The 144179-nt window shown below is 38.9% G+C and overlaps 1 protein-coding gene and 1 non-coding gene across 2 annotated transcripts; one reads left to right on the top strand and one right to left on the bottom strand.

Annotated features, from left to right (window-relative positions):
• Positions 1–42632: 42632 nt before the first annotated feature.
• Positions 42633–131285, bottom strand: DCHS2 (dachsous cadherin-related 2). The gene is made up of 20 exons (XM_018071050.2): positions 131214–131285; positions 106465–106656; positions 99606–99837; positions 85960–86196; positions 83617–84636; positions 82078–82253; positions 81555–81654; positions 75935–76092; positions 74142–74982; positions 72992–73231; positions 69028–69162; positions 68573–68782; positions 66510–67367; positions 60762–60872; positions 57780–57991; positions 56160–56311; positions 53380–53510; positions 51590–51876; positions 47696–47834; positions 42633–46261 (listed from the first exon to the last, which is right to left on the bottom strand). The coding sequence occupies exons 1-20, from the start codon at positions 131283–131285 to the stop codon at positions 43635–43637; spliced, it is 8130 nt and encodes a 2709-aa protein (XP_017926539.1). The 3' UTR covers positions 42633–43634.
• On the top strand, positions 49903–50008 carry LOC112841128. Its single transcript, XR_003212761.1, has one exon. It is a non-coding gene; the product is annotated as a U6 spliceosomal RNA (small nuclear RNA).
• Positions 131286–144179: the final 12894 nt, after the last annotated feature.

Below are 144179 nucleotides of genomic sequence, written 5' to 3'. Positions count from 1 at the left end.
CTTGACTATGAAGGAGATGGATTTAAGAGTGGGAAAGAGAAAGGCTGAGAATGGTAAACTAATGCTCTCTTGATGAAAGATGGAACCCACAAAACCTCTATACCATCCCCAGTGCCCATTTCACATGTAATGGCAAGGAAGGAAAACTCAACCCACTTCATCCTTGGAAGGCTCCAGACTTATTGCTGTATATAACCGTACTGCAGATCAAGGAAGAAACCTGTCTCTGAGACTACAGTGAGAACAAGATCTGACATCTTATAGAATCATAGAATTGTTAAGGTTGGAAAAGATCTCTAAGAATACCAAGATCTTGATCCGATCCCAGCCCTACATATGGGGCACGGGGTCACTGAGTATCATAAGGTGTACAACTCCATTTCCACTTTGGGCTACTGTGGGACCAGTAGCAGATCTTACTTAAATCCTCCACGTATGTATGGTACAGGGGGGATGCAAAGTATGGAGCTGACATTGCATCTCAAAAGCCAAGGGCTGAAACAGGCTGAGTGAAACCAATTTTTCCTCATCTTACACTTTGGTTTTAAGTGAACAGATTAAACACTATCAAGGCAGTCCAGAGAAAGTAAATGGTATAAAGCAATATCAAATTCAAGCAACATCAGAGAGAAAAACGTAGAAATTGTTTCTGGGTATCGTCTTTGCCTGCTGAAAAGATTTGTTAACTATACTGGATCACTGTATAGACATACTGGATGTGACTTTGGTTTTCAATGGTTTTTAAAAAAAAAAGAGTAGGCAATTACTGACATATCTTACCATGATTTAAACAAAACCCAAAACACAGCACTGCTCATTTTTTTTAGTGAGAAATGGAGTCAAGCTTGCAGTTTCTTTTTGTTTCCTGTACTTACACCTTTAAAAACCGAGTACTTTGACTTTAAGACAGCCAGCGGAGACTACTGGGTCAATGCATAGGTGGATTTGCCTAAAGAGTTACTGAACTCTTGCCACAAGTTGGACATGAAACACTGGAAGTAAGATGACTTTGTTAACTTATGGCATATGTCTCATTATTGTACAACTCCCCTGCTTGTGGGGCACATTTTTAATCTCTACTTCTATCAGCTGTTACAACTTAAAGGTGAGAGAAGAAATACTTGGGACTTCCAGAGGTCTCTTTTGAGTTAGAAAAATAAATCAGAGTATGTTCACATTTTTAAGAATTAATTTTGTTCCTTGTCTGTCCTCAGTATTTTTGTCTATCCTTAGTGTTTTGTCCATCACATTTATCATACTCCATATAGGTCTGCTTCTGTTCTACAGATCGGTAATTAACCACTGCCTGCATACATTTGATAGCTGGTACCCAAAATTCAGCCTGTCCCCACCAACTGACTCCATCCTCCAAATCACGTACTGTAAAGAACTCCACGCTCTAAACCAGAGGGCAGAGGAAGCAAGGTGCTCCTCCAAACAAGATGATAACTTTTAGTAATAACCTTCACAAACCAAAGAGCAAGGCAGCATGGGCTGGAGCACCATCTGCTGGCATCCTCTCTGCTGACTGCTTTTACTTTTGGTTGCTCCCACACACTCATGAGCACCACAGCTTATTGCCCTCAGGGGACACAGTGGCCAGGGATACTTGCCCCCACTTTCCTGCAGGGTGCAGGAAGGGGCAAGAGTGTGGGCTTCCTCCTAACCAAGAGTGGCAGGAGTCCAGGGGGCTGGGACAGCAGGGGTCCAGCCTTGCTGGCCACACTCCCCAGCCATGCACCCGCTGGGACAGCCCAGGTCACACGGCTAGGAGCAGACACGCACCCGAGGGAATTCTCAGCCAGCAGCCCCATGGGGCTGCATGTCCCTCATGTTCTCAATTTTCCATGACCTGAGCACAGGGGAATCTCACAGCCACTGCTGGAGAGGCGAACATCTTGGCAAACACAGCCACATATTACACAGTGATCAACTCTCAAACATGAAATTTTTTGCTTTCTGGGTACCACTGACCTTGCTTGAGGCCTTCCCTGAGCAAAGTGGAATAGATTTTTGCAAGGGTGATTGGCTGCCAGGAGAATTAAGTATGGTTTTGGTAATTTTTTCCAGTACATCACCATAAGTATTCTCCCTGTAAAACATCCTTTCACTGTCTGGTTTTGTAACTGTCAGATGACATTCACATATTTTCCCTTTCCCCGCATTTGCTGCTCGAAGCTCAGTTCACATATAGATTCCTTGCCACAGGCAAGAGGACAGAAGGGCCCAGGCAGCTGTGGAGAAATCCTGGCTCATGTGGAACTCTCCACAACTTGGAGCATGCACAAGTGCCAAAAGCAACTTTTTGCATGGCCACACTTTCTATTTAATAGTCACTGGATAAAATACACAAATATTAGAGAAAGTGTAAAGGAGAGACCAGCAAGAATGATCTCAAAAAAGTGTCTTCTGAAGAAAGGCCAAACACACTGAGGCTGCTCAGGGCACACTTGAGATGCAAAGACTGAGAAAGGGGAAAGTAATTATCCTGTCATGCTGCAAGGAGAAACAATACATCGTTCTCTGGGTCCCTGGGAATAGGACAAGGTGTAGAGAGCTCAGCTTGCCATGAAAAAGGTTCAGATTGGACGTTTTGAAGACCTTCCAATAGAACAGATATTACAGCACTACGTTAAGTTGCCTGTGGGGTCTCTGTGGCCAGGACCAAGTCAGGCTTTTCTCAAGAATGAGGGAGGTGTAAGTGACCTTGTCCCAGTGTACAGGGGTGGATCTTGAAATCCTCCTCCAGCTGTATAAGCATTAGTCTCCTGGGAGCAAACCCATGCATCCCTGGTGCAGCCTACCCAGAAGGAAACACGTTTGTCCTTTTAGAGGCATAGCCTGGGTTTTTGGAGAATAGATGGGAAGCTTTGGATGAAGATATGGAGCAGATGAAAGTGGATGTCCAGAATTACAGGTTTAAATTTAGGCAGAAATTATGATCAAATTCTACTGTAGCATCTTAAACATTTTTTCTCCCACTTTGGAGCTGAAGTTTGGTCCTCCCTACTGCAGTCTCATGAATAATGTTAATGAAAATCAAGCCAATGTCTAAGCATGCTCAACGTCCTAACATTTTAGGGCCCAGTTGTATTACTTTGCATTATTCCTCTACACATTCTCAACCTTATAAGCAAAATATGGTTTGAAAAATTCAGGGACCATTTTAGACTCCAGTAGGCAGACAGAAAATGTGCCATGTTAGAAGGGACAATAAGGACCCTTGTCTGTGTAAAATTGAGAATTCCCATGGCCAATGACTAGATGTGGGAGAAGGGGAAAGCAAGGAAATTTTTAAGGAAAGATAGCAGACTGAATTAAACACTAAGTTTCAAATGTTTCCAAACCTCTGTCACTAGCATCAGTGCACTTAATAGAAATCATGCTAATATGCAAATGTTTTCAATTCAGCTGTTATCTTTTCATATTTTATTTGTTTATTTAGTCATGGTGCTAACAGTAAAACTATATTTTCAGCACAGTGCCTTCGGGGATATTAAAGAAAGTTCCTTTATTATTTCAGGCGGCTCCTGAGAATAGCCTACATATTTTATATAGATGTAGCAGATCAGTAAAAGCATTTCCTCACAAGACATACAAATCCAACATTTTGCATTTTGCAGCCATGCAAAGGGATAACAGAAAAAAAATTATGACAGACGCAGAACAGCAAGATAGGAAAAATCCTACAGTCAAGCAACACAAAGGGCCAAATACTCAAGTCTCTTTAAATCAAGTCTTTCTAACTTCCCTTCTAGATCCCAGTATGTAACTGACACCAACTTACACTCTCACCTGTTTGGGTATAAGTCTGGAAGAGAAATGCATACTTCATCTTTGGACTTCACTCTGCAAGCAGAACCACATGTATGCCTCAAAAGCCTCAAATGTGTCCCTGGCTGAGGATTAAATTTTAATCTGCATTTTAAAGCACATGTGGTGGTGATTGAAAAAAATCGGGGAAGAAACATTGCTGTAACCACAAGTTTTTTTAAAATGTTGACTATTTGAAATGGCCCTGAATGCTGTAGAGCTACATTAACCCAGCTGGTGAGATAGATTAATATGTTGCATGTGGCTGATGTGCTCATACACTTCAGATAATTCATTATACAATGCTACTGATATTTAAGAAAAAGAAATGGTAGGAAGTTTCTCCAAAGTAAAAAAGTTTCTCCAAAGTTCTCTATTAAGTATGTACATGTACAGATGTATACAAGCAAAATGTGGATGAACTCAGTGATTGTCAAGGTGGCAGCATGAGAAAGCTTCTTTGTTATGACACTGCACAATTTAGGGACATGTTTTTCTGAATAAGGAAAATCTCTAGTCATGAATAATTTCTTAAAAGCATACCAGGCTGCTAGTTACACATTATAGTACTGTCAAAGTAGATGAAGTTTTGTAAAACAATCACCTTGTGTCAGCTATATCTGCCAATACAGAGAGTGCACAGCCGAGCCCTGAGTCTAAAAAGCACTGAGTGTAAAATTTGTTACATAAGCCTATGCCTTGAGATAGGGCTAATCTCCTATTTATCTGGACTGCATCAACACTGCAATGAAAACAAACCAAAGTTTTAAGAGGCCACAAATGCCACATTCTCTCTGCTGTGTTGATGAAACTTTTAATTACAAAATGAGTGAAGCTAGTTAAACTCCATAACACTGTCGATTGTGTTGGCCTAACACAATTACAGTTGTTGCAGAAACATACATTTCTGCTAGCTCTTTCCCTTTTCTCTTAGGCATACTGCTCCATAAACATAGAATCATAGAATTTTTAAGCAATTTGCATCACTGCTTTTGTGATGCCATTGTTAATAGCCAAGATCAATAAACTGTATAAGTGTGTCAGTATGCTTTGCTGGCTCACATAGGTATGCAATAAATCCTGTTTCTGCTGTAGCCTTGTGAACTGGAGAAACTGAATGTTTTGGAATAAATCCATATATGCTCACTGGAGAAGTGGGGAGTTTATCTCTGAGAACACACTTTCAAATTTGCTAGCTGTTGAATGAGATTAGTACCAGAAATGGATCACATTCATTTTTGGTGCAATTATGTCATCCTCAAAAGTGGGTTGAGTTCTACATGTGTCAAATTCCAAATCATACACTTCAACCTGTAAATTTTCTCTGTGATTTTGTAATAGCAGTGTCTTTCAGTGAACTCAGATTCAAGTATGCTAATATTGTGAGTTTCAAATTCATAATTCATGAAAATAAAGTACTGCAGGAGTTTGAAATAAATTTGTGCGGATAAAAATATTCCCTAACAGGAGGTTCATGGATTTTAAGGAAGTTACAATGAGCACACTTCTTGCCAATTCTTTTGTACTAAGTCACTAGATGCTAAGGAAAGTATCTCATTAAATACTTGTACATGAGTTCTCATAGGAATGTCTGTTATACTGTCTTTCTCTGCTGCACAGTTGAGCAAAGAGGGACGCCATGTATTATGCTGTAATACATGTTAGCAAGGCAAGACATTGGCTGTACTAGGCACAGGGAAAGCAAAGCCACTATTAATTTTGACTCAGCTAAATACATTTTGGTGTTTCTCAAACAAGATAGCACAACAAATTCTGAAAAAGCCAAAAAATTATGCCTAGAATCTAATCCAACAATAATGGCCAAATCTACAGGGATAACTGTCCAGGCTCCCACAGGCTACATCTGCGGTAGTAAATCAAGCAGTGTCAGGGAACATATTGCTGTAACAGTCCCTATCTGCTGTCTCAGTTTCTGGGCATGGGGCAGAGAGATTGCTATCTCCACATTGCTCTTGGTGGGCCCCTATTTACCAAAAAGCACCTTTTAAAAGACATGCGCTTCTTGCTCTAACTGCTCCCATAATGACTCTCTCTGTCCTTGAAGTAAAGAGGTTGAAGGAAAAGATGAAAAAGAGCCTGGTACCTGGAGAAGAGGATCTTTTTAGGCGTTCCTGCCATGTTCACTGCAGTCTCATGTCACAGATACTCTTGGAGAAGCAAAATTCTCTGAAGTAGAGGGCAGAGAGCTGGCTTTTGTCAGTGCACCCAGCCCTCCTATCTGCTTGCCCCACTGTACCTGTCAGCCTCCTTCAACAGGTTTTGCAGGTGCTGAGGAATAAGAGCTGCATGTTTCAATGCAAAAGGAGCATTATGTGCTGAGGCTGTGTCTGTTTCCCCTGAAGCACCTGCATGAGGTGCCGAGAGTAGACAGAAGCGCTGCAGTGGTAAGTGGACAGTGGCTGTTGCCATTGCCCTGTGTTTCTGGGATGAGTTGACAAGCCGTATAACACCCCAGGATTGAACTCCCCTCAGAGCTCCCAGGCAGGGGTAGTGTTGGCATCACCCCCTGCCAGGGAGCTGGAGGACACCAAAGGGAGGCACAGCTCCTGCTATCAGTGTGACAGGATGAAACCACCTCCAACTGCTACATCTGATTCCCTACTTGCTCACACACACATTGAACCACAAGTCACTCTAAGAATTAAAAAGACAGCACCATAAACAGAGTCAAGAATCAGACCAAATAGGATGGAGATCTAAAAGCCTTAATCGTATGAGTAGCTCACAAAAATTTTTTCCACTCTAGTGCTCGCTTGTCAAAATCATCATCTGCCGTTTTGCTCCACTAAATACAGAATCACAGAACATGCTGAGTTGAAAGGGACCCACAAGGATCACAGAGTCCAACTCTTACCCTTGTACAGGACTACCCCAAGAATCACACCACGTGCCTGAGAATATCATTCAAACACTTCTTGAACTCTGTCAGGCTTGGTGCTGTGACCACTTCCCTGGGGAGCCTGTTCCAGTGCACAACCACCCTCTGAGTGAAGAACCTCTTTTCTGATATCCAATATAAACCTCCCCTGACACAATTTCAGCCCATTCCCTTGGGTCCTGTCACTTATCACCACAGAGAAGAGATCATTTCCTTCCTCTGCTCTTCCCCTTACAAGGAGGTTGTAGACTGCAATGAGGTCTCCCCTCAGTCTCCTCTTCTCCAGTCTGAACAGACCAAGTGCCCTCAGCCTCTCCTCACATGGCTTCCCCTCAAGGCCTTTCACCATCTTCATCACCCTCCTTTGGATGCTCTCTAACAGCTTAACATCTTCCTTATATTGCAGTGATCACAAGTGCACACAGACCTCAAGGTGAAGCTGCACCAGTGCAGAGCAGAGCAGGACAATCCCCTCCCTTGACCAGCTGGCGATGCTTTGCCTGATGCCCCCCCGGACACAGTTGGCCCTCCTGGCTGCCAGGGCACTGCTGACTCAGATTCAACTTGCCATAGACCAGGACTCCCAAGTCCCTTTCCATGGCACTGCTTTCCAGCATCTCATTCCCCAGTCTGGATGTACATCCAGGGTTGCCCCATTCCAGGTGTAGAATCCAGCACCTCCCCTTGTTGAAGTTCACATGGTCGGTGATTGCCCAGCCCTCTGATTTGTCGAGGTCTCATTGCAGGGCCTCCCTGCCTTCGAGGGGGTCAACAGCTCCTCCCAGTTTTGTCCTGCATCCAAGTCATTTATGAAGATGTTGAAGAGCACAGGGCCTAAGATGGAGCCCTGTGGAACCCCACTAGTGACAGGTCACCAGTCTGATGTTCTCCCATTCACTATTACCCTCTGTGCTCGACCTGTGAACCAACTGCTCACCCACCACGTGATGTGTTTATCCAGCTGTGCTGGACATTTTGTCCAGAAGTATCCTGTGAGAGAGAGTGTTAAAAGCTTTACTGAAATCCCAAAAGTTTACATCAACTGGTTTCCCTTGATCAGCTAGGTGGGTTACCTTGTCATAGAAGGAAATCAGGTTCAACAAGCAGGACTTTCCTCTCATGAAGTCGTGCTGGCTGTGACTGATGACAGCATTGTCTTTCAGGTGTTTTTCAATACTTCCAGGGTCCTCCTTCTTGCCCTTCTTGAAAACTGGGACAATGTTTGCAAATTTCCAGTCAGCTTGGACCTCTCTGGATTCCCAAGACTGCTAGAAAATCATCAAGACAGGTTTTGCTATGACATCAGCCAGCTCATTGAGTATTCTAGGATGAATCCCATCAGGCCCCGTAGATTTGTAGGGATCCAGCTGGAGCAGCAAATCCCACACAGTTTCAGGGTTGACGGGGAGTTGATCATACATAGGCTGTGAGTGGCTTTGTTTTCCCTTAAAACAAATCTGCACAAACTGAAGGCATCTCAGGCACCTGTTGAAGTACAACCAACCATTTTAATTGCATGGGGAGGCCTTAGCTACCTCCACTCCCTCAGCTGAGCTACACTATTCAGTTCTGAAACCTTTCCAAGCACAGAAACACACCAAACACAGATGAAAGGTCCCACTGCTCTGCAAAACAACTAAAACCACTACCCAGTTCCTGTCCACACAGATTTGTCATGCTGGCCTCCACTGGTTTCTCTTCATGTTTATTCACAACTGTAAAGACAATCTGTTTGTGGGGTAAAAACTTAACAAATGGACTGGATGTACTTAATGATGTGGCTATTGTTCATTTGCTCTGCACACTCTCTGTCAGACAGACATGGCTTTCAGTAAAGCCCATTGGGTTACTGGGTTTTTTACAGCCCAGGAACAAGTCAATGTGCTAAGCAAAATATTAAAATACTAGATCCCAGTCACACAACTAAATACACAGCTAGTGACATTCATTGAAGGAAGCCAAGCTTAGCTCATCCTACACCAACCCCAGGACTCACAAAATGATTGCCCTCTGATTGCCTGCAATCCCTTTTCAACCCCCTGTTGCAGGGCTACATCTGGATCTCCTCTACCTTTGAAGGATGCTGCCTGTGGGAATGGTCCATGGGCAGTGCTAGAGGGACCTTCTGTGAGTTCCAGATAGAGGCTGTCAGAAATCACCTGGACCTGTCCTTGGGGCATGCTCAGCCTGATCATCACAGCTGTGCAGTCAGTCCCTGTCAAACCTCAGTGTGCGATCCCCAGCGTGATGCTGCCGGTGAAGTAAAGCCAGTCACATTACGTAAAGTCCAGTAAAATCACATGGGAATCAAATGTTAGTTTTTTTTATTTACCTTTAAAAGCAATTAAAAGTTAAGCTTCCTAGTGTCCTTTCTTTTGGTCAGACCTAAGAGGACCTTTCCTAAAGGCAGATTGATTTTTTTTTCCCTAGGAATTATGTATTTAGAAAAATATGTACATCCATATATATACAAATATTTCATGTTTGATTGATAGATTGACAGCTATAAATAGTTGCATTTAATTAAGGCAGTACTCACAATATCCTGGCTCTTCACATCCACACCCACTTCACACTGATTATGTTCTGGATGTATTCACAAAACTCGGCTGGGATTCTGTATGTCATGGCGCTCATTTTCTCTGGTCTCACTGACAGCACTTACACATAGAGGTTCACCAGGACCTTTTGTTTTGGGAACATAAGTAATTTTTTTCAAGGTCCATATTTTTGCGTTGTGTGAAATTTTTAACTGTCTTCAGATCTAAAATATCATTTGAATGTGCAGTTTATTTCTACTAACTACCAGTTTGCTACAGATGAAGGTCCCTGAAACCCCTGTTAGATCACGGCCTACCTGCGGTTCTGTTTTTGCAATGGTACTACACAGAAAAGAAGTATGTACACACTGCAGCTGGCAGCTAAATGATGTAGTATTTTAGTGGTGAATCTTGGGGCCAGCCCATCATCATGTAAATCCACACTCTTTTATTGGTGTGGTTTTTTAGGAACCCGGTACCATTAATGTCTCCCCAAATCCAACAAAACAGCTCATCAGTGGGGAACCCACCAGCCCTGCTTTGCAAGTGAAAGGCTCATCATGAAGTCTTTCAATAGCAGCAGGCTATTTAAAAATTGAATTTGTGGCAGTCTGCAAGAGACTTCTGTAATTTCAATTAGGCTTTCTTTGGAATGGGCTATCTAAGAAAAGAACGGTTTTGGAAAATAAAGGCTTTATCTACTTATTAGCAAGTCAATAAAAGCCATGAAGTCTCCAAACTTCTGCTTTGGCTTTGTGTGCCTTAACAGACCAAACAACCTAGCTTCATTTGAAACTGGTTTCAAATTACTTGCAGATGGCTGGATGTAGATGAAAGACTGCATAAAGGTGTTCCTTATTCTATTCTCTACTCCCTAGACTATTGGGCTATGTGCTGACACTTGGATGCTTGTTTTACAGTATCATTTGACATGTGGGATTTATGTGTCAAAATTTCATTTAAAGCCAAGAAAATGTCAACTAGCACGTACAGAGAAGCAGCAAAAGACTGTGCTTTTCAAGACAGAAGTCAGTGAGTTGGACACTGCCAAGTCTTAACCTTGTACCAAGCACACACAGACAAAAATTTGACCCAACTGCCAGCAAACTAAGATTCCTTTGGTGTGTTCTGCTGAGATTCCATTACTGCCTTTATCATTAAGAAAATAATGTAATAAAATGAGACCTTTTCCCTGAATGCATTAATAAAGATAACTTGTTGGTCAAGCTCCAAAACCACTGGAGCCACATTTAATTTACTGCCTTTATGGATTTAGGATTTGGTTTGCTGCTATGTTCAGTCCACTGCAACAATATAATGGGAAATTGTAATGGCGTGTTTAAAAGAAAGGGTTTATAATCTATCACTGAAGCTTTAAAATGTCTTGTGCAGACATCCATAATTAAATGCTACCAAAAAAGGGCTTTTCACATGGTTTCACCACAGCTTACCAAAGGGGAAGCAGGGAGGAAGAGCCAAATAATCATTTTGTGTTAGTCACCTTAAACCAGTTTAGTGAAAAGAACTACTACAATAACTTCTAAGGGCTTTGCAACCCCATTTTGCAACTTCTTATGTCAAGAATGTCTGTGTATTACTTCATAAAATATCGGATGGCATACCACTTGATTCCCAATCAATAAAAATAATAATGAGTTATGTAAAGGTCCTTCTGATATCTTATAAGCAGATAGAACAGTGCCTTGTTCAGAAAGGCACTGGTATTTTGTTTGTGCCTAATTTAGGTGGTGGAGACTTTGCTGTTGCCAACACATGAAGCACTGAGAAAACCAGAGCACTTGTGAGGTGCAGTACCATGGACGGTGTCACATGGCAGAGATAAAGGTGGCATGAAAGACCTGTATCCTGTCAAACTCCACATAAGAAGAACCCTGCTTGCTAAGAACGTGATTCTACAGCCTCCCACATTGAGCAGGAACTGCTCCAACAGCTGCATTCTCTTGGGCTTGCTGCTACCTTGTGATACATGAAAAATGGGAAATTAAGTATTGGTTTGTTTGAAATGTCCCTTGCATGTAAATGAGATCATTTTTCAGAGCAAGGTTTTAAGGTGAAATGCCAGCCTGAATGATTAGACATAAATTGTCATGGCTTCGGCTCACCTGCAAAAAATAGGCTCAAGCTACCCTCCAAGTGCCATATGTTCCTCCCTTCCTCCTCCCAGGACAGCAGGAGCCTCCTCCTTCTCTTGCTCAGGTTTTAGGAGATGACAGCAGGAGTTCTCTCTCCGCATGGCTGAGCAGTCTCTCATGACACCATGATGTGATCCAGTGCCTGGGTGAGAACAAATAAAAGCCCCTGACAGAGTGAACACTAAACCCATCCAGTTCATTTGGATTTATTTTAAGATTGTGGGATATGGTAAAGAATGTCTGACAAATCCTTTCAAATTGTCCTAGGAAATGTGCCTGACTCTGCTTTCAGGCAAGGTAGGAAGGAATCTGCCATTTTAAATTTACCATCAGGACTGATTAAATGCTTTGTTGAATAAGATGTTCTTCAACCCAGGTGACAAAGAAAAGCCTTACTTAGAAAATGCAGCTTGTCCAGAGACTTACTCTAGTTGCAGAATTAAACAAACATTTTTTATTTGTGTTCAAGATTTTTCATTTCTGCAGCTTTTGCCAGAAGACTGAAGATGTCCGTGATGTGTAATTTACTGCTCAGTGATTTTAAAGATGAATATTTGGATTCTCGCTGATATTTGGTTTTTATTGTTCATTTTTTTACCAGGAAGGTTGTCAGATGCAGCTTTATATAAACTCAATCTATTTGCTTGTTCTGAAACAGTATGTCTTGTTTCAGGAAGAGTTTGGAAACAAATGCTCTGGTGTTTTGTTTGCTTTGCTTTTTTTCCTCTCCACAGCTCATGCTTATACTTTTTATTAATTCCTTGCTGAAAATAAATTTTGTATTGCTGGGATTTCTGTCAGTGATTTTGGGATTCTTCCTCCTTGCAGACCTAGTGAGCTAGGCTACCCAGAGCAGCAGGGCATGGGGGACGCTACCCACATCCTCACTTTTGCATGTCCCAAAACCTACTTGAAGCCTGTCAGCTTGTGTCTCCAACACAGGCCCACCATGACCAGTGAGAAATAGATTAGACCATGAACAGCCCAATCACAACAGGGCTCTTTTGACCAGCTTTATCACCATATGGATGCTGTAAATTCCACTGTGACCAGAGCAGCTTTCAGGAACCTCTGTGAGGTGAAGGTTCACAAAAAGTCCTGAGAGATATCAAGTTGGGCTCAGATCAAGTTTAGAAGTTTATATCCAAAACATTAATCCTGACAGCCCATGCCCAGCAGGCAGTTGACCTTCTTGGGAGCACTGGGGCCTGGATGCCCCATTGATAAGGACTGAACATGGTCCTCCTGCCCACGCCTTGGCAGCTCATCCAGCTTAAGCCAAGTTAAGGCCCACTAATGAGACCCACTTAGGAGTCACTCCAGGAGAAGTGCAAGGGCATGCCTCATAGGTGTTTTTAGAACAGGACTTTTCACAAAATACAGCAGCAATGCTATTGAAAGGTGGACAGAGGAAGCCGATATGCCTTTACACAACAGCCGTAAAATTCTGCCAAGGAGCAAGCAAATCCACTTCATTTCCTCCTCCCTGTGGAAGGCTTACAGCTCACCAGGTTCCCCGATTGTGTTTCACCTGGGCACCTAATCAAACAAACTGTTCATGAAGTAAGAGCTGACTGAGCAATGTTTCAAATCCTGCAACTCCATGTACAATAGAAGTTGTTTTAAAATTACTTGCCAAATTAGCTCAAGCAAGCCAGCAGCACGAACCCCTAGCCAAAGCCCTCAATGCAAGTCTGAAAGTTGAAACAAAACTTTTAGGGCTCTTAAAGAACAGGAGATGAGGGAAATGGCATTTACATATATTACAAAAATGTAATTCATAATCCCAGCGGTGGGAATGCTAATGCCTTGTGATTAATGACAGCAATTTCTTTGTGAAATCAAAAAGATCTCTGGACCTGAGGACACTACAAAGAGCAAATGAAACATCCTGTAATCATGGCTGTAACTCAGAAAAGCAGACAGGTATATGCCTTACCTTAAGTACAAGGTTAAGTGCTTTGCTACATAGGGTTGTACTTGAGTCAATGTATTTTTTTCCTGTACTGACCTTTGTCTTGTCTTCTTCTTAGTGAATGCATTCTACTTCTGCTTCATTTAATTTTTTAAAAAACTAGCTTTCCAGAAATGGCTAAAAACATTTTCAAGTATTTATTCACTAATGTGTCTTATCTGCCATTAATAAAGCATACAAGAACTGCCTCTAAAAATTAACAGACTTCAGTATGTCTATCATCCCCCACAACAAACATGTATTCCAACATAAGACCTCTGAACTCCTCTCTTGACATGAGATATTTTCACCCAATAGTAACCGCTAGTTAATTTCTCCCTGCCTCTTTCTTCACATTTGCCTGTAATGTAGAAAGGCTGTGACAGGCAGAAGAATACAGTGTCTGTCTTATTCTGTGGGTATTCCATCATGGCATATGAAACGCCTATTTGTTGCTCTGTTTATACAAAATTAGGTTATTGACTGTCACAGACACACACAAATAACACTGTAGGCTGAAAAGACATCCAGAAAAGTCTGAGTTACAATGCAACTACATTGCATCCTCTGAAGCACACATGGACCTTTAGGCCATCATCTGGCAAAGCACTTAAGCGCTCTACCTTTAAGCATGTGATCAGACCCACCGATGTCTATGACAAACAGCATGCTTCCTTGCCCTCCCTCTGCATGGACATGGGAGATGAGAGATCAGATTTTACCACATCCTTGTATATTTTGAATAATAGGTAAAATAGTATCCCATGTCCACATTTGTGCTGTTTTCTATCATTGATAAACTCTTGAATTCTTATAAACAGGTAACTTGGCACTGAGTATATTCCTCTCTGAGAACTAGATGCTCACTAGGCCTGAGGTTTTAAATCTGCACCATCCTTCAGTGAGTCTTGTACATGAAATACAATGATTTTTATTTTGATGGGAAAACTATTAACTGGATTTCCATTAAAGTTTCACATATGAGAAGTATGTGTTATTGCTCATTTGGAGGGAAGGACTTCTAAGCTCCTGTAACTAAAATCTTCAAAAGAAAATGCCATGCAGAAATACAAGCAGAGTGATTTCAGTGTCATTTCCTGGACATCAACAGTAAAGCAAACTGTGACCATTTAGATAACTAAAAGATCTGGATTAATGTGTCATGATTCCTGTAAATTTCTCCTATGAATAAGAATGTTTTCAGATTAAGAACTGGTAATTTATCTCTACTTGCTGCTCCACTGTGGTTACTTCAGCTACAATCCCACCCTAGGGATCACAATAGGGGGTGATTGCTGGCATCTGACATCCACCCCACCCCCAAAAAATAAGACTATTTATTTACATGGGGAGTGGGCAGGAAAGAGAGGAAGGAATATAATTGCTAAAACATAGGCTGTACTCAGAAATTGCTTTTTTTTTTCCCCCAAGTAATATACATTGGAATCTCAAGTAAATGGAGTGTATAATTCCTTGTGAAATGGACACAGAAACAAATACTCTGAAACACAAACCAGCACACGGACAGAAACGCATATATGTCTGTGTTGTACTCAGACACACAGAGAAACTGTAATTCCTTTTATCCACTTAAGTGTATGTCTTCCCCTAACATCTTACTTTCTGTACTTTCAAAGTCTTATTTTTTAATTAAGAACACCTAATTTATTTTTTTTTTAATGACAAAGCCACAGCAGACTTGTGGTAGGCTTCTGGAATGCAATTACCCGATTCCACAGTACCAGTCCCTTTTCTTTTTGGATGGCAGTCACAGACTTCAGATGCCAATGTACTGAGGCTAATTTTTTCCATCAGCAACATCTAGCTATTTGGCAGGATGCTCTAGAATTTTTGCTGGCTGCCTCAGAGCAGTTAAATGGCAGCACTCTCCATATATTGCCTGGGAAACTGATTTACCTGGGTGGTATTTTAACCAGTGTTTTGCCTTACCCATAGATTTTATGCAATAGCTTCCTACTAATACACATGCCTCTGAATTATCTTCTCATTAGATTTCCACAAAGACATACTTTTATTTGTAGTTGGACTTCTGTGCTTAAATGTTCTTTCATGATTCACAAGATCCTGTGGTCACAAATCCAGGGTACCAAGATTCCTGAACTCCTGTGCTGAGGGATAGTGGAAGCCATGCAATTAATCTGCACAATTCACCAGCCAACCTGAGAGAGACAGAAGGGAAATGATTTCAGCCTGATCTCAATTTCAAGTTGTATTTGTTTCATCAGCATATTTCCCTTCTCAGTGTTACTTCCAGTTGACTAAAACATTCTATATGGTTCAAAACTTTTAGAACAAACTACCTTCCAGGTGAAGAGCTATTAAAAATCTATTTCTTTTCTAATTTGCCAAGCAAATGTTGAAAAGAAGGTGCTGTTCTTGATTTGTTTTTCCCCCTTTTTTTTTGTTCTGACCAGAAGCATTCATGAAGTTTTCTATGAATTCACAAAAAAAATTATATGCCTTGCAGCTTCATTTCTTATCCATAATATGTAATGAACTTCATATTATATCATACAGCTGATATAAAAATAAATATTTGTGCTAAGTTCACATATATATGTAAAAACACGTAAGTACATATATATATGTACATGCATGCTACCAGGAACCCAACTTGAAAATATAGTTTACTTGAAAATATATAATGCCTAAGCTGAGTGACATAAAATTGGACGTCAGTAAAGGCAAGCAGAGCACAAAATTCAGTTGGGAGAAGGGTAAAACTGCAAGGAGAATTGAGTTTCTTGGTGCCCATGTGGTCATAGATAACGGGACAGAGCTGCACCTGGGGATGCTTAGGTTAAGCACCAAGAAAAAAGTTCTCACGATGATCTAGTTAAGTGTCCAAACATGCCTGTGGAGGATGGAGATACTCCAGATCAGACCCAAGAAGTGCCTGTCAAAAAAGGTTTGGGAGTAGATGATGTTCCAGGGTGACAGGGAAGAGCATCTGGGTGGTCCCTGAGCCCATACCTCCACACAGCTCTGTGAGCCTGTGACTCCAGCCTTGCTCTCCTGGCTGTCCTCACCTCTTTCTTTCACCAGAATTTGACTCCCTTGCAAGTGAGAGACCATAGGCCATTGCTTACATCCCCTATAATCAAAACATCAGGCACTTTCCAGGGAACGATGAACAGTTGTCTCTCCTCAAAGGAAGCCAACAATCCACTGCTATTCAGCTGAATGCTGGATGTCTTTCCCATGAGCTGTCACAATGATTAAGCCTTCTGCTGGTTTATCTATTAAACCTTTGCGTTTTAATTAAGGGTCTGGGAGGAGGCCTATTTTCTTTGGAAGGGGAAAGATGTAATTTTCATTTTTTCCCTCTAGTGCTCCCTCCTCTTGGGAAAGTTCCCCCATGGAGCTTAAGTGTGGATAATTTGCTTTCTGCATCAGAAAAAGCATCATCTACAGAGCACATATTCCAGTGGACAAAGCATCCCTTGGCTTCAGGACACATGCTTCAGTGCAGGCACATATCCATGGAGTGGCAGGTAGCTCTCTTCACTGCCCTTGATGGGAAGCTCTTGCCCTTTCCACTGCCTGTGCACTGCTCCTAGCAAAACAGGTCTCATACCTGTCACTGCACAACAGGTGACTCTCTGCATCTGTGCTGTGTGGTTGCAGAAAATGTCAGGTAAAAGCACCAGTGATGTGGTGTTCATGTGCACTCAGAACCCTCTATGTCCCTCCAGAGTGATGGTACTGCTGGGTTGGCTTTACACTTTATGAAGGGCTTTCTCCACATGAGAAACAGGTTCTTCATCACAGGACTGTTCCTTCTGTGCATCTTTTTCTGCAATCCTGGCTGGTTTCAGTGCTGTCAGAGCCTTCGCAAGAGCTGTGCCTACCTCCCCTGGAGCTGATGACAAGCCACATGAATGACCACAAGAACATTTTGTCTTATTACTGTGCCTGGAGCCTTTCTCCTCTCCACCCCAAACCACAGACTTACCAGAGCTGAGGAACGAAGCTGAAAAATTAAACCACGTTTTGCTCTGTGTCTGAAAAAAACATAGTAAGCAAACACATTTTGTAGAAAGTAGTAAACAATTGGGTTTTTTGGTAGGACTGAGTGCATCTGAATGACAAGAAATACCTCCTGAGCTTTCTCTGAAGTTAGATTTCATATCCATTCCTGTCCATTTTTTCACCAATATCATCATCATGGCCAGTCTTCGCGAGCGAAGATTTGGGAAAGGTCATTACCCTTCGAGCCTGCGCAGTGGATTTTTTAGGTGAGACACAGTGTGCGCTGAACTGAGCCCACCCTTTAATCCTGAGGTTCATCTGCCGGGGCCGAGCGAAGCTCGGACGGTGGCAGGGAGGTCCTCAGGACGTAGGTTTGTTTAGAGTGACCTTCTCTTAGATGGATGGCCTTGCAGGGCTGACGAGCTCCATCTGCCCAGAGGGGTTCCCTGACCAGGAATCGAACCCGGGTCATGGAGGTAAGAGTGCTGCATCCTAACCACTAGACCACCAGGGGGCCCCTCACCAACATACTATACTAGGAAAAAGGATGATGACTGGAAGTTACTGTAATTTATATTTTAAATTTATAGAGGGCAGGTCCTCTTTAGGATGAATTGAAAATCTTCTTTCTGCCTTCACCAGTTATTCAATGTTAATGTGCTGGACTGTGCCCAGGTGTTGGCAAATCACCTGCAGATTGATGCCTCCTTGCTGCAGTTGGAGCCCCCAGGGAAGAGCTGGCACTACCAGGGCTCCTGCTGAAAATCCAGGACAGCTGCTCCATCCATTGATAAGTTTCACAAGGAGCCTGCCACTAGCTCTGGGCACCTACATGCTCCTGAAAATCTGGCTCTACTGCCAAATACTTATTCTCCTTATGGTGTGAAAAGTGCATAACTTTCTTCCTTAGTAGAATTTAAGTCTCATCCCTGTGCCAAATGTAATATTGCAAAATTCAAAGGAATTATATAGAACCTACAGCCTGATCTCCAGAGCTACTTATCAATCTCAATTTCCATTTAGCTCAGCTGGGTCACTCCATTCTCCAGTGCCCTTGGCTCAGTTATATTGTCTTACAAAAGATACAGTTACAGATGGAGACCCAAGGGTTAAATTGCGTAGGGTATAAGATCAAGATAAACCTATGGAGTCCTAAAGAAGTCATGGTTAGATGTCAGCTGTTACCTCATGCTGGCATTCTTGGATCATGCAGTAATGTGAGTTCCACATACGTGCTCTGTCAATACTTTTATTTGTCCCATGAAGTGTTTCTCCTCGGCCAGCAACAAGTCAGATCCTGGGACATAAATCTCATTGCTATTTTATCACTGGCTGCTGCCATGTGGAAGATAAAACTTGCTACTCCCCCTGCTTTGCTGTCAGCCCTTTCTCTCTCAGCAGCTTGTCAAATGCCATTCGCAGATTACACAGCTTTCATCTACCCAGCAGTGGACGCCTGCCTGCCGTGATTCCACATGCTCGCAACTGTAGGTCATAGGGAAGACTCAACACCATTCAGCTCCTGATGCAGCCGATGATTGCCCCATCGTGAAGCCCATTGGTGGGCCACTGGGAATAGGAATATCCAGTGCTTCTGGCGAGCAGCAACATTGGTGTTGCAATGCTGTTGCATAATTTTCAAACTTGAGGCTTGCAGCTTCTTGTGTTCTTAGCCAGGAACAGTTTGACAGCTGCCTTTGTACCAGCTGAGCTCCAACTCTGCAGGGCTTCACCTTTCCAAGAGCAGCAGCAGTGGAAAGGAAATACAAGGAAATTGCAGAGAATGGTGTGACAGGTGGAGGGCTTTGCTCAAGGGTGGCAGTGCCTCATCCTTCATTTTTACTGCATTATCTGTTACAGATGTCTGTAGGCTATGGCTTCCCAGACTTCTGTAAGATCAGGCTCTGAACAGGAGAGACCAGATGAAAGTCTTTAACTGAGGAAGAGAAATCAATTACCATGATAGATGAGTTGTAGCAGTTGGAGGTGAAGAAAAGAAAAATGGCCAGTGAGCTCTCCTACAGCACACAGCAATAGTCCATGTGAAGCAGCTGTAGTTCCCCTTCAGGAGGTGTTTCCAGCCATACGAAACACCCATGGCCAGCAGGGTAAATGCCCACTGCCAGCCAAGTGTAGTGGCAGGAGCAGCTCCTGGCTGACTCACAAACTTCTGAAAATAAAGCCTTGAAGAGATCATATTGGTTTTCACATATTTGCATGGCTTGGTGCTCAGAAAGTAGTCATCCATCAGCAAGGAAAAGTGATGGTGAACAAATTTTTCCCCTTTGATAAATCTGCTGATTTACAAAATTTCTTTTCATTATTTTTTCAATAAAAGTGGGTAAAATTAAAAAAATAATAGCACTGAGTGTATCACATGAGAGGTGTTCAAATAAGAGGCTCTAACAATGTCAGGTCTTCAGAAAGCATCAAGCAGTAGCCTTCTGAAAATGAATCCTTTTGAAAGTTATTTGGTATAGGTATCCAAGAAATTTGACCTCTAAAGTAATAGTTTTTTTTAAGAACTGTTTTTATAAACCAGGAATTATTCCACTATAATTTTGATGTAGCAATAATTAATCAAATTCTGCTGGATATTTGTATATATAGTCATATACAAGATCATTACTTTCTTACCTCGTAGAACAAATTTAGTCTTTATTTTAGATATAAAATAACTTGGTTTTGTACTAACCCCCCTGCTTGTCTCCTGTACTTTCTACACAACAGAAGTACTGAAACATAGCACTTTTTTTAATATCAAGAAAAATACTATATCTGAGGTGCTTTTTCAGTGATGCTTTTTCAATGAGAAAAACTGGCCTTGCCAGATATCAATAGTGGCCATGTGTTAGATGATGGAGTCAGTTGCAATGAGCTTGTTTAATTTGCAATCATACACAAACTTAACAGTAAACAACATCAGCAAATAATGAGCAATTGATGGAGAGCATTTTTTACTAGGGACAACAAACATGAAAGTCAAGATGAATCCATTACTTCAATTTCATGGACAATGTGAATTAGAAACAGGCTGCATACATTCTGTTTTAACTTAGAGAATAAAATGTTTTCATTGTCTAAAATCTAGATTCATTTTCAGTAAAACTCAAAACTTATTTTACTTCCTCCTAGTGTTTTTTTCAAAAAGTCCACAAGTAGCCGTCTTAAATATAGCAAACTAATTTTTTTATTTAGATAAATGTGAGACAGCAAACAACTTTTTTTGCTATTAATTGACAGAAAAGATGCAATGGATCAACTCAGACAGCTCAGATCAATCTTTTCATGTTTAACATGTGTTTTGAAAACACAAAAAACACAACTTTGCAACTGATCGATGTGAATAAAATTGGCTACACTCTCCTTCTTCCGTATTAGCTAGAAACATCTATATTTAACACCTAATATACTAATTTCAATGCCTCGTGGCTTCCTCAGGCAGGTTTCTCCTATGTACCAGCCCCAGCGCGTATCTAAAGGTGCCTACAGGACACCACAGTGAGAGTGACGGTTCGTGGTATTTTCCTGGTGACAGAGTAGTAGGTGGAAGCCCCATTTTCATTCCTGCTGTCACACCTGGCAGTTGAGTGACTTCAAGACACCTCTCCATATCTCCCTGCCCTTGCCTCTCCTGCAGGAGAGAACAAGGCTCACCACTGCACTCTGTGCTCCATGACTGCCTAGTGCCAGCTCAAGGAGCCTCGCTCGGTCCCTCTGTGCCCCACACTAAAGCAATTACAGCAACAGACTGCAAGAGAGTGCAAAAAAAAAGATGCAAAATCCACTGAAATCAGCCAAATCAGCTCAAGCATTCAAAGTAACAACTACGTTCACAGAATAAGAAAGAAAAGGCTGCAGCATAAGTACCCCCACAGATGTCAAATGTGCATGGGGAAAAATAACACAGCTCAGCAAAGCAAGGGAGAAAAACACACTAGGAAGAACGTAGGAGCAGCAAGAAAGGGCTGCCCCCAAAGATAAACAATCAGGAGGATGGTAAACAAACCCTGGAAAAAGAGAAAAAAGACAAAGAACAGATGGTGGTGAATAAATAAAGCCAAAAACATAGCAAGGATTACAAAGATTTTTTCTATAAACATCAGTAGAGGAAAGAGCTCATAAGAATGGTAAAATGTTATTTATTAACTCACAGTTTGTTCATTTTATGGTGCCCGCCTGATGTATTGACAGGTGTATAAGCCCAGTTCCCATAAAGAAAACTCACTTTTCAAGTGCACTGCTGCATCTGGAGGGAGGTGGTTTGTATTTGTTTTGATGTGGATTTTTGCCTATATCCACAGGTTGTCATTTTTCTGAGAATATCCCCAAATGCTGCAGGGAAAAAACCTGCCACAAGCAGTTCAGTTTGCAGCTAGGACCAAGCCTCTCTAAAAAATTATGTTTTCTCAGTTCTTCAGGGAGGATGACTGTGGATATCACAGGTGGGACTTTCTTGAAGCAAACAAATGTTTGGGGAAAGCTTGAGCTCTCTGAAGTTGGAAAATATTCTTGGTCTGGATGAAAACAGAGGAAACAGTCCATCCTTGGTATGCCAAATATTTCTACAGCAGACATGTGCTAATAACTACCTCACCTAATAGTTATTATTTATGAAACTGCAAAAATGTGTTATTTTTACCAAAGTAACAATAGCAAGACACATAGAAAGACAATATATCCTGGTGACTGATGACTCCACAAAGGGACATTGAGACAGACATCTACCCTGCAGCACAAGCTCTGTGTTAGGCCATGGGCAGAAGTTGCGGCTGAATCAGGTTATCTTGCACCCTGTGGTCAGTTTGAAGGCTGAGGTCAATGAGAAATCATAACTGATAAGTTAGACTGAAAGAGCTAGCTGAAGAATTACATTTACTGACCACACTGGATCCTACAAAGGCTATTTATTACCCACCTAACTAATTGAACTTACTACTGATGGCATGGCCAACCCCTGCAGTGCCTTTTACTGTTGCCTGGACCTGATGTTTCCCTTGCAAAGCAGTTGTCAAAAAACTGAGTCTACTGTTGGCAGTTGTGCTTGCTGGTATTTTAGGTGTTGTGGTTACCTTGTGCCATTTGTGTTACATTGTTATTGACTTCTTTCTGTGGTACCCCTCTTGTTTGCAATAATTTAAAAAAACCCGTTGTAAATGTGTTGTGTCCTGAGACAACAAATCACAGTGGTTTGTTGTTATTGGGTTTAACCTTCATCAGTTCGTGTTGCAGCCTTGCTCCAGTTTCTCTGGCCTCAGTTGCCAAAGCAACACGAACTCTAGCCCTCAGTTTTTTGTCTTAAAAATATACATGAGAAGCAAAGCTGTGTTACTGCTGTTCTTACATTTCTATATGGATTAGATGTGTATAGATGGATGGATAGATAGATAGACAGACAGATAGATAGACAGATAGATTAGACAGATAGATTAGATAGATAGAAAGATAGCTACCTAGATAGATAGATTAGATAGGCAGAAAGATAGATTAGATAGATAGAAAGATAGCTACATAGACAGATAGATTAGATAGACAGATAGATAGATTAGATAGATAGATAGATAGATGTGTGGTTCTCTTCAGGAGTCATTGTATTATTTACCAACATTTTTCCACGTACAGTGGATTGGGTACAGAAGAGGTTACTACTTACATATCCAAAACTGCACTTCATGACAGACTGACTAAAATCATGCCTCCTGCCTGAAAAGTGACACAAAGTATTGTATGAGCACAATAAAACCTCAAACGCTAGGTATGAAATGGATAATATTTAATGATAAATGATAAGTTGTCGAGTCATGTCCGACTAAATTAGATGCAACCTATTTCTGTTTAGCTATATTCCACTCTAGCAGGGGAACTATGCTAGGGAACTGTAGCAGTGGATTGACAATACCTGTTTAAAATTTGAACATAGTTTTTGCAGTAAATATAAACTGAGAGAAACTTCATTCACCTCTGCCCCATTTGAGGGCAGGAATTTTTGCTGGCCACCAACATTAGCTCTTTCATTTACCAGGGTTTGTATCCTTGGCATTTGTCATCAGCTTTATTGGTTTCATCTATTCTTTTAAGGAAAGAATGAAATGGCTTTCCTTGATTTTATGATTTTGAATATGCTTTCCTTCATACCCAAGGAATCACCTACCATGCATCCTAAGAAAGTCCTGAGTGGGACAGGTGGGAGGTGTAGTCCCAGCTGGCCTCACTATCAGCTTCAACAACTTTCTAAAGCATCAACCCCAAGGCATTACTGGCCACCCCAGCCTGTACTCTCTCAGGGACCAGACATTTTCACAAGGTTTTGTACATCCAGCTGATGTGTACACTTCCTAGTTATTTTTCTCAAATGCTGTACAAAATCCTTCTCCAAACACCAAACCTCTTCCATGCCTGTATTCAGTCTCTACACATCTGTGTGTTTGTCATCTGTAGGTGAGTGGAAGGCATTGCAAAGGCCCCTTCTGGCAATGTCAGGATGTTATTTGTGCCAGTTAACATGGGCTTCCCTCAAACAGAGGCATTAAACCTTTAGCACCACAGCCACAGCTGTCTTCTTTCTTTAGAACTTTTTTTACTATAAAACACTCAAAAGTGTTTGTTAGTGTCTGCAGTGCATAACCTGCTGATTTAATGCTTTAGGTTTTAAATCAAGCTGACACGTATCAGTCTTAGAAATTAATTTGTGGTTGCACAGAAATATTCCCAAACATAAGCATCACCCAAAACAATTAATTCTGAATGCTATGAAGAGAAAGAAGGGTCTTTTCCCACACAGAGCATAATGATATGGTAAAACACATCATCCTTACCACATGGAAACTAGAAGTTTAAATGAATAAAAACAGAGATTAGGGCAATTAACAGAAAACAGGTTAGTGCAGTGGCTCCTGAACACCATTCTACCCATACACCTTGCAGCTTACCATGTGTCATGGAGGATGCCAGGCCCCACATGGACAATACTGTGCTGGTTTTGGTGCTCTTCTTCCAGGCATCCACTGTTGACTATGGTTGGAGCAGGACAACCATATGACCTTCACTGCCTTCCTTAGGATCTGTGGATACAGCAAGTCTTCCTGCATCTGCCTCTGGAGCAAAGTTATGACACTCTGAGAAGAGATCACCAAAGCATTTGAGCTGTGTCCTTGGCAGCAGATACTCTTTGCTCTGTCTTCTGATGGTACACGTTCCAACTCCAGGACAATCCCAGAGTAAGACTGGGCTAAGTGTGCACATGGGTGCAAAGAAAAGAGAGTCTTTTCAAAGCCAGATACTACCAGTGTCTTTCCACTCTGGGACTATGATGAATGCTTATGCTCACAGCACTGACTGTTCATTAGCAGAAACTGTCATTTTTTCATCTGAGATCACTTGGCTGAAGTGTTTTGCCAGTAAATTTCTGGCACCTCTCTTCGTGAGGAATGCCAGACAGCAAATTGCTCACCAGCTGCATCTACACTTTTAAATAATTGACAGTTCCATTTTGTTCATTTTTAGACATTGATGTAGCTGACAGTTCCTTAAGAGATGTCTCTGTGCTCAAACTGAAGGCATATCTGAAGAAACAGCCACTGGAAGTGCAATATTGCTTTTTCCCCTTCCGCCTTAATCTAAATACCTTCACCTTGAAATGTCAAATATTGGACTCTGTCATATTCTTTATCTCTGTATGTATAATCAAAAGGAAACATATTTCCAAAGATGACATTTTTATTTTGAAATAACCTGTTGATTTTTAAAATACTGTTTTAATTTCCTCTTCATTTTCCCAAACTCTTCACAGTCCACCCAAACTAATTTTGAGTTTTCCAGTGCTGTTCATCATTAAAAAATAAATAAATCTGAGCACACATTATTGAAATTGTAGCATTGGGACCTTGCTACAATTTCTGACTTGTTTCTTTTTAGAGGAAAACTTGGTTGAGAAGAGCTGGAGAGAGGGATTAACTGGAAAGGGACAAGGTTGATAAGGAGGTTTGGAGCCAAGTTTTGTGAATGGCAATTCTTAAGGCTGGAAAGATGTTGTTGTGCTTCCTCAAGCGAGCTACTCTCTACGCTCGCCTGATCTCTTCCAGGCTCTTGTGACTCAGCCATCATACAGAGTAGTTGGGTGTGCTGGTCTGCAGTTGGCAGCACACAAACTGGAATTCAACCTTTCAACGTAGCTGACTGATCAACATGGTGGAAGACTGGGGTCTAAGCCCTGAACCAGAATCCAGAGCTAAGAGACAACTGAAGGGGTTGAGCACAGGCCCAATCTGCTCAGCATATGGAGAAGGCAAGCAGCCACATGCTGTAATCCCACCCATCCTGTCCAATGGTCACACATCTAAATATCCTATTAGACTCCACGGCAACAAAGAAAATTAGAACAAAAATGTAGAAATCTTGCAGATCAGCAGATGTGCTCTGAGCTCTTGAAAACTAGACCACTTGGATTAAACTGTGTACCCTCATAATGTTGGTGGGGCAGGGAGGGAACTTTAGCCTTAAAATTTTTAATTTATTATCATATCTAAGCTCTTGATCACATTTTTGCTCATATATATAACTCAAAAGGGTGTATCATGGATCCCCTGTCATGGGGTCTTTACATAGTTTTGCATAAGAGATTAATGATTTTACTTGGCTTGTTTATAATGTTCTGTTGACTCGGGAAGTATGACTTTTTTTTGGAAGAAATGCTTTTCTCTAAAAAATGTTTGTTTAAATCAACCAAAATTCTTTGTGATTTGACTGACATTTTTGGCCAAAAATTATTAGACTTTCAAACAATTCAGAAGTTCAAATGTTTTGATTTTTCATTAACTTGAACTGTTTTGCTTCCTGCTTTACTAAGGACTTTTTAAAAATAAAAATGCTTTTATTAAACTCTCAATCCATTTTAGGTGGTGGTCATGATTTTACAATGACACAATTCACTGAATCTTTTTCACCTCTTCCTCCAGTTTTAGGGGTTGTCTATCAAACCCAAAAACTTGTTGTCTTACCATCTCTCCCATTCAGGCAGCCAGGAATAACCCTTGGCCCTGCTTACTGAAATTTAGAAATACATTCTTAGTGAGACTTGATGCTGCAAAGCATTTACACTCCCTAATCCATCTGATCCATAAGGAGAGAGTTCATAGGCAAAGTAGCAATGCTCAGAATGCTCAGGGAGCTTATGATCAGTGCACAGGCACTATGCTCCAAACCTCTGTGCACAATTACCTTAGTTTTCCTAAAGCTGGTCTGTTTTTACCTACATGAGACTGTGTGTCTAGAGCTTCTTTTATTTCATTAATTATATCACACAGGAGGTTATTCCTCTTAAAGCCCTCTTGGTTCTACTTCTCATATTAGTATAGGCAGCTTCTGCCCTGTGAAATGTGCTCATGCTACTGCCTCCTCCTAGAGCTTCATTGTTTTACAGTCAGCAGTCACCTGGGAGGTAAAGGCCCTAATCAGCAGTTTAGAGGCCTTTCTCATCTAACCAAATCTGGATTTATTTGGCGGTCAGGAGGAAAACTTCAGCAGAGGGAAATGAGTGTCACTTAGCAAGGCTGTTAGCACTCTCATGGCTCAACTCTAACCCAAACCTATATTCAACACATTTTGAATAACAAGTACTAGAAAAGCATGGAGTTTGCACAGCAGTCATTGTGCCAAGTACAAACATGAGAAAGTCCCCACACCATGTAAGATCTCCTTGATTATAGGTGCAAGGCTGAAGACTCAGCTCACATTTTCTTAGAGAATTGTACAGGCATCTTGAGTTAATCCATTAGCCACCATGATTTCCAGCTCTTTCCTTGGACTGCAGAGTACTGACAAATGTGGTCAGCACTGCACCAACACAGAATGCCATACCAGAACTAAAGGTATCTAACTGACCACTTTTCACCATAGCACAGCCCTTGATTGCTCTTCATTCACTGGTCTCTAGGTTAACTGCCACTTACTCTTCAGGCCATTGATAAAAGGTAGCAAACTGCACTGATGCGAGATCTGATCCTATTAATTTCATTGATTAGGTTGCAGAGATTTTATACTCCTTTCATGTCAAAACTAAAATGCAGCCAGGAAAAACAAATAAAATACCAGACAACTCATATCAGTACAGCAATCACTAGCAAGTAAATTCACAACCTCATCGCAGCTCTATCAAATTAAATTAGTAAATTATCTTTTCTCCAACCCCAAGTCTGTCTCAGTCTTTGTGAACTGGCATTATGTATTTAATTGATGTTTAATTCCTTCTTGAGTCACATCTCAGCCTTTCCAGTGTTTCGTTCAGACAGGCTGATCTGAGTAGCGACTCCAATTGTTTCTATTTCAAGATTGACTTAATATTTACCTTTATATGAGTTTCCCAAGGTGTGGGGGATCACCTCATTTAAAAAACAGCCCCTTCTCAAGTAGCTCTTTACAAACTCTTATGATCTAATTGAGACCTCTGGGTTAACCTAATTGACTATGTCAGTGGAAGCCATTGCATGATCAGCCAGCATAAAAGCATTGCTTGCTTGCCTCTTCTATCTGTCACTTCCAGTCTTTCCTTGAGAGGAACTTAAGAGCTAAATCTTTCTGCTTAGCTTCATCCACTGTGGCTGACCCAGATGGATTAACAGCTTGAATCATTCAACAGCAGAGCCAGCTGCAAACCCAAAAAACAATTCCCAGCTTCTTGTCTTCACAAAGCCACAAGAAGGCAAGACCTTCCTCCAGCCGTTCTGTGCAGAAGCTCACTGAGAACAGACGCAGCATGTCCGTCTCACTCTGAAGCGGGATGCTAAAAGCACTCAGGATATTTGCAATGACAGCAGCCACAGTGGGAGGGCAAAGCCTATGTTTTTTTCCATGAAACTCAGGACAAAGCAGTAAACATTTAATCTTCTCACAGGAAGCCTCTTTTCATGCTGCTGTTGCTTTGTTCACCCAAGTTTGAGCATATTGGATCAAAGGTCCATCTAAACCAGCAAATCTAGTTTTTCCAGAATATGTTCCCAAGCTCCAGACAGTTGCGGCTGAAGGATTTCCTGAGCCAGAACCAATGTCCTTCTATGAAGATCTCTGCGCAGGGTTTTCTCCCACAGGTTTTTGCAGGACGTTGGCATATATATGTGGCACATTTTTGATACGTTAATTCAGAGCAGACTATGTATCATTGATAAGCAAAATGATTATTAGAGTAGCTGCTTGGTAGGGGCCAAATGGTTACATAAGGAAAATGAATCCAATTAAAAGTCCATTCTTCTCACAACCACATTCTTCTGAATCACTCATTGTTCAGGCTGAAGTTTTCCATGCCTAAAGAGAGGGTTTTTTTTCTTATTCCGTTAAAGTCAAAGCAAAATCCCTGCAACCATTTTTAGGTTATGGGAGAGTGATTCTAACCAAATTTTTTCCAGAAGAACTACAGCAAAAAAAGATGAAATTTGAAACTCAGCCATGACTGAGTAATCAATGAAAATTAGTGTTCTTGCGTGCTCTGAAAGTAATTGGCTTTAATTTAGCAAAGTTGCGGCTTTTCACAAACAGTGTGCTGTATACCATGTATACTCATGGCTGAGATGTCTACAGGTGGATGTACTGCAGGGGTCAATGAGCACAAGATCTCTATGTTGCTGTGGAACCTGCCATTCACTGAAGTCAACCTGTAGAAAAATTATTTCTATTTTATGGGTATGTAGATCTGAGCTAATCCAGCCCTTGAATTTCTTCCCATCTCCATCAGGTGTGAGGGCTCTGTGCTCAGACTGTGAGAATAGTGCTTCCGCACAGGTGAAAGGGAATGAATCAATAAACCAACTATGTTTTCTAAGAGCTTTACTAGGTTTGAAAAAATCTTCTTCTTACTCTTTCCCTCTGGGAAAAAAATCCTTGCAGCAGCTCATCTTCAGAGGGGAAGGGAGAGTCCTTCCTCACAAAACCCCTGGTGGTTAGGGATGTCCCTGAGATACAAATGGTGGTGATTAGGACCCCTTAAGATAGGTCTTACCTCATAACTCTTAGTTCTTGGATGAGTCTTTAACTCCTTTCCAGTCAGCAAACAGGATGAGTTCTGGGTGAACAGAGGCCATTGGAGATTCCTGCTGTTCTCTGCGCATTCTGTGAGACACTGATGGTGGCCGAGTCATTTTCTGACCATGACCAATTTCTTTAGGGAGTCGACAGAGTTAACGGCCCATTGCTCAGCAGCACACCTCCAGAGGCACCTGTTGCCTCAGTAAGGAATTCACTGACCGAATAAATAATTCAGAGTAGGCAAGAACCCTGGCAGGGCCAAATGCTTAGAAAATAGTTAGGCCAGTGACCAAGGTAGGCTACTTGAACCTCCCCTTCTGCTTCTTGAAGGGAATATTTCTTTTAATGGGGGCCACATCTGATTATTTTTAAAGCTTCATTGTGTTTGAAACAACATAAGAAATTGTGTAAGACAACAACCAGCAAAGGAACAAACAGAAAACAGCCCCAGGCCTCACCCAATGACATTTTCTGAGAGTTATTCTGAAATATCTTGATATACCTAGGCATCACTCATTTACGCATCTTTGTTTACTTTACATGAATAAATGGCTCCCACAATGTCTGAAAGGTTTCACTTCTGGCATTAATCTTCAAAGAAATTCTTGTGAAGCAATTTCCTCCCTGTCAATTTTTAGCTCTTTTAGCTCTTCCTCTTCTGGGAATCATTTCCTTGGACAACTAATTATACAAGAAACCCTTTTTTGACAGAATTTATAAATGCAAGAATAAAGAAAGAACACCATTCTGAGTCACCTGAAAATTGCTATTGTGCCTTTTTTCTTATTTTTAAAGTCTTTAAAGCATATGGATGATACATGACAGATTACAACCTTGAATTTATGCACCACCAGGAAATGCCATTATCCATCAGCCAATACTGAAACACAAAACTCTAGAGGTTATTTATATGATATACACCTACTCTATATTCTTTTTCTTTTTCATCCTGAGCTCATCAGTTTAATAAAATTATCTACTTTGTCCTTCATCAAAGCACACAGTGCCATGTTCTGAACCCTTTGAGAAAAAGTGTACAAAAAAGGTTGGCTAGGTAATATCCATAAAAAATTATGCAGGAGTATGATGTTAAAATGCCTTTTAATATTAAAAATACTATTCTGCATGCCTGGGAAGGGTTAGTATGAAGAACAAAAATTTCTTCAATTCTGTAAAATCTTAGGTTTTCACTGCTTTACAAGTTTCAGTTCTTTTGCAAAGTTGCAGCTATAACTGAATAAAAACTTGTTACATAAAACTAAAGATAAAAAATCCATGGCAATTCTTTTTTCTTTAAAAATACAAAATTCTTTTTTATATTAATTTTAGCAGTATTCAAGATTGAAGTATAATAAGTATCTCATACAAAATAAGCAACTTCTGTGTTCTTTCCAAAACCTCAAAAATAGTTTAATGCTGGGTTAATCAACCTGTAATTATCAATGAAGGAAGGACTGGAATACTCTGAAGCATCTCAGCATAGGCAAGCAAGAACCTAATGAGACCCAAGAAAAGAGTCAGTTTTTAAATCCTTTTGCAACATAATAAAGTTGTTTCTGTTAGAAACCCTAAATTACCTATTCTTTTATTGGCTCCCAATCCCATTAGTTGAGTTTTTAATTTTTGTCACTTGCCATGGAAAGACTTTGATCATGTGTTAAATGGTTTTACAGTAAGTGGGCAGGACTGCAAGTAGCAAGGTACAGAACAAGGAACTTATCCTCAAGAGCTTCATTTTGATGGGCTGCCTTTGATCCCACAAAGACCAGATTACAACTTTGAAGTCCATCCTAGCAGTGGGTGGATCACCTCAGGAACCGACCAGAGAACAAAGCACATTCCAAAGGCAGGACCTAGCTTAAAACTCCTGAGCTGCAATTCAGGGACTTCACCAAAAAAAGAAACCCAATACTTGTGCCAAGCCATCTAACAACCACAGAATCTGGGAGAGTGTTCAGCTCACTTCCTTTTTATCTGTTTGTCCAGTTGCCAGCTTTCCCCAGGTTTGTTCTTCAGCAGCCACTGTCAAAGAGTTATTTCTTGAATCATATTCTGTTTTGCCTATACCTTGCGCAAATGACAGGAACTGCTTAATATTTATGGGAATGTAACAGAGAAAAGAATTTGAAATGCTTCAAAACTGAGGAATCGGAAGACGAAAAAACGTAAGAAAAGCATTCAAAATGTCTACAATAAAAGAAAGAGAAGGAAAGAAAAGAAGTTAAAGATTATTTTTCCTTTCGTGAAAGCCAGCTAGGAATTCTTGAAATTCTTCAAGCGACATTGAGCTACATCTTCTAGATCTAAATGTGAAACAGGATTTAAGCACATGCTTACACAGATATTTCAACCACTGACAATTTCTGTTCCCACAGGAAGATTTCCTCTTTTCTTATCATTTCTCTACATCTTCGACAGTGTCTTCATTAAAGCTGTTCCTGAGACATAAATTTGGTTTCTGAGTAGGGAGTTTTCTGAAAATCATAAAGTGTTAGATTTAATGCAGAGGGAAGCATAAAATGATGTAATTTTTCATGTTGTGAGCACTCTTCCACGTATTGAAGAGATTTGTCCTGGGTGAGAATTCCCACTGAAGCCCTGGGGAAGAATTGGATTCAAATAAATTATTCCCAGAGAGCTAAGTTCCATTTTCATTACATTTATAGGTATTGAAAACAGGGAAAATTTGTGAATAATGTCAAGAGGAAAAGATGTTAGAGAGAAGAAAAGGAGTGGAACTTCTCTCTCCTGTATCCCCTCTTAAAACAGACTCCTGGCTTGAAGGCCACTTAAGGAAGGACACTGTTTGTATTGTGTTTGCATTGCAGCACTGACTAAGAGGAACACCCACAGGAAAAAACCAGTTAATTAAAACACCAGCAATCAATTTAAAACAACAACAAAGCCTATTGGGAAAGTTCCTGGGAGGAGATACTACTGTTGTATTTCCTCCAAGATTTCCACAGAAATACATAATATCCAGTGATTGACTCAGCCCTTGAGCTACAGATGACACTTTGCAGACTATCAGCGGATAGGAACTTGGGATCCAGCTGTGGTAACTTCTTTCATATGCACAGAGGACTCAGACCCCAGTCCATGAGAGCAGGGTGACACTTGCCACAAGTCGACTACTTTCCTCTCAAAATAAACTATGAATCTCACCCTTGGAATTAGCCTGCCCAGAATAAAAGCTACCAATAAGCTTAATGACTCTCCTAGGTTGCAAGCAAAAGATTTAATTCCATTAAAAAGCCAGTAAGTCTCTTCCTACCTAACTGTTTATGGTTAAAAAAAAATCTCTGTCTGTGGCTGATCATGAGATATTTTGCTTTAAGAGGCATGCCAAAAGTTCTCTCATTTTTAGAGGTTTCTAAATGCATTATTTATAAGTTCCTTTACTCTCACAGAATTCTTTATAGTTGGAATTGTAGTATTAACAGATCTTGGCTTTACAGTCAGAGACAGAAATAGAAACAATAAAACTTTAAAACTTACTAAAATATTTTATGAATAAGCTCTTGTAAAATATCAGGCATCTACAGAGCACACTGTGGTGTGAAATACTCCAAAGGCCTTATTGTTGCTTCTTGGAGACAACATGTATCACTCACTGACAGCATCTTCAGTCAGAAATACTGAATCTTTCCAAATGCACACTGTGATACTTTCTACAACCACATTCCAAAAATGTTACAATTTTTAAATATGTCTCATACACATCTTTTATACTTCCACATCTATAAAATGGAGTGAGATGATTCAGTAATACAATATTTAATAGCAAAATCTGCTTTTAGTCATCTGACTACAGGTCCTCAGTTTTGAGTTCAAATCCCAAAATAATTTTTGGCAGGAAGAGATATTGTGGGGTGGGGAGAAAAACAGGCAGGGAAACAGAAGAAGGAAAAAAGGTAGATTCATGAAACTGGAAGCTTAGTAAAATGTGCCTGCCTTTGAGTTTTCATGCATTGTTTATGAAATGTGAACATCTCTATTAAATTTCAAAATACCTTGATGAAAACTCAAACAAAATATTTTTAAATATTTGAATCCCTGGGCAAATTTTGAAACTGCTCAATTGGTCCCAAACTCACATCAAGAAATGGCAGTTCTAGATAGCCTAATGGATTAAACAGAGTTCTGTGAGTTATGGTACTTTGAACAGTACTGAAGTCCGTGCCAAGATGCATGATCCTGGACACCACCATCTCAGTACATTCTCTTTTGTACTTGCATTCATGCTTTATGCAACTTTTTCAAATGGTAGTGTTTTCTCTGTGCTAACAAAGATAAATTCTTTCTTCAAATACAATTGTGTGAAGCACTATTAATTCATAAATGTTCAATACATCTTTCTAGTTTGTACTTCTGAAGAAACATGACAAACCTCTGACATTATTTAGGGACAATAAACATTGTCCAGTCCATTAGTAAGTGAAGGAATGGTAATGCTACAAATGTCAGAGAAGAGATACCAGGATGAATATGGTTGAATCAGCAGCTGGAGTACTTGGCATTCAAGAATCAAATAAAAATTGGCTGCAAATACTTCAGGTCTACAAATGTTAAGATGCAATTATTTTTGGTATTTAAGAATACTGGAATAACAACTGAATGAAATGTATTTCAAGGAGCTGAATATGTAGCTTCTGATGAGAGCCACAAAAATTTCTGAAGGACTGGAGAAAATTACATATGGTGTGACAGTAGAAAAGGTTAAATAGAGATTAAAACAGATATGGTTACAAAGACCAATCATATCAGAAATTCAGGTGCCCCTTAATCTAAACCAGAGCAAGGTAATATAAGAACCAATAGTTGGAGGATGAAGTTTGAACAATTCACATATGAAGTTAATCCAAATTCCCTCTTGTAAACTGACCAAGCTCTGTTCCAATCAGGCTTCTTTCTGTCACTGGCTCTATTGGAAATATTAAGCAATCCAGAAAAATCCATCTGCAAAACCAAGTCCAGAAAAATCTGTCTACCAATGACTTCGCTCCAACTCTGGTTTTCCCTTCCAATATACTCTGCAATAAATGTATCATGTTGCAGTTCTAGAATCAACTCTTACTTGGCACTGTGTCAAGTGCTTTTTTGAAACTCAAATACATGAATTCCATTGAATTTATGCATTGAGCTGTCTCCTAAAAAATGCAGGGTTTGGGCACATGACCTACCCTGAAACCTGAGCACAATACTGTTGCACCTGTGTGTCATGATTTTTCTCCAAAGCTGATTCCAATCCAATGGAGATAACTGTTCAAGGGTTGGGTGAATTTCCCCATCTTTGCTAGGGGGACTCCATCACGACTTTCTAGTGGCATGCTTTTTTATCCTTTCCTGTTGGGCATGCTAACTCCACACTCACATACTCTTTCACACTCTTAGGACAACAACTTTTATTTCCCCTCTCTTTGAGCATGCTGTTTTCATCTCAGGCATGGTCTCTTTTCCTTCCCTGCTCTTACTATTAGCTTTGCCCTGTCATTCATCCCATGGTCAACATCAACCTCATTTTCCAGGGTTCTTATTTCTTTCTTTTTATGAGCAAACAGCCTTTGGCAGTTTACAGTTATTTTCTGAAGTCTATTCACTGACTTTTTGTAATCCTTACACTTTGTCCCCTTTGAAACATAAATATAAGGATAAAACATACTGGACAGTCCATACCGTGGTTTGTTTTTTTTTTTTCCCTGAATAATGTTTGCTATCCAGACAGTTCCAGCTCATGTTCACATCTTTAGCTGGATACAATTCTAAACTTCTTCAGCATTCAGACTGCTGGGTCCCAATGCCTTCACCTCTATATTTTTTTGCTCTTTGAAGTCAGTAATCCTAGAATTTAGCTTACATTACACAGTAGGGAATATGATCAAACCTATTTTAGGTAGTGTAGCTATATCGGTACAATGTTCCACTTGAGCTAGTAAACTGTGATTCTGTTAGCTGGAGCAAAAAATGTGGCAGCACATCTTCAGATATTCAAATCAGCCCATTCAGAAGTATTTTGGTTCTCTTTTATGGGTAGATACTGTTGTGTAGACATAATTTTTAGTTACAGACCAGTTCCTTCCTTTCATCAGAACAGGTGTTGGGTTTTTTTTTAATTTAAACAAAATTAGCTTTTGGTTACAGACACAAGCTTGTTTTCTAAAGTTAAGTCTTCCATAACATACTAATTATTTATCAAAATAAAAATTAATATAGATCACCTGTTGTCATTAACTTTGTGAATAAATGTTAGCTCTAAATGATCCTAACATGATTAGCAATATTTGTTTACCAGACATAAATATATTATTACAGAGAATCATCCAGCAGTACAGTAACAGAAAATCTTATGTGTGCATATATACCTGTGCCTAAGCCAACCTTACAAGCCACAGCAGGCTCCATAACCAACCAAAACCTGCTCTCCCTGGACAGCACAAATGCTTTTGATACCCATGTTCTAATTGTAAATATTATACTTGACTTCACATCTTGCATGAGCAGTTGAAGTTTCACTGTGCTGCAAAGTATCTTTCTGAAAAACATACAGGAAGCTCAGTTGTGTCTAACCTCGTTCAATACCACACCTGACCTTTAATCACCCACTGAATCATCTACCTTTTCACTATTATTGATGGTAACACTTCTTTCTTACAGTAACAGAATAGTTTAGGTCAGTAAGGACCCCTTGAAGTCTCTAATTCAACTTTGTGTTAAAAGCAGTGCAAGCTTTAAAGTTATATCAATTTATTCAGGGCCTTGTTCAGTTTTGCAAACCTCCAAATCTCTTGTCCATTCCTCTTGCCTCCGTGATTCCTTTTTCCATTATTGCCTCCTCACTCACCTGATTTTTCTCTTCCATATTACAGAACCAAGCTTGAGAAACTGTGTGTGTCCTCTCTGACCTTCTCCACATTGTTTTTCCCTATTCTTTACCTCTTCTTGGCTGATCAGCAGAACTCTGCTGAAGGTCATTGCTGTAGTTTAGGGATAGTATTCTCCAGTTTAGTGCTCCTACTGCTCCACTGCTGCTCACTACCCCCTTCCTCCTGTGGCAGGATGAAGAGAAGAATAAGAGGTACAAAAGATAAAGATCATGGGTTGAGATAAGAACAATTTACTGGAAACATCAACGAGACAAGTAAATGAACAGTAAGAGCAACAATACTAGCGACAGAAAAGAAACTATTCACACAGAAAAACCCACCTGATAATAGACAATATCAGCCTCATTTTCTTGACCAGAAAGGAGGTGGTATGGAATAACATCTGTGCCCTGGTCATGCCCCCTCCCAGATACTGCAAAAAATGAACCCTGTCCTGGCTGGAACCAGGACAGTCATCTAGGCTGCAACGTCCCAAAGCCCCAGCTTTTTGCTACTAGCCTTGACAGACTCAAGCAGACAGTTTCTTTTGTCATGAGGCTGCAGGTGAACAAAGGAAGCTTTTTTGTTCCTCAGAGGTTATTTCTTAGTGCCAGGTCTTTAACATGCAACTCTGTCCCGGGCAGGCAGAACAACACTGTCTTCTGGACAGCTGCACTGGCTAGCACTCAGTTCTTCTTAACAGGGAATTCTCACTAACAGAGATCTGCTCTGCGTCTGTATGTATCTCTGCTCTCCCTTTCAACTCCAGTTTATCCCATTGTCTCGTCTCTGTCATAGACTTTTACATATCACCCTCTTTCTTCATTGCTGAGACTCAGAACATCTCTGCTTAAGAGATACACACAGTAAGCAAATGTACACACATTTCAGAATAATGTAATCAGAAGTCACTGGAAAGCTTTTGCTCAGATTCATAATTAATCTCTCTCTTAGGGAGAATACCCCAAAATCTGTCTTTTTGTTACTTACTTGTGGTAGTTTTTTGTAAATTAAGAAGCTCAGCAGGTGACAGCTTCGATGGCACTGTATCGGTCTGAGCTATTGCAATAAAGGATCACTAATTTTGCCATGGGAATTGCTAGGCACTTTTGCTTATACATGTGAGAATTATAATTGCTACAAAACATGAGCTGTAACAAAGGATTATCAGGTCTGCATTTCACAAAGTACTACCTAGCAGTATTGCCTAACACAAGATCTTCCTAAGCAGTCAGTGTCTCAAGCAGGTGGGTGAATTGGATGCACCTTTTACTCAGTCTCATGTTTCAAAATTCAGTTATCAAGATGTTCTCCTTGCTTCATCATTTCATCTTTACACTAGTTACAGTAATCAAATTTCCTTGCTGCTTTTTGGTTTTGTGGTATAAATATCACTACTTAACTCAATGTAAATCACAGGAGACCTCATTAAACCCCACACAGAAACTACCACTAAGAGGAAGCTTGTGTTATTAAACCCTCATTTATCTCTAATAATGATGGAACATATAACATTCTTTTAAGGGGAAACATTAGCATCTTGGTTCCACACCTTAACTGATTAGAGATAAGAATGCCTAATTTTCAGTTATTAAAACTAAGTTAAAAGAAATATGTGAGAGATGAAAATGGTGAACACTGAAACATATTAGCTGGATATGGAAAAACTGAAGGAAAATGGGGAGTTCAAACATATCATTGATCAAGCATAGTTTATGACCTTCAGCAACAAGGTTACATGTAGTTTACTGCAATTTGATTGCCACAGAATAGAGTAAGCCACTGAAACTTATCAATCTCTACCCAGTGAATGTGTGATCAGCCAATGGCACAAGATGCTCCACTAGTGCCACAGAAGACAGAATTCAAAGTGCAAAAGATATATGACTTTGGAGTTCAACTTAAAACTGAAAAAACACATGCATCTTTCAAAAAAACCCAAAAAACAACAAAACCCCAAACCCAAAAAAACACCAAACAAAAACCAACTCCACAAAATCCCCCAAACCCTAACAACCACTCAGCAACTCCCAAATCCTTCCTGGCTACTTTAACAGTTATTAGGATCATTTTGAAGATTAATTCTAGACAGTACTTGACCTCAGGTGAAGTGCTTACAAGACAAAGACAAGTGCAGAAATTCCTGTCTGAAGGCATGATTATTCTGTGCGTTCAGTAAAAGCAGTAGTAAATCAGGCAGCCAAACGTAGTTTACATAAAAGTAGAATGAGGAAACAGTAGGTGACCTTTCCTTTACAGACCTTCTCAGACTTCTTTTAAAAGTCACTCCAAAATAAGCACATAAAGCAAGGTTTGTATCAATCACCATGAAGCATAGAGGAACCTCAACTTCAAATCACAGCCCCTCACTGCATGCTGGTTCTACTCTCTTTTCCAGGCTCTTGCTGTCTCTTCTCTTAATGCTGCTTCCTGCTGGTTTACAGCACTGTACACTGGGGAGACAGCTCTCCACTGCCAGGGACTCTTGTGGGAGAACCAGGAACACACGTATGTTGTCGATTTCTTCCAGGTGCATTTTTTATTCAAGTCCCACTGAACTCACTAGAAGAAGTCTTGGGGTATTGGATCAGAACCCAATATTTTAAAAGCCTTTGAAATTAAATGAACTCTACAGTTTGTTAAAAAGGAGAGTCTAGAAATGAGTCTGCATCCAGCTAGATGGGGCTTGAGACATGACTTTCTGAGGTCAACGCAAACAAGTTTGACTTGCTACCCCTTTCTTTTGGTTATATTACCAGTAACACCATTTTAGAAGCTCTTTTGAATTTCCCATTTGAAAGTTTCCAAAAAATGATGGAGGCATATATATTACGTAACAGCTAGTGAGTAGGAATCATGTAGCCCTATCCATTCTGAAATGTCACTTTTAGACAACAGCTACTGCTAGCTGACCAGCTCTCACAATCAAGAGCTTTACTTTCATTTTCTTAGTTTTCTGAAAGCTTTTTGTAAGCAATTAACATGCAGTTTTAGGGCAAGGTGACCAGTACTGTGTAAATACCAACCTTCCAAAAAAATGTTAAACATAATATTATTTTCAATAGGATAAAGTTACACAGATGTGACCAACAGTTTTAAGTGTAGTAAACATGATACTCAAGAAATCTGAGTTTTCTAATTGTAATGAGATTTTCAATTGATATTTTGAATACCATGATGGATGCCTTCAGGCCTTTACTATGTCATCTGCATTTTCAGGCATGTGGCTTGGCATCTAATGTTTCATCCACTACAGGACTTGTTTGGTCAGTTGAACATTTATACAGTAACAAGTCAGCAATTGTGATTTTTATGACTATCATCAGCTAAAGGATTTGGTATTGTCTACATTGCTCAAGTAACCCATATGTGTCGAGAAGTATAATCATTTTGCAATTTTAGCCTACCCTGCTGCCCCTCTGTATTCCTTACAGATGCTCCTCTGTTACTTTTTACACATTTTAGAAGAAAAGCATCTGATGTTTTATGAGGAATAGCCCTAGCAGCAATGTAAAGTGCAAGTCTAAACCAAAAAGTTTTAGATCTTCATTTTTCCCTTCTATGAGGCCCCTTTTCTTTTGCTTAGGCATCCACATTTTTTCCAATGTTTTTGAAATGTTGCATGTATTTATGGAGGAATTTTCAAAGCCACCAAGAGGATTTTGATGTCAGACTGCAGTTCTTCTGAATGAGATCTGATTATACAAATCCATACACAGACTGAATATACATTAGGCCTTCTGTACATGCTGAAGAACAGTTAACAGAGCTAGCAACTAGGCAGCACCCAAAAGTATACTCAATTTGATTCTGCAACACTAGTTATTCCAACCAGATCATCTACAGGGAACTAAGTCACATATTTCCATAGTGAGTTGGTTCTCTTGTGGCAGATACTAAGAGCAAGAAGCCATAAAGCCATTTCACTAGCCAAGTAAGCCAAACTGTAAATATAAACCTCTCACCACAGTATATTCAATTAGAAAGCTGCAACTGCCTCCTATTCCAATTTGTGATTTTACAGGATTTTAAGGAACAGCACCTTTCATTCACAGCCAACCAGTGCAATTCCCTCATTGCAAGGATTCAATTCCTCTGTGTCCTTCATCCTCAGGGGCTGGTTTTCAAGGCAGCACTGCTGAGAGGCAGTCTAATCCAATTGCCTCACATGCCTGTGGTAGCCAACTGGATTGCCAATTGGTCTTTGACTCCATGAGCTGTAGAAGTATAAAGCCATATGGGCACAACTGTCAGTCTGGTGCTAGTAACACTTTTTTTGTCAGGGCAGCGTGTTTGTAGTTTGTATGTCTCCCAAAGAGAACAGTTAAATATAGTTTTTCAGGAAGCTACATGTCAATTACAGAAAACAAGTGACATACAGCACAGAGAATGGATGACAACTAAATGTAAATGATAGTAGGAACTGTCAGTGCAATAGAATTAGCAACAACAGTTTATTTTTATCAGAACTATTTTTACCTGTAACTGATTTAGGAACAATTCCTATCTTCAGTTGAAGATAAAAGACAAACTAAGTACGGACTTGTGTAGGTAACTAGTGGTTTTAGTATCATTTTAGAAAACAGGCATACATTTTTATAATCTGTAAATGATGGGTTCCCTAAAAATATGAAGGCTTTCCCCCTTTGCACAGAAATCTGCTTGAGCATCATTATAACGATTACTACCGGTGGATGGAATTTTTATATCCATTTGGTAGTGATTTACACTAGTGTTTTCAAGGCTGCCAACAAGCAAATCCAGAAGGCAGGCAGCCAAAATTCCAGAAGAGACAACTGTCTTTTATTTTATAGCTTATGCTTTTTGAGCTTAATATGATTTTCCACTAACAAGTTTTGTACCTTCTCCCAAGTGCTAAAACTGGTGTGCAGAATTGCAAAGTAACACACCCTCTTCAAGGCAAGCTAATATTAAACTCATGGTAAATTATAGAAGTTATACTGTTTACTTAGGGATAAAAACAGTAAGGTTTAAAAGAACTGTACATGATTTATTGCAGACACTTGTTTCAATGGTTATACTTTTAAGCCTGACTACAACGTGTTGTTTCTCATTTTATAAAAAATTAACTAATACATAAGAGACAATGAAAACATTGCTGTAACACTTAATAGGAACACAAAGTATGCATTGGTTATATAATGTGCTTGATAAATAGGATGCAAATAATATCAAATCTGATTAGAAAGGCACCAAAAACAAGCTCTGCAAAAAATGCATAAACAGAAATAGTTTTCACATTTTTCAAGAACTCTTGGAGGTGGGCAACCATTAGCATGGTGAGGACCAAATATTGTTCTAAATATGATGACTGATGCTTTTTAATGATTTCTAATTCTAATAGCATTAGAACTCTTGCAACAGCAATATTAGCAAAGAAAAAGCTACTCATCCATTAGCCTAGACTCTACACATGAAAGGAAGTCCTAGCTACCAGCTTCACATCCATCAATGTGAAGGATGAAATATAGTTTTTCTGTATAAAGCATTTATTCTTCCACTGATCACACACTGGAAAGATAATCCCCGTCAGGATGGCATGTGCTCATTGCTCCTCAGAGCAACAGCTGCCACTTGCCCATGACCATCTGAAACTAACAACACGTTCGCTAAGTTCTTGACTTTATAGAAAAGGTATCTTTGTGTGCCTCCCAAAACTATAACTGCACAGAAGTGAACACCCAAAGAACACCTTTCGCTCTATTAGAAATTACTGTACAACTTAAGACATGTAAGTCAAAAGTAAACAGGCTATAGATGACATAATGCTAACAAGTGGAGAATAATATTCATTCTGAAATAATGTCCTTAAACTGATACCCTATTATTCCCAGTTCAGATATGAACTGGAAATCAGTCCTCTTTTTTGCTTTCCTCTCCCTGGCACAGGTCTGACTATAAAACTTACCATTCTGTCTTCTTAGTAAAATTTGTCTATCCCAATGAATGCCTAAGCTATGTCTTGTTTCCTACTCCACAGCAGTACACAGAAAAAATGCCAGTTTTAAAAGACACTCTCTTGCATAGCAGCATGGATCCTATTCTATATGCAGGGTGTACGCTGACAATTTAGCCTCAGAAATAGGATCTTTATTCAAAGACAAGTTATGAGCCCACAGGCTGCAAGTCTTGACACGCATGACTGAGGACAAGCAGCCACTGCACACCTGATGCTGATTCCACAAAATCACTCAGCCTGACCACACTATGCTTTCCCTCCACCTGTACAAGGTATACTTCTGTACACATCCAAGTCGTAGCAGATTCCTGGGCACCAATTAGACACTCCCCTATAGCTCAGTTCTAATCCATGTGATGTAAAAGACTTTTAAATATACATTGAAGAAAAAACAGTTATTCTACACGTATTTTCTGTGTATTTTATTGATCTGATACAATACACAAGCATACGCAGCATGTGTGTGTCTGGATATACATACATACACAAAATGCCAAATGTATGATACATACAACAAACAAGGCCAGATTATCTGGTCTTGTAGAGATCTTTGGTCCAACACAGGACCAAAGACCAGGGTGGACACATACAAGACCTTCAGAACTGTAACACTGTCTGTGCTTACAGTTGCCTGAGGACCAGGACAGCTTCTGTAACAGGACAGAAAGACAGCAGGTATCTATTTGTGATGTAATAATAGAGAAGATGGTTGCTTTTCTCTTATGGTTATTCTGTTTTCCAAGGGTGAACCATTATTCAGATGATTGTGACTTGCTGGCTTTGAACCAGGAGATAAAGAAGAGGTGCACAGAAAGTGCTAATGGGTTTCCACAGCACAAAGATAGCTAATAAAGCCCAAGTATAAGGCATAGCAGATGATGAAACCACCCAGGCACAGCAGGTTGTTGGGACTCAGGGGCTGAGATTTGGGAAGTCTGGATACACACTAGAGAAAGAGCTCTGTAGGAATCCTTGCTCTATTCTTTGCCCACCTCCAGACCTGCTGTACTTACACATCCCTCTGGTATCCTCTTCTAATACCACCATAGAAGCAGTCAGAACCCACCAGCATGCTAATGAATCTTTGCCAAAATAAATAATTACTTCCCTTTATTTGTTATTGATGTATTTTATGAGAAGAACAGTAAAATTAGTCAAGTTGGTTATCAGGCACCTGGCTGTGGGTTTTACATAGGAAACCACAGGTGAGAGTTGAAAGAGGAGAAGCCTCATGGTCTCACAGTGTATTCTAGGAAGAATAAGATGTACAGTTACAAAGTTTGTGGTTATTTTATATTTTAACTGTTTCAGCTCACGGAAACAAAGAATACTGGTGATATAGCTCTGACAGGCATATTTTGCTGTTAAAAAATAACAAAATATATTTTAAGCCATATTTTTTACTGTAAGATATGTCAGTTAATAACCTAGACCTGAATTTCTTCCTCCATTGCAAGTTCATAGCTTGGATCAATAAGACATGTTCCTATCATTTTCCCATCAGATACTACTGGAGAAGCAGTAGGTGTCTGCATAGTAAGTAAAGAGAGAGAAGGAGAAAAACTTGGGGTCATGGTTGGTGGAGGGTATCCAAGATTATGGATAATGGGAGAATGAGCATATTTATTAAATGCTTGCCTTGATGTTATATTTGGCATTCTTGGTGGCACTGTCCGTATGCCAGGCTGTGCTACTGATGTTATCAAGGGAGGAGGGAAAACAAGAGATTTCTTCTCCTTGGGCAAGCTGTGAATGTGTACGTTTTCATCTTTCAGTTCTGCAATATCATTAAACACTGAGGCAAGAGATTGAAATCTGGGTTCCCAGCTGAGTACATAATCTCGGTTATAACTACCTGCAAGATCCTCATCAGAGGTGCCAACAGCTGCAAGTGAATCACACCCAGAGTCTTGCCTATCTGACATCGGGACACATTCTCTTGTGAGGTCTGTCATTATACCTTTCTCTTTTATTCCAATTTTCTTAAGTGTTTGAGACAAAATTTCATGTGCATAGGCTGTGTCACAGGCTTCTTCTCTGCCTTCTCCTTTAATGGTCTGCATGTTCTCCGTGCTTTGCATGGTAGCCATGCCATCCATTTCTCCAGACTGATAGGAGAACTGATCAGACTCTCTTGGGATCCCTGAATCTGGCATTCGCGAGCCGTATTCGCTCAGTGCTGAGCTGGTGTTTTTTCTGCAAGGATACTCGTTGATCCTTTTTATTTCTTCATCCTCTGCAGTTTCTCCTTCAGCAGAACCATGGCCACTGGAGTCTGAATGCCTGCAGGGGACATCATCATCCTTCCCCTCTCCAATTCTTGCTAGGCTCAGCCATTTTGCTATAGCACCCATGGGAAGCATACTGCTCTCAGTACTTTGGATTTTCTGGCAGTCCTTATCTTCTCTTGCTGAATTCACATCAGTAGCTGAGGAGGAAACTGCTTCTTTTTTCACACAAGCATTCATCGGATCTTTTCGCTTATGTCTCAGAGTAAGTGCGATCAGACCGACCACAAGCAGCAAGAACACTATCGATGAAATGGAAACACTAATGGTCAGGCTGTGTGCTGATGCTGTGAGATCAATATCAGGAGAACTGGAAACATTTACAAAAACAGTGCATATTGTGAACTTTGACTCCATTTTTGGGCTATGAGCTCTTACCAACACTTCCAGACTATCATCATTCTTTTTGATGCCATTTTTCTTTCTGTGAACAGTGTGAGTCAAATAAATATTACCACTGGTTTCATTCACAGAAAAGAATGGAGAAGGTTTTAGAAGAGAGTAATGAACAACTCCGTCCAGTCCACCATCACTGTCTGATGCTGTCACTCTGCCAAGTAACTGGCCTGCTTCATTCTTCTCGGGGAGATTAAAAAAATAATGTTCTTGTGTAAATACTGGGTCAAATTCATCTCTCCCCTCAATATCTACCTGAACTGTAATGGTAGCCAATGAGTCACCTTTGTCTTTTGCTTGGATTATGAGGCAGTACCTATTCTGACTTTCATAGTCAAACATTTGCTTTGTATGAATATCTCCTGTCAAAGGATCAATAAAGAACATGTCATGGTCTCTAGGAGCTTCACGATGAGCCAAACATGAAGACTGAATGGAGTAGGTAATGTGCCCATAGGAGCCTTTATCAAAATCCAGTGCACAAACAGCGCACACAAAAGAAAATGTAGGCATATTTTCACTGACAATGCAGCTCAGACTGGGAAACAAAAAAAGCGGGGCATAATCATTGTCATCTAGGACATTTACAAAAACAACAGCAAAAGCCATATTTTTTATATCAGCTCCTCCATCTGTGGCTTGGATGATCAAAGTGAATTTCATGGTATCCTCATAATCCAGCATTTTCATCAAATCCATTGATCCTGTTTTCTCATCCAAGCGAAAATGTCCCCTGTCGTCTCCAGAGATGATAGCATAAGTGATCTCTGCATTAGTGCCTGCATCACAGTCATTTGCTGAAACTTCGGTGACATGACTACCTATAGGGATGCTTTCTTTGACATGAACATGGTATTCCGGGCTGCTAAATACTGGAGCATTATCATTAACATCCAGCACAGTTATTAGCACAGTAGCAGTTGAATTCAAGGAGGGTGTTCCACAGTCAGAGGCAAGGAGGACCAAATGGTGAGAAGAAGCTGTTTCCCTGTCAAGAACATCGCTCAAAACCAGACTGCCAACAAGTTTGTAGGATGTTTCTGACCCCATGACGCTTGTTTCTATGGAGAATAAATTCTCAGCATTGCCTTCAATAATAGAGTATTCAACATATGTGTTTTCATGGGTCCAATCATAGTCGATGGCTGAAAACATGAGGACGCTTTCTCCGACTGAGGCATCCTCACTCACGCTGAGATTGTACAGAACCTTTGTGAACTGAGGGGCATAGTTATTTACATCTTCTATGTGCACCGCTATGGAAGTAACTGCAGTGAGAGCGGGACTGCCACCATCCATGGCTTCTATCAGAAGATGAATAGTGGAAATATTTTTCAGCTCTGTCACTGGTCCTGTAGCAAACACTGAACCTGAAAATACAAAAGAATTAACAAAAGGCCACACTCCACAGGCAAGTAAATGTGATTCCAAAAGCTGAATCTAAACAGTCATATTTGAAAATGACTCAACCATAATGGCTGCACAAACCATAGTAAATCTCTTGCATCCAGAGAATAGTGGGTCAACAGCTCAATGGATGGACACGATAGACATCACTTACTAGTGGTGTCCCTCAGGGGTCTGTACCGTGACCAGTACAGTTTAATAGCTTCATCAGTGACACAGACAATGGGATCGAGTGCACCTTCAGCAAATGTGCATATGACACCAAACTGAGTGGTGTAGCTGACATGCCTGAGGGATGGGATACTATCCAGAGGGAACGTGGACAAGCTCAAGAAGTGGGGCCTCATGAAGTTCAACAAGGCTCAGTGGAAGGTCCTGCGCAAGAGTTGGGGCAACCTTTGATACCAATTCAGGCTGGGAGATTAAGGGATTCAGAACAGCCCTGTGGAGAAGGACTTGGGGATACTGGTGCACAAAAAACTGGACATGAACTTGTAATGTGTGCTCACAGCTCAGAAGGCCAACTGCATCCTGGGCTGTGTTAAAAAAAGTGTGCCCAGCAGGTTGAGGGAGGCGATTCAGTCCCTCTACTTTGCTCTTGCTGGAGCCCACCTGGAGTACTGTGTCCAGCTCTGGACTTTTCAGCACAGTAAAGATACAGACTTATTGGAACGAATCCAGAAGAGGGCCATAGAAATGATCAGAGGGCTGGAGCCCCTCTCCTGTGATAAAAGGCTGAGATAGCTGGGGTTTTTCAGCCCAGAGAAGGGTCCAGGGAGACCTCACAGTGGCCATAAAGGAGCCTTATAAGAAGGATGGGGACAGACAGGCTGTTGTGACAGGACAAGGGGTAATGGTTTTACACTAAAAGAGGGTAAAGCCAGAGTAGATATAAGGAACTATTTTTTTTTTATGAGGGTGGTGAAACACTGGAACACATTTCCCAGAAAGGTGGTAGATATCCCATTCCTGGAAAAATTCAAGGTCAGATTGGACATGACTCTGAGCAACCCGATCTAGTTGAAGATGCCCCTTCTCATTGCAAGGGGTTGGACTTGATGACTTTTAAAGATCACTTCCAAACTATTTTGTGATTCTAAGAACTCATAGCTAATACTGTGAAGCCAAGGCCTCCCCACAACAATAAAGTATCAAATACACATACTGCATCTAGAGCAGCAAAAATATGCATGGTTCCGGGACAAACTGAGAACTCCAGTCTTTGATGCGATCAGTTCTTCACTGATAATGGCAGATTTAGCCAAAACATATGCATGGACTTTGGCCACCAAAAATTTCCAGAACTCAACTAATCGCTGGCAACAGGTGAGGAAGCAATAGGACTCTTCAATTTACACTAAAAAAGCTGAAATAATAAGCCATGCTTACAGACTCACCATTCTTGTGATCAATGGAAAATCCCTCAGAAGAAGAGAGGATTTTGTAGGAAATCATTCCGTTATGCCCAGAATCTCTATCTGTTGCAGAGACTGTCAGAACAGTGGCATCCATAGAAATAAGCTCTGGCAAGTTCACCTGACATATAAAGCAAAAATAGAGCTTAATAAAATATTTGAAACATAAAAAGTATACATTTGGCTTTATTTGATCTTATTAGAAAAAAACACACACAGTTCCCAGCTTTGGAAAAAGTTTTACTTACCCATTTTCTTCTGGGGCAAAACTATAAAGAGCTGAGATATTGAAAACTATGCCTTTAATACAGCTAAAATTCACAGTACACTATAAGCAGTAGTAAAATCCACCCAGCTCATTATGACAGTGAGTTCAGAGAATAAATGAATCACTTTTTTCAAAATTACATTAATGGACTGCAACTAATAGCTTTTCTTCTTGCTTTCAAAAACACCTTCATTTCCATACATGGAATACAGTCTGCAGTCTCTGTTTGGAATATATGCTTAACCACTAAAAAAAACCCAATACATGCACCCTGAAAATTCCAGCACTAGAGCACTGGATTATTCCTAGAATTTAGTATTTCAAAATTCTCCCTTTTTTCCTCTAGGAAACCAAGAAAGCCCATTCCCTTTTTAACAATTTTCATTATTTGAAGTCCAGATACAGTACTTTTGTGACCAAAGTTTCCTTCCAAAGTATAAATCTTTGGAAGTATAAATTTCAAATGAACAGCATGATATAGCAGCTACCTCTGTCATAACTTGAAGTGTTAGTTTAAATAATTTAAACAGAGAGATTATATGTATATAATAACCATACGTATATATTAAACTATATATAAGGAGCATAAATATGAAAACACTTGAAAGGATAATAAAAGGGTAAAAATACAGGATGATGAATAGGGAATTATACATATCATTGACCAAAAAGCAGCACTGTATCTTGCTCTCCAAGCAACACATCCAAACATAAGGATTGTGGAAAAGAGAAGCTCAGCTGTTTATGTTAACATGGTCAATAGAGCTACACTGTTTTGCATCACTTTATAATGCTGCCTATAATGTCTGCTCCAATCTACAAAAAAATTCCTAGCACTTGCAGAAGAAAGTACTTGCCTAAACTATTATCCATAATCAGACACATAGGAGGGTTGAAGAAAACTAAAGTCTAAAAATCACTTGAGCATTAATAGTGCATTTTTTTCCAGAATGTAGATTTATGAGTACAAGTGGGAATTTTACATAAATCCTGACAACTCAGGCACCTGAAAGTTTTACAGGTATCTAAGTGACTAAACCACTGTGCCTGCACTTGCTCATAGATTGAAAATTCTTTACTAAGCCAAATGTTTAGACTTATTTCTTGAATAAATCTGTCTGATATTTATAAATGAAGCATTATTCAATCCACGTCTTCTGTTGTGCCTCATATTTTTGGCTCTGAGGACGTCCACCACACACAAAAAGCACCAGATCAAACAAACAGTTCAGTTCACAGGATTGCAGAATGGCTGAGGTTGGTGGGCACCTCCGGAGGTCACCTTGTGCAACCCTTGCTCAGAGCAGGGTCACCTACAGCAGGGTGCCCAAGACTGTGTACAGATGTGTTTTGAATATCTCCAGAGACAAAGACTCTACAACTGATCTGAGCAACCTGTGCCAATACTTAGTCACTGCTAGAGGTTTAAAAATAAAAAAAAAAAGAAAAAGAGAAAGATGTTTCCTGATGTTTAATAGAATTTCCTGTACTTTGATTTGTGCCCACGCTTCTTGTCCTGTCACTGGACACCACAGAGTGGAGTGTGGCTTGCCCATCTGACTTGCCCATCTTTACTCCTCACCATTATTATTTACACAAATTGGTAAGACTGAGCTTTCTCTTCTCCAGGCTGAACTATCCATGCTCTAGGCTCTCCTGCGCCTCAGCCCAAGCTGCACAGGCCTAGTCCCACACCAACAAGTCCTAAGGAAACAACTGCTCTGGCACCCAATTTCTCCTGTGGCACTTTTATTGCAGCCGACCTTAACCTGAAGCTCCAGGCTTTGTCTCTCTCCCATTCCAAGCCCTAACTCCAAGCTGTTACCTCTGCTGAGCCTTAGACCACGCCCCACAGTCCTACGGCTGATTAAGTCAGCAAAACCCTTTTAGCAGCCTGCTCTTGAGAGTCTTGTGTGATATCATGCTCACTTTGGCAGCACAGATAGTAAAACTGCAATGACACAGAGAAGTTATCATGACCCCTGTGCAAGGATGACACGCAAATTCGTGAAGCATTCCATACTGTTTTAGGGATCTGGGGTGCTGGTTGGCAGCAGGCTCAATGTGAGTCAAGAGTGTGCCCTGGTTGCAGAGGCAGTAAACTCTACGCTGGGCTGCATCAGGTACAGCATCACCAGAGAGTCAACAGAGGTGAATGTCTCACTGCATTCAGCCTTGGTGTGGCCTCACCCTGAGTGCTGTAGGCAGTTCTGGGCCCCACCCTTTCAAGAAGGGTGTGAAGGTTCTTGAATGTGTCCAGAGGAGGACAACAAAGCTAGTGAAAGGGCTGGAAGGCATGTCCGATGAGGAGTGTCTAAGAACTCTGGGTTTGTCTCATTTGGAGAAAAGGAGGCTTAGAGGTGACCCCATTGCTCTCTGCAGCTTCCTGAAGAGAAGGGGAGAAGGAGGTGCTGAGCTCTTCTCCCTGATAACCCAGTGACAGGACACGTAGGAATGGCTCAATAGCTGTGCCAGGAGAAGCTCAGACCGGACGTTCAGAAGCACTTCTTTACCGAGACGGTGGTCAAACCAGAACAGGCTTCCTCGAGAGATGGTCAATGTCCCAAGCCTGTCAGTGTTTAGGAGGCATTTGGAAAATTCCCTTAAAAACATGCTTTAGCTTTTGGTCTGCCCCTGAATTGGTCAGGCAGTTGGACTGGATGATTTTTAAAGGTCCCTTCCATCCTAAATTATTCTAGAACTCAATGACTCTGAGATTAGGTCAGTTGGCTAGAACATGGTCTAATAACACCAAGGTTGCGTGTTCAATCCCCATACAGGCCACATATTTAAGAGTTGAACTTGATGATCCTTGTGAGTCCCTTCCAACTCAATATTCTGTGAAATCTGTGACTCTGTTTTATAGACGCTCTAATTTCTTAAATCATCTCAGTGGCCCATAGCTGTCCATAGTGACTAAAACTGCTTTGTTTCACTGTTAGACAATTTGATTTCTACAACAGTATAGCAGTTCAAATGCTTGTCCAAAAGTCCAAAAGCTGAGCTCTGCACCCTCCTCAGTCCAGTAGGGGAAACTGGGGAAGTCAGAACTCCTATGCTTCACTCCCTAGATGAGCACCACTACTGTAAGGCAGGGTTACACATTACAAACTATAAGTGCATGAACTATCACAGGGGCACTTGCTACACCTCTGTGGAGCTGTGTAACAGAAAATGAAGAAATTCATGCCATAGTAACAGGGTCAGAATAAATGTATCAACTTCTTCACCATTCTCTCAGAAGAAGGAAGTTCTGAACACTGAACCCTGCTCCTCACTGGTTTGGATAATATCCCGTAACTCCTAGTGATGAATGCATGGTGTATGGAATACAGCTAGCATTCACATCACTTGCCTTCTGAAGTCAGAAACCACAAACATTCAAACAGAACAATTCCCTCAGTTCTTTTAGTAGAATTCTTAGGAAGAGGCTGGGGTTTCCCAGAAGAGCTCTGCTTTGTTTCTGCTCAGAAATAGTTTGCAGAGACCTTTCTTCTTGGTGCTCAAATGCATTTTTAAGACAAACATAAACAAGTACTCTTACTATTTATCATCATATACGGAAAGATATCTATCACGTGTTTGTTGTCCATTTGCCATGTTCTCACCTGATATGAATCCTGAGTAAAGACTGGTGGGTTATCATTGATGTCCAAAACAAGGATAGTGAGTTCTGCTTCTGTTTGATGCACAGAATCTGAAACTATGATTTTCAGCTTATAAACAGCAGTTTCTTCAAAATCTAATGGTTCCACTACTGTGACTACACCAGTGTGTTGATCGATGGTAAATTTCATTCCAGGACCATTATCATAAATAAAACCAAACTGAAGTGCTGGCCTGGAGTCTGCATCACTTGCTGACACCTGAGTCACTATAAAACCAGGCTGGGCATCTGAAACAATAATTTTGAGAATAAGTCATAGCTAAAAGATGATGTTACAATTTCTGAGGATTTTGCCTATTTTGTAATATTGAATCTTTGATATATGTAAACTTTCAGTATAGCTTTTGATGTATTTTAACTTTGTGTTTTACAATAAGCACAGTATCCAGAAACAGTATGGAAATAGTAGTGGATTTCTTCAAAGGTATGTGCTGTATCCCAGTTTTAATTTGGGTTTTCTCTAGACTTTCTCAGATCCAGTGTAGTCATAACTGTTTCTTTGCTACCAACAGGAACTTACATGGTTTTACATGAGCATTTAGGTGACATGAATTTATTGAACAATGTCACAAACCTCCACAAGAATATTTAACTGAGGCATCAGAGACCCCTGGTCTGTGTAGAACCAGCAAATGCAATTCTGAAGCTTTTCAAAGGAGGAGGCCACTAGAGAGAAAGGAGACCTCCAGACAGACCTACATGGTACAAAAATATTAGGGTCTATCAAGGTATAACCCTATGAGGTTGAGAAACTGGATACAGACAGCTTTGTCATGGGCTAAATTGACAGTACCGGTAACTGCAAACTGAACCTATTAGTGATCATTTAACAAAGCCTGGAACTAACAGAAGCTAAACCATTTCCCATTTGCATGCCTGGGGCATGAGGCTTCAAAAATACTGTATCATATCGTAAAACAACTGTTCTTAAACGGCATACAAAAAGCTAAATAAGTAACTACTATTTACAGCTGCTGTGCATCCATGAATTCTGTACCTGTCATTACCAGTGGGAGCTAAATTTAGGAAAGGCTAAAACATATCACGAGAAAGACAGCCTTGATATCTTTTCTTAACAGAACTACTGGGGTTTCAACACCTAAGTCTTTATAAATTTTCCGTTGTGTATCTTAACGCATTCACATATATGATGCCTGTATTTGAAAGTTATGGGCTTAAGACTCAAGATCTGCAAATGTTGAGCTAACATCACACAACATACCAGATGTGTGCTGGGATGAGAACTTGGGAGGTCCTGGGTCCTCCTATTTATGATCATCAACTGGATCAAGTTATAGAGCATTTTAACACTTCATTCAAATTTACAGAAATTATTTCTTTCATCACAATGAAATTCAAAATGTCTCATTTCTAGCAATGCTAGTTTTACCACCAAGCATTTTTATTGGAAAAAAGTGGAAATTGAAGACATATGAAGGATATGATACTGGAGTTCAAAATGAACAGATTACAGTTGTATTTCTGCAGATTTTTTTCTCTTTATGAATTGCCTATGGTTTTGTTCCAAACTATTCCTAAACACAATGTCTAAAGATTAAGAACAATGCCTCTGAGAACAAAAGCAAAACACAATTAATTTTGATATTTCAGCTTTAATACTACCCATTAGCCTTTTTACTACAGTTGTTTAGTTACACCAATCACCAAAAGCACTACCGTTATCTCACAATTCCCAGCCTTAACAAAACTTAGCTGTACTATCACACTTACTTTCTGGGACCTCCACTTCACCTAGCAGTTGGAAAACTGGAGCGTTGTCATTAACATCTAACACCTCTATCCTCACAATACTTGTAGCAGAGAGTCTGGGGTTTCCTTTATCAGCAGCTTGTACAACCAACCTACAATTAAAGGAAGCAGTAATTGTCACTTTTGGTCAGAAATCACTGAATTATCCACCAATGTTATAAGCAGGGGAAATTTTAAACCCAAAAAGATTAGTCATTTCTGTTCCTCATGGCAACTCTGAAATTCCATCTTTCTTTCTGTAAGGTTGACTATCCAGAGTTTTAGTTTTTCATCTTTGAGCAAAAATGTCCAGGAGATTCTACAGGGTAAAAATATATTAAAATCACACAAAGAAAAGGAATTGTTTTTCTGTATTCATTTCATCCAGTTACATACCAAATGCAGGTGGTTAAACAACTCTTTTAAATAAGACACAGTTTTTCAGTTGGTAATTCAGAGCAGGAATTAAAATGTAAGCACTAAATTATCCTTTGGAGGAACCTATCTCTCTTCATTGTTTATAAAGAGACAACAGGGATGTGAAAATGGGGTAATACAAAAACATCCAAAGTAACATTCAGCCAAAATGCCTGCAGACACATTGAATAGCCCCTCCATTACACTATAAATGTAAGTGATGAAATGAAAACCCTGAATACATGCACCATTTGACAATGGTAAGGTTCCCGCTGATTTTAGCAGGACCAGAATCTCACTGCCAGATTAGAAGAGTTGGCCTATACACTTCCATATTACACCTGCATAAGGAAGGGTAGTAAAGATCAGACAAAAAAAGAAGCTATGTGAAGGGATATAAAAGTCAAAGCTGGGCATCTCAATTAAATGTTTTATGCAATAACAATTGTTTACATGTCACACCATATTGCCTGGGTCTCACTGAAGATCTTTCGAATGCGTTATTTCTCTTTCTTTCTTCTAAGTCACAGTTTCTGTTTAAAGTGTCAAATAGATGTTACTTCCTAAATGTTCACATGATAACATGGAATACCCAGGCTGTAACTCAAGCTGTGGATTGCAGCACTTCCATTCCTGAACCACACCAGCTCTGCTCTGGGTGTCCTTGTGGTTTTTGACACTGACAGAAGACATAACTTGAATTGCAGACCAGTATTCAATCAATGACCATGCAAAATTCCATACAAAAAATGTATTTTTTCTAGAATGAATATTGTTAAGGTATACATATGGAAATATTTTACTAAAAATAATCACTTTCTAAGGTTTCAGGAAAAAAACCTCTCATAAAAACATCTTAGCCAAGGCATTAAAATTCTCTCAACACTTCCATTATAACTCCTATTATAAGGGACTTAGAACTTCTGGGGGTGAAAATGTTCAATTTAGATAAATAAGCAACTCCTTGCAAATTTGAAAGAACTGATGGTAACATTTTGAAATCAAACAGGAAAACAGTTTTGAAAGCTTCTTTTGCTATTCACTATTCACCTAACAATGTGATTAATACAGATTAATAAAAATGTGATTAACACAGATTAATAACTAATTATAAAGAGAAGGAATATGAAGCTTCATATTCCTTGAATATACTGTCAGTTTGAAAGGCTAGAATTCCAACATAAATGCTGAAATAAATCAGGTTGCCAGTTAAAGACAGATATGAGAATTATGCTCATATGCTCAATATTTCACCAGCAGTAAACATCCTTCCATTGAAGGATTTATTCAAGTGTTCTTTTAAAGTACCTAGTTACAAATAAAATGTGTTACACTACTTAAATTACTAAAAATCAGAACTGGTGTTTTTGATTCAGTGAAAAACTGAAAAATAAACTTCAAGTTAAGTGTCCTATATGTTATGTTAAAACAACATATATTTTTTAGGACATTATTATCAAATTACACTGATACTAAGAAAAACCCCCCACATACTCTCTCAATCTTTCTGATGTCATTTTCTACAAGTTATTCACATACATAAGAATTCTTATTGGATGTTTAAAACTTTAAGGTCCCAGAGGACAGGAAAACTTGCAAATATTTTTACTGATGCTACAACCATATGTAAAAAACCCCGTAATTTCTACTGACACATACAAGAAATCTACTTTTTGTGGAGACTGTGGTACTTAAAAAGGGTCTATTAATGAATCTGCATACTCATATTTGTCTTCAAGGCATGATTTATTTGCTTTCTAATTCCAATTATGGCATGACCTGCAAAGAAAAATTGTTATGTCCACTTGACCATATTTATGCACAGTTTCTTGAAAAACAGGAAAAATATTTAGTGCAAGACAGCTTATAGCTGAAAACAGTTTACAAAAGCATCTTTATCAGATTATGGAGAAGAAAATTTAAGTATATTCTAATCTAAAACCAGAACATATCTCTATTTCTTGGATTTGATTTGATGTTTTCTCTGTGTCTTTACATATTTATAAAGAATGTTTCCAGAGAGGGAGTGGCTATACAGTTCTTCATAAACTAAAATCCAGGAACTGTCATTGTTCCTTAGTGAATCATCACACTCATTTATGTCAGTAAGTGTTGCCATTGATTAAACAAGACTATTTCTTTCTCTAAATTTGATAAGTATGCAAGAATCCATAGTACAAATGGGCAGCTTTAGTGCTGTTCTCAGTGCTGTCTGGCTTGCACCCAGGTTCTGTGGGTAATGGATATCAACAGGAAACTATGAAATATGAAATATGCAATATGAGCATTTTCAAGTTAGAGTGAACAAAGAAAAATACATTTTTATGAGAACCTTGCATACAAACCTGTAAGATGAAGTGTTTTCGTGATCTAGGCCTGTATTTGTTGCTAGAATTCCTCGTGCTGAATCAATTAGAAATGTTGCATTTTCATTACCAGATAAAATTGAGTATTCCATTTCTCCATTCAGCCCACTGTCAAGGTCAGTTGCAAATACCTGTTTGTGAGCAAACGTGAGGCTTAATTAAAACCTGCAGAATGCAATTTCAGAAAGAAAACCTTATACTACAGTCAGATATTTCTGGTTACTTTCCTTTCAACTGCACAGATTTAAATAAATCATCGTCTTTGTCCCCAGCATGAGTGTCATGTGAGGTCACAAAATCTGCTTATGAACTGCAATGGGCTGCACATGAATGAGTAATCTGAAATTCAGCTAAAGAAAGTGTTAGGGCTGAATATAATAATTTTACTATTAGGTTGCTGTTAGAATGCTGTCCCTGTTTAGTACACAAATATGCACTTTCTCAGTGGTACAGGACTGACCTTAAAGTATTGCTGCTATACAAACACACAAAGCATAAAATAATTAAACTATTAAGCTTTCGGATCTTTCATAGAATAGTTAATTACCTTTTAAAAATACAAACCGGAAAACATAAAAAGGGCAGAAGCAATCTATAAAACCAACAGAATAACTAACATCCATCAGCAATGAACAGGTTTCTCAAAGACTCCTCTGACTCTTTGAAGAGTCATCTTTGTATTTTTCTGGTTGCTGAACAAGCATTATAATGAGTATGGGATCCAAACCACAGCAGAAGCAACCAGTCAGATTGAATAAAGGAAACATAATAGAATGTATTCTGTCATAAAATTTTGATTACACATCTGGCTTGACTGCCTTTTGATTTTTCTTCATTCCTGGACATATGTTTCTCTAAATACAACGTCCATCAGTTTCTAATCACTTTGCCCTGGAGGCATTTGTAGCGTTCCATTTATTTATTCTCTAGAGAAAGAATATCTTTAGTACCTAACATGACCCTCACTGTGACCTGACTTGCAATGCAAGAACATACACTGAGGAAATTATGTGTTCTTCTAGACCAACTGATGTATTCTTTTGCTCTAACATGGCCAGATGGAAACACTTTGGGAGAATGGATCCATTCAGAGGAAGAAGTGTTTGCACATTTAAATTAAGACAAGCTGCTCTTTAGGCATCAGATTTTAAATTGAACACTTGGGTTTGATTCTACTAGTCTGATGAGTAGAAAGTATTCTTTGTATTACTATAGCCCTTTCAGTAGATGCATTAGTACAAGATCCAGCCTCTATTGTAACCAGAACCGCAGATTTCAATAGTATCTTTCAACTTCTTGAAGATAGAAACATAAATTTTTTAAAAAGAGAATTTAAAGTCCAGCTGCACAACTATCAAGAAGATACAGAATTCTCTTTCAACTTAAACCTGAATGAAAGATCTGAAATGTCATCTAGAAAAAAACTTAATTTAATATTTTAGATATCCAAGCAAAGTAGTAGCAACATCAAGAAGCTCATTCTCAGTTTTTAAAAGACAGTGGTCCAGAACAGACCTAGCAGGATTGTAGTCATGAACAGATGAGCCAAACTTCTTTTTAACTACAGCACTGGGCTTGGGAAGATATACTTCCACTTACCTGTACAATGTCCATTTTGGGACTCTGGCCTTCCCATACTGATGCTTTGTAATAGCTTTGTTCAAATTTAGGTACGTTGTCATTGACATCTTGAATCAAAACTGTCACTCCACAGAGCGCTGAATTCAAGCTATTTTCAGCCAGAACTGTAAGATGTATTTTACACTTAACTTCATAATCAAGAAACTTTGGCTCTTTCACTGTGATTGTACCTAGTTTATTAACAGAAAAATAAAAAATCCCAAGATGTGACACATATCCAGGGAAAAACATGCACAAATGCAGTTATGAAATTCCTAACATCTATGGTCACCTCCACCGAACACATGACAGAATTCCAGCAAGCTCTCCATCATGTCCTTCTTCTATGTAACATCACCCCCCACATGAACAGCTAAGTTTTCACCGATCATTGTCATGTTGGCAATTTCCTAAAACAAAGCACATTTACTGGTAGAGGGATAGAGAGAAAGTGGCTGTGTGCTCCCTTGGTACATGACAGTGAGACTGCCATGCCAGAAGAGACTCTTGTCCCTCATCTAGCCCTCCATCTATATCCAAATCGGGCAACAGCTGCAGTAATTTATGTATCTGACTGGCACACAGGTAAAACACTGGCTTTTTCTGATGCAGTGAGCTCCCTCACCCCAACTATTATTCTATCAAAAATAATAAATGAAAATTATTGAGACTACAAGTACAACTAGACATCTCCACATTAAACATGAAATGTTCTTGGAAATCTGTAGTCATTGTTTCAATGTTCTAGGTAATAATTCTCCATTACATCTAAGCATCAAACATAGTTAAGTTGTGTATTAATTTCATTGGAATTCAAATTCAGTTTTCTATGGACTTTTCAGTAACAATGCCATGACTATCTATATCCCAAACTTGAGATAGCATAAGTGCTTTTTATTTTTTTATTTTCTAAGATAAGTAGCAAAGATTAACTCTTGTGTATCAATCTATGTCTTGAACATAAGGATTTCAAAGCTGGCAGGTGGTCTTTCTTCAGCACAACACTTAAAAATTATCACATTCTGTATACAGAGGAAGAAAAACAGACAGTGGCAGAAGGAATACACTTCAAGATGACAGAGAGTAAACTGAAAGACTCAAGTGTAGAGTGGAATAAATAATCAAGTTTGAGGTACACCAGCTAGGAGGAACATGTGAAAGAACCAGAGTTGCTTATTATAAAGAAGTGCACGCTAAGAAGAACCAAGATAACAGTCTTCAAATATGTAAATAATAGGGGGGTTGCCTTTGTCTTACTTCTACTGCTACTGGGTTAAGAAGTAATAAGTTTAAAAGATTTCAGCAAACATGAATATGAATAAAAACTTTCCAATTGCCAAGACTTGTTCAGATTATTGAGAGAGTTTGCAAAATCGTTACCCCTGATGGCTTTTAAGAACGTTACAGATGTCAGATTTTGGCACAATTGATTCCCCTTCTGTATCAGAGAACAGAGTAGTTCACGTCTTTGAGTAATTTCCTACTATACTTTCTATGATTCTACAACATAATAAATCCCCCTATAGTGGTTGACAGTCTTCTTTAAAGTATGGTTAATTAACTTCAGTGCTTGAAAAGACAAGTAGAGCACACCTTTGGCTGTTCAGAATATGTAACATAGAAAGGGCATCGATACAGCTCAAAATACTTTTGCTGTAGAAGCAATGGATAGAGAATTACTGGTGTCAAAATTATTCTGATGTAAGAGCTGCTCTCAGAAATTCCTAAAGGCTACACTTCAGTTAATGTTTTCTAAGAAACAGAACAGTTTCAGAGGAAAGGAAACAGAAGAAACCACAATGGCTCAAATGTCTCAAAAGAAGACTTGTGACACATTCACCGCTATAGAAATTCCACTCCTGTTTGTGAAGAAAAGTGCTTATGAGACTCTTCAAAACATCATGTAACCATTTTTCAGCCTAGCTTGATAAAAAAAAAGGAAAATCCCATTTGATATATTTTTTTTTTGGAGGTGATATTGGAGAAGATTCATTTTCTTGGGGATAAACTTGTCTAAGATATTCTTTAAGACTAATCTCTCTAGCTTTATTTCAGTGACATAAAAAGGACTTGAAAATCAAGAGTATGCACTTTAAGTGCCCCTCATCTAAACAAAACAAAATAATTTTAATTGTCCATCAGCATCAACCATGATAAACTTTACAGTGGTATGCCACTTGATGCCTGGAGACATCAGGATAATCAGATTAAAGCCTCCAGAAACTGAGGGAGAAAGCCACTTGTTAAGAGTACAACCTACATTATTTCTGAGGAAAACTCCTTACATTGTCTATGCCATCCCAGAAGGAAAGACTACAGCTATTCAGAAGGCAAACTCTATTCTTGCAAATGTTTAGGAGCTGACAGGCAACAGAGTAGTTATGCTGTCTTATGAACCTTAGATGACAAACATGTAAAGGCATAGGGGGAAAGTGCTGCTACCTCCTGCACCTGAAATTCCTGACTGAAGAGCAGCTAAAAGCAGACCTGCTGCAGAACACAATCACACACAAAAAAAAAATGAACTACTTTAAAACATGTCAACGTTTGCCTGAAACAAAGAGCATTAAGCTCAACAAGGTTCTAATGCTTCTACATTAGAAGTGTTTTGAAGGTTTTTGTTTATTGAGTTTTCAGGCAACTTTATGATGAGAAACAAGATGGAATTTCAGCTTGGATCACAAAGTTTATCCACCCCCACACCTGGTGACCAAAGTTAATCAGAACTGAGTGTCTTAAACAGATATACTGGTGTTCAGTGTCTTTTTACATCAAGTTTACAACATTGCAGGTCTCTCCATGTGCCTGAATTTACTGTGCCTGATCTATTCACTGTAACAGGAGAATTACCCTAATTACTAGGGAGTACTCTTAAGATATCTAGCCCTTGTTCTTGTGCTAGGAACTTGCTAATGTTCTAAACTATACACAGAGACTTGAAAAAAAATTGTAAAAACATACCTGTAGTGGGATGTATGGAGAATATGCTCTCCTTGTCACTGAAGATGCTATATTTTATGTCTTCTCCCGTAAATTTGTGTTCATAAGCTTCTACTGTTAGAAGTGATGTACCTATGGAAGCAATAAGACATTTTCATCATGTCTACTTTAGAAGGTTTTATTCTAATTTTATATTACTGATATTAATAGCAGATGCACAGCTATGGACCAGGTTAGGTGCTTATTCATGAAATAAAATAGTAGACAATAAAAATATTTCCCTCATGACTTTCACTGTTTTACAAATTCATAGGCAAGGTACTGTCTATCCCTCCTTGCCCAGTAAATTATGCATCTGATACCAACTTCCTCAGCCGCTTAAATAAAATTATGAATTTTAACTTCTCTTAATAGCAAACTCACATGAACCAATGGAATTCTCTCTTACCTGAAGTCATATGTATTCCTTTCATTCAGGTTATGCTGTCTTTGATCATTTAAATCTCACCTTTTCATGAGTGCTTTTAGGTAAAACAGTCTTTTTTTTTTTTTTCCCCTGTGCATTATATTACCCATGAATGACCAGGAAGAGTTTATTTTTGCTCCACTTAACAGAATTCAATTTGAGTTTCTGAACAACACTCTAAATAAAGTATTTTAATTAGCCACCTTTTGACAAAGGGAATGAAAAGATGAAACTATGTGCACAGCTATGTGTCAATTCACGGAGAATCCAAATTTCACTAAAACAGCAATAATTTAATATAGAATGCAAGAGACATGAAATAAAAATCCTGTTTGAAATAGGATTAAAGGGAATATGTGGAACTGAATAAATTATCCTGCTCAGAATCATCACATTTAACAAAAATGTAGCAAGTTAAAAAGTATTATAAAAATTTCCAAATAATTATTCTTTTCAAGTGAGTGAGGAAATTGTTTAGCATATATAGCAATTGATTTTAATGGTTTTAATTACTTAATTTAATTGTAATTGATTCCATGCAGCTGTGATGGAGTGAGGCAACCTGAACTCTTCCAAATAGCATTAGAGACAATAGTTACTTTATTGCATCACAAAGGGCACGCTGTTCACACTCAGTGTCCTGGATGTTAAGGAACAGAGTAAAAGATTTTAGTATAAAAAAATGAGAGGAAACATTGCTCTTACAACTATCTGACACATTTTATTTTACCATTGCTGTGTATTACATTATAAAAACCAGACTTTTTATTTTAATGGTTTACTATTTGCTCTCAAAATAGCAAAAATATGCCGACGTTGACAGATGTAATTTTCTGTATTTGTCAAGATATTTACTAGAAAATTTCTGAAAGTAAAATCCGTCTTTTTAATAGGTAAAAAGTGATATGAATGCTGCACTTGGGTTTTTTAGGAACTAAAATAAGGGGCTATATGTTGGATTTTCATTGCCAAGAAACTTTGATTTGCTACAAGTTCCTGCAAGGGCAATCATTCACATCACTCAGAACATAGTTAAAGCTAAGAGAAAAATGTAAGGTCTGAAGAATATCACAATTTATCTTTTAATGCTGTCTGCAGTCCTTCTGTTTGTTTGCTTGTTATGTTTAAGAAGAGAAACCACCAGAAATAAAGGGAGCAGCAGCATTTCCACTTGAATCCTTGTTTTTCAAAGGTTAGGTTAATAAACCGTTGTTCTGGGTCCTCAAATCCTAATCCTTTAAGCTTCACATTTTTCACATTTCAGATAAAATTGTTTACAACTTCTTTCTGTCAGAGAACAAATTTTTTCCTGTTTCTGATACCTTTCCCAGAATAAAATTCCTCCAAAAAATGAATTTTTACAGCTCATTGTCAAAAAAGTATGAGGTCTGTTGTGACCTCAAACTCTGAGGTCTGTTGTGACATAAAGAGGCCCTACACAGATAAATAGCAAAAGCCAGTGCCCATTGAAACTTGCAGTTTCAATCATACACAATTCAAAGGTTGCCTCAAGCAGAGGTCACAATATGTAATGCTTAACATGGAGAACAATAAAGGAAAGGTAAACTTTCTGCCCACAAAGCACATTGAGGATGAGATCAGCACTGAAGTCAGAGCAAGGAAGAAGGGAGATCAGGATCAAAGCAGGAAGCAGTCGGATTGGCTTGAAATGTTATGCAATTGACTTCTGAATTAGTTAAGAATATTAAAAGACATGAAGTGTAGTTGAAAATGTTTGTATTTAGGGGTTTTTTTCAGTTTAATCACAGACAACCTGATTTCATTTGGAAGTATCTCAAACAGTTTTATATAGCCTACACCTCAACCTTTGCTTTATGTCTCTGGATTTGAAACTGAAAAATGGCAGCATGAACAGCATTTGCCTATCTGGCCAAATCAGCTCCAAAACATTTACTGTGTTTTGTGTTAGGACATATATGTTAATTATATATATATATGTATATATTTATTCTTTTTTACATTCATATGTATGTTCATACATGTTTATATACACACCAGCACTGCACTGAGCTACTGTAATTTTGTATCATTTCTTCTCTCTTCAGTATTCATTATAGTAGTCTCTTTTCCTGTCCTTTGCCTTCTGACCTGGGTTCATCCTTGCCATTATTTCTTGAGACCTCTTAATTGCCATGAAAGGAAAAGCTAACTGAGCACAGAGATGACTATTCAAGAACCGTCTGGATGCAATCCTGTGCAATGTGCTCTAGGATGACCCTCCTTGAGGAGGGAGGTTGGACCAGATGTGGTCCCTTCCAACCTGACCCATTCTGTGATTCTGTGCCTTACAGAGTAAGAGCCTACATATTTTGTATCTATCAGAAAAAAAAATAGAGGAGTCAAAAAGTTTTACTGGTGAATCTTTCTCCAAGGAATTGTTATGGAAACAACCATTCAACTGAAAGTTTGGTGAATAATAAAGGTTTCTTACCCTCTAAAGAGCACAGTGTCTTATTATTTATTGACTGGTTTCTAAGGCCTGCTGTAATGCAGTTTATAATATTTAAAGACATTAAATATTCAATATTAAACAAAAAATAGAAAAATGGGGTTTTCTGAAGGTCATTAAACTTGGTCAAACATTTACAGAAAATCTGACCACAGGGATCAGTTCCCAAGGCACTCACCCAGTTGAGAGGTTTAGACTACCTTAAAATTAAGGACACTTGGCTTTGGTTTTTGTTGTTTATATTATTCAGATTTTTTATTCTTTTTAAAATAAACTTAGCATTTTCCCCCTCTATCAGTTAAGGCAGAAATAAAATTAGGAGTAAAAGCCACATTTATTAATACCAGATCTATAAATAATCAGCATGTAATGTAAATCTCTCCTGGATTGAATACACTGGTACTATTCACATTCGTAGGGGTCCCAGGATCACATATATCCTATAAGCTAACTTCCATGACAGTTTTAATTATAATCATGCCTTTTTCCCTACTGAAATTTAAAATATTTAATATTTATGTATGCTTATATAAATAAGAAAACACCATAAACAGTGACGAAACAGTACTGGTATTTGATAAAATCTCTCATATTCTTAAAAGAATTTGATCTTCTTAGCAAATAGACTTATTATTAAACACAAATTTGATTTTGTGATCAAACCCTCATGTTTACCCTGAAGCTTTGTTAAATTTCCTTTAATCAAAACAACTTAAATTGAATCTTAATTATATTTTCTATAGATTGAATGGGAGAACACTATGGTATTCTGATACCACAGTTCCTTGGGGCTTTTCTGTAATTTCAGGCTGGACTTTCTAGCCTGACTCAGGAACATATCTACGCTTATGAAAATCTAGGATCAGAGCAGTATACCTATTGCCAGAAAGCCCTGATCCTTCTTCTCTTTCTTTAAATCTAACAAAATCTATCTTCCCTCTTTTCCTTTTTCTTAAATAGAAAGAAATATTAATGCAGGATTAATGCAGGTTAATTCCATCTCCCATCAAAAGACTAAAACCCCTGGGTCTTGACCTTACTCTCCTGGGAAGCCTCACAAACAGGTTTTCACGACACTTTCCGAAAAGCCGAGCCTGCTGCAGCAAGGAAGAGACAAAACAGAGCCCAGAGCTTGCCTCTGGAAACAGCCTGGTCTCTTGGCTTTCTGGCCACTTGGGACAGAGTCCCCTGTATATCACCACAATTGACTGCCAACAGGCAGATCAGTGAAAAGACGGAAAACCAGAGATTAACACACAATGCTGTGATATCAGAACTGTCTTCTGGAAGTAGCATTTCCCTAGGGTATCTTTCATATTTCAGGAGGGTGCTTTAACCATCAGGTTGCTGCACATTCCCCTCTTTCCTGTTGGAAACCTTTCACTTTTTCCAACATTCCATGTTTTTAGACAGACAGTGAGAGAGAGAGAAGGATGCTCTTGCTCGGTAGTTTGATTAATCACTCATCACAACTTTTTAAAAATAGCCTGAAACCAAAATATTTCCTCTGTGGTTAACAAAAAGAAAGTCACTTAATTAAAAGAACACTTCAATGCCTATTTTCAATCTGTTAATTGAAACAGTAATACTCACAGCTTTATCTTTATCTTAAAATACATTGACTTGGCTTGTAGTCCCAAACAGGCACAAAGGAATGGCTGAATAACCTCAGCAGTAATTACTGCAACAGGCATCTTCACCCTTCATTCTCTATTCTGTTTGCAATCATCCAAGAATATTGATTGGTTTTCCAAAATTACTAACACATTTCTTATTTACTGATTCCTAATCCAATATATAGGTTGTTACTCAAGATCCAAGAATTCACTAGTCTCACAAGACCCATAGGATATAAAAGAGTACTGCTTTCATTTTACTGAGAGAAATTTAAACTATAAAGAACTACAAAGAGGAATAATGACTTGTTCAAGGTGAACTTCATGAGGTGTTTGAATCAAGAATATAGTGCAAGTCAAATCTCTAAATACATCTGGCCAATTGTATAGTGAGATTTGTGGACAGAAAAATGTGAAAGGCACTCCTTTCTGCCCTTCATTAGAATGAAACCAGTCCCTGAAGCAGAAGAAAATACTTACTATACCTAATTGGCTGGAGGGATAACCACTATTATTCTTTGAATGATAAAAAGTAGAGCAGTATTTCTCATCATTACACTGAACAAACCCAAATAAATCTGTAAACACCTTGTAACCGAAGCTGGTTTGTCCATTGGTATCATTCCATTAGAGAATAGAGAGACACTCAAGAAGCCTGTCTGAGTGGCAATGTACCAACAGCCTCTGAACTTCTCTACCCTTCCCCTCACCCTACCTCCCTCTCTCCTTCTGCAAAATCAGAAACTTCAGTATGGTTTTAGAGTATTTCTGAAAGCTACTACAGTTCGTGAAGGGTATTGCCAAAACAAGAAATGACACATCGAAACTGGTTCCCAACACTCACCTTATGTATGCTTGTGAGCATCAGCCAGTGAAACAAATAAATGCTGTCCACCCACCACAAAAGTCATTTTGCTAAAGGAATGATGCTCAAGGCTTCCCCAGCTCAGGGATAGAAACATACCACCTTTGAAAAGGGAGCTATTTAATGAGAGCATCACTGCTGTACAAGGGCAGCAAACTTAAGAGCCAGACAACACCTCCATTCTTTTTAATGCTGGTGAACTGGAAAAGGGCAGGTGGGTATTTGCTACATCCGCATTAACTTTTCCCTGCTGCTGCACAGAAAAGAAAGGTTTTCCTATACTATTTGTTACAATTACTCTTTCAAAAGGAGGGGAGATTGGCAACCCCAAGAAGAGGGATTTCATGCCCACCTGCTGCACTGTTCTCAGGCACACTTGCTTCATACAGGCTATGGCTGAATGAAATCTCCTCCTCTTGTTCTTCTGTAAAGATAATGATCATAGCTGTGGTTGTTCGAGGTGAGATACCTTGATCTGAAGCTGTCACTAGCAGCTGGGTACTGAAGTCCTTGGAAGCCAAGGGCTCTTGAAGAATGATGTCACCTGTCTTCACATCAATCTGAAATACAGTTTCTGCTATCATCAAATTAAAAACAATAGCTCCATTTGATCCCAGATCCACATCCTCTGCTCTCACAGTGGCTACTATCTCATTCACAGGGGTTTCAGCAGGCACAAATGCCCTGATAGGATTCTGCAAAAAGATGGGATCATTGTCATTGACATCCTCAATGTGCACCACAACACTGACAGTGGTGCTCCTTGGCAAATGGGTGCTACAGTCACTTGCTACAACCCTAAATGTATAGTGGGACTTGGTCTCCCGGTCCAGTGCTTTTGTAGTAACTATAGATCCTGTTACACTGTCGATGGCAAATGCTCCAAAGGTGTTGTCAATGAGGGAGTACAGAACTTCACCATTTAGACCATCATCTTCGTCAGAAGCATAGAGGTCCAGGATGGCTGAGCCTTCCTCTAGGTCTTCTCTCACAGAGATTTGATACTGGGGCTTTGCAAACAACGGGCTGTGGTCATTTTCATCCAAGACTGTTAGATAGAGCTGTGCAGTGGAGCTCCTCGAGGGACTGCCTAGGTCATGGCACTCAATCACAAGAGTGAAATTGCTGATGTCTTCTCTGTCTAAGCCACGAGTGACCAGCAGTTTGCCTGAAGTGTGATTTAGTGTGAAGTATCCTCCAACATTTCCACCTTTCAAACACATAAAAAATAAAATTATCACCAAAAACTATTAAAAAAAAAAGAACCCTTTGTGATTGTGCTATGTAAATTGCAATAACAAGATCCAATTGCTCGTACAGCTGGTGTGCTCATGTGCCTTTCACATATTTTATTTCTCTTACACAAATTAAAACCTGTATTTCATTTAAATCAGTGGGTGGCAATGACAGTAAGTGCAGAATGTCATATCAATTTACAGAGTGGCTATTTGAACAGATGCATGTCGTTTTTCCCAAACCAGCCCACCTTATAAAAGCTCATGCATCTAGGTTGCTGCATGAAGTGACCTCTTCCCAACCTTGGTTACAAATTCCAGAAACCTATAAAGCATTGCTGAAAATTGTAATTACTTGCTCCTTGTTCTCTTTTACAAACCTGTCTCTTGGAATTGAATAGTTGTACAAGGTCTTGATTTGGGAGGAGTGGGAGATAAATACGAATCAGTCAACTGAGAAGTCAGCATTTTTAGTAACAGTGAATGGCATACATAGTTTATAATGTGTAGAAAAACCAAAGATAATTAAATTAAATATCATAGAAAATCATGAAAACAGAGGAATTCGTAACTTTTTGTTGGTTGTTACCACAGTAGTTCTCTGCCTACACTTGAGCTATTGCTGAGAGCTGCAGACCAAAATAAGCGTAGCAAACTTGTATTTGTGAAAAGATATTACAGGAGGCTTTGAACAGCTGTAGAGTTTATATTGGCACAGTGGACACAGGGAGAGTTTGGCAAGATGAAAGCTAAGTATGACATTACTAATTGCTGAGTGAAAGAAGCTCTCATAAAATAAAATTAAATACCATTAAATAAATAAAATCAATTAGTTCTTGCACTTATTTTCAAGGGTATATTTACATTCAGACTTCTACAACTATAACAGAAAGGACAAAATCATGCCTTCATGATTAATTCCTCCTTTCAGCATTTGGTATTTTTTGGTTTTCTCTCTGTACTATTTCAAATCCAGAAAGCAGAATGAAAGTATGCCTGGGAAGTGCTTATTAATGCTGACAAAGAGGTGAAAAATCTTTTTTCTTTTCCACATAAAAGAAGCATGCAGACAAGATGGGAGCTAGGGAGCCTGGTAAAATCAAGACTAGTCTAAAACTTGGATCCTGCTGTTTATATACTCCCTGATTTATATTAACAAAAATGATGGAGTGTAGCTTACCAATTATTTTGTATCTTAGAGCTCCATTATTGCCAGCATCCATATCTACAGCCTGGCTAATGTAAACAACAGAAGGCTGTTGGTTCTCTGGGATCCAGATTTCAGAGGCAGGAAAAAGAAACATGGGAGAGTGATCATTTTCATCCAGCACTGTGCAGATAACTGTCACTGTACTTGATAGTGACGGGGTTCCACTGTCTTGAACCAAAACTACGAGCAGTAAAAAGAAAGCAAATTTTATTCAGTGGTTGTGGGTGCAACAATAAATACTCCTTAATAATACCAGAGTAGGAGAGTTATTTGTGCAATGCAAAAAGCATATACACTTCTGTACCAGAAAATCTTACCACTTGTACATAATTCAGAAGGCATGAAAAAAAGTAATGCTGATAGTAACACCACACCCATTCTCACTTTCCACTGTAGAGGCACTCATAGATATTTTACATTGTTACCTTTAATGCTGAAAACCTCCTGGGTTTCTCTGTCCAGTGATGCAGTTGTGACGAGCTCTCCACTGCTTAAGTTCATCTTGAATTTCTCATAACCAATTCCTGGTAAGATTTTATACCAAAGCAAGGAATTCAATCCTTTAAAACAGAATGGAAGTCTTAGTAAAACATAGCCACTTTCCTCACATTCAGGTCTACAGATTTGTCTGTTTTTTCTGAATGACATTTCCATACAGCTCCTAATCAGACCTTCCATTTGTACATAGTACAGGGATTTTAGCCTTTCCTTCTTTCTCTAGGAAACAGGCTAAAAGTGTGCAGGCTTTTAAAAACCTTTCCTTCAAGTTGCATCCCTGAGTTGAACAAGAAATGTGACTCCACACTTTTACCTATTATGGTTATAAAATAATTTCTGTCATATTTCTTCTAGTTGCAACACCCTCCTGAGGAAAGTATAATGTCATCTCCATCACACTTATTATTACCTTTAATGAGTTTAATCCTACATTATACTCCAAGGGCTTGTACTACTGTACTCTTTAATTTTTTAAAAAATTTTCCGAAGTTTCATTTAATCCTTCTGTGTTTTTTCCAACCAACAATCAGTCCTTTAGTAGGGTAGGAACAGTTGGTGCACCTGGAAAACTACAGCACTCCTAGTCATACAAAAACTGCTATTCAGAGTCAAATACTGCCTGCCTGCTCTCATCTGCTGCAGTCAAGCACAGATCACAGTCAAGCAACACATCTGCACTGGAGTTGATGGAGAAACACCCATGTGAGAGAAGAAACAGAGCCTACAGTTTTTAACATCCATGACTTCCTTTGTTTACCTTTTAATAGCTTTGACAATGCTACTGAAATGTGATTAAGAGAATTACTACTATAAATGCATTTGCACCTAAACTAAGTCAAGGAAGGGACATATTCATACAATACATAGTATACGTATGTACACATATAGGTGCCATCTGAGTTGAATATCCACATAATGTCGAAATTAAAACTTTTAGCCTTTAAAAGACACAGATACGTAACATCTTAATTAACCTTCTTTCCCATATCCAGCTGCAAGGAGTGTACAAGAAGCATTAGGAAAAAGCTGCACATCCTGCCCAAGAGAGAAGCATGATGACTTTACACATTCTCATAGCACAGCAGAGCAGCTAGCACATTTGCACTCAATCCAACCTGTTGGTTAATTATTCAGTAGTGCCAGCCACATTTCAGGGGCTGAAGTTACAAGCTGAAATGAGAAATAAACTATTCTTCCTGCACATCACAAGCTGGAAGAGGAAATAAACCCATTTCTTGCCACTGGCCGGTCACAAGGACCCCTTTCCCTGCTGACCAAATGGCAGAGGGGATGTATGGTGCCTGAGCTGCAGCCAGGGAAAGCCTTCAGCCCCTTTTCCTGTTCCCCTGCCACAGCATGGGTAGTCCCTGCACTCCTACAGCTTGTTGAAAGCAGCAAGAACCGTGGAATTATACTGTGGTTATGCCTAAGTGCCAACACTGGTGAAGAAGCAATGAGAATAAATGTCCTCCCTGCCCCAAATCTAGACTCAAATCTCATCCTTTCTAATAATATCTAGTGAATGGCAGTAAGCCCTGTCTCATAACTCTAAGTCAGTGGTCCCTATTAACCTTTTGAAATTTTTCTCCTAAGGCTCCAGACACAACTATTGAGCCACAGAGGTGCACATCAGCTTAAAAACAGGCCTTGCCAAATGGTAGTTTAGTTTATTCAGAGCTTCTGCTAAGACCTGCCTCAAGACAAACCCCTGACCTATCTTAAATATGCTGCTGGTATCTCTGCTTTCCCATGCATATTTTTTAACATTCACCTGTATTACGTGTGTCTTTTACATTTGCAGGGGGGCACGGAGGGTTCCCAAAGTGAGGCAACACAGACATTCAGTAAGTGCAGGTCTTGTAATGTGCATGAGGGAGTTAGTTGAACAAGAAGTTTCATGGATATTCATGGGAAAGAAAACCACTCCAATCAAAAATTTTAGTCATGATTTCCCCCAAAAAAGACCCTATTCCCTTCACAGAGACTGAAGTAGAAAGAAAAATAAAACAAAAAGTTGAGAATGGCAGATATTGCTAATAAAAATTATTCCTCCCAGTGGTCAGTCAGAGAATGTATGAAGGGAACAGAAAAAATGTGATGGAAGAAAGTCCTCCACTGAGACTATGCAAATATTACTGGGATGTGAACTGCAATTTAAAGAGTCTATAAAAATGAAGTAAAAAGTATGATGTAAAAAAAAAAAAAGAACACTATGAGAATAGCATCATTCAAAAAAACTGTATTCCAAAAACACAAGAAAAGTGCATAGCATTATATTTATATGACTCCTATATAAATCAAGTTTTCTTACATTATGAACATCACTTCAGTATTTGTACGAAACAACACTATTACATATGCATGACATGGGGCCAAATAAGGCAAATGTGAGAAAAAGACCCAACAGAAGGACTGTGGTTACTGGAAAATGTACTTCAAAAAAAAATAGCAGGAAGGAACAATCAGCCACAACAGTGCTCCAACCCAAAGTGTCTGCGCAGGCAGGCGCACACTGTGCCACCCAGTACACTTGGAATGCCCTTCCTCTCCACCCTGCCAAGCCACCCCGGCTCCCTCCTCCTAACTGCCCCTGGAAGGGAGGAGGGAGAGGAATTCAAGCAAATTCTCACTTTTTCTCTATTATCTTGCAAACATTTTTCTCCAAATACCACCTTTTTTATATAGTGTGATCCACAAAAGAAAGAAAATACTTGGAAGAGTGAGATACAGAGGCAGATTGCAGCACTGCTCAGCTGTCATGAAGATCATCACAGACAGGGATACCTACCCATTCCTAATTTCTAAATGCTTTATAGATTTGTGGGGAAATGGCTTTTTCTATATAACACCTCTCCTGAGCTCACATCTGCCTTTTGTAATCAATATATGCTCTACATTAAAATGACCAATCTTACTGAATACAGAAAATTATTTTGCTAAAAAGTTCTATAATCTACTTTTTGGATGGCACAATCTTACACAATTCTAAAGATGTACAGAAAGTGAATCCACAGTAAAAAGAAAGTCATGCACAGATTTGAGACCATCTTTTGGGCAAATGCAGCAGTATTGTAATATTTAGTTCTCTTTTCAGATTTTATCTTTACTGCAGACCAAAAACTCTGTGTAACTGCTCCAGCAGTTACATCAGTTACATATGATGTAAACATCATATGCTGTGCATTTTAGATATTTCAAAAGAGCAGGTAGTTGAAGAACTAAAAAGAATTTTGTGTTGCTTAGACTGTCTCAGGTTTAGTCCTCACCTGTGATTCACAGAGCAGATGAACCACCCACCACCCGCCTTATTCATCCTTTCTGTGTGTGGTTGAAAAGCAATGCATTAACATCTTTTGCATGAAAAATCCTGTTTAAATTCCAGAGCGGCTTCCACGATCCGTTCACAGCTCAACCAGCCGGAAAATCTTGGATTACAGTGCCCCTCTCTGGTCAGAAAAGATGAGTGCATATTTGCCGGTTCTGATACAAAACGAGGGCTCATGCCTAGTGAATTGCTTTAAAACTGTTCAAAACGCTCTGATCGACGGCAACAAAACATTCAGATACTAACTTTAACTAAGCTGAACATTGTTTGCTAATTATTAACCAGCGCACGTTGGCTTTCTTCACATGAAAGCTAAAGTAGGCCGTGTCATGCAAGTGCACATTTTACATTTAATATAGCAGTCAGAGATGAAGCTACCCCAGAGTGCAAGTCAGAATACCTCCAAGCCCTGAATAAAGGTTGAGAGCCTGAACCAAAACACGTTTTGAAACTCAAAACTCATACATTACCTTGGAAAAGCACAGCAGCTGTACACGCATGGCAGCAAGACTGGATTGGTCTACTATGGTCCACAATCAAATCAACAGCAAAAGGACACAAATTACCTGCATCTCGGTCCACAGCTTCCACTTTTATGACAAACTCTCCTGGATCCTGGTTTTCAGGAACTGCAGTCTCATAAAGTTGCTTTGTAAATATTGGGATCTCATCATTCACATCAAGAACAACGATGGTCAGAACCTGCGTGGCCGAGAGAGCTGGGCTTCCATCATCAAGAGCCATGACTGTCAAACTGTAGCGCTCCTGAATCTCACGGTCTAGAAGCTGGGCTGTAGTTAAGAGTCCTATTATAAAAAAAGAAGGTATTAAAAAGTATTCTGGTCCAGGTTAGGATCCTAGTTGTTACGGCACTCACAGTTTCAATGTAGCATCATTGTGCCACTGCTGCAAGGTTTCCAGACTTTGGAGTCATTCATTACCTGTGATTCCCTTTAGGGTGCTAATTGGCCCAGAATATTCCTTTTGACATTAGAGGGAACTGGGATTCATGGAAAATTCACCTAAAGTTCAGGTACTACTTTTCATATGACTTTGGGATTAACTTTTTAACTTTATTTAACATAAATATATGTCTTCTTTTGCACATAAGTTATGCTCTTAGGAGCTCTACAGATTAGTGTCAGCTGCATCAACTAATGGATTCAAAATCAGAATAAGAACCAGAACATATTGCAACTATTAGGGTGATATTTGCATTTGCATTAAGACGGTTAATAGTCAGGAACCAGAGAATTTCAGAGGACTGAAGAATAAAATGCACTGGCACTTTGAGCCTCCACTTAACATGTTCCACTCACAGTGGACACACTCCTTGATCTTGGCTTGCCTTCCCTTGTGTGTATGTATCAGAGCATGTATGTGCACATGCTTTAAGTATGCATCATGCCAAAATCAGAATGGAGTATTTCACTGCACACACTTTCTTTCCACCTTCCTTAATGCACTATTGGAAGATACTCCAGTACACCTAAACAACATGGTAACAGTGTCATGCCAAAATTTTTGAGCTGAGTCTCATTGCATGCAGTACTGTCATGCTTGTGCAGTGCTCTCCTCAAGGTAATCCCTCCTGAGGACAGTAAGGCACCTGGGTAGAATGCCAACGGGGTATTTCACTATTGCACTGTATTCACTCCCAAATGTTGTCCTGAGATGCACATCACAAGAAACTCCAGAAAACAGAAGTTACAGTACCTGTGATTTTATCCAATACAAATGCTTTGTTTTCATTGCCTGAAAGAATGTAATATGTAACTTGTCCATTTCTTCCCTCATCAGGATCTTTTGCAATTATGTGGTGTACAAGGAAGCCCACCTCCGCATCCTCCATGACATAGGAAAGAGACGAAGATGTAAAATTGGGACTGTTGTCATTGACATCTAAAATAATAATTTTCACAGCCAAGGAATCCAGTCTCCGATCAGTCAGATTTATTGCCTGGTCTGACGCAGACACTGTAAAAATCACAGAATCAGTAATCTCCCTGTCTAGTGGAGAAGCCGTGGTCAAAGTGCCATACAAAGGGTGAATAAGAAATAGATTTTCACCCATGTTACTCATTTCTAGGGAATACTGTATTTTGCTGTTCAGAAAACTGCCATCTCCATCTTTTGCATTGAATGTGTAAACCAGAGTGCCAACAGGTACATTTTCCTCTATGCCAATCACAACAAAGTCATCTTGAAAAGATGGAGAATGATCATTCTTATCTTCTATGTCAACACTTATGAAGACAGTGTTATTTTGTGGGGGATTATTATTATAATCCTTTACAATAACTTGCAAAAGAAAGTGTGAAGCTGTTTCATAGTCAAGTTCCTTGGAAAGAAAAAGGTCTCCTGTCAAGCTGTCTATTTCAAAATGAACACTATCATCATCTTTAGCAATACTGAAATGCAGTTTCCTGTTAATTGCTAGATGATTATCAGGCCACTTCAGAGAATCCAACACTTGTGCCGGTTTAAAATTTTCAGGTACGACAAAGTGCTTGAAATCTTGAGAGAAGCCAGATCTCCCATTGGGCAGTGGGATTACCTGCAACCAAAACACAAAGACTGTTGTATTTTCCCATTATTATGAATATTGACATGAAAATTATTTTCCTTGATTGAGAGTTTAATAATTTCTTATTTGTGACTACGTTTACTCTTAGTATGCTTCAAAGCCAGAAAACAAACTCAGCATGCTGTGTAAGAGCAAATAGCCCTTGGTCAGCCATTCCATAATCCTTTAATGCCACATTTAAAAAAAAAAAAGGGACAAAACTGTCTCTCATCCTCTGAATCCCAGGGGTCCAAAGACAGACAATTCGAAGACTTCTATCTCTGCCTCTATTCTGAGGCACTTCAACTGTCTTTCTTCATAGGACAGCACCACACAGACAGATGTGACAAAGAATGCACGGTACGTTGTGCAGTTTACCAAGCGCAAACAGATGGGTTTTTTGAGGATTGTTTATGTCATTACAGGATTTCATTCATTATGGTTTGCTGCAGTGTTCCAAGTTAATGCTTTAAAATGAAAGGATCTCTAACTTGTCTTGACCAAAGCATATTTTTACAAGCTATCCAAAATTAACCATCTTTTGGGTGACTTGAACACAGCAGCCTCAGTGACATTCAACCGTGGATGGAGGAGTGCACAGGTGGCCTGGACAAAGCAGCCTTACTCTGGCTGGATAAACAGCCGGTGGAATGAGCACACAGTGGATTTTGCAATGATCTCCTACTAAAGCACAAGCATCATCTATTTGCAAGACAATCCAGAATGGTGTTAGGTATTCTTAACAAATCAAAAGGAGTCTGCCCTCTCATTTCCTCCCTCAACAGAAAATTGGCTAAAGAAAATTACCATGAGACAAGGTGCTTACAATTTTGAACTTCTTCCTTTCTTCAGTTTATTTCCTTACCTTCTTCCAAAATGTCTTCTTTTCCAAGAAATTAATAATCTAATATAACTGTTCTATCTGTACAGTGTAAATAAGTACCTGGATGTAAACAGTAGCATGTCCTTGAAGCGAAGGCATCCCCTGGTCCCTGGCTGTGATCATCATTCTATAGTCTGATCTCTCAGCATGTGATAGAGACTGGGTTGTTCTTAACTCTCCACTGACAGCATCAATCTGGAAGTATCCTATGTCCTCTTCTATGGGGTAATAATGGACATGTGTTATTGTAAATCAATTCAGCTTGCCTCCATAATACTGAACACTGTGATAAACACTGAAAAAGAGCGGGACGCAGAGGAAAGGAACTTGCTGCACTCATTTGGATCTCTGGCTTGTTTCATTCACCTCATCTTCCTTCATTAGGTACATAGTTATTATAAACCACTTAATTTGGATTTAGAAAGCTACAGAGAGAAATGCCATGGAGTACTAAAGCAACTGCCCCATTTTGTTCTCAGGTCATTACTCACATCAATGGCACGTGCATCAGGAGAACAACAGATACCCAAGGATTGGTCCTTCTGTTTCCAACTCTGGCAGGCAGGGCCAGAGAAGGAATTAAGTGTTATTCTCTGAACGAGCACAAAGGGTCAAGTATCTGCTGCTGGCCACACGGCTGGTTCCTGTGCCTTGCCAGACCATGGGGTCAGCAAAGAGCCCTATGGACCCCTAAGACACTGTAACTGCAGTGATGCTGCCTGCCCTGTCTGTGCTCTGAATCAGGACCTAATTGAGGGTAGCTAAAATCTTACAGTAACCTGTTTCAGAGCAACATGTGAATATTGGAAATCATGCTTATAACCTTCATCGAGGACTGGTGGCATTCTAGTAACAAGCAACTTTAAATTAAAATTACTACTTGCAGCTACATCATATTACATTTATTCTAGAGCTACAAAGAATAATTCTACCACAGATGAGTAAATAGCTTTTTCTGACTTAGAATTATAGAAGCATTTAAGTTGGAAAAGACCTTTAAGATCATCAAGTGGAATCTTTAACCTAACACTGCAAAGTTGACTTAACCATGTCCCTAAGTACCACATCTACATGTCTTTTAAATACCTCCAGGGATGGTGACTCCACCACTTCCCTGGGCAGTCAATTCCAATGCTTTACAACCCATTAAGTGAAGAAACTTTTCCTAATATCCAATTTAAACCTTTTCTGACACAACTTGAGACCATTTTCTCTTGTCCTATCACTCTGTACCTGGGAAAAGAGACCGACACACAATCCCCCATTTTCAAGAAATGGAATCAAATTACTCTCAAATTTTTAGTAAAATGGAAAGTATCTATTACTTCATATATCTTACCAGAAACAGAGAAAATCACAATTGTCATAACTACTTCTCTCAAAATACTATGCAAACAGCTTTTTGTTACATGAATTTTTAATAAGGTGTACTAGTGGGTTAAACAAAGTCACGCAGCATAACAGCTGCTATTCTAATAAGCATCTGTGGTGAAAATAAATTCACTGCAGATGTAGTACACAAAACACCCATAAAGGACTGTATTTCCATAGACACCTAAGTGAGCATGAAGCTGTTTATGTTCTCCAAATCTACACATGCAAATTAGTTAGCTGCACATATAGATGCTCGTTTTTGTTCCAAATCACCTCATCTGCACCTGTAAAATACTTGCACCTGTAAAATTTGAAAAACCACTGAGCAAATTAGATAGAAAACTGGGTTTTCACAACCAAAAAATAGGAGGGTTTTTTGGTATGGTTCTGCTCTTTTTGTCTGATTATAGGTTCCTAATTCTCCATGAGTCCCTTCTGGGTTGAGTCTTGCTGTCTGGAACATAATGAGGAAATAGCCAACAAAAGAAAACAATATGTAGAGACAAATATATTGAATGAGACAGTCCTGCATTTTGCATTTTTCATGATAGTTTCAAAATATTAATGGTTCTATATTACTGTTTTCATAAGTAGCTTTTGGGTTACTTTCCTGATTTTTGTCCCAACAGTATGTCTACATTCACAGATATGCCATTTTGTTCCATATAATGCTTCATGACATAAAATCCCAGCCAAGCAAAAGGCAGAGGAGATATGAAAAACAGAACACATAATGTGAATTTCATGCATATATTTTCAGTATTTTGCTAAAACTAACATTTATAGTTTCATTAAAATACAAATATTGCATGAAACATTCAGGTTTGTGCATATTTTGGTAGCAATAAAGGTAACAAAAAAGTCTGATAATATTGGAAAGAGATATTGTATAGAACCAGAACCCCTTGGGACTTCCATTTTGTGTTTGTCATTTTGTTTGTCTCTATAAAGACAGCCAAAACTGAAACATTTTATTTCTATTTTTCTGTTATTTTTATCAGTCTATTTTTTTAAAATTTATTTTTGGAAAATTTAAAAGTGTAACCATTTGATTGTAAATCAGAAAAAAAGTTTTACACTCATAGAGTATGTCAGTCATTGCTGTAAAAGCTCATGCTCCCTGCATTTCCAGAAACATTTGCTCAGCTTTCATCTCGAAAAGTCACTTGAATTAGGCAACTGCTGCTTATATCATGCACCCTAAATACGTCCTTTTGTGTATGAGGGGAAAAGGAAGAAAGTACAGGAGAAATGAATAAGAAATAAAGTAACTGGAGGGAGCAGATGAAGCATGAAACAGAAAAAAAGTAAATCTCTTGGTAATTAGACTTTTCTTGTGCTTGCAAAAGTAACCTGCCAGTAAACTGATATGTTTTTACAATTAAATTTTTCACCTCTGCCTTGTCCAACCTGTTGGCCAGGCTTTCATTTACATGAGGTTTTCCAAGGTCAAGGCACTTTCTCAGCTCTGTGGTCTCAAACATGATCAGAGAAATTGCAATTTGGGACAAAAAAAAAAAAAAAGATGGCCTGAGAAACCCCCAGGAATGTGTTACTGTGAACTTTGGTAAAACATTCAGGTCTTCCACAGACTGGCACTTCAGCAAAATGGCCCAGAAAGCAGACGCAGAGTAACACCAGAGATTTCTCAGGTATCAGTGACTTCAGAATTTAGTGATGGTTAGCTGTATATTTTAACCTAATTCCTGAAGAACTGTACCTTCCCTAGGTGTGCAAATACTTAGTACCTTGATCATCTCATTCTCTTTTGAGATGAAGGAAAAGTTGTTTCTCTTAACAGAAAAGAGGAAAGCAATGCCATGGCTCCCCAAGAACCTGAATATGATGGTTTCTGCAGAAACGCAGCCCTCTGCAAGTCTAGGAGTGCTCCCTGCACACTGCTTGCAATTCATTCTGGAGAACAAGTATTTCACAGACATACATACAACACTTGCCAATTCGTGTGTATCAGCAGTGTAAAATAGGCTTCTCCTAGCACTTGTGTGGTCAAGCGCTAATGTTGTCTTCACATAACTGGTCCAAACATAACTGTAAAAGCCTCTGCTTTGCCAATGCTAGTCTTAACACACAAAACAATACTTTAACATGCACTATAAATACACACTAATTTTTCTTGTAAATGCTATACTATATCCTATTGGCAGTCATAAAGGAGGCCAGGCAATACACTTCGCATTTGCCAGCATCACTAAGGAACAGCACGCATAGCTGGGATTCACCTCCCTCTGAATTAGGTTACTCTTTCAGTGATAACATAGAAGTGGAGGTAGGGTCATATGACCACCCACTTCCATACACATAAATGTTCAAGGATGATTTGCTTTGATTTTCTGGAAGAGGGAGGGGAATTTTGAAGGAAATACTTCCCTGCAACCCAGAATTCATCTGGCATGTAAACGTCAGTTCTTTTATAGACTTTTCCTTATGTAATTTGTTGGCATTTGTCAGTAACCCTCCTGCATAGCTTAATCTATTGCTGCTATCTTGACATTTCTTCAAGATCTCAAGAACATTAAAAATTACCCAGTGACATTTACAAGCTTAACAGTTGACACTGACACACACAGCTCTTCATCTTGTGGAAGTTCCACAACTGTAGAAAAGAGCACTGGTCTGCATGCAGTGCCCCAATTAGCCTGCTTGTCTTTGTGTTTAACAAATATGGCTGTAAATCAGATCATATTTCTTCTTCATATTTTAGTATTGAACAGTGTCCCAGAACTAGAAAATACTATTTTAAATATAAACCAGGCAAGAACTTCACCATGAAACAGAAGACCAGATGTTAAAGGCAGTGAGCCAACTAAGAACAACAACAACAAAAATTAGTATCAGAGAAACTCAGCTGTTTCTGGATTTGTTTATCAGGAAAATATCTAGTTCCAAAGCTGGAAGGGCTTTTTTAGTGGTTTGGGGTTTTTTTTGTTTGGTTGGGTTTGGGGGTTTTTTTGCTGCTGTTTTTATCCTTTTGTTCTTTCTAGAAACAGCTTTTGCAAGACCAGCCATATTTTGTGTTGCTAGTAACTTTTCTAATTTGAACTTTAACTTACTCCTCTGTGGGGCTCTACAGTGAAATCAGTAAGAAAATCCAATGTGCTGTTTGAAGGAAGGGGATATAGTTAGATACACAGACCAGCAGAGACCCCTGAAAAGCACTTCCTGTGTTGCCTGGCTATCACACGTCAAACAAAGAGTTGCACACTACTCGTTCCCTTTTTCTCAAGGGGGATCATTTTGTGCAAAATATTCTTACTCACAGTGCAGAAGTCTTAAGGTTCTCTCCAATTCCCTCTGGAAGAGGCAGTCATTTGTATTCAAATTAAGGGAATAATATGTTTTCTTGCTCCGGTCATACAGTATGCTCTATGTGCAAATTTCCACAGACTACAAATATCACACTTAAAAGGTACTGGTTACACTAAGCTGGTAAAATGGAACAGGTATCAAATGGAAAGAAATAGTTCTGTTCCTGGTAGCTCTTACTGTTTTGAACCAATAGTGAAACAAAGCAGGAAGAACAGACCTCCCCGGTTATAGATGGAGTTATCACTTTTATGAAAGTATAGCAAGTAAAAACATGCAGTAAAAACAGACATCACATCTATGTCTCTTACGAGTATTAATGCCCCAGTCCCACTCATGTTCTAATTTAGGACTGCTCTGTTATTAATTTCACTGCAAACAAAACTGGATCCTACAGCTTACCCCAGAAGTGAACTACTACATGTAGGAATTATGAGAAAAACTAAAGAAAAGTGTTTTTAAGTGGCCATGCTATGTCAGGTTAACGCAGCGGTAAACAAAGGGTGAAACTTGAACTAAAACCCACAAGCCTCTTGTTTGCCCAGATTATCTGCTGATCCCTCCAATCCCTGTCTCAGACTGTCGCAAACTGTTATTTTAGTAAGAAAATTTTCAATTGGTCATGGGAAAAGGGAGATCATTTTTCCTTTAAGATGTTAAACAACTGACTGAAATACTAAACTGTACAGTACAAAATCATGGTCCTAATCTTTCCTGAGTGCTGTTTGAACACACTCTGGTCAGCCACAGAAGCAACCAAACCCCTGGAAAGATAGCACAGAGGGGGAAGGGAGGAAAGGTAGCTGCTTGCACCTCCTTGGGTACTTCATAAGACACATGATGGTCCTGATTCTTATTTACACAGGCACCTTTATTTTACCAGAAACACAAAATAAACACAAAATGTATGTACACGTGGCACCTCTAAAATTCCAGTTACCTTAATGTATCTTTTCTTATTAATAACACTTTAAATTCTTACCTGATTCTACTGAATATAATACAACACCGTTGTTTCCAGAATCGAAGTCTTTTGCAAAGATGGTTGTAACAAGTGTCCCTGATGGCTGCCCTTCCAAAACCTGTCACCAAGTAATTTATAAATAATTTGCAAGTACACGTCGATAAAATGAGTCTTAGAATAAATTCCTTGCCATAACACAAGAGTTTATCTGTTGCTCTGTTTTCAGTACTAATTTACAGTCAGTGCAATGAGCATTTCAGGAGATGGTTAAGTAACAGCTATTTAAGCAATGCTCTGTTACCGTCTGCATAAATCGCTAATTAACTCTTCAGTACAGAAAACCGGGAGGTCGAAAATTAAAAGAGATTAAAACCCACTGCATACATAAATAAAACTGTATCCGTGTATCCTTTATATCTGGCAGCGCACAAGGCGAAGAAGTGCCATGGTTTGACAAGACCCGAGGTTCCCCGTTACGCCCGCGCCGCCCCCGCGCCACAGGGTGTCGCTGTGAGCCCGGCGCTTCCCGGCGCATTCCCACCTGGATGCGCAGCGCCGGCCGCGGGAAGCGCGGCGCGTGGTCGTTGCGGTCCCGCACCGCGATGTACACGGCGGCCGTGGCGCTCCGCCGAGGGGACCCCTGGTCGGTCACCAGCACGGACAGCTGGTGGTGAGCCTGCTTTTCGCGGTCCAGCGCAACCCAGTTTATGATTTCACCTGACGGCCAAAGAAAAGGAAGGAGAAATGGAGCTGGGTATTTACTGTATGCTAGCGCACTCGTCTTACTGCATGCAATTATACATTTAATTTAACATGGAATGTTAATTTATTTTAATTTAACATACGTGCCCTGTGATACGCTCTTCCACTGATATTAAAACTTCAGCTTTCCAAACTGCATTGTGTAGAAACAGTACAGTTTGCACGTGTACTTTAGTACCATATTACATCCTTTAGTGTACAGAGGATGCCCCAGAGCAAAGGTATAAAACGAACCAATCCACTGACCTTCCAAAGAAATCCATCTGGCCTGTTCTTCAACACACTTCAGGACAGATAATACATGAACACAGGGTTTTAACAGCTGACAAAGGGCCTTTATTAATTAAGAACATTAATCAGAAGCCCTTATGTCTCCTATACATTCTGGTAAACCCAGTAAATAAATCTGACCAATCTTCTCTTCGTCTGCTTAATACAGCTGTAGATTTTTGGTTGACAAATGCCCTCCACACAAACAACCACATGGGTTTTTTAGATCTTGTTGGTTAACTCCTAGTACTCTGCCTTTAAACTTCCATAAGCGGACTCAAAAGGAACCTGCTTTGAAATGGCAATTTTATTTTGAGATTCATCCAGAGAAATTCTGGAAAAGCCTATTCACTCTCCATGAAGACTGAACGTCTGGGAATAGGAATTTTAAACAGCAGATCTTTGCTCACTACATATCATTTTGCTAAACTGGATTATTTACAATGCCTGTGTCCCTTGGAGGATTCCCTTCATCTAGGCTCTCCATGCTCTGGTCTGTGAACATAATATCTATTACTCAAGGCATTTGAGACTCACTGCAGAGTACACCCTGTGCTGTGAAAAATTTCTCTCAGTCAATTTGACTTCTGTGATGCCATGTACAACATTAACTCAGTTTTGATGTAAATTACAGAAGTTTTCACAAATATTTTAAATCACTCTGTCTGACATCGTAAGTACCCTTATAGCTACTTATGGATATCTGTACTTTTCAACTCTACTTGATCACAGGCAATTAAATTCCCTGTATGAACTGCTGAAGCTATAACTTAAAACTTCTTTTAATTTCTTCAAACACTGAAACTTATGACTAAGTGACCTCAACAAAGTCATGAAAAAAAAAATCAAATCCTAAAGTTCATTCCACATGAACATGTATTGGATTTATTTCATTCCCCAAATTGTGAAGTTCTGAGTTAGAATATTCACATATCAAACCAAAAGATTCACAGCAGTTCCTGAAAGCTTTATAATTTACTTCAATACCCTTAGGGAGTGCTCCTTTCCAAAAGCAATATTAGGCAGATTACAAATCATAAAATGCTACCTGTGTTAGAATTCATCTTGAAATACTTTCCATCAGACAAGAGGAAATAGGAAAGCTGTCCATTTCTTCCTGAGTCTCTGTCAACAGCTGTAATGGTGCCAACCACGCCCCTGGGAATTGGATTTTCCTCAATTTCAAAGAAGTAGCTCTCATGCATAAACATGGGAGAATTATCATTTTCATCCAGGACATTAACTATTACAGATGTACTTGCATTTTGCCTGAGGTTTTCATCCTCGGAGGTGCTGACCAAGGCTCTAAAACTTAGTATCTGTGCACATTCATAGTTCAAATGTTTCCGAAGATAAATCCAGCCAGTATCAGAGCTGATTCCAAATGCAACAGAATCAGTGCTAGGCTCTAAGAAATACGTCAGATTGGAGGTAACGCTGTGTGGATCAAGCAAGTGGGCTTGAACCTGAAGGATTCGGGCACCTGGAGAGGTAGCTTCACTGACTTCTACTTGATACACCAAGTTCTGAAAGACCAAAGTAGGGCCCATCTTCTGCTCTTCAATAACCACCGTCAACATCAGCAAAGAAGTTAGAGGAGGACTTCCACAGTCTTCAGCTGCTATGTGGAGAGTATATTCCTGCTGCTTATCTGCAAACACTGTCCTAGTAAGGTTTACCACTCCAAGACTTGGATCAATGCTAAATGCATTTGACTGCTTACTTGCAATACTGTATTTGATTGCCCCATTTAGGCCACTGTCTTTGTCTTCTGCATGAGCAATATAGACAGCAGTGCCAGGAGGCTGGGTATGTGAAATAGTTACCTTATCAGATTTGGTCAGAAATACTGGAGGGTTGTCATTAATATCTATCACAGATATGTTGACTTGAGTGCTACTGTAGACTGGGGAGTTACCCAGCTGGGACTGAATGGTGAGCACCACAGCAGACTGAGTTTCATGATCAAGCTGTTTTTTGGTGCGTATAATGCCAAACTGGGGATCAATAGAGAACTTTCCATGTGGATCACCAGAGGAAATTCGGTAAGAAACCACTTCTAAAGAATCTAGAAATGGAAATAACAACAAAAAATATAAAAAAAAATATCTGGAAGTGATAACATGAATGTTGGTAAGAACATCTGTGAAGAATGCATGCTGTTAAATTCAATGGAATAAATGTAGGCTACACAGATGTTTGACATTCTTGGGCTTTTTATGCTTCCTTATTCCTCTCCCTGGAGCCCTTCAGTAAAATATGAATGTACACAGTTTGTCCACTTCTGCACTGTTTGATTTTCATCACACTGCTATTATAAAACTCTATAGAGAAAATGGTATAATAGCCTTTTGTTTTTCCCTGACCTAAAATATAGAAAAAACACTCTTACAAATTAGTCTTATGGGAGCAATTTCGCTACCCACAGGCATTCACTATAGCAAGGAATGAAACAGATTGCAGTTCTCTGAAAGAACTGCATTTTAATCAACTTACTGTTCATGGGTGACCATTCATACATCAAATGCTACCTAAAGCAAAAGCTGTGTAATGATTCAGGCTTTTACTATCAAGGCTGCCCCGCAGATGCTACCTCCACCCTGAGGACAGTCCTTCCCAAAAGAAGGAAATGGGAGGACCTGACTTGTATAAAACCTCAACCTCTACCACTTTAAATTTACAGATCCATCATCATCAACCTGTTATGTGAACTCCTGGCTCCTACTGCTCCGCATAGGAACCAAATACATATGGCTTTTAGGACAGGGTCTTTTATGACCATGGACTGGCAGGAGCTAACTCTTTAACCCTTTACAAAAGATTAAAAAAACAGGTGGATTAAATACATTTTTAAAAGGTCCCATAAACATTCATCTGGACTTCTCCGCCTAATTTGAGACAATGTGGGGCTATGTTTGGTTGGCTGGGTTTTGTTTCGGTATTTGGAGGGGTGGTCAGCAGCACTTCATACAGATCCTCTGAAACTTATGAATACTCTCTGATTATGACTATCGCTCTGAGATGTCTCTTGCATGGCTAATACTTTAACACAATCCAGACCATCACACAGACCCTTCCTTACACTTTCACAACATGCTTCCCATCCACCCATTTACATTTATAGAAACCCGTTTTGAAGAAAATGGAGGCCATTGCCAATCCCCATGGACCACCAAGGAGAGTACCAAAAATCTCCAACTGTTCTAAAGAGTACCATGATAAACCAGTGATTACACCAGTTGCTGTAAATACCAACAGTAAATTCTATTTATTGCTTGACAGACTGAATGAATAACATGGAAGTTTAGAAAAAAAAAGTAATCTACAGATATTTGCAGTTAATGGTCACAACAAAAATGCAATGTAATCTCTGACTGAGCATGCAACTTACTTGGAGGCTCTCTGGCCTTTACAGTGCCTATCAGGCTGTCTTCAGGTGCACCTTCTGGAACAGAAAAGGTATACCGCGATCTCTCAAATATGGCAGGAACCAAAACAGTCTGAAGGATGTTTACTGTGACAGCTGCATTGGTGGCAGAGGGAAGGCCACCCCCATCCCGTGCAGAAACAGTCAGGAAGAGTGCAGAATGTGCCAGGTGGCCAAGAACTGAGACAAGGTAAATAGTTCCTGAAAGTACACAGAAATAAAAGAGCACTGATGTAAGATAAAATTCAGCAGGCTGTCAAAATAGTTTCAACATGTCTTCCCTTAGAGAAATGATAACGTGGACAAAAAGCAGCACTCCCAATTTGTTTTTTGAGAGCCAAGTTCTTTTCAAATGATATGGTCTTTAAAATTCACAAAGACACTGAGACACAGCAAGTTCTGTGTCAAAACACAGTGTCCATAATTCTGATTTTAGAAATGCAGATTCAGCTATATCTTTGATAATATTAGGCAAAGCACAATTTTACTAGTACTAGTCTATAGGAATTTGGAAGTGCATTGAGGGGAAAAAAGTACTTTATTGTTACAAAAGATTAATTTATCTTTGCAAATGGTAAAGTTAACTTTATTTCAAACAGGTAACGGAGACATTCTGCTTAAGTAACTTCTGAAATAAAACATCCACACAATGGTTTAAGCCCCAAAATACAAACCTTAGGAGCAGTGTGCTCTATGGAAAATATCTGGGAAACAATCATTTGCTGTCTGATCACACATTTCTGGTAAAATACCCTTTAATAGTGAATTCTAAGTTCTGTTGAATTTGCAAGCTGCTACCAATTACATTTTATATAAACTCTATGAAGTAATTCTTTGAAAAGAAAATAACAGCACTTTGGACGTGCCTTCCTCAAGATAAATACATTTTCATCCTTCAACTCTGATGAATGAGACAAGCTGTCTCCAAATACACACTCTTCTGACTGCTAAAATAAAAGTTTTTAGTACTATCAAATAGTTATGCCTGACTTCCAAATACTCTCTCTATAACTACAGAAACCTACATCACACTATTACTACCTAAGATGGCAGAAAGAATGAACATGTCAGGGATCCTGTCCCATCTTCTTCTACAGTAAAAGCCTGTATGAACTTCAAAAAAGCTTTGTTTGAATGAACAGTTCAGTCTCAGCAATGAGAACAACATCCAAACCATAGCTCTCTACGGGCTGTTCAAAATGGTCTACCACAATTATCCAAAACTGATACTTGTTAATTATTCCACAAGAGACAGTCATACACTGTCCTTTGCAAGCAAATTGAGGTTTTATAAATGAGGATATAAACCCACAAATAAATAACTAGCTCTCAGAGCATTTTGAAATGTCTGGTTTAGATGAAGTGAACATAAATGTTTAAAATCTTAGGGATAAACACTAGATCACAAAGCAGTACAGCAAATCACAGTATTGTTGTTACTCATAAATTTTATAACTAAATTATAACATGAGGCACATAGTGGAAGATCAGGTGCTTTCAGCCAGGCAAAGGATGGAATACAGAAATGTAATTATGTCCTAGAGAGCATTAATACTGGTTTGTCTTATCCTTTCCAACATCTTCTCTATCACCGAGCAGGAGGAAGAACACTTTCACTTATTCTGAGGTGACAAAAATCCATTAGTATTTTAAGACCCTTAAGTGGTCACAGATTTTGCAACACTGAGAGAGTTATTTGTGAAGAAAGTTTTTCAATATAAAAATGAAGATGAAAGATGACCAAATGCAAGAAAATTTTTCTTCGCAATGAATGAATTTAACTAAATATACACTAAATGATAAAATCACAGTGCGCTAAGGAGTAGGGCTGCATCAAATTCAAGTGATTCAACTAATAGGGACAGCCTTTTACATACCAACAAGGTATTTTTAAAAGATCACCTATGATTTTTATAGAAGCTGGTGAAGACACAAAACCTCCAGCAGCTCAGTAAAACCAAACCTTTAAACTCTGAAGGACCTTTGTAATTTCCTGGCTCTCAAGACGAGTTTAGGAAGGATGACGTTTGTCATCCAAGTTGGACATTTAGTGGTCAAACAGGGTAAAACTAGAATTAAACTGTCTTAGAAGCATCAGTGCATGATTCAATGACAATATAACTTCTCAAAATTTAGGGTGAAGTCACACTACTATTTTGCTGCAGTGCATTTTAAGCAGAATAATGGAAAACACATAAAATCCTCATAAATATTCAAATGTGCATGCATTACACTTTCCAAATATACTGCCAGGACATTGTAATAACAAACTGTGTCTTAACATGCTTAAATTGCATTAAAAGGGTCTTCAGGATCAAGGAAGAATGCTTTTCACTAAGAAAAAAGGGACACTTATTCCAGTGTGATGAACAACAGTAAAAGTGCAAGTGATACAGATGAATTCAGAATTCACTACTGATCCAGCTCCTATGCCAACAATTCATACAATTCCAAGAATAAACCTTATTTTGGCCTTTTTTTTCTTTCTTTTTGTCTCTGATGATTGAGTTTTATGATTATTTAAACAGCTCAATGAAGTAGTTCTTCAAGGACATAAACTTTTGGCATTACCTGAGGTAATCTGAGCAACTGTAGCTTGAAGGAAAAAGGTGTTTAATTTTTTCCTCGGAGGTTAAATATATAAACATGGATTTTAGATACCACTGCTGTCAAATGAAATTAAATCAGTCAAGTGGACTGTATGTTACTTGACCAATTGGGTATTTTTCTATTGACAAGGACAAAAATATCTTGTTCTCATTTTGGATACTCTAAGATGTATGTGAAAAATTGAAAAACTTCTACAAAAAAGGATCAAATTGAAAATCGTACTGTCAGAGCAATAACTAATGACTTCAGAATATTCTTTACCAAAGGGTGTAGCAAACAGTGTTCCACTCCAGGACTTGTGAAGACCTGGTTGAACAGAAGTATTTTAGAACCAAAACTCCTTCTCTGCTGACCTAGACAGACTGCAGCAGACTCCATGCCAGTTAAAAAGAAAAAGGAAAAAAGAAAATTAATACAAGATTTTGCTTTCTTTCTTCATTTTTTCGCTGTGCCATTGGGGAAAAAAGGCAATAGGCAAGTACGTCTCACCAACTCAGCTCTCTTTTACAGGATCAGAGACACCCTAAGAACAATGGCAGATTCCAAGCAAAAAGTATATGTTTTACATATGGTTCCTTCCAACCTCAAAAACTGCGGTATGCAGAAATTTAATAACCCATTTTAAATTTTAATTACATACATTCTGTTTCTTTCAGCATTAGTAGGACTGGGCACTAGCTTTGCATTTGGTGATATATAATCTATACAGACTGGAGATTTGAGATAGCTCTACCATATGGTAGTGAACATGCCTCATTAGGCTCTATAATGGCAAAGAAGCTGTAGAAGTAAGCAGCATCTGGGATTCCACTTTTTATATGGTTAGGAAAAATGTGGGACTGTGACTAAAAGGGACAGTCAAGACCACTTGGGCCAAAAGCAGCTGCCAGCATACCTCAGAGCAGGCTGGCCAGGTGTACCTGGTCTGCTGAAGCACAGTGCAGGAGATCCCCTAGCACTACACTGCAAGGACAGAAACCAGGGGCTAACTGCAAGGAGCAGGAACTGTCAAAGTCACACATTCTTTGTGTGACTGTGTGACATACTTGACAGAGGTATGTCTCACTAAATAACAGGCTGAAGATGAATCATGATTTTCCTTTCTTCCCTGTTCCGTAATTAAGACAGTGGCTTATTATCATTACTTAGGGAGGCAGTGGTCTTTCATCCTTGAGACGTGCCCTGCCCAATGCAGCTGTGTTCTCAGCAACATGGCCTCAATACTTGTGACTGCTGCTTGTTCTAGAACAGATGTACTGGTCACATAATCTGACCAGTGGACATTTAGGATTGTACAGAGGCAGCGTTGATGGAAGCGTTCTAGGAGCCGCAGGTGGTGGCGGTGGATGACCCATGATTCAGATCCATATAAGAGAGTAGACAGCACTATGGCTCTATAAACACTGATCTTTTACTTTTCTTCAAGTGTTTATTTCGCCAAACTTTTATGAAGCTTTCCGAAGGCACTGTATGCCTTTGCTAACCTGTTGTCTCTCTCCGTCAATCTTACCGTCCGAGGAGATGAGGCTACCTAGGTAATTAAACTGCTGGACTGATTTGAGCTCTGATTTGCCAGTGGTGATATGGGGATGATGGAAGACTTCCTGAGGTGCAGGTTGATGGAGAACTTCTGTTTTCTTTAAACTGACTTCCAGCCCAAAGAGCTCAGCAGCATCTGCAAAGCAGGATGTTAAACACTGCAGAGCTGCTTCTGTGTGGGCGACAAGGGCAGCGTCATCAGCATAGAGCAGCTCCCGGACAAGATGGTTTAAGGTCTTGGTGTGGGCCTTCAGTCACCTTAGGTTGAAAAGGCTTCCATCAGTAAGGCAACGCAGAAAAAATCGTGCCTTGCAGAATTTACCACCTAAGGAGTCTTTCTGCTGTGCCTTTTGCAATCGGACATGCCTGTCTCGTATTGGCCTTTTTAGCCACCAGTGCGCTTGTGACAAACGTGGGTAGAGACCTTTCCCAAATCTTCGTTCGCGAAGCCCAGCCATGATTATTATTACTACCACAGTCATTTGCATCCTGCAGTTCATGCTTCAGAGAACTTAAAAGACAATTAGGTTGCTGTGGTACTGAATATATTCTTCCATTATGAAAAACAGTTTCTATAAACACTGACAATGGAAAGGGAATAATGAGACAGCTCCTCTGCGAGGAATGTTTTACCAAGACGAAAGCTCCCAGCAGGAGACTGTATGGACACAAGCACAGGTCCACTTTAAGAAGTTACTGTGTGAAAAATGCCACCTTCTTTCTTACAGCTTGGCTCCCCATATAAAAGAATAGCCTTATCTACTGCCTTTAAAAGCATTTAACTCCCATCTTTCAAATTTATTATTTATATTACTGCAGTGCCTTGAAGATTTTACCTCTGCCTAATTCCTCATTCTGCATGAGAGAGAGCTGGAATCAATTCTGCTTCAGAGGTGAAAAATCATCTAATTACACACCAGATGATGCATTAACATCCAGCCTCACTGACACCTTGGCAATCTCATTTCCTCAACTAGATCTGCATGGCTGTAACTGACTGCAGATTCCAACCTTTATAAATTAAAAGCATGACATACAGATTGCCTACTGCCTGGGTATGATATGGATATGCATTTTAGACAGAATTTGCAATGCTGGTTGCATGTTAGCAACTGCTGCTGCAGGTTCTAGTTTGGGAACAGCTCTGCTCCAAGGGAGGTTTGCTCAGCACAGCCATGCTGGAATTTACAAATGTTTTGCTGCAGAACAATGTGCTTAGTGGTTAGCAGAAATTGTTACAATGGTTTGGAGGGTTGGATGTACAGTGACAGCTAGTACTACTGAAGGGCAAAATCATGACTATGAACTCTTTCATCTGCTTCATACTTCCTCACTCACTGTAGGGCATGAACTTCCAAGAAGTCTTGCTCTCCACTTTGTGCCTATGAACCATGACAGGTAAATGAAGCCAATATTGGCCTAGAAAGTGCAAATGCATTAATGAAACACAGGACTTGGCATCATCCGCCATCCTCTGGCAATGACAAAATTTCTCATGGCATTTTTGTTGTTGTTATTTCTGTGTAGGTGCACCCTATTCCACAAGCAGGTTAACTGCTAAGTGCTGTTTCTAAAGAGTTAAAGGTCAGAGGCAGGAATCCAGAAGTAGTTCTTCAAGTATTTCTTTAGCAGTATTTCTTCAGGATATATCCTAGGATGGGCCAGTTGGCATGATCTGACACACAGCTTAGACAACAAGCAGATGGCAGAGGTACATATGGTTCATCACCCTAGTTCACCTTCAAAGCCAGCCACTGAACCTGCTGTTCCATACTCTGTAGGTCAGCTAATCTGACATAATAGTAACTCAGAGCATGTTTGCTGTCTGATTACATAAAAAGTGAACACTCCTATATAAACATGGGTTAAAAACCCCACACCAGAAATCAAAGCATACACCACTAAGTCGGCAGGACTCTGGCCCAGTGAATTGCTGTATTTTCAAGGACAAAGGCAGAGACTTCCCCACACAATCTGCACAGCTCCAGCCCTGCCACACCACACCAACAGGTCACCTTTGCTTTCTTAGCTTATTCAAGTTTTCCAGAAACAGCTTTCTAATCAAGGACCTTTTCAATCAAGCTGCCAGCCTCTAGATCCAAAAATAGCTCAGTGCACAACCTGGTAACAAAACTCGCCTGCCATGGTAACCAGAGATTATATTTCTTTGAAGGTATTGTACCAAAATATGCACTGTACCAGGACACATACAGAATGAAGCCTAATATAAGACAAATAAAATATATTTGCTCTTCTTATATTAATATTATGAAACATTCCCGATGCTCATCTTAATCTTCATGAATTGATTTTCTACAATGCACACTCCCCTGCTACACTCATTCTAACAACAGTGCGAGGGCATTTTGCCATGGCTGTCTGCTCTCTTGGTGTGACCTGTCACTTTCTTCTTTTCTCCAGGTTAACTAAGAACATGAAGTACATTAAATACATCTGTACTCAAAGAGCCATACAGTCTCTAGCAAAGAAAAGTGTTGCTTGTCTGAACTTTACCATACAAATATCACACATTTCTCTCCTCCAAAATGGGAGGTTTGGGCATAATTTTTGTCTTTTCTTCATTTTTCTTGTTATCCGCCCACATCACCTGTGCAATGTCATGGAAGTTCACTCTTCTGATGAGGTCTTCTGTTTTTGAGATGTAACGTTGACTTAACTGCGAGAAAGGGGGAGTGGGCTGGAGTATTTTTGTTAATGCTTTGCACTCTGTCATGCACAATGAATCTCAAGTACACACGTCACCCCACCATTGTATGGTTTAACTTTTGGCACATGGCTTGTAGGAATTTTTATCTTTGAAGATGGTCAATTCTATTGGATTTTTTTTCATAGAGAAAAAAAGAGACACATACACTAAGAGCTGGCAGTATGGACATTTTTTCATGCTGTTCTGCTAAACGGCTTTCTTTCAGGGCCAAATCAGCATGCTCACACTTACTACAGCAATATTTTTGTGCTTCTAGGGCAATATACCATTTCCTGTATTCTTTATGTTAGATTTCTCATTAGATGAGATCTCAGTGAAGGTAAACGTCCACAAATTACTCAGCTAAGACTGCTAATTTTTCCTTCTTAACTCAAACAAAATTCTTCAAAAGTGAACACTTACTAAACCAATGTCTCTGATTTGCAGCATATCATATGAAAGATGAGAAGAACATTAATTGAAGAAACTGCAGTTTAAAAAAACAAGTGGCCTCAAAATGTTCCAAAATAAAACACTCCTATTTTTAAATGTTATTTATGTGAATCTCTTCATATGTTTAGCAAATGTACTACATGCTGTAGGAAAATGCCAAAAGTAGTTTAAAAATAAACTATTTTTTCCTACAATACTATATGAAAACATCATTAATCATCATAAAAATGGCCTTGTTTTCTTTAGAAAGGATGCACCCCCATTTTACTTTGATGCCTATTGCAATCTGCTATATATTAAACATTGTATAATACATGCAGTTAAGCAAAGTTTGGATTTTCCCCTTCCCCCCACACCAAAAAAAAGAGATTTTGGTATTTCAGCATTACTTTTCAACCTGTATTGCAATAAAAATAAAGCAAAACTTTTTCATGCAATTAAAATCTCCTAATATGTGACTGTTAAAAAGCATTTCCATTTTCTTCAATAAAACAAAATTTGTCAGCATACTTAACTGGAATGAAGCTATTCGGAACCAAATCAAAGTTTTATTTTAAGTCAGTTTGACATTAAATTGCATTTACATATGGTGCCATAGTACAGTAATGGAAGTAGTACAGCACTAAAATACACACAAAACAAGAAACATATACCAGTGGAGGGACTATTCTGCACAAGCTCTGCACTTAACCCCTCCTTTTGCATCCATTACCAGGCACTGTTAAAGCAATAAGATGCTGCACTCAAATCTGTCTTTTGGTTAATTAATTCTTACATTCTTAAACTTGCATGATCTTTAGGTGTATTCCTCCTCTTACTTTTCTCCAACAGACCCAGCTCCTAGATTGCTGTACATCTTTTGGAGGACATTTTAGTCACATAATGCCCTATGCTATTCAGTTAAAAAGAAATCACAACACATCCTAAAGGAAATGTATTCATTTTTTAGCAAATCAAAATTTTCTCAGAAGTATGTTCATTTTGCAGAAGCTGTATTTCTTGGCTGAAAAATTTTTTTAATGTCCAACTACTGACCAACTCTTGTAACAAGGCTTGTCTGTCATACTCAATACGTATTTTTTGGGTTAAATAAGTAACAGAAGGTTGATCCAAGTATCTTCAAGTCAATGGAGAAATCTCCAAATATCTCACTGTACTGGGTCTGTATGGCAAGGGGTTAGTAGCAGGGGGGCTACAGGGGTGGCTTTTGTGAGAAGTTGCCAGAAGCTTCACCCATGTCCAGTGGAGCCAATGCCAGTTGGTTCCAAGATGGACCTGCCACTGGCAAAGGGCCAAGCCCATCAGCAATGGTGGTAGTGCCTCTGGGATAACAAAGTTAGGAAAGGGAAAAAAAAAAAACAACAACATACCTGTGCAAAAGCAATTGCAGCTGGGAGAGAGGAGTGACAGTATGTGGGAGCAACACCCCTACAGACACAAAGGTCAGTGAAGAAGGAAGGGGAAGAGGTGCTCCAGGTACCACAGTAGAGATTCCCCTGCAGCCTGTGGTGAAGACATGGTGAGCAGGCAGGCTGTCCCCCTGCAGCCCATGGACATCCACATGGGGCAGTTATCCACCTGGAGCCCACAAAGGACCCCATGCTGGAGCAGGTGGATGCCCAAAGAATGTTGTGACCCCGTGGGAAACTTGTGCTGGTGCAGGTTTGCTGGCAGGACTTGTGACCCCACAGGTGACCCACACTGGATCATTCTGTTCCTGAAGGACTGCACTCTGTTGAAAGAATCAATGCTGGAGAAGAGGAAGAGTGTGAGGAGGAAGAAGCAGCAGCAGAGACAACCTGCAATGAACTGTGTAGTTTCCATTCCCTATCCCCCTGTGCTGATGGGGCAGGAGGAGATAGAGAAAACTGGGAGTGAAGTTGAGTGCAGGAAGAAGGAAGGGTGGGGGACATTGTTTTATGATGTAGTTTTTATTTCTCATTACCCTACTCTGATTTGATTGGCAATACATTAAATTTATTTCCCTAAGTTGAGTCTCTTTTTCTCATGACAGTAGTTGCTGAGTCTTGCTCCTTGCTCCTCCAGGAGCCTTTCATCATAATTTTCTTTCCCATCCAGCTGAGGAGGGGAGTGATAGAGTGACTTCAGTGAGCACCTGGTGTCCAGCCAGGGTCAACCCACCAGGTGCACAGAAACAGTCTCAAAAAAATACACAGGAGGAAGGTCATAGGCTTTGTTTTAGGCATCTAATTTACATAGGAATCACAGAACATAAACCTAAATATACAGTCGAAAGAAACAGAAGCTAAGTTAAATGTTTATACTGCTGTAATGTACACTGTGGGAATGATACTTTCTCTCCATCCCTTTCATACTAGGTTTAAATCACAAATAACTTCAAATGAAGATAAAACACTGGCTACTGCCTTTTACTTAGCCTTCATGGGAGTCTTCTCTGCTCGCAGTGACTAGCTAGGGAATTTGTTCTAAGACTATGAATGGACCATTTACCTGAAGACTGACACATGAAGTCACACTGGTCCAAAACAATTTTCAAAGATTATTCTTAATTTTTTTTTATTTGAAACAACTTCCCTGAACCAGAGCTACAGTAAGAAAACCATCTTTTTATCCATCTCTCAAAAAGAGCATCACTAAGATCAGTGGAACAGTATGCCCTTGGGTGGAGGAAAATATTATTGGCTAGTAACAAAATGAGAGGTTACAAATTCAGTTGTTAATTCCAAAGTCTTAAAGTTAAGCACTGCATAGGTTTTCTGCCACACTTATGGTTGTATCCTGTGACTTACATTTTTAATTACCAGCTCTGCCATAACTATAAATACACTGTCTTTCAGATAGCTTGTTAGGTAACAATGGGAAATAAACAAACATAGCTGAAACAGTTTCTTAGCCAGAAGAGCTCTTCAACTTGCCTTGTTCTAATCAATTCATAAGTACTGTTCATAGATCATGCATGGATCAGATATCTACAAAAGGCAACATAATGAAGCCAAGATGTTGTTTACACCAACACTAGAAACAAACGATAGGAAGAGTCACGAACTAGCAGAGGAACTGGTTTACAGTTCCCTACCCATACATTTTTCTAGCTACACAGCTCTTAAAGTGGTTTTTCTTGTGGACAGTCTATCATCAATCAAATGAAAAATACTTCACTTCAACTTTTTCACAAGTGGAAACACAATAAATGTTATTTATGAGTACAAGAGCATATCAAAAACAATAAATGCAGTGTCTAAAACCTAAAATAGCAAACAAATATAACTAACAAAGACTCGTTTAGAATTCAAAAAACTTTTCAGTGGAATGTCTATCTGGTCAATGAAGGATATTCCTTCTCACTGAATTTATCTATATACAACATTCATGTGTCACAGTGCTTGAAACAAAACATGGATCCCCTTCAAAGAGCTTGGATGTGCCTCAACCTCATAATATCTATGTATCAAAAGCTGTATTGATATATTCTATATAGTCAGTGGTTAACCAGATGATAGGATATCCTGTATTGTGAACACAGCTCACTGAAAAACTATGAGTTTTCTTGATATATCCATACAATTGCTTTAACAAAGCAATAGCCAGAAGCAAGCCATAGCAGTGAAGAATTCAGGTTTCAATTTTTATTTTACTGTTTTATCCTTTTGTCTTTAAAAAATTAGAAAGAGAATGGGGAAGAAAAGTGAATTTTTAGTGAGTATTCTAAGTGCAGCGCTCAAAAAACATCCCCAAAGAAAATTACAGTGAGATAAATTTTCAAATCCAGATGCCATATAGATGCCACAAAATAGAAATTACGTGTCACAAAGAACAGCATCATTTTGCATATGATTTTAATGTATCATAGTGTAATTTGACAAACTGTTAGCTACTAATTATTTTAAATCTCATAATACTGAAAATATCTCTGTCCACATACACATATAATCAACATAGTAAATCAAAATTACTAATGCACTGATTTTCATTCCTCCTTTCTAAATGCTCTATCAGTGAGAAAAATAATAATTTAAAAAAATAAAACTTATCAGTAAGGCAAATCCACGGAATACTCCAACACCATCACTGTGCCTCCTTTTAGGTCTTCTAATAATAAAAAGAGCAGATAAAACAGAATATGCCATACTGCAAATTGGAAAACCTGCAGAACACATCAGTAACAGACTGCACATTCACAAGATTAGAAGAAAAAAGACCAAAACTGCAATATGATCTTGTTTGGCTTACAGGTTTGGAGATTCATCTCCTGAAGAATGCCTATTCCCTGATACACTCGTCCACTGTCCTCTGTTCACAAAACACAGCCCACATAACTATATGAGGTTCCCCACATAACCTTCAGAGAGGCACATATAAATTAGGCCATATATCAGAGAATATGAAGACAGCTTTAGCACAATGAACACTGGAAAATGTCACTGTTCTAACAAGAAGTGAGGAAGAGCTCAAAATCTCTGTGCTCTAACAGTGAACCACTTGTCATCTGCCTCTGAATACTGAACAGCTTTTGCAGCTATTCTAATCCACAAAGAGTGAAAAACTTCTATGTGACAAACTGGTAATTTTAATGGGCTTTTCTTTTTTATAATGTTTATTTTTTTGAAGAGTTTAAAAATCATTCTGCGCACCAATGGCTGAGCATAAGCATTATTGTTGGTAGATGTGGAAGAATATAAAAGGAAAAATCTATTCAGAAAAAAAAAAATCCCATACCATTAATATTAATAAGATAAAATTAGACACAGTCTAACCTTGTGAATTACCCAGGAGATCTGATTAAGTGCAAACAGATTCCAGGCACTATAATGTTGGGAACACTGTCTCTGACCTAAATGCTTTTATCATCACAAAATGTCAGCAGTAATGACCTCAACCAACTTCACCTTGTATTTGGTCTGCCTTTGATAAAACACCATGATAGATCCACAAGGTAATAATAACTTACAAACTTAGAGAGTCTTCATGATCAAGCATGACATTTTTCCTATACCAAGTGCCAAACTGGAAAGAGAGGTCAAAAGGTCACAATTCAAGGAAAAAGGCCCTTCAAAAGGCTTCTGCAAAGCCTGTGCTGCTAATGTGATCCACAGGGGTTCTCTCTGACAAGCCTGCTGGGGCAGTTTTAAAATAACCAGTTAAATGCCTGTGGAGAGCCAGCTCCCTAATTATTGATTGACCTACGTATTTTTGGCATCAGTTATGCCCCAGAGAATCTGATTTGACAGGTAGTTAAAAGTCCACAATTAAATAACTTCTGAAAAAGCCAAGACAAGCAGACCAACTTCCTAAGCAGATTAGTTTCTTCTGTTCATCAGAATATTTTGGGAACTGTGTAAAAATAGACATCATTTTGAAAGAATAGAGCCTTGCAACATTTTGTATGCCAAATAGCTAATATATACACATATGTACCACAGTCAAAAAAAAATCTTCAAACATATAAAATAATCACCTGTGCCATGACCATCTGTTAATCAGGATACGTTCATATACAAGGGTTGGCTCTCGAGAAAAATGGTACTTGCAGTTTAGTCAACTATTCACTGAAAGGCAATGTGGGTGTTTGTAGATGCAATACTCATGTTCTTTCCAGCTGATGTTTACAACTATTTTAAGGTCAGAGAGCTAACTACAGGGGCTGCTGTACAGTAATTCAATCTGTGAGATTCAACCTGTCTTGGAAAAAATTCACAAAAATTTTTTTTTGCCATAATTGTTTTCCTGCTCTTGTCATCACTCCTTCACTGAACCTCTCTCCAGAAACCAGAAGGATGAGGTGTCATACCAGGAAGTAAAAGGCAGAAAAAGACACGAATCTAATCATTGAGTCAAACAGGGAGGTGATTAAGTACTGTAAGACTGTGAGCAGAATGGGGACTTATCCTAGCACAGAAGGGAAGAGACTAGAACAAAAACAGAGAGATAAAATGGAAGGACAAGCATCTTTAAAGTTCTTTTATTGCTCCTCAAGAGTAAGACCTAAACATTTCAGGAATTCAGATACTGTTGTAAAAAGCCAATGTTTTGATTATATCTTACAAGGATGAATAGATTTAGGGCTGAAAATAGTGGATAAGTGGCATGCTGCTTGTCCTTCATTGTACTGGCATGTACTGTATTTTCCATTCTTCTCCTCATTCCAGTGAATGCAAAGGTTTCATGGTAAACCTAAATCCTCCAATTTACTCTAAAATTATTTTCCATCAGAATCTAAGTTTCAACTGTATGACATGACTGCAAATCAAAGAAGTATAATCAGGGAAAATATGCATGTTGTGTAACTATCACCTTTCTGAATCACAGATTCACACAGTACCTGTGGATGTATCCACTGTGAAAAAAGAAGAAAATTCTCCTGGGACCAGTTCGTATGTGACAAGGCCATATATTCCTGAATCTCTGTCTGTGGCAACAACATTGATGACTTCTGTTCCTGGTTGTGTGTGACTGCTGATACTTGTCACATAGATGTCTTGTTCAAATATAGGTTGATTATCATTAATATCTTCTATCTCGATGCGAACAAAAGCTTGGGCACTCAGTCCACCCTGTTGGATAAATCAGAAAGATAAAAACAAAAAACAACGTCAATTTTAAAAATTGGATGATGCACAACTGGCTTCAGCCTATCCTTAGGAAATGGAGCATGCTGCAACAATATTGATCAATGAAAGTGTCCATTAAAAGCAACTTACAGTATCCACAATACCCCAAAATACTGCAAGCAAGCAAGCTACGTGCTCAGCAAACTCCAGTGGGCTGACTGAGTACACAAAGAACTGCAGCTTCTCTACAATGGTGATGCCTGAACATAAAGTCAGTTTTGTTAATACTAATGAGCGCAACACATGTCAAAAACCTTACTAGTCTAAGCTCACATGTTTTTACTGTCATCACCAACACCCCACTTATTCCTTCACAGATAATAGTCAAGGCTTTCTGTCCCAGAAACACAAGCCCCTCAGGTGACTGTGGTGCTCCAGTAAAGCAGGAATAACTCCTATCTGTGCGTCTTTCAGATTTAAAAGCATGACCATCTTAACAGTGGATATGGGCTTTTTCAACCATTGATCAGGGACACAGACTAGGAGCAGTGCAGGACAGCCAAAAGCTGACTTGTCAGGCTGCTGCCTGCAAGACCTATCCTTAATTTACCACCCTAGCAGGTTCTGCTCATCCAGCATGTGCCTGTGTCTAGACATTATATATATATATATATATATGGGGGTGTGCATCTAAATCTCTATATGTGTGCACCTGTGCTTGCCTACATACCCACACCTTCAGCTGGTGTACACAAAGACAGAACAGTACCAAATTCACTGAAGGACATAACTGAAACAATATGTTGATGTAAAATTAAAAACTAATTACATAAAATTGTTTCCAGTGCATTTGTGATTTTGCAGAGAAGGAAGTCTCACCATACTTTCCAGGGATCTTGGCTCAACTTCTCTGCTCTTGTTTCTTTTCCCTACAAAAAAGAGCTGGAAAAAGAGCCAGACCTTGGCTGCAGCTTTGGCATCATAGCTTCTTCAAACCCAGCAGCTCTGCTGCTCTCCACACAGCTGAAGCTCCTTCTACAGGTGCCCTCCAAAAGCCCACGAAAATACCACATGGGCAGCCATGGCACCATGTTTAGTCTTGCTCTGGAGTGAAACTGGAGAAGCAAGGAGCAACTGCAAGCTGGCTTATCAAACTACACTACAGCAAAATACAGATTTGCTCTGGAAAAGCGCTGAATTTTGTGACAATGTGCAAAAAAAAGACAATCCTGCGGCTGTTGAACTGTAGACTCCACAGGCCCCCGAGTGAAACAAATGGTAATTTACTTCTCAGAGACACTACCTCGTACTCACTGCAGACTCCCTCCATGAGTTTGGAGGTGTTCATATTTCCAAGATTATTTTACAGCTATAACAACTACAAACATTTCTAAAAGAAAGCAGCTCTGTTGTGGCACAGCTAACACGCAGTGCTGGGTCACTGACATGTTCAGAGGCACAAAGCAGCACATATATAGCCTGCACATGCTGTATGCCATACATTAAGATACAGATGGAGGAAGAATCCTATGCTCTTCAAAGTCACGCTGAGCACACTGTGCTTGTAACAGTCACTTACAGAAACTGCTGACACAGATCAGATGCTGCTGCATATACAACAAACTATGCTGAGCTAGTCAAAACTTAATTTTGCAGTCCCAGTAGCTATAATATTAAAAAAAAACCCACAAACAACTATGTTGCATATTTCTGCAATCTAATTGTTCATGTCAATTATTCTTAAACCTGACCTTTGTGAAACTATTCAGTGATTCAGACTGGATATGACACCTTTAGACTTGCCCTGCCACATAACAATCTCCCACAAACTATTTTCGAAGGTTTGCTTTTTTATCTCCAAGGGTTCAGACATATTTGGGGGCAAAAAATACTATCAGCATTCACTTCCACATTTTCATAGTGATTTTTGCTTTGTTCTGGTCTGGTTTTTTTCTTCTGTATTGAACCTCTGCTGGGGGGCAGTGACATTCCCAAGAAGGCCCAACTATGTGGAAAATTAAGATGATCTTGTGCATCATGTGTCTGTGTTTCACCCACAGACTAGGAGATCTGGCCCGCATTCTCCTGGTGTGCTCGTTTTCTTCTGAAGAAAATCAGGCATGGCATGCTTCCAGGGCTCACACTGCTGCAGAGGCAGCCAGCAGCCAGGACACGTGCCTGGGGCCAGGACTCTGTAGAGTACTGGACCAGCATCAGCCCAAAAATTACTGGGACCATCATGAAACCTCATGCCAATATGAAGAAATGGAGATGTGCAGATCTAGTGGGCTCGCTGCCAACACCCTCAGTTCAGGGCAAACCTCTTCCCCAGTACCTTGATTTCCGTGGTAAGGAAACCCTCTACAGGAGGTAAAAGGGGGGGCTGGAGGAGGGGAAGGAATGTGCTCTGTTCACTGTCAGAAGATGCTCTGCAGCTCCACAGCTTTCAGGTACTTTAGAACAGAAATCAAAAATATTTTTAAGGGAAGAAGGCCAAGGAAGAAGTGAGATCAAGACTAAAAAACATCTGAAAAGATAGTTAGAACAGCATGAAATGAAACTCATGAGAACTTGTGTTAAACTCGTTTCTTCTAAGTTTCATTACTGCTAAACAGACATGACACTCTCCAATTTGTATTTATGCTATGGAGTTATGTAAAGTGATTAATTCTAAGTATATGGGGAAGCATAATCTCTCAGAAGACAGACCAAATTTTATGATAGAGACAGAACCTTCTTTTCCTGAAAAAGCAGTGTATACCTTCACACGAGTCAAGTATGATATTAGCTTATCAACTTACAGTATTAACTGCCCCAGTTTTTGCGCTGGCTATTGAAAAATTTTAAATATCATCCCAAGTGAGAAGGAACAACGTACTCTTATTTCTAACAACATAGGTACACTTATCTACTCAGAAGCAAGTAAAACATGGATGTTGCAAAACATGAAGGCTGATTTAAATGAGTCTGTTGCTGACAGAAAATTACATTTGTTACAAGCAACAGAAAGCCACAGTTGTTCATTTTGAAATCCCTTATTTCATATGTTCAAGTATTTTTAACTACTGTTGTGGTGTTTGATGCAACAAAAAGTCACAATTATAGCAGCTTCTTTGTCAGAGTCCCAAGAGTTGTGTCCCCTGTGGAACAAAAAGGGGGCATAAGAAACTACCATTAAGGCAAAATAACCATCAAAAAAAATTTCTTTACTTTGTCAGGACAAAATTTGTGTGCAAATATGAAGCTATTACTACACCTTTTTATCGTGTCTCAGAAAAAAAGTTACCCTGCCTTTGGCAGGAAAGAGTCTTTGTCTTAATAAGTAGAAATGGTGCTATTTTGAATAGCTGTATTTCTTCATTTTGGAGCTGTAAAATGCTTAAAACTCCATCAAGATTTTCATTACAGCCTCCAATGTTTTTGTCAGTGGTGCTGTCAAATTTTTGTTCCAAACTAAACTGTTAGATACAGAATCTGACATGCAGACTCTTTTTTTTTGTAAACCTAAAGGATGTCAACTTGAAATTGTAAAGCTGTCAAAGTAGAGAGATGTCTCCATTTATTTCAAAAGCCTTAATTTGTTCAGAAGCTTTGCCCGTGAATGTCAAGTTTCAATGTTTCAATTGCTTCAGTGTAAAAGACAAAGAAAATCGGATAAGCAGAGTGGTTTACCAAAAAGCAAAGGACAAAGAACAAAGTATCTTTCTATGCAGAAAGGTAGTAACTCACTAATACACCTGCTGATGGTGTACTGAACCTTTTGCAATGATAATGTAGCAGCCGAAAAACCCAAGACCTAGCATTTCTTACAGAAGATACAAGGATGCTTCTTTCCATCTTCGCCTAATCTATGGGAGTGCTCCCACAAGCTCTCATGGGATGCTCATTTAACAACAGTTTAACAGAAGTTGTTTTCCATCTGCCTCTCCACAGGCTCTTGTGTGCCACTTAAGTTCACTCACTACATTTTCTACATAACGCATTAAAGACACAACTGACAAACTCCAAACCCATGTAATGGAGTAGCCATGAACAGGTGGAGGAAACTGATAGTTTTGCTGTAAGATAAACTGAGCACCACCTGGAAAATACTTCCTTTTCCTCATCATTTCTAATTAACTGTGTTATTTTCTTTGCTTTTAACCTCTCTCCCCTCCTTTGTCAACAGTGACACTTCACTCTTCCTCTCTTTTTTCTAGACACATTTCTCCCCTGATCATAGCCTCTACTTTGAGGCCCACACCTAGCATCATTAAGCCATCAAAACCAGCAGCACAGTGCCAGAAGATCAAATAAATATTCTACTATAACTCTGCTGTAAATGTGGAGAGTGACTCAACAAAAGTTCAGGTATACCAAAAATGCTGAAAAGCTAATATTGAATTTAGGTGCTTTAGTATTTAGGTGTCAGATGGGCAAAGTTTTAGAAGATATATCAGTGGGATCTACAAAGTGCTGACTTTCAGTAAAAAGATCAAGTCTTGCCTGTCACAGACAAGGTAATCAAAAACTGAACCCTTCTCCCCATTACTGAACTTGTGAAAACACAAGGTCCCTAATGAAGATAAATGAAAGACCAATTTGAAAATTAAGTACTCTATAGTTTCAATGCATTGGCTGTTTAACTTTTGCAAAAAGACTCATCACTAGAGCAATAATTTAACTAAGAAAAATTAAAAAATGCATCAAGATTTTTTCATGGAAACATATTTCCTTTCAGATTTTCAAAATAACGTTCTGTACCAGACTAAGTATCTTAGAAACTTGTCAAAATTTCACTGCTATTGTCCAGCTCTCACATAACCTTTATTAATGACTAATCTTGATATTCCAGCTATGGGTATGTTTTCCTTAAACTTATATAGCTTCAAAGCATGTTAATTAAAGGAAAAATGAAATTTTTAGGTATAGAAGAACAGATAATTTTCTGCTGTTATACACTGCAATACTGACTGCTTTACTCTTCAAGGTTTGGATATCTGTACAAAGTACAAATTTTGAAGACAGAAATCACATATCAGTGAAATTCCAAAATGGTTACATAGAACTACCTCTGCTATAAGGATTGCAGACACTGTCCTAAAAATACCCACCCTTATATCCTTATACTAAAATCATAGAATCATAGAATTGTTTGAGTGGGAAGGGACCTTTCAAAGGTCATCCAGTCCAACCCTCCTGCAATGAGCAGGGTCAAGTTATTAGACATTTAAATGAGTCAGGAAACAAACATACAAATATATTTATGTAATTGTTTCTCCCCTAAGGAAATCTATGGGGAAGAAAAGCCATGTTGCTAAAGGTACTATTAATAAAAGGGAATACTTCTGTAGCCTCTGAAAAAACACTGAATTGTGACAGCTAAAGAAGAAAAATCAGATTAACTGCTTAATTATTACACATATATCCAAATTCAACACAATAGAGACCCTCATACTGCTACATTCTTAAAATGCAATAATTAATACCAACTGTCAACTGCAGATAAATTGATCTAGTCATGAATATGGAAATCATAGTTCGCTAAGTTTTTTCGGTGTACTATAACAAAAAGCACAGACATTTTAATGAAAAATACAGTATTACCAGCACAACTGCATTTTTAAAAAAATTAGATACACTTAGGACATTATCTTAAATGCAAGTTTAATGTCCAAAGTATGAAATAAAGACTACATAGCCTGAAATAATTCAATTTCAATGCTTTTAAGTTCAAATTTTACTGCAAAATGTGGCCTGAATAACATTTTGAAAAGTGTCTTTATGTTAATTTTAACATTTGAAGCCAATCAGTATTCTTTTTCTTCAGCTTCTTCACAATTCATTACTAAAAGTGATGAAGGTGAAGACAAGTACAGGCTGGGACTCCCATTACAAATCACCTTTGGATATTTTTATAACAAAATGAATATTTTGCTGTGAAAATAATGAAATTAATAATTTTCTGTTTCAGTGTTTTTCTGGAGTTGCACTACCAAAATTTTCTGTTAAGTGGCATTAGGTAGACAAGGGGTCTAGACATCTCGATGTGTTCCTAACACAACAAAGTGTGTCCTCACCCTCCTTGCCAAACAGAGATCTGAAATGGGTAATTTCAGGCACATACAACTATCCTGCTCTTGCTGTACCACAAATACCCACTTGCAAGCACCCAATCTTGTAAAGTGGGAAAACTCAGACATGCTGCTGCAGAGAGGCTGTACCCAGCCTCAGAAGTAGCAATGGCATCAGCCAGCTAGAAAGGACAAGGAATTTATCCAGGAAAATCACTGTCACCAACAGTAGCCATGCAGTTCTACCACCAGTCATCTTGAAAGAAGGGAGCAGAAGTAACCTGGAGTCCACTAGTTCCAAGAGGAGGAGGAAAATCAGCAGGGAATAACACACCCTAGAAATGTTTTTCAACAACTTGTTTATCAGTAATTGGGAATATCACAAGCTGATTTGATTAATTTGGGTCAAAATTTACAGTTCATGAAGTATTATTTTCTGCTCTCTTTAAAGATAGGACATTTTATTCAAATTCATGCAGTTTTTACGTACTCATGACATTCTCATTTAAAACTATGCAGCATATCCAAATCTCCAAGTGCATTCACAAATCTGGCAGTATGGAAAGGTGAAACTTACCCCATCCGTAGCTTTTACTAAGAGGTCATAAGTGGTTGGATCTTCTTCTCTGTCAATGTCTTGAGAGACACAGATCTGACCAGTTCGTGGGTCAATCTGGAAGGCTTTGGATTTTTCATAAAAATGAAATCCATCATAAAGAGAATACTCAATTTCACCAAACTGGTCAGCATCTGCATCTGTTGCTTTGACCTGCAGGTAGAAAACAGAGATAAAAATGAAGCCAATGAAACTATTACTCATTAAAATGAGGTGTCCATGATTTTTGAATAAAAGTTACCTGTTTGTGGTGTAAAAGCAAATGTGCATACACACAAAAAATACAAGCACGCTCTGCTACCTAAGCTGTCTGTCTGCAGTTCATAAAATAACTCAGGTACTGACAGTGTAATTATTGCATGTAAGTTCCAGCATATAAGTTCCATTAGACCTGTCTTTAAAATTACTTGTGTATCTGTCAATAATTTTCTCAATCAAGTAAACTTCCCAGGACTGGAAAAGCCATGCTTATTAAGCCATGACTGTAGGCCATACATTAAGCTACTTTCCCTTCGTGTTATTTTTACCAGTGGAGGTAGGTCTTATGAAAATATGTCACATATAGATCAGACAAGTGCTGCAGGACATCCCTACCTAATGTATTTTATAAAAGACTTCCTAGAGCTTAATTTAGTTTTCATTTGAGTGCAAGCTTGGTGGTACTTATGCTCTTTGGACCACAGGTGAATTAATTTAAAATGTATTTGATAAAGAGAATAGTTTTGTACACTGCACCTTCAGTTTTATTGCCCTAACATCTCTGATAACAAGTGTTTTGTGCAGAGTTTGGCTCTTCTCGGAATGTTCCATTGTGAAAGCTTTCACTCAAATTCAGAAACATTTCAGTAGAAAATAATTTATAGAAATATGTATACATTAAGAAAGCCAGTATTTTCAGTTCCCTAATTTGTCATTATTGGAGATACATACAGAATTTTTCCTTCTCAGTTGGTTTCCTTTTCTACTTATTCTTTGAAAATTATAAATTCTGTGTTTTTTCCATCAGCTTGTCTATACAAGCACAATGTCTGAAGACCTTGACAGAGCTTTGGAAACTTTAGTATCACAAAGCCCAAGAGTTAGAATTGGTGGGAGTTCACAGAGAAGACCTGTGCTAGCCATTGCCTGCACCTGACACAGGTTGGTGAGACCCACAGCCATCAACCACGGGCAGTGCAAAGGTGGAGGTCTGCACAGGTTTTCCTGTACAGGAAAACAGCTGGCACAGTTTTAGGTACAGTTTCAAAAAAAACCCCAAAACCAGGCCCAGCCAGGGCGTACTGCTAGCAGTAAGTTTGGATTAGGTCATCCTGTTTTGGGGATGTAAATTAATTTAGTTGCATGAACAGAAGTTGTGCCAGGTCATTTGGCCTTGGGACCCAGAACAGCCTTTGGCTGTTGCTCCTACTGATACAAACATGGCCATAAAGACAAGTTGGTGCCTTCATTACAAGCTCACTTCTTCGTCTGCACAGGAATTGTTTTGGCACTAAGACAGTGAACTGGGACTGAATTAAAACCAAATGAACAAAACACGTCTTGAGAAGGGTGAAAAGCATGGAAGTGGGGAAAGGGAAGGAAACCACATAAAAAGTGCCAAGGCAAATTATAAAGCTACAACTTATTCTAGATTAGTTATATCCATCAGAATTTCCAAGTGACATCCCAGAAGATATATGTGTTGTTTCAATTACTATTTTTTGCTTGTTGTGGTTTCATTTTTGTTTGTTTTTAAGACTTCTCCACTTCTGCATGGAATGCTCAAGATTTGCCGTATTTCAGAAGTATCACTGTGACTGCACCACATACACCAGAACACCTTTCCTCCCACAAGATGGTTTCTCACTACTCCAAAGGCTATTATACCAGAGTTTCTGATTCTGCAAAAAAGAAAGCTCCTTTAGGAGAACCCTGTGCTCATAGAGCCCTTCATTCCCCTCTCCCACCCTTACAGTTTGCATCCCACAGCTGCAGCTCAGGGTACAACATGCAGCCACTCCTGACCTCAGTCCAACCACTCGTTCTGGACAAGTTAAAAGCAAAACTCATACTTGTGCAGCAAAACAAAGACCCGGCCCTAAAAATTCCTTACAGTTGTATGTAAATCAAGTCTACAACATGTATATTTCTCCAGCCTTGTACTTTGTTATTTGTCATAAAAGCAAGAACAGAACATACATCTAGTGTGCTCTCAGTACTCTACCACAATAATGTTATGAAACAATAATTCACTTGGCCCTTATAAGAAAAGAATCTCCATTTATTTCTCTTGCCTGAAATCTAACAGAGGTGACGATGCTGAAAGGTTCTGTGTGCCTGTGCCTGCATGCAGTTACATGCGTAAATGCTAACATTTGTGTCTGCAATTGAGCATGAGTGATTAATTACAGGTAAAATTTGAGGGTATTGTTAGAAGTTTTGCCCATTACGTCTAGTGACTTGTTTTCTTTCTTGTAAATTATGCAGTCCTCAGACTTTGAATAGCACATGCAAAGGCTATGAGTGAAGAATTTAAATAAAAATGCTTCAGTTCAAAGCAATACAAATTTAAAGGTCTAATTGTGGTCAACTTCAATTATTATAATCATCTCTCTCAGGCAGCAGAACTAAGTGGCATCAATTTTTGCCAAAACATATGATCTTTTTCCCTGTTCAAATCCCTCACATCTATTCAATTTCTACCCACTTAATAGTCCTCTTTTTAATCACTCACCATGAAGCCTTTGATCTGAAGAGGGAAGAATCCGGAGTTAAAAATGAATGAAAAATTTACTGTAGCAGACAGAGCTGACATTGAATGGTACTACACCTAAGGTCAGGGAAGCAATTAACTATGATCATGGAATCATTCAGGTTGAAAAAGACCTTAAGATTATCAAGTCAATGCAAGCTGATTTAGAAGGAGGAATTCAGTGAAAACATGCTAACAAATTCAAGTTCTGATACAATTAAGAGACCAAGTTATTGAAGATTTTAGAAATTAAAACACATGGTAGTCTCTGTCCAAAACATGTTGAGTTGTAATAGCATACTGTGTGAGTACCAATCCTACTGAGGATTGCAGCTGTTAACTGCCTGAGAGCTGTGAATTACAGGAGGAAATGAAGGCAGCAGCAGGAATTTTCACAGTGGATTGATCAAGAGTGTTGTATGTTGGCAATATCACGAAGGTTATAGAGTTGAACGGATTTATGTGCGTTGGAGAAGTAGGAGGCAAGAGAATACCAAATATGTAACACCTCTGACAAGCCTAATATAAGACTGGGATAGAGGAGGAAAAGAAAGTGGAAGAAAAGGAAGTGTTAGGCCCACAGGACCTTTCTCCTTCTTTCACTAAGCATGATTTCAATACACTAAATTGAAGATACAAATTATTGAGTGTAAATTTGGGAATAAGTACCAGAAAGTATTCCCTCAAAAAACATTTTTAAAGGCCAACAAGAGTCATGGTATGGAGAGCTACTGGTTGGATTTCTCTCATCAATCATGCCTTCTGCAGCCTACATCCTTTGGTCTGTTTGTACACTGTCTAGACTGCAAATTCATCAGAAAAAAAAGAAAGTTTCTTTGGTGCTGTTGATACTACGAATAACATAATAAATGGTCAGGCTGCAGACATTCCCTCAGGAGGAGAAGAAAGGGGGACCTGGAGAAACATTATAGAGAACAATTAAAAAAAAGTTGATCCACCTGTGTGATGTTCAGACAGACTAGTGCGTGAGGAGAATAAATAGTGTGAACGTTCTTACACACCAAAGGGTGTAAGAAGATAAATAAGGAAAATTCAACAGTGTTGGAAGTGCAGAAATAATTTTCTATTTGCATATGGAAAGGGGATGATCTCAAAGAATCTGTGAAATTAAGGATAATTAACCTCACCTAGATGCACACTTTAATCCATTAACACATGTGAAAGTTTGAATGGAGAAAAATAATGCTGGCAGTACACATAAATAAAAGGGAATAAAAACATATTTTTTAGTGCTATGCTAAGGAGAGATTTCAGAGCTTACAGAAAGTAAATATTTGGTAGATCTTCTGCTAGTTCTGTTCACTTCAGTGGAATGATGACAAGTCATAGCAATGGGCACTATGACCCCATATTTTACAGGCATTAAATAGCGTAACCAAAAAATTAATTGTAAAAAAAGATTAAAGAGAATTATATCACCCACTAAAGTCCAGACTGATTTAAATACTAAGCCATTTTAAGAGAAAAGTCCCCCTTTTTTTCCTTTCCTTTATTTCCACCCCTTTTTGTCCTCAACAGATTAAAATAAAGTTCCTGTGGTTAGATTTAGCTTTCCTTATGTTTTTTTCCTAGGTATTATTACCTAACAACTGAGTATATTTTGAAAAGCAGGGCATATATTTTATGTTATATACAAAATGGGAGAAATGTCTTGTGCACACAAAACCACATAAGGAAAGACAATCCTATTACTTGCAGATCAAAAATTCAGGACCTATGTAAAAATAATTTTTAGGATTTAGAGTATGCAGCCTTAAAGTTGAATGCTTTGCAATGCTTAATTTCACATGTGAGTGACCAGGATTAATTTTATGGCTTTCAGATTGACTGACTAAAAGTGGACTACAATGGGAAAGAGCAGACCATTCAACTAAATAAATCATGACTGTGGTCATCTCTAATAGCAATTAAATGAGACTAAGAAATATTAAATCAATTCTTCATGGCATAAGAATTGCTCCCATACCACATATTTTATCAAGTTTACTCCATCTGATTTCAGCTTACCAAGATATAGCTTTCATAGCTCATAAAATCTGTTTGGTCAACTTAATGTCAGAGTGTAAGACAGATTTTTATTTTGTGCATAAAAAAGTGTGTTCATTCCTTTCAGTTGTATTGATATTGTGAAAGGCAAGTTAATTGCCAGCAGCCAGTTCTACAGAAAATCAGAATGTTGGGTGAACAAAAGCATACTCCACTACTCAAGACAACCAGGGGATCAGGCCCAGCCAGCATGGGTTTATGAAGGCAAGTTCTGTTTGATCAACTAAATCTCTTTTTATGACCAGGTGACCCACCCAGAGGGTGAAGGAAAAGGCTGTGGGTGTTGTCTACATGGACTTCAGCAGAGCCTTTGACAGCGCCTCCCACTACATTCTCCTGGAAAAGCTGGGAGCCCAGAGCTTGGAGAGGTGCATTTTTTGCTGGGTTAAAAACCGGCTGGATGGCTGGGCCTAGAGAGTGGTGGTCAATGGAGCTGCATCCAGTTGGGGCCAGCCCTGTTTAATATTTTTACTGAGGATTTGGACAAGGGGATCAAGTGCACCCTCAGTTAGTTTGCAGGCGACACCAAGCTGGGCAGGCGTGTTGATCTGCTGGAGGTCAGGGAGGCTCTGCAGGGGAACCTGGACAGGCTGGATCAATGGGCTGAGGCCAATTGTATGAGGTTCAGTAGGGTGAAGTGCCTGCTGAAAGACAGCAGGCCTGTTCCCTGTAGTATAACAATGCCTGATGGCTAACCCTTACCAGATGAGTTCTGCAATTCCTCATGTAGGCAACCCAAATACCACTCGAATGGCTATCAGTACTTTGGAAGCATTTTTTTATGCCTGACCTTCATGTCAGGTCCATGGCCACTGGGGATGAGAGGAGCAGCCTGAGTTGGTGGCATGCTATGAGTAAAATGTGACTGTAGAAATACTGGTAGTGAAATTACTGGTAGTTGATATTCTTCAAGTCACTCGGCTGTAACTGTACCTGTGAGATCAGCACATCAGCTGCCACAATCACACATTGTCAGATGTCTTCAATTTAGTGCTCTTATAACCCTGGTTAGCAAGCAAATAGCATATAAAATACAAACCAATGATATTTACCTCACAGCTGCCCAAGGCAGTGTTGACAATAATCATGAAACCAAACCTGAAGAGTGTAATAAATATATTATTTCTTTGGATTTTTGTATATCTGCCTCAACACCCATGATTACACCCCATCTCCCTAGTATGGCAGGTTTAACACGCAGAAATGGGAATAAAGCTGCAGATTTATTTGCTGAAGTCCTAAAGGCATGAGCTTTGACTTCAAGAACAGAACTTAACACCAGTCCTTGAACAACAACTTGCATTGACAACAAAGCCCCACTCCTCATCCTCAAACTGGGCTGCATCTGGAAAGCAACAAATCTAATTAGTAACTGGAATTTAAGCTGATCTTGCAACTGGCATTGATGCTCACTTTGCCAACCACCACAGGTACCCCATACTCAAAAAATCCACAAAGAATAATAAAATCCTTCGTCCTCATCCTTGCTTTGATGCAAAATTTCTCCACTGTACTGGTCAGGTCAACAGACTTGACTAATGTCAATCTTTCCACATTCTTTTCATCTGCTATAGAATGGAGACTACCAAAGCTGAACAACGGACAATCAGCACTACACAGATATGACCTTGCTGACTTCGCCTGCAGCTGATGCCAATTCCCTCAGGTCAATCCAGGAATTGTCATCAGTTTTCCAAAGGTGCTAGTAAGAATCAAATCCCATCAGAAACAGTTCATAATTCTCAACAGCCTTTAAAATGAAAACACAGAAGCCTAAATGCAAGAAGAGAATGACAGCACACAGACTGTAACCTCAAGTAAGCATTACATTTCTTAATTATGATAAGGCTTTTGGGTTTGGCCTTTCAAAAAATTACAAAATGGTTCAGCAAATGCATTTTGTGCTTATCTGTTGTGTTCTTTTTTGTCCGCACAAGTTGTATAGAAATTTCCAAGCTACACCGTTTTAAAATAAGGTAAAACTATCTCCATTTCACATTATAAATCTCTCATAAAAGATCACACTGATTTTTATCTTCTTTATAATACACTGGGTTTTTATACATTTTATAACCTTCTGCATCTTCCCCATGGCAAGTAAATGAAAGGAAACGTAATTTACTTGATGAATTAATATGAGATTTTAGCTTTTTGCCTTCTCTGCTCTTCTGTGTATATAACTGCTGACCGTGAACAAACCTGGCAATAAAAAATATTGACAGATCTTTGATTTACTGCTTTCAGTTAGGCTATAGAAAGCAAGAAAAATTAAAATCACTGGAGGAGAAAACAGCCTAAGTACATTACAGCATCACGCTCTCATTCTGAACACCAGACCTCATCCAGCAAGCCAAGTCCAGATCCAGAAGAACTAGGCATTTCATTCCGTACTGTAATCTGCAATGCCTGCTCTGATGCTAGCCAGAGCCTGACTTCACTCCTGTTTAATCCTGTTAAACTGTTCCTGACATGCCTTCAGTTTTGCTGCCATGCCTCCTGCAAAACAGCACGAGCAGCTAAATCCCACTGATGCTAGCCAGGATCCACAGGTGTGGGAGGCAGGTCCTGACCTTATCACTCTTATCACACTGATAGGATCTGGACCATTACAAAATACAATTATGAATGTCTGAATTCACAGCAAGCAGCAGTGCTGCTAATGCCTACATAGTACATAGTAGGACAGTGGTTATAAAATGTGTTTTGGGAGCTGGAAACTTGAGTTCCAGCACCAAAAATGTCTGCTAAAGGACCATCTACTCTGTCAGACTACTTGGTCTACACTGCATTCCTTCTTATTGTGCAAATGTAACCAAATAGAACATAATTTATTTCTATTGTATATGTAAGCTGAAAGAACTGAAAAGAGAATATATTTCTGAGGAAGGAAAATAAATTTTCATAGCAACTAGCAAATATTTGCATGACTAAAGCCTTACTTAATCATCAAAGTCCAGACCCCTACTTTTCAGTGAAAGAAGCTTCATCCATTCATTAATGCTGCTCGCATACTCTGCTATAATTTTAGATTTTATAACCTTGCTATGCACTGTTAAGAGTTTTAGTACAAATCCATTTTTATTCATTAACTTTAGTAAGCTACAGAGCTCCAAGACTAAGCACCTCTGCCAAGCAACAGCAGAGCACAAAAATTTCCCTATTCTGTGCTAATTACACAAAACAAGGAGTCACAGGTTTAATAATCAAGAATATCTATCAAACAAGTAAATAAATATTTGTACTGAATATGTTACTTTAATGATTTTGCATTGGAGCATGTTTTAACTTTTGGTGGCGGGATTAATTTTAAACTCATATTTAATAAGTTGTTTTAGAAACCACAACTGGCTATCTTATTTAGGATGCCTTATTATGAATGACAAATCTGTAACTTCATTTTTATTGGCAGCATGTATTATTACATTAATAAAAAAATAATTCTATTTTTTTGCCTAGATCAATCAACATAATTACTATATTTATAAAGCTGTAATATTATATATTATTTAACTGATCCTAATGATCAAAATACATATCCTGAATGCAGAGTAGGTGGGTGAACTTAAAACACAACACTAATAACAAAGAGATCTTTTGACTATACTAGTATCTTTGAGAAACAAATTGTAGGGAGATGCTACAAAGGAGAAAGAACTGTGTAAGTAGAAAAGCAACCTTGAACCCAGCTGCCCCTTCCTTTTGGCACAGCTTTGTGGAACTAGATTTTGAGTCAGATTGAGGAGGTGATCCAATAAAAGCTCATCATAAAACCTATGTTATTGGTGCAACACTACATTTCAGCCAAGTCGGTTCCTGATGCAGCTGACCCTGCAGGGTAAATGGCAGGAGGGTGGCAGGAAAGTACAGTCCAGGTAGAGCCTAAAAGCCCTGTCAGCAGTGGCATGAACTTAAGACAGGCTCAATATAAACACTTACACGTCTTTGTGCAAACATTTCCCAAGCCCCAAAACCAGTCTGACCTGCGAATTCTGCTCACAAGCCACAGTACTCCAAACAATATTCCTGGCTAGATTGATACAACTATTTATGGAGCCATGTTGTCAACAATATCACTAAGAGTAGAGCTCCATTTAAAGAAACAGAAAACAGAATTAAACCCAAGAAGCTTTATTCAGATTATTGAAAAATTCTTTTCCTAGTTTATTTCCAAGTCACATTAGCGAGTATCAATGAGCAGTCAAGGCAGAAATCTCTTAAATTTTGCTGTCAGCATGAAAGGGTTTGTTATCACACCTTTACAGTAAGCAAAGACTATGCGAGCTCCCTAAATTGCCACTCACAAATACACTTGTAAATTGCTGCACTCATTGGGTAAATATGGTGGTTTAACACAGGGGAAAAGGTGATATGGGAGGCCAGCTGGCAGCCTGCTGCCACTGGGGGAGAAACCATTGAGATATCATTACCTGTCCAAAGAGCTCTAGCAGAAGGTTAATTTTGAAAATGTACAGCTTTGTTCCAGACCAGAAAAGGCGTCAGGGAGGGTCAACCCAGAGCCTGGGCCCCCCACACCTGTATTACAGCTGTGGCTATTCGATGAATTGCATGTGGGTGTTTGCTAGAGCAGCACGTTAACTGGTCACCACCCTTCCATAAATCAGGAAGGAGTCCTCCCCCCAAAAAAACAACCAAACCCAGAAAAACCAAAACCCAGAACAAGCAAGTTGATCAAAGCTAGACAGGTTCTTTTGCATTCCTCATGGCATCAGCTTTTGATCTGCTGTTTCAGTTCATTTATTTCTTCAATTAGTAGTGAATTAATTTCTTCCTACTATCTACTTCCTACTTTTTTTTTTACAATTATTTATATCCTTTAGATTGCTACCTGAGTCAATTAATTAAGTGGCAATGGATTTGTTTAATTTACCTAGTTATCCACACACCCTTGAAAACCAGGTATTTTTATTACAGCCATTAAAAATCAGGTACTACTGTAAGTCAGGTGACAATAACATTATCATTAGCAATGACATTATCATCCTCCTCATCATCATTTGTCCCATTTTATTTTGATCAGCATGGTAAGGTTCAAGAGCACTACTTCAAGACAAGCTTTGCAGGACACATAAGCAAAGGTAGTCAAAGGTTTCTATCACTTTACACATCTAATGTTCTGAATCCAAATGCTCATTTTAACAGACTGCCAAATATGAAGAAACATGAAATGCCTTCTAGAATCTCTTCAGAAAGCTGGCCCCTTCTGCCCTGTATCATGAATATCTGTTAATGTGCTTATGTGCAAAAATCACACTATTAATAACATCTTCTAGTTTGGCTCTCAGAAATACAGCCTGCACTACTTTCATTTATTCCCTGTAAAAGTTGTGTCCCTAAGCGTTAAAAAGAAGAATAAACTCTCTCCTAAGGAAAGCATATATTTTGTGTAACTGGAGTCTTATAGATTATAGCCAATTTATATTTGGAAGTAAGCAGATGAGGACTCTCTTAGTTAATTTCTGCTTTTATGGAAAATTTAAAACACCGCCAAACTCACAGCTTGAATACTGTATTCATAGCACTTGAGAAAAAATATTCTCATATTTTCTTCACTGTAGAGTAAAAATTAGCAAAGGATCTATACATTTCCTAATAATTGGTGCAGAAATGAAGCCTGACACAAAGTAGAGACATTTCTCCCCTCCTTCCTTCTAAATCAATTTTTCATATACACACCAATTTTTTCCTCTCTCTCCAACACTGCCTGTCTACATTTCAAGCTATTTTTGCTCTACACAACTCTCACACACACGGAATTTAGGGGCTAACAGAGTGCAATGTGCAACAATAAGCAATCATCAGAAAGAACAAAAATTACAGAATATGCAAATATTAACCTCAATTGCATAACATGAAACAAAAAATGTCTAACAAAAAAAATAAAGAATCCTTTAGTAATTTATTTGGTTTTGTAACCCACTGAGTGCACAATAAATATAAGTAAACCAGCAAGTTCTTCAATTTAAGTCAGCTATGTACTTTACAAATATAATTCAGATGGCCCAGCTTTGAATATGGAGGTGGCAGAGCCAATCCAAAAAAGCTGAAGGATATCACCTATGATCCATGTTTAAGCAATGACATGCAGAAGCATCACAAAGTCACCACCACTCTAAATTTAACACAAGACAGAGCTTTTAAACACTCTCAATATCTAAAATTGAGCTTACCACAAAATACTTCCTGACCCCAAACTAAAAATCCTCATTAGAATTACACTTATGCATAGAGCAAATACTCTGTTCAGTGAGGGGCTAGTGAAATTTACCTGAAACATATTCTCATGCCAACTAAGCCATACACATCAATAATAAAAACAATTGTGTGTACACACCCCTTCACAAGCTGCAGATCTTCAAATGAATGCAGCAACATCTATGTCATTCAGAATTATGGGGCCAGAAATACCTCTATTCCCTTTTCAGACTAGTCTAGATGTCTAAAAGAAACCACAAGATGCACAGCCTTTCATTCTACAATTTTTCCCTGTTCATACAAACTCTGTGCACAAACCCCATGACATGATGGCCACAAGACCAGCACGTTACATGCACACAAGTCATGTAACATGCATACACAGTCAGATGGAGCACTGTGTGACAAATGTTTCATTTGCGTCAATGCGATAGATGCACCTTCATCAAATGGGGACTCAGGAGCAGACTATCCTCCTGAGCTACACATGCCACACAGAAATGCCAAGTTACAAAAGCTCCCAGGCCACAACAGTCCAGAGCCAGCTAACAGGGCCAAAGAGAAAGGAGTCATGAACCTGCAGCACAAGTGGATCCCAGCATATTACAACAGATGCATTACAAACTCCGATACTTTATTCACCAATACCTCTTGCTGCATGAATTGAGTGCTTTTAAATAGCCTGATCCAATACCTGACAAACCTTAAGCATTCACAAAATACACCCCCTAACAAAAGGAACATTGTATGAGGGAATAGCTCAAGCACATCTACAAGCCACAGAATGTGGCTAAGTTTCATAGTGTAATATTTAAGGAAAGCACGCTGTGTACTAGCAGCAATATTTAATTAGTAAAAGTGGATTAAGTTCCGGGAAGGAAATAAGAGAGGATGACAGGGTATAAATTGGCCACATCAGTGATACAGATGGAAGCAACTCTTTTTTTCTGATAAAGAATTCTCCTACAAACAGGACACTATAGAGTCCTATACTGTTCCTGTACTTCTTGCAAAGCAGAAGTCAGCTGCTTTGAAGTGGGAGATGATGAAAATCAGATGGTTAGGTCCATTTGCTCAGCTCCAGAATTCTCCAAAGTCTTTTGTTTTCTCTTAGGAAAAGGAAATTCTCTGTTCTGGGAAATGGTTCTGAACATTTTGGATTTAGCCCCTTCAGTGATCAAAACAGTTAACTGGAATGAATTTCAGCTTCAGCAATCAGAAGAATGAGATGGTGCTGGCAAGGAGAGGAATTCTTCAGTATCTGCTCTGCAGAAATAAAAATTAAAAACATAGAAACTCCAAAAAGAAGCGTATGTCCAACTTGGTGTATACAGAATTTGTACATCCATATGTCTAGGGAGGATTGAGGCCTCCCTGAATATTCAGACAATATGTCTCTAATACTAAATCACTTTATCACATGTGCTACTCTTAGATGATCCATACCCTATTTCCTCATTACTTTTTTCTCAAACTAATGGATGAGAGCATTTGTAGTGTGGTATTTAAACTATAAACAGAACAGATATTCTTATTAAACGAAAAGGATCCCGGCAGTTTTGTCACATCTATGTGCTAAATTTGTAGCCCTTTAATTTTCATTGTTGTATAATATTCTTCCATTTTCTGGAGAAACTAAAAAGACACATTAGAATAGCAAACTGCTGAATAATGAGATTCTGCTCTCAATTGCTTCCATCTCTCATGCATACTATTGGTACCTGTCCATGATGTTAGTTAATCTCAGCTGACTTTACTGGAGCTTTTCACCATATGGCCAAAAAAATGGCTTGTTTTTCCCAACCTCTGCCATGCCATTTCATTCCTAGACCTGGACCCATCCTTTCCCATACCTCCTCAGAGAGTGACAGCTTCCCCCCACCAGCAGCTATACAGCAGACACATGGCAAGAGTCTTTTCATTTAACTTCTTAAACAGTTTCTTAGTGAGCTCTGGCTCCTGTTAAAGAACACAAGTGGGAATCACAGCAGCTAAAGTTTCACAACAGAGCTATTATATTTCATCCATACAAGAGACACTGGAGAGAACAGAACAGAGAGATGGGGATATCTGGGCTACAGTGTGTGCTCCTTCCACTTTGTACCACTGTTTTCCACTTTGCTTGTAAATACGCCAGCATATTTTATTCTCAAGATCTCAATCCACTATACAGAATCAGAGCTTGTTTTCTAGTTGGTCTCACCACATAACCTCATTTTCCCCCCCTTCCTTCCCAAGTGAAACTGTAGCTTTTGAAGAAATGTTATAAAGATATAAAACTCCCAGACTGGAGCATAACAACTGAGTCTTTAATGTAGGACCTTGTTACTGAACAACAGCCAGGCCCAGGGTCTGAAGAGTAAGATGCAAGAACCCCACAATCAACAAAACTACTCTTCTTCTCTCCTTTCTTCTTGTCTCCCATGAAGGGTTCAACATAAGTACAATAGTTAAATAGGCTAAGGTCAGGGGTTTATTCTTTCTTTAAGCTTTTCTGAATGAACTGTCTTTTCTTGTGTTACATGCATAAAGGTCCAACCTTTCTCCAAGGATGTTAAACTCCCTGCCAAAACAAGTCATGGCTACAAATTTTCTTCACAGGAAGAATGTTACCCCATTGTTTTTCAATTTATGCTTTTTCAATGCTAGACAAGGAGTCAAAAGCTTATAATATCTAATCTGAACTATACAGTATTTCATAATTCCTCTGGTTAGTGTTCCTTTGTTCATTTTCTGGCCAAGATAAACAAGTCCAGTCTTTGTTTTCTGTTTCCCAGTTCTGAAATGTGAAACATTTGACATCAGTCACAGCTTGCGTTGAGAAGCTGGCTACTGTATCTGCAGAGTCACATCATGCAGCACTAAAAAAACCTCATCTCCTTGACTGACTATGAAGCTGACATTGGTCAGCACTGCAGAAAAGGAAAATCTCAGTCTCTGACAGTGTCCTAGAAAGTGGTGGATCAGGGCCAGCAAAGATCCTTCTCCACAGATGATGCTCTAATCCTTGATGTCTCTATCCATGCTTCTGTCCACAGGTTGCAGTAAGGTCTCTTGAGCCCACGGGAACATTCATAATGACTAATAACTAATTGTTGCTACTGATCACTTATTCATGAAAGTTGAAAAGGCATGAAATGATCTCTTAAAAGAGTGACCTCAACCAGTGTCCCAGAGTCCTCTGTCAAAAAGGAAAGTGGAGTTGGTTGGTCTGCCTTCTTCAGATCTTTATCATCATTGGATCTGGCATCAGACACCACTGTTGTGTACCTCCACAACAACTTCTGACATTTAGATTCACTTCACCATAAAGTATAGAACTTTTTTAACTGGCAGATGTTTCAAATTTCGAAATTTACCATTTACTGGAAGGATAGAAGCCTTCAGTGTGCTGACTGAAAGGTAGGATGCAATAATGGCGCATGGGACAGAATGGAAATCAACTCACAGAAAGGTCAAAGAATACAAAGTGACATTAGGGAATAATGGAACACTATTCCCTAATGTGGCCTAAAGCAAGCATGGTACCGGTGCAGCTCAAAATTTACTCCAGTAGAAAAGTGATGGTGGGAAGTGACATGCAGTTGGAGGAAACCCAGTGTCTTATCTGAAAAGATTAAAATTAAACTTGACATTTTAAAAAAGTCAGTTCCATGGGGGAAAAAAACCCAAACCAAACCATCCTCAATACACACGTGCTACTATCAAAGAACTACTTTCCAAAAAGAGCTGAAAGCCAGGAATGAAAAAAGAGAAAAACAACCTTCACACACAAAAAAAAAAAAAAAAGTCAGGAAAATAACATTTTTAAATGTGATTCTTCCTACAGGGTGTTAAAGAATATGCTTTAGAAATTTGTGAAAGAATTAATTATGCTGAGAGTGATGGGGTTTGGTGGGAAAGCAACTGCTCTACCGCAAGGTAAGTGTAGTCCATCTGGCCCATCAGTTCTACACATTCACGCTTAGAGAATTAAAGAAGCCTGTGCACTTTAGCATTCAAGCCCTGTATTTTGCACATGCAGTTTTTTGTGACAGGAAACAGAAACATGATCTCCACATAGCCACCATGCTCTGTGCTCCATTACAATTCACAACTCTTGTCATTTGAGCTGCTTTCACATCTGTAACCTAACGCTCCAGCAGCCCAGCCTAAACACACATCTGGTAATCTCATGCACATCGCATGCACCGGGACCACAGGTGGGGTGATACAAATTGAGTCTGTTTGGAATTGAATGCAGAATGGATTGGAAGTACATCTAGAAATAATTGAACACAGTGACCATAGCAGTAGCAGCTGAAGCTTATGAGCAGTGAGATGTCTAATAATTCTTAGTAGAGCTACTTTACCATTAACACACACTCATAAATAGCCTACACTGAAGAAAGAAACTGCTTCTTCTTGAGAGCAGCTGAGCTGAACAGGATTGCCACAGAGCAGGCAATGCTTGCCAAGCACTTGGCAAGATTATAATAATTATCTGCTAGGCTGTGCAATATGCTCAAAAATATTTGTAAGCAAGGTGAAGAGATTCATGGAAAAAACGAACAACAAAATCAATACTTTGTATTCTGATTACAGGGCAAAACTTTCTTTGAAATTACTATACATTCTCCATCAGCCACAGAGGCAATCTCTAAACGCACTGTAAAATGGAACAGTAAGATTCACATTTATTTTCTCTCACTAATGACAACTGAAAATGTTGTGGGGGTTTTTTGTCTCTGAAAACTATCCATAGAAACTGTAGTATTCTTTACTCACGAAAGATTGTCATTATCAGGAGAAAATATCAGGCAAATAAATGCACTGCTTCACACATGCACTACTACTACTACTTCTATCCTTTGTATTATAAAATCCAAGGTGATAAATTAAGGAAAGGAAGGGTCTTTTGCCTAGTTGTGCTAACAACACATAATTACAGCCAATGGAAGTTGACTGTCTTTGCTCCTGCAAACTATTTCAGCAGTCTCCTATAAAGTCAAAGGAGATAGATTCATTAGTTAAATATAAATAATCCTTAAAAGACCCTTCACATCATCTCCTGATTCTTCTGTCACTTGTCCACTGCCAACATCATGATCTCATTTCCTGCAGCCTTCTCCCTTTTACCCACTCCTCCTCTGCAGGATTCAGTCTGCTTCTCCAAAATTAGCCACACCACTTAAAGAGCACAAGTTCATAACAGTGGCTGCGCAGTTCCCTGTGCCAACATTTAGTGTGCTGAATGCACAGTCACTCATGAAACATCTGTCAAGTTTAAGTCTTCTGGAGTGCCACATATCATATGCTATTGCAGTTAGAATGGACAACAATACAGGCAGGTACTGAGAGCCAGTTCATCTGTTCTGTAACAAACTGAATTTACTTTTTTTCTGCTGATCAGAAATAAAGGTGAGAAGGCTCAGTTGTCTCATCCTAAGAGTAACAGTGGCATTTTTGGATCACCAATGGTTCCCACCCCTCCTGTGTCACAGCAGTATAAAGGCACATGTCACACTATACTTAGCCTGGAAAGACATGACTGAAAAGTGGACAAAAAAAAAGTTTCCTTTTATTTTCAGAATAAAATCTAGAATGAAAATAAAACTACAGAATGCAACAAAAATAAGGGTTTTTTTTCTCTAATCTATTTTCTAACCTCTTATATGATTTCCTATACAATTACAAAAGGCTATTCTATATACCAGTTCAAAAAGTTGGAACTGTAAACTGTTCCTCTACTAAATCCTGTGGCAATTCACCATCTTTACAGAAAAGAAGTTCTTACTTCATTTCCACTTAGTCCTATAGACATCTTCTACAGGCACTATTTAAGAAGCTAGAGAACACACCAAAATCAGGAGCAGGACATACTTTGCAGGACAGACCAAGGTTTGAATTATTATGACTAGTGATAATGTAGATTGAGCACTATGGAGCACAGTGCTGTACAATTTTACTACAGAGGCAGAAAAGGAGAAAAGGGGAAACTCGGAACAAAACTCCAGGAAAATGAGATTATCAGAGAAATCCAGGTCTTCAGCCTTTAGAGAAAGCAACAGATACACAACACGGCTACCAAGTGATACAGTCCTTTGTGCTAAAGTTGCCTTCAATAATAATACCATACTGGCTACAGCATCTGGCTCTTCACAGCCGCAATGCAAAAGTCTTTCTTTTCTGACTCCTTGAAGATCCACTTGCACCAAATTAGAGTAAAACACCCATTCACAGACAACAACATTGATTTCCAAGATAATTTCAGAGCCAAAAAATACTTTTCCTGAAGTCACTGAGGTTCCTCCACCTCACCCACCAGCAGCTAAAAAAAAAAAAAAAAAAGTGTCCTGTAAAGACATTGACACCAGCATTATTCAATGTTCTTGCTTGCCACAGCTTTTCCAGGAAGATGTGCAGCTTCACACAGCAAACTTAAAATCCCAAATTAAAGTTCATATTTGTTTTGTAAATGTATGGCCACACACCAATATCTTTTAAAGTACATAACATACAAGAAGGCAAAGGAAGAACAGGCTGAGAACAACTAAAGGACAGTAAGAAAATTGTAGAAACTGTCTGAATTAAAAAAAAATTGAAAACACTTAGTAAACCATGACACAGAATAGGAAAGAAATGCAGTTAAAGGTGGGGTTTTTTTCACCCAATTCTGAGAAAAGGAAAGAAGTTCTATAATTCCACTATTAAATTAATATAGAATTATACTACAGAGATAAAAAATGACAAAACAAAATTAGAGATTCCATAACAAAGATTAAAAAAACATGGCAACATTGCCCTGAATTCCTACTGTTCTGCATCACAAAATAATCAGGATTTTAGTAACAGTATCACAGTAGCATGCAAAGGCATTTGCAAAATGTATGGCAAAATCAATTTCTCAGCACAGGCAGTATTCTCTATTACTACACGAAATCCAGATGGACTGATTTGAACTGACCATGACTGCACTCCAACACATTTTGAAACTAACCCCAGTGCCACCACCTGTGGGTTTCAGACAAAAGAAAAACCCTGGATGCAGGCCAGCATGCAGAAAAAGGTCTCTTTCTCACCATTATTTTCCTCCCTGTAAGTATCTCCTTTCTATCCTACCATCTAATCTATAATCTGATGAAAAATAACTGCTATTTGCTCTAGCTTCCCTCCAGTCTAAATGCCTCCTTTAATTACAGAATACATCTTCAGGGTTTCAAAATTCTTAAACTAAATTTTTTCACAAATAAAAAAATCTTATGCAATTTCTTCTTTATTACAGAATTAATAAAAATATATTTAACACCAAATTCAAAGCAAACTGTGCCATGGTATATTTGCTTGCCTTTAACAATCTTTCCCCTCACAAAGACTTCCATTATTTTTTAATATACTAGCCATGGACTGGGAAATTTCAGAAAAATGATCACTAGCTTTATATCATCATCACCCTGCAAACTCTGCACCTTTATTAAGGCTCATTTCACACCTAGTATAGAAAATAACACCACTCAGTGGTAAATAGTATCAGTAATAAAATATGAGCAAAGTCATGCTGCCATGTACTCATCTTAGTCCTGTGCCTTAACTTGCCCAAAGACAACAAAAAAAAGTTACTACTAAATATTGATAATGTTTTGCAAAATAAACACAGGGATAAAGACAAATTATGGGAAGCCTGGAGTGATCAGGTCTTCTGGACTGCAGCTTCATGAGAACCCTCTGTTTCCAGGCAGCTGCGGGCAGGTGTGACTGCTGCTGTGGATAACAACACTATAGAGACCCTGGCCACAGCTCAGGCTACCAATGCCCAAATATTGAATGCAACAAGGAAAAAAACATATTTCAGGAATTAAACAAGCTGTAGAATTCATGCATTAAGTGTAAAAAGTCTATTCTATGGTTATTTCTGGAGAGTATGTCATTACTGAATGGGATAATTTCATGACAGAAGTGAGAAATGTCTCTTGCTGCAAAATACATTGGAACAAAATCTCTTCAAGCAAGTAAAATTGGCACAGACCTTAACAAAAGAATTAAACCCTTAAAGAATACCTGTTCATCAAATCATTGTGTCTGTCAGAGTAATCTCACCTTGAAATCAAGCTCATTAATTAAAAAAACAATAATTACATGACATCAAGTGATATAACTCAAAAGATCAAGTGTAGAAAACTACAGCCTTTAGCGAACAAATCCTGTGATAAGAGTGTTTGCAGCATGTCTGTCTACTTTACTTTACATGCAGCTCCCCTGCATTCTTTGAGGAATTAGCACTGCTGATCATCTGGCTTATCCATGGGCCTATTGGTTATTGATAGACACACCGACAAACTTTAAAAGCTTCTCATCTTCAAATGTGTTACCAACATCAACTAGGAAAGTAAGCTGCTTCTGCTATTTTGCAGATAACAAGTATCTACAGTTTTGAACTTTGAACCAATGGAAATGAGAAAAACCTGCTAAGACAAAGTTCTGAGGTGAAACAGCATTTTTCTACAACACTTTAAAGTATGAATATTACTGGATCCTCTCTGCTGCATGCAGAAACAGCTCATCATGTGGACATTGTCTCTGTATGAAGCTGTAGCAGCTGTCTCACATTAACATGCTTAACATAAATACAGTTACAATATAGATGCAAAACTATTAATTAATTAATTTTAAGCTAGTATATTGTTGATATAAGTTCAGGGAGCATCAGAATCCCATAAATCTCTGCTACTATTGAGATCTTGACCCTTATTTTCTTTGGCTGGATAACAGCTAAACTGATCTACTCTCCCTCTTTTTAGGGCTTTACTCACTCAGTAAAGTAATTATTATTTTTTTTCTATTGGTTTAACCTGTCCATAATTACATACTACTTTTATCAAATTCTAAAGGTCACACAGCAGTCATTTTGTGTGTTACTAAATAATGTCATGTGAACTGCATTTGGAGGTTTTAATGTAAACAAGTGGAATGAGACTTTATGAATTTTGTGGGAAACTGAAATATTTCCTTAATATATACTTGGTTCCCATAAAAACCCCAAACTAACAGCCCTGGCAAAATGAAACCCCTTCTCCCCTCTGACAGGACAAGTTCCTGTTGATGTGTATCAGCACCAATCACAAAGGAACACACTTTTAGTACAGAGGTTTCACTACTTTGTACACTTTTGGACTTTTTTTTTTTTGCTTGGCTGCCAAAAGGAATAGTTTCTCTTACAGGGGTTTCAGTGACAAAGACAAATGAAGCAGCAGTAACCAGCCAAAGATATCCAGTCCCATTCATGAAGGCTAAGAAGGAATAAGGAGTAAGACAATTAATAACATGATACAAAGCTGTTCCTAACAAGCTGGGTTTGTAAGATAAGGGCAAATTTAACTTTTCCTTGTTTTTCAGCTATGTCATATTCCCTTTTAAAAATCTTTTGAGAAGCACTTTGAAGCATACCATATTTGGCTATCCATTTATTCAACTCCTCTATTTATTTACTGTCTGTAAATTCCCAATTCCTGAGTAAACCAAATGAGGCACATGACAAGAATTGCCTCAAAGTCTATGCAGGAACTGCCAAGAAGTGGGATTCCTCCCAGCTGGGGATGTTACTGCCATAAACACCTCGAAGGTGTTAAAAAACCCTACCACCTTTCAACTATCACCCATATCCAATGTAATCTCCCTACAGAACATTAAGCTACCCATTTTGGTATTCGTCTGAATTTATCATTCTTCCCAAACATTCAGAAGGCCAGAAGAGCTCACAGGGTTCCATTCCAGCCACAGCTGGACTTAATCAGAATGATCACAAGCTCTTTCACCTTTAGGCCTCACAACTTGGACTGCAATGGAGCAGATAACTGAACACACCACAGCTTCAAATCCTGGAAAGGCTTCCACCAAACTGAAAGACAGCACGGCAGTTCCTCAGCAACCAGTCACTCAGCACATCTCCTCTCCATTTATTCTTCTCTGACTAACTCTCCACTAAATAACAGGTCAAATTTAAAGCTCCCATCCTTATCTTTAGACCTCTTCATTGGAAATGTCTCACCTCTGGAAGAAACTGCTTTTCAAAAGTGACAGAACCATTAGTTTCAAGTTACATGTTTCAAACTCTTGTTTCCATGATGAACACAAAAAATGCAAGGATCATTTCCAGAAGGGATGAGGACAGCAACAAACCTTAGATTTATCAAAATAAAAGGCAAAACCAATTTCCTAAACTACTCTTCTGACAGTAACAGATAAACCAAAATGCCCCTCACCCTCAAGTAAGCAGTTATTTGGTCAGAAACATCAAAAGAAAGCAGAAAGAAACATATCTGTGTTCCCTTAGGCAAACAAGCACTGTGTCCAAAGGCACCACTAGTTTCTGAATGAGACAGATACATAAGTCCTTCCCTTGCACAAAATTGAATTTATTCCAGATGACTACAGAACTTCCCTTCTTCTCAACAAAGCAGTGAACACTGAAGTAGCTGTTCAGTGGGAAGAATTACTTTTACTTGGAGCTGAAAGAAAATACATTGCTGACATCCATTATGGGAAGGAGATCTGATGCAATTTTGAGGAAGTGGAGGAACATCGTCACATTTTCAACACTATTTATACTGTTCTATCTATTAAGTTCATGTATTCTTATTGACAGACATAAAAACCTGTTCACTTTCAAACACTATTGAACACAGTTGATGAGGAGATCTTAAAGCTTATTAAGATAATACTTCACTACACAGAAGGTCAAAGCACATCTTTTCAAATATGGCCATTTCAACAAGCTTAGCAGTTATGTAACTAAATGAAAATCACAGAAGGATGTATTACGAAAACAATATTGTTACAGTATCATTATTCAATATGCCTAAGAAAAATAGATTTTTTTTCTTACAGTAACAAAAGCCCAGTACATTGATGAGTTTTATAAATTAGACTGTGTTCTTTCTACAGTAATTTGTGTTACACAGTAGTGCCTCATTTTACACTTTAATAATTTCTTTGCCTGTATCATCTGGCAGTGCCAAGCTTCAAGTCCAAGGGTCTGAATAAGGAGGTGGCACCAGAGCACTGCTCTATAAAGACTCTCAACTCCTGAGAAGCATCAGGTCAGCTACACTGTCTTCTTTTGTCCCAGAAGATAATGCATACAAAACTCCTTTACTGTAACTACATCTGCTATGCATCTAGTGCCAGCATAGTAAAAATATTTTTTATGGTTTATTTCAAGTTCTGCCCAGTGGAGTTTTCTTCATGCTTTTGTGATGTAGCCTCCAGAACAAAGTTGCTTGTGAAAACAAGTCCACTCACACCTACTCATCTACAGTCACAGCTGAGGATAAGCAGCCATGGAAAGAGTCATCACCCTGGCACAGAGAATAATATCCAGGCAAGTGGAAGGAATGAGAGTATTTTCAAGCAGTCAGGTTTCTTGCAGCCTAAAGACAGTGAACACAAGTCTCATGGAAGCATGTGAGCCCTTTCAAGAAAAACTAAGAGCAGCTGCTAAATTTCTCACTTTGCTTTGAGCCTGATTTCACAGTGAGGAGTCAGTATCGTATTTTACAAAGAAGAGTGGGTGCTTGTTTCTTTTTCATGACAGGACCTGACCTATTGGTTCTGTAGCTCCTCAGATGAAGGCACTTGGACACACTACAGCTGCACAGCTCTGGAAGAAAGCAAATTTCATTCTGTAACAAAATACTGCCCACAGTCAATCTGAAGGTATAAAATGTGAAGCTTTAAATTTGTTTTAGGACAGTGGTTGATGAACTGTATCTGAGAGGTATGTAGGCTATCTACACAGCTGGGGTGGAATTTTTCTGCAATAGAGACACCTGGAAACTTGAAAATTACTGTCAAAATAATCTCACAAAGTTTTTAAATTCCTGATGTAATACTGCTACCAAACAATTCAAGCCTTATCTTAAATATCCCTGGACTGTCTGTGAAATCAAGTGGCTCTTCATTTATAGATGCATCTAAAGACAGACTGCAGTGAATCTACGTTTGTTCAAAATTGTGATACTCTTCACAATATCACAGAAATGTAGAGAAAAATGCACAGTAGCAACAATTATAAGTAGAAAACCTCAGAAAGATAACTCACAACTATAAAGAATTTATACCATAATACTAAGGAAAATAGACCAGTCAGGTTCCAGAAACAAATAGAAATCTAAATGGCAGGGCCAAACACACTGAATTTTGCTGTTCTTCATGGCTGGTAACACTGTGGTCAATGAGATAGCTTAAATTGTTATACAAGTAAAATATCCAAAGCTAGCTCTGAATAAACAGGAACAGTAGTATTATTATAACAGACATCAGAGGACACATAGTGACAAAATTAAAACTTCTCTTTCTATTTATACTTACAGGCTAGCTGACCACATAATTATAGATATATAAACAGATATGTTTACTTAGCAGTAAAGCTCTGGGTACTGGACACTTTCAAGTGCTTAAGAGAGGAATAGACTGAAAGGTATCTTTTTTCTTTTACTTAAAGAAAAAATGCAGCATTGCCCAACAAGGGTAATCAACAGCTTCAAAAGAAGACACTTGCCTCTTTTCAAGTCAGACAGTACTAAAAAAGAAAATCAAGAAAAAAAAGCAGGAAGAATAAAGAGTCAGAGAAACTGTCCCTGAGTGCTTCTTTTCACCCTATTTTTACCAATGAAAGCTTTCATCCTGAATGGACAAGGAATTCAGAAATAGAACTAGATACTAAACTCCATGATTACTGAACTAGAACTAAAGAATCATCATGGCCAGGAACACAGGAGGAAAAAGATACCTTTTGACATAAATATATAACAACACTGGCAGAACCAGAGAAGCCTGACAGTTAATAGACTAAGCTTTGAAGTTTGGAAAAGTTTGCCAATGCATGTCAGCAATTTCCCACAGAAATGAAACAGACTGACCACTATCTGGGGCAAGACTGTTTGAGATTTACCAACCACACTGCAGAAAGACAAGAAAAAAAAAACAGAACTAGGTCTTTCATTGACTTAATTAGAAAAACAGAAATGCTGCCACACACAAAAAATGCCTCACGATAGGACTAAATGTGCCACATTTGTCACGTTGATGTTACTAAAGTGTTCCTTACTATTAAAGCATGCAAATCCAAATGCTGCTGACAAACAAAATCCAGTTGCGTTATTAAAAGCATATGTAGTGGGTTGACCCTGGCCAGATACCAGGTACCCACTAAAGCCGGTCTCTCACTCTCCCTCTGTGACTGGACAGAGCAGAGAGGAAAAAACCAGCTAAGAATTCATGAGTAGAGATAAGAGCTGGGAGAGGTCAGTGATTGATTACCTTCATGGGGAAAACAAGACTCAAAGTGGGGATAGTACTTATATTTATTACTAACAGGATAAGAGCCAAAGACTGAGAAGTAAAACTGTCTTAAAAACACCTTCCCCTCCCACCCCTCCTTCCATGTTCTTCCTCCTCCCCCCCAGCAGTGCAGGGAGACAGGGAATGGGGGTTATGGTCAGTTGTTGTTCCTGCCGCTGCTCAGAGAGAAGAGTCCTTCCCCTGCTCCCGTGGGGTCCCTCCCACAGGAGACAGTCCCTGATGGGCCTCTCCAGCGTGAGTCCATCCCTTGGGCAGCAGCTCTTCCCAAACTGCTGTCCCATGTGTCACTCTTCCATGGGGTGCAGTCCTTCAAGGATGAGCTGTACTGACGTGGGTCCTCCACAGGGGCTACAAGTCCTACCCGGGAAAAGCCTGCTCCAGCGTGAGCTTCCCTCTCTACGGGCCACAGGTCTCCGGCAGGACCCTGCTCCATCTTGGGCCTCCCATGGGGTCACAGCCTCCTTCAGATATCCACCTGCTCCAGCATGGGCTCCTCCATGGGCTGCAGGGGGGTCTCTGCACCCTGATGGTCCTCCAAGGGCTGCAGGGGCACAGCTGCTCCACCACGGTCTGCACCACGGGCTGCAGGGCCTCAGCTCCGGCACCTGGAGCACCTCCTGCCCCTCCTTCTGCACTCATCTTGGTGTCTGCATTGTTCTTCCCATGTTCTCACTCCGCTCTTCCCTGGCTGGAATTTCTTCTGCGCAACAATCTTCTGTTCTTAAATATGTGATCACAGAGGCGTTACTATTACTCCTAATTGGCTTGGCCTTGGCCAGCGGCAGGAAGTCCATCCTGGAGCCGGCTGGCATTGGCTCCATGGAACAGGGGAAGCTTCTAGCAGCTTCTAACAGAAGCCACCCCTGTAGCCCCCCGCTACCAAAACCCAGCCACAGAAACCCACTACAGCATGTTTTTCATATGAGCAAGTTTTCTAGCAGCACACAGAACAAACCACCATCCTGGTTCATGCTATGAAAAATTCTATCTATTGAGCTGATAAATATTATAATGCAAAAAGTTAACATGAACAATTGGAAAGAAACCCCATATAACTTAAGTCTCTTTGTATACTTTGAAACATTATTCTATTATAATCAGTCTTCAAAGTCTATATATCTGCCAGTTTACTATGCTAATGCTTACAACATGAAGAGTTTCCTATAAAGCACAGTGCAACAATACATGCATTTTGTACAAGTGACTTCAGGAGGAAAGCTTCTGTCCAGACAGACTGTACAGGACAGATGAAGAAGCTGAAACAGCTTCAGTCAAATAAGAAAAATAAACCAGCCACATGGTCTAGGATAGAAACATTAGGCACCTCGATAAAATATTAAAAATACAAAAGAAAAAAAATTTTGTAGTTTGTAGAGAGGATTGGGAGAAAAGAACTCTCCCTCCCATTCTGATTTAAGCACTATCAATCAGGCTGCTCACTGCTCAGCAATACCGGCTTACCTGAAAGCACAGCTGCAGAAGAGCCTCTGTAACCTGAGCATGTTCCATGTTCTGTATTGCTGGGTTTAGAGGACAAAAGCTTTCCATGAGGCTAGATATTGTTTAGAGCTGGACCCTGGCGTAGGCAGGAGTGGGAAAAGTACCTAATTATTATTTTTAATTCCCTTTATTACAAGCATCAGTGTCACCAAGAAAATTCAGCATATCTTTTTGCACAATTGCTATGAAAAATACTGACACCTAAAATTCAGTAAAAGATCTGTTTCAAGCATCTGCTGGACTTCTGGAAGTTTTCTAGGTACCACTTCTACTAAGATGTTAAAACCCCTAACTTTTGCTGTGAAAGCTCACCACAACCTGATATTTATATGTAAAGGGGAAGTTTCCAACTAAATTATAAAGCTTGTGAGTGGCAGAATAATTGATTACTTCCATGTGGTAGCAGGCTAATGGTAACACATTCTCCTAATGATCTCTATAGTTTAACCTGGGGATTTTAAATTGGGCATGCATTTACCACATCTCAGTATCTTAACAATACCTTTCATATTCCAACAAAATGCATAAAGACAAAAAGGTGACAAAGACATCTAACTTCTAATTGCAGGGAACAAAAGTATGAACTCTAGTCAAGCAGAGTTCACAAAAACACTATCCTTGTCAAAGGAAAACACAGTCTGTGAGACTTTCAAATACCTGAAATTAATAAAGACTTCCCACATACAACTACCAAAATGGAAAGCTTTATGTTCAATGGCCATTCAGAATTCTGCCTAAACTTATTGAGGTTTTAATTGCAACACACAGGTCCAAGTTTCCAGTAATCCATTTTTCCTGCTCACAACACATACTAACCAAGGAAAGACTAACACGTAGTAAACAGGTCAGTGATATAATACTCCACTAAGTGGCAAGTGAAGGCAAGGGGCACATTAAATGCTGAACAAGTGAAATTTCTAGGGAATGGGAATGAATACATTAATAATCTGCCTTGCAGAAATTATTAGAAATCTATTAGGCAATTAACTGCCTTAAGTGTTATATCCCACTACAGAGAATGGAGCTGAAACTGTCACTCTGTAGATTGTTAACACCTGAACAAAGCCATTAGGCTCTGAAGTAACTCATTACCATTCCCTGCAAGTGCTCCTGCAGAAGCATTTGTTAAGACTTTCACATTTTTATACCCATTTCTACAACTTCACCCCAGGTCCCTCATAAGTCAACCACTGATATTGAGTGTTCTCTGCTTTATATTGAACTAATTAATTCAAGATAATTAAGTCAGGCTTTCAGGATTAAAGAGGCCTCTGGGGGAAATAAACCAACAGCAATGAAATGGTGGGAGTACAAAGAAAACTGAAATTTCACACTAACCTCTCCTTTATGAAAGAGAACCTTGCTTTACTGTCCAGCACTCTCTTTCAACTTTCCTCTCTTAGGTCTTATTTCCACAAAATGAATTCCTTGTTCTGGTTTTCTTGTCATCAGTTCCCTAGGAAACATCCTGGCATGCTACAGCATCTCACCAGAATAATATCACACTGATTAAGAACACCTTCAAGACTTGAAATGTTTTACAAGCACAAGTCTACAGCTGTGATTGTAGAAAATACATTCTAAATTGTGTCTGGTTTTCATGATCAGGAAAAGCCTTCACTTATAGATATCACACACCCACCCCTTTACAGAAAAAAAGGGAAATGTGAGCTTGATTTCTACCTCAGTCTCTTTATGAGTGAATTAACAATTAAGCTACTGGGGAGAAAAAAAGGAAAGAGAGAGAGAGAACATTTACTTTGTTAATTTCTTTGCTTTCCTTAAAGATCAAAAATTTGATTTATTTCCAAAGGAGATCTATGTTTCATGCAGCCCGCAGCACCTTGTTAATTTCATATTTAATTTGAAATGGAAGAAGGCAATTAAACAAATTTCAGGTTCATCCTAACTGGAAGCCTGTGTTAATCTCTCAGCTCAGACAAGGTAGGATAAGATCTAAAGCACTGAACCAGAATAAGTGTGATAAAAGAGCTAACAGAAGTCACATCTCTGGGGATTTGAACCAGAGAAGACATCAATAATAGCCTAATCCTGTTACTACTTATTTTGTGCTGCTGGTCTAAATGTCAAAACCATATGGATGATCCAAAAAATCCACCTAAAAGAACTTCTGACTAATGGCACTGAAGTTACTTTATATTGATAAACTACCCCAAAACACACAGTTTGAAAGAACAAATTAAAGATGGCTCTATCAAATTAATGTTAGAAATTTAAGTTTTAGAATAATATATCACATAAAGATCATCCATAGTATTGGTGCCACAGCTAGAAGTGATCAATGTACTTACAGCTAGTAACTCTCTGAAGATATAAAATCCTCCTGGAATTGTCACAAATACACATAATGTTCCTAATATCTAAATCTGTGTACTACGTTACAGTTTCCAAGGTCTACAATGACTGTACATATGAAGAGGATGTGAACTAATCCAGTGAGATGAATAACTCTAGAGGAGTTCTATGAAAAAAAAAAGTGTTCTTGAAGTTCACATTTTATCCAAGAGTAGTCAAATTACTAGAACTCAGCTTACATTTCTGTCTCAGATGGAATCCCATTTTCATTATATTTTAAAGGAAAAGAAGTAACACTACCACTTTATTGCTGCAAAAGAATATGACAAGAATCTTGAATAGACAGATTACTGTATACTTGTTAAAAAGCATTCAGATATCTGAAGAGAAAAAATTATTTCAGGTGTATATGGCATTAAAGGGGCTATGAGCTTAACAGTTAGCTCTGGAAATGGACTTTTTTACAGTAAGAAACAAAAATAAGCCAGCCTGCCTATCACTTTATCAGCATGTCCCCTTCTATGGTTTACAACAAAAGTATTTACTATTGTCATGGTTTAGAGGAAATCTCTCCCCAGAAATTTGTCAGTGTTCTTTTCCCCATCCACTGCAGAAATTGTTTTTAGATCGCAGTTTGATACACAGTGAAAATCTGTATCAAACAGAAGCCTCATATACCTCAACTCTTACATTATTGTGTGTTAAATGACTAGAACATATTGAGCACACAAAGTGCCTGTAACTCCAAGTCTCCAAAAAATGCTGCTGCAACTGATGGTAAGTTCCTGTCTCGCACCTAAAAGAGTGTTTCTGTGGATCAATCTGGAGACCAGTATATCTAATGCTAAGCATATGTAGCTTCATGCCACTGTAAAACCATTTGCACAAATCCTTAACTTTGTAACACAGATGTTCTGGATGCGTGTCCTTCACTCTGATAGTGTTCAATTAAATACAAAAGGAAAACTGATACACCCTTTTGCTCTGAAAGCTTAACTGAATTTCTGACAGTTTGCAGAACTCTACTTCAGTCCTATCAACCAGGTGGCACTCTCACAACAGCATTCATTCCCAAACTAAAATTCTTCCTTTTTACCTTTCAAGTATTTTAAGGACAGTAATCACAATACACGTGCAATACAACTCATAGAAATCTAAACACTCTGCAGGACTCTCTTCAGAAACAATTCATCATGTTCTCTTTGACTCTGCTCATCTTTCTCTTCCAACAACCAACTCATAATAATGACAAAATGCCTTTTTTTTTTTTCCTGGCTACTGCTGACAGCAGCTTAATATTCCAATCTCATCTCAGTCTCTATTAGTCTGCCTCCTTCTTATACCTTACAATTGTTTTTATCTCCCATCAGTACTTTAATTACTTTTGTCTTCTTTTCTCCCATTTCGTACATGCAACAGCAAAGTTATAAACAAAAGTAGGCTGAATTACAACCACAAAAGATTTTATGCTTAAGAACTTCACAGATGCAAGAGAAATAGGACTGAGATGTTTATTCTCCACAATCAGAGATCCTATTTTTTGCTTATAGGGATGCATCTTCTTTAATTCAATGAATATTAATTTTAAAAGTGAATACACACATTCTAAATATTCAGAGGTCCTGAATTTTCAAAGCATCTTTAAAAGTAGGATAAGGAATATGACAGATGAGTGTCTGCCTCTTGAGGCTCTCTGAAGGCTTCATTAACAATTCCACTCAAGAAAAGGAGTTTTAATACTGCACGGTGAGAATATCCACACTCACTGTGACAGTTCGGGAATCTTCCCTGTAAACGACTCATGACCTTTGTCTGACATTCAGAAATTGTTTTATAAATATTGGTTTTTTCATTAACTCTCATACACACCATTTCCAACCCTGCCACTCCAACCAGACAGAATGACTAGCCATAAAGAACAACAGTTGCTTCATAGGGTTAGGCTGTTTAAAGTCAGGTAAGGGTTTTCTCCTGCTTGTTCATAAGGAGGAAGTGGAGAGAGCGGACAATACCCAAGCAAGTAAAATTCACTGAGCAGATAAAACACAAATGTAAAAAGACTTGAAAGAAGAGCCTACATAGGGGGCAATCTCAGTAATTTTCAAAGAGGAGAAAGAAGATGTGGTTTTATTTAGCTGGAGACACATAAGATTCACATAAGAACAAAATGTCAGAAAAGCTTTGTTATGAAGAAAAGCCGGAAGATGCAGAAGCCAAGAGGAGCTGGGCTGAATCCCAACAGTGACTTGAAAGATTTATGGTAACTCCAGAAGGTGCTTAAGAGACCCCACAGAGATGCAGATTCCAGGGGCTTAAAGAATGAATGGCCTAACAAAATAAATCCCTAACACATAAGCCAGTGAAATGTCCCACCAGAGGAGGAGGAGGAACTCTACCATCAACCCCAGTTAACCCACATGTTATTAAAAACAAAATCAAACCACAATGAATTCACATGCAAGTCTATGAGCCAAGAGAAACATAGATAGTTAGTCCTCAGAGCAAGAAGATGAGATTTTAACAGCTGCAAAGTGTTGAGCTAATGTTCAGAGGATATGCTGTTTGGTGGATTTTTTTCCCCTGCATTACATGGAGTAAAGCTTGGTATCTGCTATAGGTCTCCCTGGCCCCAGGGCTAGACTTGCAGATATACAGAGAGAATTACAATATGCTTGGAGAAAGAATATCACCGGGAATCATTTCTTTATGAGGAGCTTTAACTTCTAAGAGACTCACAAACCAACGAAAATAAAAAAGTCATTGGACATGAATACTTCAGACCATGTAATTATCCCTTAAGTTTAAATTAAATGAGGGAATAAACAACAGTTGCTCTGTATCTCAAAGTTCATGTGATAAATGCATAATGTTAAAAATGAGCAGTTAGCAAAGACTAAAAAAAAAAGGGGGAGTTGGATATGAGAAAAGTCTAGGACTTCAGTCAACCATGATAAAAATATATAGGTATTCATGGATGGGAGAGAGTAAGCAGAAATGTGAGTCCTAGGATGAAACGAGAGCATGCTGTTAAAGTTGGCCATTGTTGTAGAGCTGAAGGAGTACCTTCCTCACTTCTGCTATCAGCAATGATTATGGCCAGTGTAACCAGAGTGAGGGCACAGGAACGGAAGTTATGTACCTTAAAGTTAAAATTCAAACAGCATTCAAAGTGGGAGGATCCAAAACAGAATTACTATAGAACTGAAAAATCAAAGTACAAACTTGAAGCCACAATCATTCTACATTTTAATAAAACCACCTCTCTTGAAAATATTGAATGGAGGTACTACATTTGAAAACTGAATGTGAGAACTACAATCCTATCAGCCTGGCCCAAACATATAACAATACCAGGACACCTTCCAACAAATAAAGAGAAGAGAGAAGATAAAACATTTGCCAAGTACTGCAGTATCCATTCAGTAACAGATTTTTCTAGACACACAAGTAAGTTGATCTCGATTTAGTAAAGCAACCCACAGAAATCATATTTCTTTACATTTGTAGTACAGACAATACAGCTATTACTGAGAGAAACATATGGTAAGAAACTAGATAAAGAAGAAATGAAAACAAGATGTCTTGAAAAAGAGAAGTAATGAATGTGTTGGTTGTATTGATAACCAGCTTGTTAAGTCTATTAATTAACTAGAAAAAAACCCAGGTCATAAGCACTTAAATAACATTCAACAGTTCTTGGAACTAGAAAGCACTGTCAATATAGGAGATCAATAGTATCTTTATACAGAAAAACTAGACGACTGAAATAATAAATATAAAATTACAAAACATGAAATTCCATACCTAATATAACTAATATTTTTGCTGTGAGCTGGGAATTTATTCATTGGAAACTGAAGAGGAGAAAAACACCCCAAAACATGGATGACTATAACTCAGAGTAATCCAGCCTAAAAGACAGGCACACTGATTGAGGTGAGATATTACCAGATAAGTATTAACATTCCCCTGCAAATAACTTGTCACTTTCCATTTGGAAAATACTGAGTATAAATGATGGGACAGAGAGATCCAGTGGTCAGGCTAGAGCCAGAGACTTGATGAAAACATCTGCCTGACTATACATTTCAGGAGGCACAGCAGTTCTGATACACTTCCCAGAAATGTGTGGTAGGGGAGGTGTAGTCACTGGGAGCCCTTGGCGGTGGATGGTGGGTGCTGAGATTTGCACCTGATAATTCCTACCAATGTTTCTAACTTCCATCCACACTTTCTAGGAAAAATTACTAAGATTTAGTGCATGCTCACAGGCCTAAAACATGGTTTCCATTAGGAGAAATTAGCAAGAATAATGGCATAGCATAAAATCAAAGTCTCAAAAAGTACACTTTAAGCGGCCTCCAACAAGATATAGTAGACTTGGAAGACATTTATGTGTCCTGGAGATTTCTGAACATGGTTTTAACAACAGAGGTTTTGAAACTGAGGGATAACTTGTGTCCCATAACCACAGAGTTCTGGAAATGTAACATATGTTCTGGTCTAACTCCCAAATACTGGCTTGGGTCCTCCCTTCAGACAAACATTTCTCAAAATTAAAAGCAGTCAGTCTTTCAAGCAGTATGTTTCAGCTGTCAGGTCTTTCCCGCTCCTCAGACACAGACAAAAATGGAGATTAAAATTAAAAAAAAATTATTTATTAGTTCCATGAAAATTTAAGCATTACTTCTTTAATTGAATATTACGACCCTAAGAGACTTGGGGTTTGGCTTTTATCAATGGGAAGAGAACACAAAAGCAGCCTGGTATCAGAGCAAAATCATTATAAGACTGTACCACTGCCAAAATTATTGCTAAAGTCATCAACTTCAAAGACAGCTAAAAAAAGAAAAGGAACAAATTCCAGGATATGGAGTTCTACTTTAATAGTAACAAAAGGGAGGAAACAAACAAGCAAACAAGAGGTTGCCAAATATATGGGAGGTTGCCATTCTTCTTTCTTTTTAAAACCAGAATGCTCTCTCTTAGATCCTTTAAAAGTTATATAAATCTAAAACTAAAGGGAAAAGAATTTTCTAAGTTGTGATTTTGTTTTCAAATGAAACATTTTGGAAAAATAATTATTCTACTATTACTAGTGATGGCAGCACATATTGTTTTAAAATGTGTTACACTAAGAAGAAGTTCTATGCTCTGGGAAAGCAGGTCACATTTGTATTAGAACGTGTTTCATCCCTTTGCTCCTACAGCGTCACGCATATACAGCACTCTCTACCCCTCAGAAACCCACAGACACACGTGAAGTTAGCTGGGATTTTCAAAACCTGAAATCCCCCCAAAGAACAAGTTGTGGCTGATTTCATTAGAGCTTATGTTCCTAAGCTCCCTGTATGCTTGTGCAACAAAAGCTTTTTTAGAAAATGCCTTCCCACTTTTCCCCACTGCTTCACAACTTGTGCAGCCATCAACTGGCATGATGTTGTTGTATGGTATTTCTACAGACCTACACAAAGCAGAAGGTAGAGGCAGGAATTACCAGGTTTTGTTATTTTTAAAATCCATCATTCACCGAATCTTGTGCTCCAAGTTAAACAGCCAATCTTCAATTTAAGCAATTTTTGCCCCATCCTTTTTTTGGTACCATGAGCTGGAGACTCCAGCTGCAGCTGGAGCCCCTGATGAGGCTCCAGACATCAACTGACCCTTTGTATTAATAGTGCTAAAAAGCTACCCCAGAGCCTCACTAGAATAACTACAAGTGTAAGCAGAGCATGCCCCAAGAAATCCGAAGTGCTTTCAGTGATTTAATTTCTCTAAATGCTGTAAAATTGAGGTCTATTGGATATCTTAATAAACAAGAGTAACAGTACAGTACACAAAACACTCAAAACAGGAACCAACCTGTTGAAAACTGAGCAAATGCTGAGTTGTTACATTAAGGTTACTGCTTCCCTCCCCTCAAATTCAAAAGTTTAAATTCTATGCTGATACATTCTTGAGATTAACATATTTTCTAACAGTGTGCCAAAAACCCCTGGTTATACAGCATGCACTTATGGTCCAATGTATGGCATAAGCATTAACAAAGGGATAATCCTTCTCCCAAAGAGATTATTCTCCTCCATTTGGGAGCATCTTAAGACAACTGAAAATCTTCTCAGAAGAGGATAACAGACATGCCTGTTTGAGTCCATGCCCATGTAAGCGCACATTGATCCTACAGAAATGTCATTAAGCATCACAGCGGTGAAAGTAGCAAACTGTGTCCATAAAATTATCTAATTAATCAAAATGTTGGGATTTCTTACAGAATCAAACTGGGTACACGTCCAAGGGAATAGTCTAACAAATGATTAATGAAGTACCCTTAAGTAAAAATAATGAGGTGTCTATGTAGCTATGGAGAATATTTAATATGTAACCCTATGAGTGTAAAGAAGCAGAGATAAAGGTATCAACATATCTGTGACTGATAAAAGCCTTTGAGAAAATATAGTTTAATACAAACAATAGATCAGTTATCAATGCCACACTGCAGAAGAACATATGGAAGGAAAGGCTTTGGTAAATCATTACTCTGGTGTGTCTGAATATGAGTTCAAAATTCAAAGCAGGAAAAACCGAATGCGCAGTATAGAATTGTATTTATTGGGGTTTTATGCAGTTGAAAACAGAAGATCATGTAGAAGATAAAGTACCAGAAGGTGAGTGCAATCACCTCCAGCAGCTTCTCTGACTGGTAAAAGACATCCAGTTCCTTGGACATTGCATTAAACCATATGTGTTTGTTTATAACTGTTTAAAAAAAAGGGCATACACAAGTTGTTTGTCTCACATATGTGTAGTCAGACATTAGTTAAAAAAACTGCCCTTCCTGTTACCCCTTCCCCAGGACCAGATGTAGGCACAAGCCAGTGGAAATGGAGCAGACATAAGCATGACAACCTAATTCTCTGCATGAGGGAAGTAGCTAGGGACAGGGAGGGGGAAGGGGAGACAAAAACACTTTACACAAGGTCAGTGCAGGAGACTGAGACATCTGTCAGGGCTGGAAGTTAGTACATTTGCTTTTATTACAGCAAATAATGTCAGTACCACAACAGTTTATGCTTAAAGCAGTGCAGCCTGTGAGCACAAGTAAATAGGCATGACAGTATCCTGATTTTTGCTTTAAGTCATATCCAGCAGGAAATGGAGCTAGTAAAGTCTGGCATAAATGTAATGATTGTTTTCACTTAGTGCAAAGGACAGGAAGAGAGGGAATCTAGAGCTGTGTCTCCAATGTTGTACTTGCAGTTACAGAACGAAAACTCACTTCTAAACAAAACATATCAAAGCATTCCAAAATCCGTAGATTTGATCCATCCAGAGTAACACAAGTATCAATGGGAAGCTTGTGGAAATGAGGAAATAGGCACAAAAAAGAATTGCAACACAACCATCATCCCTTAAAACATGTTCTGCTAACTCTCATTGGCAGATGCTATGATGAAGAGCGAGGCTTTGGGTTGTACTGTCAAGTTCACCCACACAAAGAAAGCCTAATTAAAACTTTCTTTACACTATTTGATTCAAATGGGACTAAGTGAGGAATAAGAACTGACAATACAAAACACAATTTCATCAGTAATCCACCTACTTTGTTCCTGCATTTACCCTAAAAACCTAACCAAGTAATTATCAAGAGGACTTGGCAGAGATTTTATATCCAACATAGCTGGCCAGCACATGGGTACTTGCAAACATCCTTACTGCATTAGAGTGCATTAGTAGTTAGTGTAAATGCTTACAGTTACTACATTTGGTCATGTGTGTGTTAGACAGGATACAACTGTTTAATCAGCTATTATTATTTACCATATATAATATAAAATACTACTATATATATTACTATATATAATATAAAATCATACACACAAATTTAAATAGTGGAGTAGTTCAGTACAAAAAGCTGAGAAGTATCTGCACATCTTCTGTTGCAATGCTAAACACACCATCACTGGACATGTTCTCCAGGCATGGTGTAAATCCCTTGCAATTCAAAATTCACCAGAGGAGAATGATTTTACCTAAGTGCCAATGAAATTAATGACATTGTACAGCTTGTCATTGAGTTGTCTCAAAGAGCTTAGAACTGATTGAATGAACTGTGATTTATAAGTATTATTTTAAAAATCCATTACTCCTCCTGAAAGAATTGCCTTTTTATACAGAATAGTAAGCTTTCTTCATAGACTGAGACCAAGGGCACTTTTATTAATTCTATAAAATGTGAACTTGCTTCTACTACATTACCTTTGTAAACAAGGATTAATTGTATAATTTCATCAGTGGCACATTTCAGTATTTGTCGTTCAAAAGTAGGTGCTGGCCAAACACTAATTTTTTTTCAGCTAACGAGTACTGAAAATGAGATGGAGAGGTGATAGAACAGATGGGTGAAACCATAGTACTCGGTGCCGACCATTCTCTTTGTCTCCAGGTTGAAAGCATAGGTGTGATTTCTCATGGAACAGGTAGCTGATTGGCACAACCATTACCACAGTATATTGGGGTTGATGAGACTTTGGAAAAGCTGAGGTGAAGGCTAGGTAATTTTCACAGAAAAAAATCCATTCAGGGTTACACATACATAGAAACTATCTTGCTTGGGATGTCCTTGAGCTGAAAATGGTTGAACACCAAGAATCCATGAGGGAGAAATTCACATGTTTGCCCTATTCTTACACTCATCCAGGGTGCATGCTTTTAGCATCTATAAGAGGGATATGGAGCTAAATGGGATACTGGTCCAATCCAATACATACACTGACTCTTACACACAACATCTGTGCCAAATGAACTGTGTGATATTGTCCCCCAAGTGTTTTGTTGGCTGATATCTCTGTTTCCATACTGTTGACACCTGCAGCAGGATTTGAATAATCAGTTAGAGAAAGAGCCCCACTGCTCACAACTGCAGTGTGCACATCATTTACTGTTCGACACTCAGTGTGGAGCAGGGATTGCTCACACAACCTCTGTCATTAATGCAGTACAGAGCAAGTTTCCCCAAGCTATCGACATAGATACTGAAGCTCATAAAGCTTCTGACCAGGGTCTAAATCAAACTCCTGCATTTTAAAAGAGAAATGCAGACTCTGGAAATCACTGATTTTTTTTCAGCATCCAATTAGAAGTTTGTTTTCAAGAATGAATTGAGCTGTGAAGCAAAACAATTCTCATTCTGCTGTGTGTCAATCTGTTTGCATAGAAAAATGGAATTTAAGAGATTCCTAACTCATCTGTTTCCTAGTACTTTAAAGCCTTCCAGGAAAGACTAAGCCTTCTGCTGACATAGCAATTTATGAAAATCTATATGGATGATAAGCTGACATCAATGTTTGATAAAGAGACAGGCAGGCCATGCCCAGACATTTACAGCCTATTAATAATTTGCTTGAGAGTATTATAAGATAACTGCTGATGTCAGCTCTTTGTATAAAGGTGAACACCAGCAAAACCCATCCATTTCCATCTAAAAATGTAGTTCACAATCATTAGTCCAAAA

Source organism: Manacus vitellinus, unplaced genomic scaffold (assembly GCF_001715985.3).
Source record: "Manacus vitellinus isolate BGI_N305 unplaced genomic scaffold, ASM171598v3 scaffold_0_pilon, whole genome shotgun sequence".
NCBI lineage: Eukaryota > Metazoa > Chordata > Aves > Passeriformes > Pipridae > Manacus > Manacus vitellinus.
The sequence above is the reverse complement of the archived record's forward strand: the minus strand, read 5'-3'. Positions and strand labels throughout refer to the sequence as shown.

Coding starts and splice junctions, on each gene's coding strand:
- DCHS2 (XM_018071050.2), bottom strand. CDS start 131,285: ATGGAGCAGGGTCCTGCCGGAGACCTGTGGCCCGTAGAGAGGGAAGCT. Junction 53,511..56,159: donor GAAAACACTTCATCTTACAG/GTTTGTATGCAA, acceptor CTTTAATTGTAG/GTTGGTTGTACAAGCTGCTG. Junction 47,835..51,589: donor TTACTCAGGATTCATATCAG/GTGAGAACATGG, acceptor TTTATATGTCAG/GTGAACTTGCCAGAGCTTAT.